The sequence below is a fragment of the Patiria miniata genome, unplaced genomic scaffold, assembly GCF_015706575.1.
Source record: "Patiria miniata isolate m_02_andy unplaced genomic scaffold, ASM1570657v1 HiC_scaffold_3, whole genome shotgun sequence".
In the NCBI taxonomy this organism is placed as follows: domain Eukaryota; kingdom Metazoa; phylum Echinodermata; class Asteroidea; order Valvatida; family Asterinidae; genus Patiria; species Patiria miniata.
Window position 1 is genome coordinate 21,457,453 of NW_024037069.1, and position 111,055 is coordinate 21,568,507.

The 111,055-nt window shown below is 40.4% G+C and overlaps 3 protein-coding genes and 2 non-coding genes across 17 annotated transcripts; all 5 read right to left on the bottom strand.

Moving 5' to 3' along the window:
* Nucleotides 1-844: 844 nt before the first annotated feature.
* Nucleotides 845-917, bottom strand: Trnav-aac. Its single transcript has one exon. It is a non-coding gene; the product is annotated as a tRNA-Val (tRNA).
* Nucleotides 918-14,411: 13,494 nt separating this feature from the next.
* LOC119737423 lies at nucleotides 14,412-64,333 on the bottom strand. Of its 13 annotated transcripts, none has more exons than XM_038211764.1 (32): nucleotides 63,938-64,333; nucleotides 62,992-63,315; nucleotides 60,610-60,733; nucleotides 58,214-58,420; nucleotides 57,794-57,922; nucleotides 56,072-56,278; nucleotides 55,652-55,780; nucleotides 55,231-55,359; nucleotides 54,810-54,938; nucleotides 53,213-53,320; nucleotides 52,694-52,822; nucleotides 52,273-52,401; nucleotides 50,578-50,784; nucleotides 50,158-50,286; nucleotides 49,737-49,865; nucleotides 48,042-48,248; nucleotides 47,659-47,748; nucleotides 45,917-46,171; nucleotides 43,952-44,209; nucleotides 43,521-43,769; nucleotides 42,214-42,549; nucleotides 40,276-40,548; nucleotides 39,799-40,031; nucleotides 38,716-38,884; nucleotides 28,879-29,137; nucleotides 28,468-28,626; nucleotides 27,117-27,252; nucleotides 26,864-26,972; nucleotides 24,410-24,531; nucleotides 24,013-24,046; nucleotides 16,797-17,030; nucleotides 14,412-14,974 (listed from the first exon to the last, which is right to left on the bottom strand). In XM_038211764.1, the coding sequence occupies exons 1-32, from the start codon at nucleotides 64,298-64,300 to the stop codon at nucleotides 14,793-14,795; spliced, it is 5,877 nt and encodes a 1,958-aa protein (XP_038067692.1). In that variant the 5' UTR covers nucleotides 64,301-64,333; the 3' UTR covers nucleotides 14,412-14,792. The 13 variants fall into 13 exon arrangements, with proteins under 13 accessions (XP_038067692.1, XP_038067693.1, XP_038067691.1 ...); XM_038211765.1 differs by having other exon boundaries at nucleotides 50,677-50,784; nucleotides 53,114-53,320; XM_038211763.1 differs by having other exon boundaries at nucleotides 53,114-53,320.
* Nucleotides 35,816-38,551, bottom strand: LOC119737425. The gene has a single exon (XM_038211777.1). It carries the CDS (start codon nucleotides 37,034-37,036, stop codon nucleotides 35,882-35,884), a length of 1,155 nt encoding a protein of 384 aa, XP_038067705.1. The 5' UTR covers nucleotides 37,037-38,551; the 3' UTR covers nucleotides 35,816-35,881.
* Nucleotides 64,314-86,136, bottom strand: LOC119736554 (ubiquitin carboxyl-terminal hydrolase CYLD-like). The gene is made up of 9 exons (XM_038210568.1): nucleotides 85,884-86,136; nucleotides 75,286-76,178; nucleotides 74,363-74,686; nucleotides 72,440-72,563; nucleotides 71,037-71,677; nucleotides 70,082-70,405; nucleotides 65,319-65,442; nucleotides 64,390-64,578; nucleotides 64,314-64,348 (listed from the first exon to the last, which is right to left on the bottom strand). The coding sequence occupies exons 2-9, from the start codon at nucleotides 75,787-75,789 to the stop codon at nucleotides 64,314-64,316; spliced, it is 2,265 nt and encodes a 754-aa protein (XP_038066496.1). The 5' UTR covers nucleotides 75,790-76,178; nucleotides 85,884-86,136.
* Nucleotides 86,137-102,719: 16,583 nt separating this feature from the next.
* Nucleotides 102,720-102,792, bottom strand: Trnav-aac. Its single transcript has one exon. It is a non-coding gene; the product is annotated as a tRNA-Val (tRNA).
* Between the last annotated feature and the right edge of the window lie 8,263 nt (nucleotides 102,793-111,055).

Below are 111,055 nucleotides of genomic sequence, written 5' to 3' on the forward strand. Positions count from 1 at the left end.
GCCTCCCTCGGTGATCCATGGACATTCTATTTTTCCCGAGGCAAAGCTGAGGGAAAATAGAATGCTCCATGGATCACCGAGGGAGGCTTGTTTTACTACACCGCGAGATAAAGCAGTCAATATTTGTTTTATAACACTTCACCCACAGATTCTGCTTGGTTCTAATATTTTAAATTATTCAAATCTGAACACAGTTAACAATAAACTTCAATTCTAATATAAAATTGGTGGGAAATGTATTTCTTTCTTCCAAACCACTCCTTCACGAAGTGTTTGAACCCAACTCTGTGGCGCACTCTCGAATAATAGTGCACACCAGCATGCATTTGCACACAAATACCGAGCCGTGGAAATAGTACTTTGGTTGATAATGGTAAAGTACTTTGGTTGCTACGGGCATAGTACCTTTTGGCCGTGCACAGAAAGATAGCAAAAAAAAAGTACCATGTGACTCGTTCTCGGCCAATCAAGACACAGAATCTGTGGGTGAGGTGTTATAAAATAAAACAGAAAGACCATGAACAAAATTTGTGCCTTTATTTAACAGATATTTTAGTAAGCACATTTTTGCGTAATTGCAAATAATCATATAAAGCTAAGTTACCTCCAACCTACATGTACCGGTAGGCCAATGAGGCCTTTACTTTCAAAAGATATGCCAGGCCTGTACAGAGGATTTTCAATTGAGTGTCATGTATCATTTCTATCGAGGAGTGTTCATATCAAGTTGTAAAGACTATTCATAAGATGGAATTTCTGTCAATATTACCGTTAGGTTTTGCCCTTCATCGACGTACAAACACTGTATTCTCAGTGTGTTCAACCCGAGTGAAAGTCTGCAAAAGCGCTCGGGTGGGAATCGAACCCACAACCTTCTGCTTTGTTGAGCAGACGTCTTACCACTCGACCACCGAGCACGAGAGATTGTTTAACTTTCACTCGGGGGTAACACACCGAGTAGACAGTGGTTATATGTCGGTGAAGGGCAAACCTAATTATTGCAAATTGTAAAGACTTAGGCCTACATTGTGCAAGCAAAATGTATGCAAGCCATAAATCACACAACAAAAATATAATTCAGCTGTTCAAATGACACTTTTCAAAGGTACATGGGTCATTCCACCGGGTTGGGAAGCAGTGCATGTTACATCCATATATTTGGTTATACTATTAAAAGTATCAATGCATTCTAAACAATTGCTCAACATAATATTTGTCTTTTAAGGTGTTTCAATACTTGAGAAAGTTTGAAATCATTTCAAAGTACTTCGACAAAAATATGAGCAAAAATGTATTAATTCGGATGTAACATTGACACCGTGTCAATGTTACATCCAAATATTTTTTTTTGCCATTTTTTACACATATGTAAAATATTACCCAAACTGACATTGCATATTTACAACTGGACACCTAAGCACCAAGAAAAGCTTTTATTTTGGTATAGTCAGGGTTCAAATATAGCAGAAACAATACCTCACGTGTGGATGTAACGGTGTAAAAATCACTCAATGGAAGTGTGACATTGGGTTTTACATCGTGTCAATGTTACATCCACACAACCAAGCTATCATTTCTGCTCCATTTGATACCTGACTACCGTAACAAAAGCTTTTCTTATTGTGTTGTATGTATAGTAAGAAGTACGCAAAGTGAATTTGGGTGATGTTTCGCAGAAATTTTAAAAAAGGTACAAATGTCACATTTGGACGTAACTCTGAGACGGTGTCAATGTTACATCCAAAATGACATTTTTTGCTCATATTTTTGGCAAAATACATCGAAATCATGTAAAACTTTCTGCAGTCGTGAAACACCCAACAACAAATATTATGTAGAGCAACTGCTAGCAAGGCATTCATGCTTTTCTTAATATGGTCATACAAGTATGTCACACATTGTTCCCCAACCCGGTAGAATGACCCACATGCATTAGCACCCATCCCTGGTACAGGCCTGCATATCTTATTTTAACTTTAAATCACTGTAGCGCCCAAAACTGCCCTGCCTGTTACTCACTGTATAAGCACCCAAAACTGTCCCAGCACTCTTATGGTACATTCGAGTATAATGTACATGTAGCTCACCCGGATCAAAGTCTCAGGCTAGCCCCTTGCCGTTCAATTTGCTCCAACATCATTCTAGGAGCTCACTCGAGTCAGCCACCACAGAAACTGGTCAAGGAGCAGAGTCAGTGGTGGAAACAGGTCACATGTATACATGTGTTGTTTGCTCATCATTTCAAGAAACGAACAAATTTGGCGGCTGGACAGCGAAAATCTTGAGCGGACCCAAAAATCAACTTATTTCAAGTAAAAAGATCATTATTTATTTAGTTAATTTCAACTTTAGAGGCTGTAATTCCAGCCAAACTTTTTTTACTTTTTCAACTTACTGCAAAACAGTAAATCTCAAAGTTAAGACCCAGTCTGAAATGGGCATTTTGTACAGACATCACGTGAGGATCGTGATGGCCCATGGTTGAATGTTCGATTAGTCCAGCTGTCATAGCTAACGTCTTCTTTTACAGAGTCGATCCCAGTGAGCTACTTGAAGGCACCCTATGATTTATTATTCAGTGAATAAATACACTGTAATACAATACAGACCCAGTGGCTGATGGGATAATTATATTGAATGACAGAATTAAAAATCAAAATGATAATAGCAGGTGCAAACTTTGCTCGGTTACAAAACTTAAAAGAATAAAAACAGTATAACAGCTGTTTCTAAACTTAATTTTTTCTCTAGTGTGTTCTGGAGTTCAGTTTAAGTACAAAACAGGGTGCCTCCTACAAAATGCAACAGTTATGATTTTAGGAAACTAAAATGGGATTGTAGGAAAACGTAATATTGTCATGATAAATTTGGTATTGCAAGATGCGCTAGGGCATTAGCTTTAATATGACACCAATTGTAAGTTGATCCTTTTCCAGATGCCTAAGTATTCATTGTTTGACTAAAGTAGTCTGAAATGCCCACTACTGCACTTTAGAAGCATTGGTTATCTGGATTTCAAATCTAACATCAAAATCAATGAGCTGCTTCCAACAGAAACAAAAAATCGATTGAATCTTAACTTTTATCACTCTTTAAAAATTTCAGATCAATCATATCAACAGTTATTTGGAAGTCTTTTTGCCTATTCTCCAAATCCTTGCACATTTCCAAATGTGGCAATTGTCATTTTATCATACATCAGTTAAAAAAAGATTGCTCAGCCAACCTGAAAGAACATAAATTGCAATTGGTATCCAATCAAAGCTTATGGTCAAGTACACTATACACTACCAAAGTTTATATCATCAAATTTTCTTGATTGTTCATAATTACAGTTTTTGAAACTGATGCGTTTTTGGAGGGACACCCTATAATAGCTGTTGAAATGATTTTGGGCAGCCAGGGAGAGTAGGATTCTCAAAGGGAAGACAATGGCGTACATATATCGCATTTGGGAAATAAACTCTTCAAATGTTCATACACCACACAACAAACATTTCATATTACAACGTTAGCTTAGAAAAAATTCCCACTAACAGGAAATTAGATCTTCATCATTCAAACCTAACTATGAGGTGTTTCACGCGAAAAGGGGCCAGGAGAGGGGGAGAACTTCCAATAATGACTTCTTTCATCAATTTGCATAAATTTTTGTTTCTTTTTTGATTAAGTTGTGCACCATGTTACATAATTGTCAAAACCTAGTTAAATTGAAAACGGTTTTCTTTTTACATTCTTGCAATAGGTTTCATAATTCTCTGAGAAGTTGCAGTTGTAAAGAGAAGAGAAATAATCCACAGCAAAATCACTATCTGATAATGCTTGTCCAGTAGCTTCACAGAAAATCTTGTTGCCGACCAAGATTTGGTCATTGAGAGAAGCCATAATTTGTGTCAAATTAGCACTTTAAAGAGAATTTACACTTCACATCAAACATTTGTTTGAAAGTGATATTTGTTGGGGTTTGCACTCTGTATGCCTAACAGCAACAGTGACACACTCCCTTGGGTAATAAATTGTAATATTTGGTCATATTGCAATATTCAGTCATTTTGTCAGGCAAAACAACCTACTTAATGACACACTAGCAAGGCTAATTCATCAAGGCAACAGAAAAGGACACGGGAGAAAAAGTGGCCTGAAGGAATGAAAGAAGACCAAGCTCTCAGTGAAAGATTTATTCAAACAGTGAAAAGGTACAGCATATAAGGGCAGCCAGCCTCCAGACTGTTTACAATGGAAAAGAATGTGTATTTGTATTGTTTCAAGACATGCCAACTTAGCAGGAAAATGAGCCAACATAGACATTGAGCAGATGCGTATTATGATTTGCAATGTTTCAAAGTCACAAAGAAAATTAATCCACATGACAGAACAACTTTGCATGAGAGGATTCAAAGTAGAGGCCAACAATCGCTGTGTTATTCAGTTTTCACCAAGGGAATTTCACATTTTTCTTCCAAGATATTTTCTATTCAAAAATATGAACAAGTTCCACAACAGTCTTACCTTTAAAGTGAAACCAGCAACTTGGGCAAGTTCATGTTTCCGTGGCTCCATGGTCTCCATTCTGTGCATCATCAGAGACAGGAGATGCTAATGAGACGAGAGAACCTGGTGCTACCCTTGAGGGCTGGATGACTCCTGACTCATCGGTTATGGAGATGCTCCTCACAGAGTACAGTCAATCATAACTGCTCCTCCAGTGAAGGTAAATAAAGCAGGTCTATTGTCGCTGGCGCCGCCCAGCACAGGAGTAAGATGCCATGGGTATAGAAGACCCGTAGGCTTGCTTAAGTGGGGAAACATTGCTATGGGTGCCGAGTCCTTGGGTATAGGTGACCCATCGGACTGTCCAGTGAGGATGGGCTAAAACATGTCACCACCGGGATGTCGATATCTTAGTGGTGGCTCAGCCATAGGAACCAGTGTCAGCTTGTTGCCAATAAGATCCTTGCTGGTGCCAAGTTGGGCATTTTATCAATGCCCATTTCTGCCAAGGGATCTTTATTTACCGAGTCTTGTAAGTGATGTCTTGCACGTCACCACATTCGCAGCAGATTCTCCGAGTCTGCACTTCTTGTTCTTGTGGGATTGTAAAAGGCTGTGAATACTGATAAGTGTGCATTAAACAGCATAGCAAACCACCAAACAACTGGCCAGTGGTAAGGTGGTCTTTCAACTGACTTTCAATGTGGCACAATGCAGAAGTTTCATTAGAGTCAACATTGATTTTAATTTGTTGACTCTCAAGCAATTTGATCGTCAGAGAAAGCAAACCCCAACTTAAGTATCCTACATACTTTAGTACAGTTAAATGCTATTTTAACATATTTTCAAAAAGTAGCTCTTTTGATAAGAAGTAATTTTTGTATTGAGTATCAAAGATTTAAAAGTGTCGCCATGCTGAGTCATTGGTGTTTCAAACACAATTTCAATTTCAAGATCTCTGGTAAACATGCTTTTCAAAGGAAGTGACAAATTAAGTGGTTAGGCCTACTCACCATACGCATGCATGAGCATTACTTGTGTGGCTATGAAAGGCAACTGGTGCCAATGGTTTGGCTTTGCATGATTTACCTAATGTGAACGATTACCTGCTTGCAATAGTAATACTAGCATCCAGCACAATTAATTGAAATAAACAATGTATTAAGGGCTGCTTGCAGTGTGAACTTTTACCCAATTGTCTTTATTATGACTACAAAAATTAGAGGAATAACTTTGAATACATCTTGACCTGAAAAATCTCTTGAACTAGACCTTCAATCCTGCCATCAACAGGCAACTATTGAGGAAAGAAAGTAGCATTGTGTATCTAGAATGGGAGTGTACAGTATGGCAAGGAGGGTTGATGCATGGCAGCTTGGACTGGAGCAACATATTTCACGTATGACAGTATAAGTAAAAAAGGGACATGTGATTATGGCAAGAGATGGCAGCAGGCATATAGACATTATGACAACATGGCAATAATTGGCACTTTAAGCAAGAGTTGTCACTTTAAGCAAGCATTGGCACTTTAAGCCAGAATATTGGCACTTTAAGCAAGAATTTTGGCACTTGAAGCAAGCATTTTGGCATTTGAAGCAAGAATATTGGCACTTTAAGCAAGAATTTTGGCACTTGAAGCAAGAATTTTGGCACTTGAAGCAAGAATTTTGGCACTTGAAGCAAGATTTTTGGCACTTGAAGCAAGAAAATTGGCACTTGAAGCAAGGATTTTGGCACTTGAGGCAAGACTTGGCATTTGAAGCAAGAATATTGGCACATGAAGCAAGAATATTGGCAAATGAAGCAAGAAGTTTGGCACTGGAAGCAAGAACATTGGCACTAAGCAAGAATTTTGGCACATGAGGCAAGAATTTTGGCATTTGAAGCAAGAACATTGGCAAAGTGAAGCAAGAATATTGGCACTTAAAGCAAGAAAATTGGCAATTTGTTCCAGAATTGGCACTTTAAGCAAGAATATTGGCAGACAAGACTGGGCAATTAACATAAGGCAAGAAAGGCATAATAGACGAGACTGGGCAATTAACCTTAGGCAAGAAAGGGCAACTTTTGTTTACTATAGAATGCCAAATGGGTACATGTAACTTACAGAGCTGAGTTTTGAGTTAAAGATACCCACATAAAAACTAAAAGGGGAACTAGATGTTAAGTATTGGTGGAGTGAGTATTGGAGGCCTATGGAATATTGAACTGCTAGCACAGCAAAGGACTCCAGATATCACTGATAATGAAACCGATGTCTTGCAGAAAAATCCTGTGCCAGACATCCAAGGCCTTTCAGACTCGGCAAGGATTGTGGCACTCAATACTTATGTTGAGGTGTTATACCCATTGGTGAAATGCTGAATTATCACAAATTCCCTGTAATCTCCTCAAAGAACCATGTGCTTTGTGTTCCTGTACCCAATGCAGACCTTTCTGTATTCACAGGTGTTACATCAGGTTAGGTCTCAGAGTCTTACTCATCCTTGTAGGCTATTGCAGATCATGTTAGGCATGGAAAACCTAGATGCCAGTGTCATTCAGGAAGGACTAAATGCAATAAGAGCTGCCTTAGAAGGGAAGTGTAATGGACAAGATGAACCTGATGGGTAGACCTTAAGTATACGAAACACTTTAGTCGGTGAAAGACTTCAGATGTGTCTCAACTTGATGTGCCCCAAATCGGTTGTGTTGGAGTGTTGCCTTGACATAGCAAAGTTGTCACAGGAAAGGATCGTGGTCAACGATGAAGGATTGCCAGACAAGGGTGCCAATGACTGATGAATAGATCCCAGGGCACTGGAAAGATTGATTGTGGAGATGCCTATCAATGTGTGTGGCTCTCTGATAGACAAAAAGGCTGAGGGTACTGCCAGACTGCCTGGAGACCTCAATATCCAGGAAGAAGATTCGATCCAAGGTGAGCCAGATGCTGCTGTGTGTAAACCAGTTGAAGTGTCTCAGGAACTGCTTGAGGTACTGTGCTGTGTGATAAGACGATGAAAGTGTCATCCACGAACTGAAGATAAACTGTTGCTCTCAAATCCACGAAAGAAGTACAGAACTACATGATGATATTGGCCAGAACTGGAGATGGGGTTAATCCTGTGGATGTTCCAGCTGACTGCTTGAAGAATTGACCTGTCCACTGGATGAAGGTCGGCAGGATGTAGATGGGTAGGAGATCACAAACCTAATCCAGAGAGAGGGTTTCACACTCACACAGCTTGTCTTCATGAAGGTTTCCTGACCGAGACCATGAGACATGCCTCCCCCATGGGATTGGTGATGAATACCTGGAGTCTCCACTGAAGCTGCACATGGCTTTGTTGGGATCACGAGTGAAGGTGTTCGCAGTAGCAGCAGCAGCAGCAGCAGCAGCAGCAGCAGCAGCGCAGCAGCAGCAGCAGGTGATGGTGATGGTGGTGGTGGTGAGGGTGAGGGGGGGGGGGGTGGCGGCCGCCAGTGTGGGGGATGGTGAGGGTGATGGTGATGGTGGGGGTGATGATCCCAATGACACCATGATCGCAACCTCACAGTGTTCCCAACGACACCATGGTCAACCCCGATGAAGGCTACCAGATATTCACTGCCATCCCCACAGGCTAAGCATGCCTCGGTGCCAAGGGGGACTCCGACTTGACTACGCCCTGCAGAAATATGAAGCCCCACACTCCAAACCAGGTTCATGATCTCCGACCAACCTATATCCTGCTGTCTTTCTTCCAGTGAACAGACAGTTGTCCAAGCAGCCTTCTGGAACTTCAACAGGATCAACTCTATCCCCAGTTTTAGTCAATGCCTTCACATAGGAGTACTGCCTTCGTAGATCTGAGACCAAGAGCCTGTCCTCACTACATGGATGAGACTCTCATCGCTTCATCATACAGCATAGGACCTCCAGCAGGTCCTGAAAGACTTCAACTGGATTTACAGCAGCATCTGGCGCAGCGAGGATCAGGCGCCTTGTGAATCTCATCCCTGGATGCTAAGGTCTCAAAACAGTCTGACAACACCCTCGACCCATGGGTCTATTAGAGATGACCGACATACACCGACTGGCAACATCGACAACCAATTCTTCCTGCACCCGGAAATCCAAACACCAGTCAAAGAGCAACCTTGTCTAGGAAGCCTGCATCGGCAACCACAATCCTGGCCGGCAACAACTATACCACGTCAAGACGTCACTACAACACAACAGATTCAAGGCTCATCAAGTCAAGACGCAAGATCCAAAGTCTTTCCCCTACCAAAGGGTCCCCTACACCCAAGGTCGAACCCACTAGGCTCACCCCGCCTATTACACAGCCCAACACAGGCAGTTCTCATCACATCCAGTACTTCCTAAATAACAAAGGTATCCGGGCTTTCCACACCCACAAGATCAACAATAGCCCACAGGACAAGCAAGCCTCCAAGACCGAACCTGATGCATCCCCTGCAAATGCAGAAGGTGTACACTGGGTACACCAGCAAGAGAACTCAACGCCAGACAGCACAAACACAGAGCACATGGCAGATGGGGAGAATTACAGGAAATCAGTGAACACCCAGCACTCACCAAAAGGGACACCATCATCATGAGTATCGAGCAGCTACATCCATGCTCTGTCTGTCCAGCAATGAAGGTCAGCAAACAGACGATAGTTCCACAAAACTTCAGCATCACCATCAGAGACATCTGTTACCCTCTACATGTACGTAGTAGCTCAAACATCCACAGACCTCCGATTCCCTTCCTCCTCCAATTTCTTAGACCTCCTCCTCCAATGTCTTCTAAGGATGTGACATTTTATTTCCTAAATGTTTAGCAAATAGTAAGAACCACTTCAATCAATGTTTAGTCATTTCACAAAGACTGACGACTGCCCATTGTGCAGACCAATGTGATCGACACAATAAATAAAACTGAGTAACATAATAAAAAGAGGGCAGTCATTGAAATCATTAAAAAGATAAATTTGTAGCCTGAATGTAATCAAGTGCTGTTTTGGAAAATGTGCAGATAGATTTAGAATTTTTCATCATTTTCAATGTTCAAAAGTGTAAATTTGGTCACATCCATAATTTCCTCACTCCACCAATACATAGTTCCCCTTTTGCCTGTGGATTTCAGTTTAATGTTGACACTCAGCCCGTGAAATTACTTTTTCAATATCAGATTTTATATACCGGTATTTATTGAGTTTATATATTTATTGAAATTGATGTGCAAAGTTTAACTGGCTAAATTACATTTATGATAGTATCTTTTGTCAGAGGATTTTTGTTTATTTTCACCCTCTGCTTCTTGTTTCAGCTTACTTTCAATAATTCAATGTACCCATTGACACCCTATAGTGAACTTCATTAATTGTTTATTTCAAACCATCTTTGGGGTAACCCATCCAGCAGAAGCTGACCATTTGGGGCCCTCACAAAATGTAAACAAAGACAAGACAAAAAAAGAACAACGGTAAGTTATTAAAAACAACTAATCTTAAGGACAATTACTTAAGAAATACATGTAGATTAAAAAAAAATCACTAAAACTAACAAACCCCATCCAAGTTGATCATATATAAAAGCACGAAAAAAAAAAACAAGACCAAAAAAGGAGTAAAAATTAAAAGTAATAAAATTAACATGTAACAGTACAACTGGCCATTGCATCAACCTTACACTAAAATCATTTGTGGGTTTATTTTTATCCAGAATCCTGGAAATGTTTATCCTGAATTTGTTCCTGCATGTACACTCCATTCAAGTTCTTATTAAATATATGGCCACAACTGAAAAATACTTCAGACGGCCAAGGAAATATTCATTATTTTAAAAGATAACAGGTTCCGAGTTGGCCTGCAACTCTTCTTATTTGTCAATGTAAAAACATGAAGCGAATCAAATAATCCAGAATTATAGCTTAGTAATGGTTCTTTTTTATTTTAGGATAATGGGACAGCCTTACAAAAAATCAAAGTCTTAAACAAAATCAGGTTTTCCTCAATTGAGAGACTAAGATTTTTTTCTCTTCCATAAAATTAACATGGGTTGTTTTCATGGTAGTGGATAAGAGTTCAAACCAAGGATTTTTTTCAAGTAAACTGTATTCCCCAACAGTAGAGATTTTAAATAAACAAAATCAATATTTTTTTAGCCCTTTAAAAAAAAAAAAAAAAAAAAAATTTCCTTTAGAAACTTATTTCACCCTTCTTATAGAGACTAACATTACAGAGAGAAATACGTTGCAAGTATTGAATGAGGTCCCTGAAAGCCATCAGCCTTATTTTTTGGTATAATAATTGTTCAATTATTAGATTGATCTTCGAACAGGCCAATTAAATATGTTAGAGATTCAACATGAATAAAATGCACTTATTGTGATGTACGTGAGTAACCACTTGCTTGTCACTTCCTCAACTTGCTCAACATCCGAAATGTTTAAACACCTAGCCTTAAGTTTGGAAATCTCAGATCTACGGTAAATGGCGATTGCGTATTTATGGGCCCAGTTCCTAAGGAAACAAAACCCACTTAAAATTTTTGACCTATCAAACTAGTTGGCGACATTGAAAATATACATGTAGAGGGCAGGGTTTTGAATTTTCGATGGCGATCACCGCGTGACATACCGTGAATGCGCCAGTCGCGTTTCACAGCACCAACCGGACCGTAAACTTGGTAGGAAAATCGTAAATTCTACCCCAAGAAACTTTTTAAAAATGTCAAAATGGTGTCATTGCATTGAGAGAAGTCTGCTTTAGGCTGACATAAACAATGTCAGTTTTTAGTAATAAAAAAAATCTTGATTCTAGTTTGATAGAACAACAAACAAACATGGGCCCTACACTACACGATCGCCCGGTTTACGCGACAGGATTGGTAATGCTTTGCATGCGATTGCGAACACCGGGCTTTGTGAATGCACATCGCCATGATCGCAACCTTGGTATGCGATTCTTTCCCAGCTAAATACTCACGACCCGCCAGACCATGGACGTCTTGCAGTTTTTCAGGTTTTTATAACATTGGGTTGATGGCAGACAAAACCACCTCACAGGTCAGCAGAAATACAACCATAACAACAGCTCCAGTTTCATGACATTATGAACATGGCGACAATACGGCGAGACAACCTTTAAAAAATGGCGGGCTTCAGCATGACAGCCATTCAATTGTAATCGTAATCTGTTGGTAGCACAGGTGCAGTGCAGAAGAGCAGAACAGATCCCATTCATTTCGCATGCCTCTCACAAAACAGCAACACATGTGCGCGCGTACGGTGTAGCGTGAATATCCGACTCCATGAAATGTGGACTCATTGGTAGTACTGCGCACGCGTGAGTACGATACTATGCTATTTTAAGGATCGTTTCCGGAGAGTGACCTGTCACGTGCGAGGGATCAACCACTAATAGGGAAATAGGGGTCCGATTTTCATAGGAGTCGGATTTTCATGTGACAACGGCAGTGGACAGTGTGATGCGCATACCTTCGGATTTTGAGCAAACGGGATTAGTTTGAAACTGGGCTTTCACTTCCAGAGATGTTATTTGTCACTTTCGCGATATACTGGTATTGGCCTTTGTTCTGCTTTGAAAACATTGAATAATTGTTGACAGTCCAAATGTTACAGTTGCTAATCAATGTTTCTTCTTGGTTCAAATCAAACAAACTTTCTCTTAATCCAGGTAAAACCAAATTCATGCTCTTCAGTAAATCCAATACTCACCCTATTCTTCCTCTTCCTGTTTGCATTGACGGCGAACCTCTTTCGCAGGTACATTCAACTAAATTTCTTGGAGTTCTTATCAATGATAAATTAACGTGGAATGACCATATCTCTTCTATTACTAAAATCACTTCTAGGCACACTGGTGTTCTCTCCAAACTTCGATCGTTTCTTCCCGCCTCTTACTCTCCATCTACAATGCTCTCATTTTTCCTTATCTCAACTACTCACATTGTCTGGGCGCGCTCTAGTAATAGTCAACTAGCTGTATTCTCTTATTACCATCCAAAAGCGAGCCATTACAATCTGAACCCTCTCTTCTCCCAGTTTGCTCCTCAGTTTAATGTTATTTTTTTGAATAGATTCATTGTGCATTTTGTGTCAGCAATATTGAAATAAATGTTTGTATAATGAATGAATGAATGAATAAGACATCTGGTGCACTAGAAAGCAGGAGGTCGTGGGTTCGAGTCTCACCCGAATGATTTCTCCAACTTTCACTCGGGAGGTAACACAGTATACAGTGTCTAAACGTCGGTGAAGGGCAAACCTTAATTTGATTTATCTAGAGCTATCGTCTAGGGCTCTGGCAATAAGTACACGGACAAATGCTGACAATAGACTTGGCCGTAGCTCTTGATGCCTGTTTTAGACACCGCGCCTTATTTTACAGCTAGGGAGGTGCAAAAAGAAGAAAACCCACTTTTGACAGGAATTTTAAACTACTTTATTAATACTTAAAATTAAATTTGAACTGCTTTTTTTATAACACAGTGAAGTACAACTCTTCAACCATACAAAACTTCTAAAGGTTAGGTTTTGAACATTCTTCTTTGGATTTTGAGTGGTGCTATTATTGGAAAAGAACAAAATGCATGAAAAGCAAATGAGGTTTAAGGATTGAGCTGATGGTTTCATAGCACCTTTAAAAAAATATTGATTTTTTTTTTGTAATTTGGTTGCTACACAGTTCTGCAGTTGTGTCTGCTGTGTGAAGTGAAGGAGGGGGAGAGAGTTGTTAGGGATAGAAAGGCTGGTGGTGATAAAGGAAAAGACTCGAGAACGGAAGACAGTTGATGCAATAACCCAGACTTTTGAAGTTGATATAAGTATGCATTAGAAAGGTTTAATTTTGTTTTGCCTGTCTGTGACAGCAAGAGGGTTAATTATACATTTTCATATAATTATACAATTTTTAAAATGTCATTTAATGACAAGATACAAAAAGTTAGATAAATTTCATGCAGTTTTTTAGGAAACAGTTTACAGTAGTGATTGAACGATTTTCCAAACTAATTTTGTAGGATACTGCAACTGCTATCAACAAAAGTATCCAGCCCTAAGTTGGCACTCTTCGATTTTCTTTTCAAGGCAATCTGTGTAACTTACAAGTAAAGAAATGTAATGAGTACATATAATATCAAGTATTTCAGTATTACAAGTATTTCAAACTATAATGTAAAAGTGGATTACTTGATTCGTTAATTCAATTCTTAAGTCGGTTAAGAAAAAAAGTGTTTCAGATCAATGGGAGTGGAACCGCTATAAATGTACATTTCCAAATTGTTGAAACAACTTTTTTGTGTGGCCTGCTGAACAGGGGTAATATTGTGTTACATAGAGAAAATGGTGTGTGTGACTGGGCCTATGAGATGTATGCTTCACTGGTTGCAAATATGCCACGCAGTGTCACAACAAACTTCCTGTGCAGCACTCCCGCAATACAGTGGTGTAACTAGGAGGGGGAATGTGGGGATTGGGTATTATGTCAACCCACCCACCCCCTTTTTAACTTATGCCCTACCCAGATTTTGGGGAAGACGATCCAGTCGTTAACGGCAGTAACGACCGAGGTGATTGGCTGAGTACGTAGCAGCACCTTCAGCTCCCCTTTAGTTACATAAAGGTCCTTGGATAGGTTGCTAAGCTGTGTCCATTATTTGAACAACTAGTAGAGAATTACAGCTTCAAAAAAACTTGCCCTTTACGCCAATCATTTGCTAAACTCCAAACCAAATTTCAGCAATTTGAGCCGATCTGAGCTGGAGCAAATTATTTGCAATGCTTCCCGGTGTCATATGAAAATCAGACACGTATGAAAATCGGACTCTTTTCCCTTTTATTGGTTAAACCCTCTCACGTGACCGGTCCCCCTCCTAATTATCTATGCATTGAGCATGCGCAATATCACCAATGAGTCCGTATTTCATAAAACCTAAATTCATGCTACACCGGCCTTAGACACTGCAGTAACATCTGACCTTGGCTTGATTTCTTGGCTCTGCTTACCGCTGGGGAAAAACTCCGCTTACTGTAGCAGAAAATCCAATGCTTACAGTCAGCATATTTCACGGGTTAACAAGGAATTTTGGCTTCTGCGCATGCGTGCATCCCGTAACTAAGGATTTTGTGCTTACAGGGTGAGCGCAGAATTAATCGGCTAGCGCTGTTAGCGCGAAATAGTGATCATAAGCAGGGAATTCTGTAGTAAGCAGAGCCTTGAAATTGGGCCTAGATTGGCTGAGTACGTAGCAGCAACTTCAGTCTTTATCCCTTCATTGACCAATCAACGGGGCAGTTATACCTAAGTCTGGTGGTATTGCTCGCTATCAGAGTACATGCAGATGTATGCGTCTCCAAGTAACCTCTCCATAATCTCAGTCAGTTGCTTGGCCTTGATGCGGGCCTTGATGTGACCCACGTCCACCCATTTCCAAAAATCCTTGAGGTGTGTGATCTGAGGGATGTAATAACCCTGCTGGTCACCTTAACAAGAAAAAATACAAAAACAAAAAATTAATAAATATAATATGTGTCTATGTCTACACATGTTATGACTAACCCTATTTCATACTATATTTTAAAGGGAAAATACAACATTTGCAAACATCAAGAAATAAAACTACCAAATCATTTTGAAATACCTTGCTGGACTGTTAGTGAATGACAGTGTAAAGCATCCTGTAAAATCATGGCACCTGGTATACTGTCATTTTCAAGAAAAGTGATATTTTTGTATCAATTTCCAACGCTGATCGGCCGATCAGCGTTGGAAAAAATGGCTTTTTTTCAAATACTGGCCCCAATTGACCATCGCACTTGTTTGCAATCGATTACAAACCTATGAACGGGTACGAGCCAGCTAGACTGGTTCCCTGACCTTACAATTCCCCAATGTATGTAAACTGCTCTGTTTCTTCTTATATGGAGTCAAGGAACCAGACTACAGGAAAATAATTGTTTTTCCTTGTTTTTATAGCATTTTCGAACCCAAAACCTCAAAAAAGTCAGTGTAACTATATTTGCTATATATTTCCAACCCCCCAATTCCATCCATTTCTGAAAATTACAGCAAAAGCAAAGGATGTATATTCCCTTTAAAGGTAGAGTAGATCATTTGCAGCCATCCACAAAGTAACTGACCGAATTATTGTTGAAAAGCTTACTTGGTTTAAAGATAGCAATGGCACTATAAACTCCCTGTGAAATTATTCCTTCTGGCATGCTGTCATTTTGAAGAAAACATGAAAGAAGGTCATTTTCAATGATTGGAAATTTCTGTGGGTAGTTCGTTTTGTAATTGGGCAAATCAATTAATGGGTGAGTGCAAGCGCTGACACGAAGCACGCTGTTGTTATCATTTTTCGGTTTAGTGCGTGATATCATTCACGTACGTTCTCAATCGGTTGAATGAGGACGTGTTCCCGATGTTGAGTTTGGGCGCAATTCAAAATATGGCTCGATCGGCAACTATTGAATTAAAATCGAGATCCTAGAACATTGTTTTCTTATAATATATAACATTCAGAGAGACAAAATTTCATCAGGTTAGTTGTTAAGCACTTGTCTTTAGACTTAGAGCCCTTTTGTTGCTTTAAACAAAACAAATGCACAAATGACAAATGATCTTCTCTACCTTTAAAGCTAAAATTGTGATTGGTTATGAGGACATTTAGAAATAATTTTCATGATTTCTGTGAACATTTCTTTTTGAAAAAAAATAAGTGCTTTAATAACCAAATTCTAAAATATGGTTTCACACTTCCCTGATGTACTGAATCTGAGTACTGGACAAAAAGTACTGAAAATTTCAAAAGAATACCCAGATGTGACTCCAGCCCATGACCTCTTACTTACAAGTGCAGTAATTGTTATACGCATCTTAACATTTTTATGCAAATCTGCACATTATAAATGTTTTCATTATTATACTTGCAAAAAGTACCATTCGAGAGACATCTTAGCATCAGAAGTTATACCTTTGGGAGGCAGGGGCATTATGGAGACTATTCAATGCCGCCCTAATACCTGAGCTCCTATTTAGAGGAAAATGTTTATTGTCACAAATACGCTAGATTGATTGCTCATGGTCCAACACATAAATGTACCAAAATGTTTGGGGGTAGGATAAGGGAAAATTGGGGTCAGAGGTCATTAAAGTTGGAAAACTTTACTGCACAACTCTATGGAAAGTCCCCCAAGGTACATCTTCGGCATTATTATTATCATTATGCCTGAATCTAACCACTGAGCTATCCCGCTGCTGCTTGGCAGATTCCTAGTCCAATTTTTTTTGTCACATGCTTACCCTGCCGATCGGCCATACTGTCAAAAAACACCCATTCCGAATCCTTCTCCCTTCCGGCTTTGACAAACGCTACGTAGCGACTTGTCCGGATGCAGATGACCGCAAACAGGTCCATCATCTTGTAGGGCAGTAATCTCTGACGGTGCTGGTCTACTTCCTCTTCCGAGAAACCTTTTTCCTTGGTCTTGGAAAGGAATTCCTTCAGGAAATAGTCCGGGATGGTCAGGAGGGTGGTGTCACGATCAATCCTGCTACGCGCCTCTACGCATGTACATATGTAGATAACTTGTAGCCAATCAGCACTCTCCCAAGTCCCGCGCACGAAAGGGTGTTGAACAATACTATAATTTATACGGTGCTGACCCGCATTCGCGAAATGCAGTGCTCGTGTTATGTAATGTTGCGTAAAACCGGCCATGGTTATTGTCGTGTTCGTCCATCCTTTGTTATTGTCCTGGTTAGGTACTTGTCTGTATGTGTCCGTGTGATGGAGTAATCAGTTAGTGTTGTTTGAGCTGTGATAGAGTGAGCTTGACAGTGTGAGAGTGAACCGACCGACAGCTTAAGACCTAGGGGTACGGCCTGGTATGAGACAGGCCCGTGGTCGATTCCTAAAAATTTCAGTTAGGATCGAACCCTTCGTCCAGTTTGGCAAAATTCAGTGCCAAAATCCATCATTTACCCAGTCGTCAGGTCAGAATTGTCGGTGTACTGTAGCAACATTCAACCTATGGGCGCAGACTCTCGCTCAAGTTTATGCAACCAACAATAACCATGGCCGACCCCTTTGACCAGACTATTGCTTGACCCGCTTTGCATGATCTGAGGGATTTCCACTGACAGAGGACCATTGAGCCTAGCAGTAGCAGTGAGCACCAGATCAACCGTCGGGTCGCTGAACGGCGAGTTACAAGTAACTCAAAGGAGTTCCATTGAACCCCTTCGTAAATAAGAACTGTTTGGGGAAATAATATACAAAATTGTAATTCAAATCGAAAAGAAGTAGAAGAAGACATATTGGTCAGTGATTTTAATTGGTAATTATTGTATTGTGTTTATCAAGAAATTAACGGAAGCAAATCATTGTACAAAAGCAATTGGATACTATTTAAAGAATTGTCAAAACCCAAGATAGGGTGAAGAAGTACTGTAAGACCTTATTCTCGACATCAAGATCGTTTGTAAATAAATTGTAAATAAGTTTCTGGTAAACTGAAGTTCCAAAGTTTTGATTATTTTGGTGTGAGATATAGTCCGGGGTCACCAAATACTATTAGTTAGATTTGAGGGTGACATTTCTGGGGGCTTGTCCGGGAAATTCAAAACGAATCTTTGAATTGGAACGTACTTATAACTGTTTGTAATCATACTAAATGTTTGTTGTTTAACATGCTTGTTGTAGTTTTATATTGTGTGTGCATATCTGCAGGCCTACAGGCTGAGTGTTGCTATACGTACCCCTGCTGTAGTCCCACATCCCTCCCTGTTGACACCAGAGTATCCCGTGGTAAGTTGTTGTCGGTCAGTGTGATAATGGATGTTGATGCTGAAAAGATTCGTGCTGTAGCTGAGGCATGTGCGTTGAGTGGTTCAGACCTCGTAGATTTCCTTCGCGAAGAACGCCGCGAAAAGGAGAAACATGACCGCGATGAACGCGCGTATCAACTCGAAATTAGACGCCAAGACCGCGATATGATCGAATTGCAATTCCGCATTGAAACACTAAGAAGCCAAGCTGGCGGGTCAGACTCTCAAGCAAATACCACGCATGACACAACGACAACGCGTATAAAAGCTAGGGCACCCAAACTTCCACACTTTGATGAGTTAAAAGATGACATGGACGCGTACATACAGCGTTATGAACGCTACGCTACTAGTCAAAATTGGGACACAGATGATTGGGCTGTAAACTTAAGCGCGCTACTCAAGGGTAAGGCACTTGATGTTTATTCACGTTTGTCACCCGACGATGCAGACGATTACGATCTACTTAAGGACGCGCTCCTTAAACGCTTCCATCTTACCGCGATAGGCTTCAAACAAAAATTTAGGGAAGCAAAACCCGAGACTGGCGAAACACCTACCCAATTTGTTGCCCGCCTTGCAAATACTTTTGTGCGTTGGATTGACATGGATAAGACAGAGAAAACGTATCACGGTATCACAGACCTTATTGTGCGCGAGCAGTTCATAAATAGTTGCAGTGATGAGATGCGCCTCTTCTTAAATGAGCGTAAGCCGCGTACTGTCAAGGAAATGTCCCAGTTAGCCGAGCACTATGCTGAAGCTCATGGTCATTTTGGTCCGCGTGAAAGAACAAAGAAACCGGCTCAAGTTCAAAACGCTGTAAGTAGATCTGAATCGATCCCTCAGTCGACTAGACCATACCACGCACCGCGCATAGGACCGCAAAGCACGTCACATGTACCTAGTAATCCGCACACAGGAACCGGATTCCGCGAATTGCGCACTTGTTTCATATGTCACAAGATAGGCCATATTGCTCGTAACTGCCGTAGCAAAACACCGAACATCACTAGAGTCGCAAATATAATTGCATCTGCTCTTTCTAATGCCATGTTAGATACTGAAGCAAGCGAACAGCCACACACTAAATTGCGAGAACAGCCAAGTGAGCCATCCGAAGAGACAAACTCAGAAACAATAGCCTGTATGATAGCCCCTCGCAAACTTGACAAATGCTGCGCTAAAAAAGGGTTCGTTCAATTGAAGTGCGGCCATGAATTGCCAATTATGAGCGCTGCTTGCCGCGACAAAAATCCACTAGGCATGCCCGTAGTAAAAGGTGCCATCAACGGAAAGACCGTTACCGTACTCCGCGACTCGGGTTGTAGTAGTGTAGTTGTCCGACGAGACCTTGTAACTTCTAAGCAGTTAACCGGTCAAGAAAGATCGTGTGTTCTTGTCGACGGCACGGTTCGAAAAGCAGAAATCGCTGTTATTAACTTAAATACGCCGTACTTTGTCGGCTCGTGTGACGCTTTATGCATGCCAAATCCCGTGTATGACGTCATAATCGGAAACATTGACAACGCCAGAGACCCCAATGACCCAAACCCAACTTGGTGTAACCCACAGAATCAATGTTCAGATAACTCTAAACGTCTTGAATCCCCCTCCAAAACGCAACCTACCCAAATGCACGCAGTAGAAACTAGATCACAGAAGTTGACTCATGAGAAGCCTGTAAAGAAACTAGCTGTGCCAAAAGCATTGCCAGAAATTGACAGAAAACAGATCCAGCTGGCTCAAGAAACTGATCCATCTCTACATAATCTGAAAGAACTAGCCAAAGACCAAGTAAATAGACAAACTAGATATGGTTCTCGCTCAAAATTTGTATGGAAGGATGGACTACTATATAGAGAGTTTCAATCTCCAAGCCATGAATTTGACCAACTTACTAGCCAACTAGTAGTTCCAAATGAATTTCGTTCACATGTAATGAAAGTCGCCCATGAAACCATACTAGGGGGCCACCAAGGAGCCCGAAAAACCCTGAACAGAATTCAGAGTACCTTTTTTTGGCCAGGACTTCACGCAGATGTAACAAGATACTGTCGCTCCTGTGATATTTGCCAACGAACCGTATCTAAGGGTAGAGTCACCAAAGTACCACTTGGCAAAATGCCCATGATTGACACGCCATTTCAAAGGGTTGCCATAGATATTGTTGGACCAATTCATCCCATGTCAGAGAAGCGAAATCGTTACATATTAACGTGTGTAGACTACGCTACGCGCTACCCAGAGGCAATTCCTCTTCGCAACATTGAAACCACAACCGTAGCAGAAGCTCTAGTAGACATGTTTTCTCGCGTCGGTATTCCCCGAGAAATTTTGACTGACCAAGGAGCACAATTCACATCCGGTCTTATGCACGAAATCAGTAGGCTATTATCAATCAGACAGCTTACCACCACCCCGTATCACCCAGCCTGTAATGGGCTCGTAGAGCGCTTCAATGGGACACTAAAACTTATGCTAAAACGTCTGTGCGCAGAAAAACCAACCGATTGGGATAGATATATAGGCCCACTTCTCTTCGCGTATCGCGATACTCCCCAGGAAAGTACGGGATTCGCCCCGTTCGAGTTACTATACGGCCGAACCGTACGAGGACCCATGACAATACTGCGCGAACTCTGGACAGCAGAAGAAAACAATGAAGAAATCAGAACCACGTATCAATACGTCTTAGATCTGCGAGAGCGTCTTGAGGATACATGTAAGATCGCGCAAGAGTCACTACGTCAATCGTTAGATCGTAACAAACGGTACTATGATCGCAAAGCAAAGCCCCGCACATTCAAACCAAATGACTTAGTTCTACTCCTCCTGCCAACCGATCGAAATAAACTACTCCTTCAATGGAAGGGTCCGTTCAAAGTCGTAGCTAAAGTAGGCATCGCTGACTATCGCATAGAACTCTTCGGGAAAGCAAAAGTCTTTCATGCGAATCTTTTGAAGAAATACATTGTCCGACCCGAAATCACGTCCGTAGTAACCGCAGAGCCAGACACGACTGCACAACACATCTTCGAGTGTGCCACTGTATCAGTAATAGAATGCGAGCAAGATATCGAACATGACGAACAAGCAGACGACGCGAAATTCGATAATGTAGATACAATCGTCTTACCATCACTACAGCAATTAGAGACCATAGAAGACGTTGAACTAGGAACAGATTTGTTAGCGGAACAGATCTCCGAAGTAAAGTCCGTACTCGGTAGTTATCGCGACGTCCTCACTGATCTGCCCGGTAAAACGGATCTTGGCTATCATGATATTAAAGTTACCTCCGAATGTCCGATTCGTAGCAAGCCGTATCCTATCCCTTATGCACTCGTTCAGACTGTAAATGACGAAGTTGAATCAATGCTCCGCATTGACGTGATAGAGAAATCCGAATCGCCATATGCATCGCCTATTGTGCTAGTCAAAAAACCAGACGGCACTAACCGATTTTGTATTGACTTTAGAAAGTTAAATAAAGTGACTGTATTTGACGCCGAGCCGATTCCGAACCAAGAGCAAATATTTTCCACCGTAGCTAAGGATCACTACTTCTCGAAAATTGACCTCACTAAAGGGTATTGGCAAGTTCCCATGAAACCAGGAGCAAAAGCAAAGACCGCGTTCCTTGCACCCAGTGGCTTATATCAATTTAAGAGAATGCCGTTCGGTCTAGTAAATGCTCCGGCGACCTTTAGTCGTATAATGCGATCCCTTACACACGGTATAGAACACATCGAGAACTACATTGACGACATATTAATACATACCCAAAGTTGGGAAACGCATGTCCAAACCATAGCAGCACTGTTCAAGAAACTGCGCAAAGCTGGCCTAACCGCGCGACCCAGCAAATGTTCAATCGGCATGAACAGCATAGAGTTCCTAGGGCACAAAATCGGAAAGGGTATGATGGCACCTCAGCAAAGAAAGATCGAAAAAATCCAAAACGTGTCGAGACCGATCACAAAGAAGCAAATGCGATCCTTTCTTGGCCTATCTGGGTATTATCGTAAGTTTATCCCAAACTATGCAACCATTGCAGCACCTCTCACGGATACAACCAAGAGTAAGGAACCGAATAATATAGTGTGGGGTAAAAGTCAACAGCTCGCGTTTGAAAAACTGAAACGTTGCCTAGCGACAGAACCCATTCTAATGCTACCTGATCTTGACAAGCAATTTGTAGTGCGTACAGATGCATCGGACCTCGGGGTAGGCGCCATCTTATTGCAAGAACATGAGGGAACTCTATTCCCTATCGCATACGCCAGCAGGAAATTACTGAACCGCGAGAGAGCGTACTCTTCCATAGAAAAGGAATGCCTAGCGTTGGTTTGGGGTATCCAAAAGTATCAACCATACTTGTATGGCACTGCATTTATCGTCGAAACAGACCATCAGCCGCTTGCCTACATCAACAAAGCTAAAGTAGCAAATGCACGCATAATGCGCTGGGCGCTCTCGCTACAGCCATATAGAATGCGTATCGTAGCTATTAAGGGTACTGACAACGTGGGAGCCGACTTTCTCAGTCGACACCAGGTAAACTGTTGATCGTGTGAAGAAGGAAAACATATGTGATGTTTTTCTTAAATAGGGGCGTCGTGTCACGATCAATCCTGCTACGCGCCTCTACGCATGTACATATGTAGATAACTTGTAGCCAATCAGCACTCTCCCAAGTCCCGCGCACGAAAGGGTGTTGAACAATACTATAATTTATACGGTGCTGACCCGCATTCGCGAAATGCAGTGCTCGTGTTATGTAATGTTGCGTAAAACCGGCCATGGTTATTGTCGTGTTCGTCCATCCTTTGTTATTGTCCTGGTTAGGTACTTGTCTGTATGTGTCCGTGTGATGGAGTAATCAGTTAGTGTTGTTTGAGCTGTGATAGAGTGAGCTTGACAGTGTGAGAGTGAACCGACCGACAGCTTAAGACCTAGGGGTACGGCCTGGTATGAGACAGGCCCGTGGTCGATTCCTAAAAATTTCAGTTAGGATCGAACCCTTCGTCCAGTTTGGCAAAATTCAGTGCCAAAATCCATCATTTACCCAGTCGTCAGGTCAGAATTGTCGGTGTACTGTAGCAACATTCAACCTATGGGCGCAGACTCTCGCTCAAGTTTATGCAACCAACAATAACCATGGCCGACCCCTTTGACCAGACTATTGCTTGACCCGCTTTGCATGATCTGAGGGATTTCCACTGACAGAGGACCATTGAGCCTAGCAGTAGCAGTGAGCACCAGATCAACCGTCGGGTCGCTGAACGGCGAGTTACAAGTAACTCAAAGGAGTTCCATTGAACCCCTTCGTAAATAAGAACTGTTTGGGGAAATAATATACAAAATTGTAATTCAAATCGAAAAGAAGTAGAAGAAGACATATTGGTCAGTGATTTTAATTGGTAATTATTGTATTGTGTTTATCAAGAAATTAACGGAAGCAAATCATTGTACAAAAGCAATTGGATACTATTTAAAGAATTGTCAAAACCCAAGATAGGGTGAAGAAGTACTGTAAGACCTTATTCTCGACATCAAGATCGTTTGTAAATAAATTGTAAATAAGTTTCTGGTAAACTGAAGTTCCAAAGTTTTGATTATTTTGGTGTGAGATATAGTCCGGGGTCACCAAATACTATTAGTTAGATTTGAGGGTGACAGGTGGGTTGGTGGTGTTCCCGATGGGTGCCTATATGCATCTGATTTGTGGGAAGAAAGAAAATACAGAAAGAAAATAAAGTGCGTGACATCGTGTAGCTGAATGAGTGAATGAGAACGTGTCCTGGACACTGATTTCGTGTGCAATTCAAAACATGACTCAGCAACATTTTAATTGAAATCGAGATCCCAGAATATTGTTTTCTCGGAATATACAACATTCACACAAAATAAAAACTTAATCAGGTTAGTTTTTATGCACGTTCTTTAGATTTTTGACACTTTTATTGGGTCAAACAAACAAAATGCACAAATGCTACCTCATTTCCAATAATGTTCTGATGTTATTGTCTCAGACTACAACATCAGCAATTAACAGTGTGATTCACTGTAAAGGTCATCACCATGTTGAAGCAACTGTCGCAGTAGTTCTTGATATGAGTGGTATCCACCAAAGCTTCCTCTGACTTGCACTCACTGCACTCAAAGACAGCCAGGTTGCCACACACTATACACTGCCTGGGATCTGTCAGAAAGATAGACACATATGTAAAACAGTAAAATGTTATGAGTTCACTTATTAAATGACCTACAGGGTGAGTAAAAAAAGCGAAACCCAAACCCCATAAGATACATTTCGTATTTATAAAAATATGGAGCATCAAACATTATAACTGGAAAGCCATTTCATAAGCTACTTGTAAATGAAAAAAATACTGAAATCGCTCAATCCGTTCAAAGGATATCTTCATTTAAATGCAATGACCCTAAAACCTGTTTCTTCCAAAAAAAATGCAGTTTATTGTGTATTCTGATTGTTTGGAACTTGGAACAACAAAGAAAATGGCACAGAATACTTGTTTCAACAACCGTCAACAACTGTAGTGCACAATATCTTTATTATACAACCCTGGTTATGCAAACAATATGATTTATAAAATCCACTTTTTTAAAAAGACAGGCCTTCAAAAGGACTTTGTTGAAATACTTTTAACTTTTAAACTGAGGTTTTATCGCTGGTGATGTTTGAAGACAATTAAGCCGACGATCGCATTTTTGGACAAAAGAGGTTTTAGGGTCATTGTGTTTAAATGGTGATATTCTTTAAACGGATTGAGCAATTTCAGTAATTCTGTTCATCTAAAGGTAGCTTATAAAATTGGCTTTATCCAGTCATTATTATGTTTGGTGCTACATATTTTTATAAATATGAAATACAATTTTGGGGGTTTGGAATCTGCTTTTTTTGAGTCACCCTGCAGCATCAATGTTGAAAATCCAGGCATTCAAGTCAATCATTAGTCAAAAAAAAGGGAGATCCATGCCTTGAAACCCTATATCTTTTATTAGAGTGATCCACAGATTGCATGTGTCGCCTTTTTAAGCAGTTGATCCCTGTATAAAGTTTTTTTTTTCTTAAAAAAAAGCCAAATTTTGTGCACATCACTGATCCATGCAAGTGACATGAAAATCCATCAAATTCTGTAGACAACAAAACATTTGAAGCATATTTAAACAATGACCTCTAATGACCTGATCTTTGACCTCAGAAATCCGAAGAAGAATTGTGTCTTCCCACCCAAGGGGCACTGCATCTAAGTTTCATCAAAATCCACAGAAGTATGTACAATGTTGTAGACTTTCCCTAAAACTGTGAATTACATCATTATTAACCTCAGTTGACCTTTTTAACCTTTGACTTGAAATATATTCCACATTATCTTTGCTACTCAATTACACTTGTGTCCAAGTTTATGGAATTCAGGCGAATTTTTCAGAAATGAGAGCAATTCCAAAACATTAACATACATACAGGGCTCATATGGTCATAGTCGGACGACATCATGGGAAGGACTTGGGGTAGGAGCATTTCATTTATCCCTTTTTCTAAAGATTCCACTTGTGGGGTACCGTTTTTCTAAAGATGTCACTTGTGGGTTACCGTTCCTTTGTACGAGTACCCCACAAGTGGTCCTGGTCAGTACGGACATATGGTCATACAGAATTTACCGAAGGACTATGATGTGTCTCCCAAAATTTTGTTTTAGGTGACACATAAACACAAGTACATGTAGGCCTACAGAACTTTAATAACTGTTCAGGTATTTGCCAGTACCAGGATTTCAACTCTCTCTTAATTCAACATCCCCCTGGAGGAGTTTAATTACCTCTTGAATGGCCACAACCAACAGAAAATAATTATTATCACTTTACTGAATGACATGGTTTGCATAAATCCTGTTTGAGTGGTCTAAATGCAGATATTTTTTTCCAGAAATATAATATCCAGTGCCATATTTGTTCATGTCCAAGGTAATGACATTTTTTTTATCATTGAAATTGGTGCATAAGCAATGGGAATCCTGAATTCTATGTGCAGTACACATGGTGTAATCGTCCCAACAGGACGGACTGGCCACCTGCTGTTTTGCAAATTGCATGACTTTTAACCAGATAATGTTACAGTGGGCTGTGTAAAACATAAACAATATGTTGGTATAAAAACGACCCTGGGTATATTAAAAGGAAATTCACCTCATGGTAGGTACGAGGAATAAACAGTAACAAAGGAATGCCCGTTGTCACATTGCATTTGAGTAGCTTTAATAGATTTTTAGGATGACTTGTGATTTAAGATGGAGTTTTGATGACTTGCATTAACTTGTGATCAACCTCAATTATCATAGCTGTGTCTCGTGAAGAAAGACAGAAACAATGGGAAGTCTTACTGTTGAAAAATCTGGTTTAAATCAAATTCTGCTTCCCAATTTTTTTTTTTTCAAAAATGAAATACTTTATTGTTGTCTATAAACATGGCCATCCCCCTGTGTTTGCAGAAGTTGAGCCTTTATACTTACATTCTTCAATGATATTTGTGACATCAAGCTGAAGCGATGGCAAAATGCGGTTGTACATTTTGTAGTCTTTGTCGCATCTTGGCATCTGCACAATCAAGCATGACGGTGTCTGAAAAGAATAGGAAAATCATTCAGAAAGAAGTAGCACACGCCCCTAAATACCCCCTCAGCCAAAGCTGGATCTGCCTCTGACTTTTTATGTTCCACCAGCATTTACAAAGGAAAGAGGCAGCCAATGACTTGATTGACTTACCTCCACTAGTTTGAGGTCATGTTCCTGAAATGACTGCAGTAATAGCTGCTCTACCGTCGGGAGTGTGAAAGACTCGTCTTTGTCTAGGAATATCTGATAAATGTTGGACTCATCCACTTCTTTGTTAGCACCGTGCCTTAGGGAGAAATTTGTTTAAGCAATATCAATCAGGTTTATTTTACTAGGAAGTTGGTCACAGTCACCTATAGTCACAGTCACATCGTCCCAGTCACCTAAATTGTCACAGTCACCTTATTGGAAAAAAATCAAGAATGATTTTTGTTTTATTGAACTACAGGAGACAGTATACATTTGATGCCCAAACAACACTTATCACAACTCATGGTCAGTGTTGGTCAATGGCCCCCACATGGGAGGTCCCCCACATCCTGTTTCCAACCACTACTTTCCCTCATGAGTCATGGAAACAGATAAACTTTTCATGGCAGCCATTTCCATGAAATAAGTGAGTATTGATTTAATGTGGCATGACATGGGTTTATATTGTGAAGGCAAGTGAGATCAGCTTCATTCTGATTCAAGCCGCAGCAGCACTGACTTCAACAATTTTTTTATTGTCAACTACCCACAATCTAGTTGGGATATACTTTTTGGAGGATTCTCTTTTATTTCTTAGATGTAGTTACAATATAGACTCCAGTGTATGTGGTTTGGCCTTGTAGCATTTCTTAATTAGATTTGGTCCAGCCTAGTATCCTTAAAATAAATGGTTCTTCATTAATGCACCCAAAACAGCTTGACTGTTTGTCTCCTTATTTTATATGTGGTTCATTAAAACAGTATATAACCTGGCCAAAGTCTAATCTTCACACAGTCACCTCATCACAGTTACAGTGTCACAGTCACCTCATCACAGTAACAATGTCACAGTCACCTCGTTACAGTATCCTCATCACAGTATAACTTTGTCACGTACTGTCACCTTGTCAGTCACTTTGTCACAGGCACTTCATCATAGACACCTCATTGACGTCACTTTGTCAATCACCTCATCAGTCACCTTGTCACAGTCACCTCATCACAGTCACCTCATCAAAGTGTGCACCTTTTCACAATCACCTAGTCACTGTCACCCCATAGACACCTTGTCATAGTCACCTCATCACAGTCACCTTGCGCAGTCCCTTGTCATCACGTCACAGTCACCTTGTCACAGTCAGGTCATCACAGTCACCTTGTCACAGTTACCTCATAGCAATCACCTTGTCACAGTCACCTCAGTCGCCATGTCAAAGTCACCTTTGTATAATCACCTTCACCTTGTCATAGTCATGTTGTCATGGTCAACTGGTCACAGTGATGCAATTCACTCCCAATTAATGCAACTCACCTGATCTTTAGGAGTGTTCGAGACTTGAAGACCTCTGACAGCAAGGTATGTAGGAACTCCTCTGGATCTTTCTTTTCACTCATTAGACTCTTGGTTGTGCCTAACTGATCCAGGTGCTCCCTCAGCTGAAGAATACGATCAGCTCGAACAAAACCATTCCTGTTATCAAAATCAAGCACAAAGTGTTCAACATTACAACCAGGGCAGTAAATAAATTCTTATTATGTCAACTTTAGCATTGTTCGACCAAAACCATACACACTTTTTCTCTGGACCTTGAAGGAAACAGAATCCTTCAGCCCAATTTCTAAAGAGCTCTTTAGTAGACCAAAATTCAGTTCATCAGTTCATTTCATCAGACGTCCTACTCAGACGGCCATCTCATCCTTCCTGATACAAAATCAGACTCACTTCCTCAAGGGGTTGGCAATGCTCTCTCTGAGAGTCTTCTGGACTTTCTCATACTCCTGCAGATCGCCCTGGCCCTGCGTGTGTCGCAGGAGCGGATCAAAGACGCCGTTGTAGGCAAACATACTGAAGAGTGTGCAGTCCAGGTAGCAGGAGTTCTGATCCCCCTGGATGCCCTTCCACATGCCCACAAACTCCGGTCTGAGGCGAAGTGGGGGGTCGATGAAACCTTCCACTAATGGTGATGCGAAACCCCCAAAATCTTTAGGACAAAATCAGGAATAATAATAATAATGCATTTTTATATAGTACATGTATCTATAAGTATTGGTGCTCAAAGCCTCATCAATGGGTTCATAAAACATCCCAAGCCTAGCCCATCTCAGCTCCCTTAGGAGAAATACAAATACTTTGTAGAACCAATTTTAACTATTTTGTTCAGCTGTCTTTTCTTCTTTGTTGTTGCAATCAACTTTTGCAAGATGCTTCTTTTCTTCAAATATTTCAGGATCAAGTATTTCAGGCATGTGTTTATCTACAAAGGAATAATATAAGTAGAGCAAAGATTAAGATTGTAAGAAAGGAAGGTTAAGATTGCGGGAAAAGAAGGTTGAGCTTGCGAGAAAGGAAGGTCAAGATTACGAGAAGGGACGGTTAAGATTGCGGGAAAGCATGGTTAAGATTGCGGGAAAGGAAGGGTAAGATTGCGGAGAAGGACAGTTAAGATTGCGGAGAAGGACAGTTAAGATTGCGGGAAAGGATGGTTAAGATTGGGGGAAAGGACGGTTAAGATTACGGGAAAGGACAGTTAAGATGGAGGGAAAAGACGGTTAAGATTGCGGGAAAGGATGGTTAAGATTGCAGGAAAGGATGGTTAAGATTACGGGAAAGGACGGTTAAGATGGCGGGAAAGGACGGTTAAGATTGTGGGAAAGGATGGTTAAGATTACGGGGAAGGAACAGATGCAAATCAGTGTCGTATCTGGGCTCTGAAACAGACCTTGGGTGTAGCATATGTCTCATCAGATAATATTTTTTGTCATTTTTAGTTGTTAATGTGACCGTCAGAAATCATGCAATGGAGACAAGCATACTCTGACTGGTGTGTGTTCTTTAATATGGTGTCTGCATGTAAAAACCCTGAAAAGATATAAAATACAATTCTTTGTAAATACATTGCTTCGTGAGAAAGAACAAAGAATTCACAAATAAGAAAATGCATAATAATATAAAGAAAGAAAGTTAAACTCTAACTAGGAAGAATATGCTGTTAACTGTCAACAGAAAGTTAAGTTATGTTGGTCCAAAGAATGAACAAGGCAAGTGATTGCTTTAGACTTAAACTCTTAAAAGTATACAACACAACCTCAGCTAAACTGCATAAAATGGTTTTGTACTGAGTCAAAGAATATTAGTAAGTGAGTGAAATCTTAATCAAAACAAACTAAGAATAATAAACTCTAAATGTTTTGTATCAAACCTAAGAAATAAGAGGAGTAAATACTAAAAAAGTAAATCATAAAACTAAAGCGTCTATCCAAGGCTAAACAGTCTGGTACTTGAATAAAGAAAAACAAAAGCTTGCTAGTACATGTACTTTTCCAGAACAGAGCGAATACATAATTAGCTTTACTCTGACAAAACATAGGAAAACCTGTACACTCTTATCAGGGGCAGTTTATAAACAGTGGTCCATCTAGTGCCAGGCAATGTTGCAGTGATCACATATCAATTGCTTGAGCAGACCCAACATAACCACAGTACACTGGAGGCACTATCGATAAAACAATGCTGTGTAGCAATAGGGACTATCGATATGTTCACTTCCTAACCACTAGCATTACACTCAGCATAAGGCCTAAGGGGATTTCTACTCTGGCCAGAGAGGCAAGCAACATTCCACAGTGGTGATGTTTAACAGGTGGCAATCCACTGCAAAGCATGGGAAAGTTTGGCCACTAAACTAAGTCAAACAAAAAGGGAACTAAAGATACTTATTTCTCAGCAAAACTATCAATCAGAAAATAACAAATAATAATAAATGATAGGAAAAGCAATTCTATACATTTCTAAGAGAACTAGTAGTAGATAATGTATGACTAAAACAACTTCTAACCTCTGAAGAAAGCATCAGTGAGAAAGTAGATACATGTAACTTGATAATAATTAAACCATTAAACATGACTTCTGGAATTCTTAAAGAACACAAAATAAAATAGACACTTACCCTAGCCTAGCTTCTTGCAATCCTCAATGGGAGGAATACATAAAACTCTGATCTTGAGTCAATTATGGAAACAATAGCTGAGCGGTCCACAGAGCTGTTCACTGTCCAGGCTCTATGGTGGGAATGAGGTAATCAGAACTAGTGGACAAGTGGGGGGTCCTAAGGAATGTTGGCTTGGCTGGGGGCTCTAGAGGAATACATAATAAAATCAAGCGAGGGCGCTAGGCAAGAGGACGTATGAAATGGCATGTCACATACTCCCCTGCTTTAAAGTTGGCGTCCCGACAACTCAAAAGAAAATAATAAGTAAATACGCTATAACTAATCTTATACAGTAAAATAATAACTAAAGTATACATGTGGTAATGGAAATATCACATCAGACAGTGCTCTTTGTAACTCCAGCCAGCATCTGTGCCAGTAGCAGTTGGGCCTTCGACATCTCTGCCAGTACTTGAGGGTCAATCAATGGGGCTGCTGGTGGCATCTGGACGGGTATTTCGGACTGAACAGCTGCCTTCGGCTCACGGTGGGGATTAGAATGTTGTCCGGCTGTGGAACGGGTAGAACGTCTTGGCAGAACAGGTTCAGGCTCTTCCATAACTGGTTCAGCTGGTAACGTGACTGTTGCTTCTACCAACGGACTCACTGTGGCACAAGATGATTGAACTGGTAGGCACTCATCTGAAGCATCTACTTTGGGATCTGCTGGTGTGACTGGGTGCTCCCCTGCTTTTTCCGGACCAGTAGCTTCCACCATGGGCTCTGTTGTCTCTTCTCGACTCTCCGTGTAAATAAGTACATCGTCATCATCAGACTCTTCAGATGACGTTGGGGTGTCGATGACAGGACGCAATGGCCTATCACGCTGTGGGGCTACATCTTGTGCAGCATCTTGCACAACATCCTGCACAGCCCAAGCCTGTGCCTCGAGCAGATCTCTCCTATTCAACGTCTTTTCCCCATCTCCATCAAGTGCAGCAACCATATAGACATGCCCAGTTGGGTTAGGCCTACCCACCACCTTGTAAGGAATGGATCCCCACACATCACTAATCTTGTGGCGTCCCCTCATGTCACGGTTTCGGAGGAAGACCGTTGCTCCCATCGGTAGGTCGGTGTCGTCGGCATTCTGGTCATGCCTTGCCTTTCTCCTTGCTGCCTCTTTCTCCATCTTCTCCAAGGCCATGTCATATGCCATCCGCATTTTCTTGCGATGCTCTGAGACCCAATTGTCATGGTCGTCGGCTTCAGTGCTATCATTCTGCACACCAAGGAGATGGTCTATCGGCAGTCGAGGCTCTCGACCGAAGAAGAGGTAATGCGGTGAGAAACCTGTTGATGAGTGCGGTGTGGTGTTATAGGCATACAGGAGTTCAGGCAGGAACTCTGGCCATCGTCGTTTGTGTGCAGGGGGAAGGGTCCTCAACCGGTCATGGAGAGTACGGTTGAATCTCTCACATTGGCCGTTGCCCTCTGGGTGATACGGTGTTGTCCGTGACTTAGAAATTCCGTACATTTCACAGAGTTCTTGGATAACTCTGCCCTCGAAGCTCCGTCCTTGGTCACTTTGCAGTCGCCGTGGCACACCATAGCGAACAAACCATTCTCGAACAAGGACACGGGCAACCGTCTTCGCTTTCTGATCCCTGCAAGGTACTGCTTGCGTGAACTTGGTAAACACATCTGTCAGCACCAGAACATTCTCGATGTTGTTTGTGCCTGGTTCGAGGACTGTAAAGTCCATAGCTAAGACTTCCAGCGGCTTCTTCGCAATGAGCGACCCCATAGTAGGGTGAAGTTTCCTACCAGCTTTCGCCAAAGTGCATCTTTGACAATGCCTGCAGTGGGTCTCAATGTCCGTGGACATTCCAGGCCAGTAGCACCGAGACTGGGCGAGCTTTGTTGTCCTCTCTACACCTTGGTGTCCAGCCTCGTCATGAAGAGCTTGAAGCACCTTTTGTCTGAGGGCACTAGGAAGGAGAAGCTGGCGTACCGTTGAACCATTCTCGACCTTCTGCTTATACAGTACGTTGTTCTGTTCTGTAAGACGGTCCCACAGACGAAGCAGTTTACGAGTAGTACGTGTCTCTTTCATCAATTGACGGAGGGAGGGCTTCTGCTTCCGCTCCCAGTAGTGCCATAGTCGACTGATGTCATTATCTGCCCTCTGCATTGCTGCCATGTCCTCACTAGGGATAGATGGGATTGTGGACATTGCTGTGAGCGGGGCTACATCTGCGCTGCTGCGGACTTCATTCAAACCAACTTCAGTGATGGTGTTCTGTATGGCTGCTTTTAAGTCATTAGGAACATTTGTTGTGCAGGGTTTGAGGTGAGGTGCTGTGTCGGCAGTAGTCTCCTCAAACCGTGCAGTCAGTGGCTCTTTGCTGTGTGTAACCTTTCTGCTCAGGGCATCTGCATTTTGGTTACTGCGTCCAGACCTGTACTTGATTGTGAATCTGAACTGTGCTAGTTCAGCAGCCCATCGTGTTTCGGTAGCGCCCAACTTGGAATTAGACTGAAGATAGCTGAGGGGATTGTTGTCGGTATAAACAACAAAATCGGCTCCCAGCAGAAGGTCACGGAACTTCACCGTGATGGCCCATCTCAATGCCAGTAGCTCCAGCTTCATGTTACTGTAGTTGTCCATGTTTTTCTCACTTCCTCTGAGGCCTCTACTTGCGTATCCAAGGACTACACGACCCTTCTCCTGTTCTTGTGAAAGAACTGCGCCAAGACCGTGGTGGCTGGCATCCACTTCCAAAATGAATGGACGTACAAAGTTCGGGTAACCCAATAGTGGAGAACTTGTCAGGAGTTCTTTAAGCTGTTTGAAGGACGTCTCGCATGTCTCACCCCAAGGGTCAGATATTAACACAGCTGTAGATGCTTTCCTCTTGCCTTTCTTCTTCACGGTGCCACCTAGCAAGGCATGGAGTGGAGCCGCCACCATAGCAAACCCTGGGACAAAGCGACGATAATAGCTTGCCAGGCCAAGAAAACTTCGGAGCTCTCCTTCTGTTGACGGCCGCTTCCATTCGGTGACAGCTCTGACTTTCTCTGGGTCTGGTGAAATGCCATCTGCTGAGATTTCATGTCCCAGGTACCGAAGCTTTGCTGCAAACCAATGGCACTTCTCTGGCTTTACCTTCAAGCCAAACTGTTGAAGTCTGTGAAGGACCATCTGTAGCCGTCCTAAGGTCTCCTCGAAGGTTTGGCCAAACACTAGGATATCATCAAGGTAAACTATGAGGGACTGGAAGTTCTTATCACCGAAGGCCTTGTCCATAACGCGCATGAAGGTGGCGGGAGCATTGCATAGGCCAAATGGCATACGTGTGAACTCGTATAAACCACCTGTGCCAACACGAAACGCTGTCTTTTCGATGTCTCTCTCTTCGACTGGAATTTGGTAAAAGCCATGAGCGAGGTCCAGACTACAGAAGTACTTGGCTCCGTTAAGTGCATCAAGCGCTTCATCGATTCTTGGAAGCGGGTACGCATCCTTATGTGTCTTTGCATTGAGCGCTCTGTAGTCAACACACATCCTCAGCTTACCATCATGTTTCCGGACAAGGACCACAGGCGAGGCATATGGACTTGAGGACTCTCGTATGATGCCCCGATTCAGGGATGCTTCGATGTGGTCTCTCACTTCAGGCCATAGGTGGGGAGGGATGCGTCTGTGTGGGACCTTGACTGGTATGTCATCAGTGGTGATGATCCGGTGCTCAATTTTACCGCAGTACCCAATATCATCATCATCCTCACTGAAGACCTCGCTATATCTGTTGATTAACTCTCTCAAATCTTGCCGTTGCTTGTCATCGATGTCATCACCCACATTAATCCTTGCCATCAGCTGGGATGAAATGTCATTGTTTGCTGATTCATGCTGCACATGGACTTCAGATTGGGATGCAAGGATGTGGGAGGTGCCATACTCGGGGTTAGCTTTAGAGATTACGGCAACTGGGGTTCTAGGTTGTAAGTAGACATCATCTTCATTGAAATTGGCTACTTGTACAGGAATTGTGCCACTCTTATCAACACTGACAAGAGCTGGGGCGACCATCAAACCCTGCGGAAGATGCTTGGTGTGAACATCTAACTGTTCTACCATAGCTTGATAAGTATTGCCAGATGTAGGCTTAACTGAACATGTGACAACGAGCAGAGAGTTGGCAGGCACTAAAATGGGCTTCTGCCCGCTAATACGAACATTTCCTGGGACGTCTGGCTGCAGTGCTGCACTCCTCACCTCCTCATACAGGGCAAGGACGTGAGCCCACTCTGCTCCTCCGGAACTGCTACTCAAGCTTTGGAGGAACCCTGGTCCAATGACCTTCTGAAGAATTTGCCTCATGTCCCTGAAGATGTTCGATCCAATTACTCCAGGTACTTGTTGTTTACGCTCAGCCATTGGTTTGCTCACCGGATCCTTTACGATCAAGAAACCTGCTTGGACAAAGGTCTGACCCAATGCTCGAAGGGGCAGCTCAACATATCCTACGTAGGGGATTTCGGCACCCTGGGCACCTGAGATGTGGAGCAGGGAATGTATGTCGATTAAGTCTTCCTGGGAGAAGTTCTCTTTGAAGAAAGACTCAGTCAATGTCGAAACCTGTGCTCCTGTGTCAAGTAGACATGTCACCTCTGTGCCTCCAATTCTCACACGTGCCACTGGACAGTTCCCTACTGCCCTCTCAATAATTGAGCCACTCTCTCTTGATGAAATCTGATGGCCTGTCGTTTGGCTCATAATGGCAGGCCTTGCTAGTTTAATGGCTGTCTGGGGGTCGGCATCTGGGGGTTTGGCTGCTGGGGTCCAAGTTGCTGATTGGCGGACTGCTCGGTGACAAATTGCTGTGCAGGGGGTTTGTACACGCTCTGCTGATTGGCAAACTGCTCAGAAACAAATTGCTGTGCACGGGGGTTGTACATGCTCTGCTGATTGGCAGACTGCTCAGGAACAAACTGTTGCCTGGCTGAAGAAGAGCCACCCACCGGGGACTGTGGTGGATAGGGGCATTGGCGCCTAAGGTGCCCTGTTGAACGGCAGTTGAAGCACCTTCGGGGGCCTTGGTTTCTCCAGCTCTTTGGAGTCTCACTGAATGCCTTAATGAGGGCATCTATCTGTTGTTGCTGTTTCTGCAGTTGTTCGCTCTGCTTCCTGAGGAGGGACTGCAGACCTCCAGCGTCATCCGCTGCCTTGACCTCTTGCACCGTCGCTTCCTTGTGGCGATTGCCTTGTCTGCAACCCAGCCACTCAATGGCGCGGTCTCTGACATCAAAGAACGACAGGGTAGGTGCCTCAATATTAAGCCGACGCAGTTCTCGCTGTAGACCTTCATCACGAACTGCCTCTGCCAGCCGTCCCTTCAGGGTCCTTCCCTTCGTTGCCTCGATTGAAGGGTCAAGCTTTGACATTCTGGTGAAAAGCTTGACTAGCTCCAGGGAGCATGTCAGGAGGTCCTCGTTGGATGCCTGTTTGTACGAGAAAAACCTCTGCTGAAGTTGGGGAAGGGTATCACCATCGCCAAAAACCTTAAGCAGGATTTGGAAGATTTCCTCTGGGTGGGTGACTGCATCACCCCTTCCAAGAATCTCCTGGCGTGCCTTTCCAGCAAGATGATCGAGGATGAAAGCTCCACTCTCGTCCTCTTTCAGCTGTCTTGCTGCTAACTGACACCTCACGTCGCTCACCCACTCTTCAATGGTAGGGTCACTGGACTTCTCTGGAATTCCTCTGAAGCGTTCCAACCTTCGTCCCGACGCAACATAAATCTGCTTTTGTTGCGTTGGAGCTGCTACCCAACCAGAGGAGCTGCTACTTGCAACGTTAGATTTCTCTTCTTGCTGCTTTTGTAGCGCCTTCTTTACGGCCTCGAGCTCTGCTTGCAGCTTCTCCAGAGCGTCGGTCCCCTCCATTGTAGGTCAGTGGTAGGACTAGGCGAGAAAAAAAACCTCCTCCTAGGCTAGGGGCTGCAGTTGTCAACACACATATCCTGTCTACGACGCCAAATGTGACCGTCAGAAATCATGCAATGGAGACAAGCATACTCTGACTGGTGTGTGTTCTTTAATATGGTGTCTGCATGTAAAAACCCTGAAAAGATATAAAATACAATTCTTTGTAAATACATTGCTTCGTGAGAAAGAACAAAGAATTCACAAATAAGAAAATGCATAATAATATAAAGAAAGAAAGTTAAACTCTAACTAGGAAGAATATGCTGTTAACTGTCAACAGAAAGTTAAGTTATGTTGGTCCAAAGAATGAACAAGGCAAGTGATTGCTTTAGACTTAAACTCTTAAAAGTATACAACACAACCTCAGCTAAACTGCATAAAATGGTTTTGTACTGAGTCAAAGAATATTAGTAAGTGAGTGAAATCTTAATCAAAACAAACTAAGAATAATAAACTCTAAATGTTTTGTATCAAACCTAAGAAATAAGAGGAGTAAATACTAAAAAAGTAAATCATAAAACTAAAGCGTCTATCCAAGGCTAAACAGTCTGGTACTTGAATAAAGAAAAACAAAAGCTTGCTAGTACATGTACTTTTCCAGAACAGAGCGAATACATAATTAGCTTTACTCTGACAAAACATAGGAAAACCTGTACACTCTTATCAGGGGCAGTTTATAAACAGTGGTCCATCTAGTGCCAGGCAATGTTGCAGTGATCACATATCAATTGCTTGAGCAGACCCAACATAACCACAGTACACTGGAGGCACTATCGATAAAACAATGCTGTGTAGCAATAGGGACTATCGATATGTTCACTTCCTAACCACTAGCATTACACTCAGCATAAGGCCTAAGGGGATTTCTACTCTGGCCAGAGAGGCAAGCAACATTCCACAGTGGTGATGTTTAACAGGTGGCAATCCACTGCAAAGCATGGGAAAGTTTGGCCACTAAACTAAGTCAAACAAAAAGGGAACTAAAGATACTTATTTCTCAGCAAAACTATCAATCAGAAAATAACAAATAATAATAAATGATAGGAAAAGCAATTCTATACATTTCTAAGAGAACTAGTAGTAGATAATGTATGACTAAAACAACTTCTAACCTCTGAAGAAAGCATCAGTGAGAAAGTAGATACATGTAACTTGATAATAATTAAACCATTAAACATGACTTCTGGAATTCTTAAAGAACACAAAATAAAATAGACACTTACCCTAGCCTAGCTTCTTGCAATCCTCAATGGGAGGAATACATAAAACTCTGATCTTGAGTCAATTATGGAAACAATAGCTGAGCGGTCCACAGAGCTGTTCACTGTCCAGGCTCTATGGTGGGAATGAGGTAATCAGAACTAGTGGACAAGTGGGGGGTCCTAAGGAATGTTGGCTTGGCTGGGGGCTCTAGAGGAATACATAATAAAATCAAGCGAGGGCGCTAGGCAAGAGGACGTATGAAATGGCATGTCACATTAACAATGATGCCTATCTTAGCATGGTGCTACAAAACCATAGCCCTCTAACTTCATCTCCATGCATATGGTCTGTCCATTTGCGTGAGACCACTTTTGTTATTAGGCTGAAGACCATATACATGTACATTAAGGCAGAGTTAGCAGGAAAATACCCACCTTGGCTAGTCTGGCGCTTCGTCGAACTTAAAGTCTGCGCCTGAGACAGGACGCGAGAATCGGGTCGGCATTTGGATAAGTAGACAAATATGGCCTTGTTAGGCTCACACTGGAAGTAGTGCTGCTTGTTGAAAGTGCCATCTGTCGCTCCATGGTCAATCGAAGACTCCTTTTTTTCATTTAGAAAACATAAACAACAGTACAATAAGAAACTTTGAACCAATTAGAAATCATATAAGTAAAACATGTTTACACTTCCAAATTCATCTGCACATTTTTATAACTTCCTTAGTGAATCCTCCACAATCGTCAGGCCAATGCTGATGGAACAGTTTTTTTCTTCATAAACTTTCAAGGGACATCAGGCATCATGAAAAGTATTAGTAGCTGAGCTCAAATACCTTCCTTTACCCTACAAAATCCTTGAAACCCTTGTTGGACTTTGAAAAATTTGGGCTGAAAATTTTAAGTAAGGGGTAAATTTCATGGAGCTCAGCACAGAAATGAGCTTGCTGAAGAAACCATTTGCTTAGCAGAAACTGGTTACCAGCCAAAATGCCACGCTTTGTATATTGCTTTTGACTGGTTCCCAGTAAATATTTTGTTACAACTTAAGATTTGGCAAGCAAATTTTTCCTGCTTAACAGCTCTGTCAAATGGGGTCCTGCAGCTGATTTCATGAAACTTTACGCAATGGCGCAACTCCGCTTGCGCCACAATTTATTGCGTATGTTGCGCAAAATTTCACTTATGAAACCATTCATGAAAGTCTCATAGTGCGTAAGTCAGCGACTTTTGCAATAAGCTATGGCATAACTTGCGCAATCATTTTAGGTGGCGTACCTTATGGTGTAGCGACTTAAGACTGAAAACTACCGATTTCACCAGCAAATCGTGATTGCCGTTGAGCCTGTTATAACATATCTAATCAAGGTTGATACAAGACACTCACAGCTTCTTGTTTGAAGTAAATGAATTCTACTTTACTAGTGACAGAATTGTTAGAGTTGCCATATGATTTTGAATAAAGTCGGACAACATAATTTTCACAATGGCGGGCTGAGGTCATGTTCTTCCACCTACCAGTTCAATGCCGGCAACAGGCTTGTTACTCTTGCTTCCTACCAGCACACCTATCCAGCGTATGACCCCAAACAGGGTCTTATCCGAGGGCTTCACCTCAACCATAGAGTTGACCTCGAGGTCAGGGTTACAGGGTTCGTCCTGGGGTTCGTCAGTCAGGGAGGGGAAGATGATGGTGGTGTACTCTGCTGGGTGTTGCTTCATTGGATTGACTTCCTCCTTGTCATCGGCAGCTGCCAAAGATTATCAGAGAGAAAAACAAATCAGGGATTTGCCGAAAGTTTCTTTTATCTGACGCCAATAACTGAAGATAAATTGTCTCGGTTTTTTTTATTGAAATATTCCAGTAATAAAATTCATCATGACGAAAAAAATCCTGAAATTGTTGAAGAGCTACGACAGCACATCTTTAATCTTGCAGTCATGCACAACATACATAACCTTGGTCTAGTGAAGAAGACTTGTATAAAAACTTACCATCTTTCCTCATGATTTCATCAATGACAGCCGGTTTGCATCCCAGTTGAGCTAGGACTTGAAGCAGTTCACTCATGCTTCGATTTCCTCCCTCCCCGCGGCGTTTCCAACTGTCCAGCACTTGGAAAACTCTCTGCTCATTTCGCCGGTAGGACTTTTTAATGTAAATTGCATCTTCTGTGGGGAAATCAATGACCCTACACAACTCCCTGAAGTTAACGTGCTGGGAGACTTTCACCAGGATTTCTCTGTCGAGGTTTCGTTCCAAACGATCTACAATACCAACAAAAAATGTGACGCAAGTTTAAAAACAGCACCTCCACTTGTTTCGTTTGAAGTTTGTTTTCATTTGTTAATTCTTAATCCTGCAATATGTGAAGTTTTCATATTTTCCTATTTCATCTTACCATTTTTGTCAAAACGCACATGAAAAAAATAATGTAAAAGTTCATACAAGTTGCTTGAAACGTTAAAATATGAATCAATACAACTTGAATAAATGTATTCATATCTACAGACAGAATTTCTTATGAAATATCAATTGGAAAAATTAAATAAATAACAAGTAGCTGATGTGATTGAGGTGATGGTTACAGCAAAAAAGAATAAATGGAGATGAACAGGACACCTGGCAAGAAAAGAGGATGAAAGATGGAGCTGACTCACAACAGAATGGCAAGCACTATATGGCAAACGGTAAGAGAGGGAGACGTCAGTCAAGATGTTGGTGTTGGTTGTGAAAATGAGGACAGCAGCCTGGAAGAGACATATGTATCAGAGATAACTATTTATACATTTATGCAATAAGTCCAGGATCAATTGAATTGCCCCCCCCCAAAATTTTCCCAAGTGCCCCTTTTGCGTCCATAAATGTGCCCCCTCGCCTCGAGCATAAAAGTGCCCCTTCGAGATAAAAAAAATGCCCTTAAAGTATCTTTCTATTCCTTAGAAGTAACCATTTTCCAATAATGGTATAGACAGTTTTGATATAAACGAGGAATATGATAACAAAGCCCCCAAAACCCATACAATACGCCCTGAAAAGGGGCACAGGGGCACATAATGCATAGTTAGCATATATTCATCAGTTTTGAAGAGCGTGCCCTATGTTGGAAGATGGTACCAGCCCCCCCCCCCCCCCCCCCCACACTATTTGATTTTACGGAGGCCAAGTGTCCGGTGAAAAACACGTGTTGACCTTTTAGGGGGTTATATACCCCCCCCCCCAAATTGCAGGACAAGAGGCTTTGCGGGCTGATGTATTTTTTTAAAAACTTTTTTTTTTTGCAACCAGCTTGTAGGGAAGATTTCCGAATATTTAAGACTTAATTCACCTGTATGGATACCAGTGTGTGTACATGATTGAACTGCCGATCATATTTGTTAAGTTTTTTTCTCTTTCTAAAAAAATACATCAGCTCGCAGAGTCTCTCGTCCTCCAATTTGATTCACATCCCAGCCTTGTTGATAGCAAATCCCACTTTCCGTCCCTTCATAAACTCTGATTCAAGGCGGTAATTACTTTCTTTGAATGATTTTGGAATTTTTCAACAAGATATTAACTTCAACGGATTATTCCCTGAATTTTGCTTGCACAAAACCGGTTCTTCCTTGCTATTTTTTTCATTTAGAAAACTTCTTTTTAAGAAAACACAAGTACAAGTCTGATCCACCCTTGGGGCCATGCAAGGCCTTGTATACATTTAAAAAAAATATAGGCCTGTTATTATTGGTACGGCTATAGCCGTACCTGCCGTACCGCTTCCTACGGCCTTGGCTTGCTTGCAATGACAGAGACCTTTGCCAAGCAGTGGGATGATTAAGGCTGATAATGATGATGTTGAGCAAATAATTTGATTAAGTTTTCTGACAAGAATTCTGACAAATGATATTAAATCATTAATAATTCATTATAAACACAAGCTAAAGAAAGTTTACCTTTGTCTTTGGCATATCCAGGGTGTTCTTCCGTCTTCGCACTAGGAGCAACCTTCTTAGACTGCTCCAGTCTACGTCTATCTTCTTCGAATGACTCGGCGATGTTGCCCAGGCCGCAGGCCCTCAGTGCCTCCATGAGAAAGCCAAACCGGTCCCTGGTGTAGTCATGGCGCTCCCTCCACTTTGTCAGCATGTTGGTGATGGTGACAGTTTCAGCATTCCTGTCACTCTTGAGTTCCTTGAGTTCCTCCTCGTTGAATCCCAGAAACTGAGCTACGGCCTCCCACTTGTCTCCTATCATTACGGCTAACTTGCCGAGCATTTCATCAGTGACTCCTGCCGCATCACATAAACAAACATACAAAGCCAATTTGTGGTTAATGTGGTTTACATGGTGAAGATGTTAAAAAAGACAAAACAGTAATTCCGACACAACTAAATCCTCCAAATTCCCTCATATTTGGACATTATAGGCCTAATTGTAAAATGCCAAGATAAAGCAGTCTTGGTTAGTTTATGGATAGAAGTTACCAATGTTTGAATTTATACAATCGGTGTTGCAGTCAAGTCCATCAGAAACTCTGGTGACAAGTCCAGGCATAAGTAAATCTAAAGTCAATTCACAGAGAAAAACCCTCGTGGCACAGGAGAGAACCAACGCACAACTCTGCTCACATGCGATCCGCGGCCAGGATTCGAACCGTGGTCACCTTGGTGAGAGGCGAACGCTTTACGCACAAGCCGCCCATGCCACCCAGCTATTCCACAAGCTCGAATGGAACACGGAATAATGTTGTGTATCTGTGTCTGGGCCGAGTGGTATGTCGGACGCAGACACATTACATTTTCCACATTCCACGAGTGTGAGTGGGACAACAAATTTATGCTCAAGCAAACTTGACGCACAGCAAAGACAGAACTTTTCAGCGGTTATGGTGTTACACTTGCGTGTTGCGAAGAATGGTGCGAACATCTTAAAATAGCACAATATGCAGTGTTCGGTGTGGACCGTAGCCGTGCTACATAGTTGTAAGCAACACGTCTTGTTGCCACGGATCGACCAGTCAGGATCAAGGATTCAAGCTTACTGGAAGATAATTAATTGGGGTCCTTGAACAATCACCCCCTCAAAATGGAAAGAAAAGGAAAGTTAGGGGAGATCACTAGGAGATATTCACACAAAGAGCCATAACTTTGTGCATATTCAGAATAAAATAAGTCATGTGTACATGTACTTTGCAATGCACGCGTGCGAACCAGTACTTGGACATGGCTTGTCCCATAAGCGTGAGCCCATACGCATGTACCTTGCACCAGGTCATATGCTAGATCAGGGAGCCCACTGTCCCGTAGTCCCTTGGCCAGGGCCCCTAGCACGTCCACACTGCGATCCTGTCTCCTCCGCCACAACATCAGCATCTGATAGGGCTGCTTGTCCTCAGAAAAATCTGCCAACTGCTTGATGACGTTGACATCTAAATGAAGAGTTGTTGCGAGAATCTTCCAGTTGTGGCCGATATGGACGGCAAACGAGAGCATGATGTCATCATCCAGGCCTTAAAAGGAAAAAAGTAAGTTAGGGCAGCATTACACGAGGCATTTTGCTATTTTAAGCAACTACCAAAACCAATGGGGCTTGGGACCTCTGGTTTAGGGGCCTCCAAACTCCTAAATAGCAGTAAATCTTCAATATAAATCCACGGAAAGGTGAATTTTTTGGTTTTTCATTCTAGCTCACCTCTGGCAACCTCCAGCGCCAACTGTCTGAGCCCACAGCTCTGCAATGCGTTACTCAACAGCATAATCTTGTCTGAGTTATGAGACTGCCTGGTCCGCCATTTGGCCAGCATGAAGCGTAGACGGGGCAGCGGGTGTGGTGTCTCAACCTCAAACAGATCCATTTCTTCATCAGAGAAATTCAGGAACATGCCAAAAACTCTGGCTTTCTCCGGAGGTATGTCACTGGCTATCTTACACAGCAATGTCTCATCCAAGCCTGTCCAACAATGCAAAGGGATTTATTTGTCATAGTTTAAATGCCACCACTTGTATTGACAGCCCACAACAATATTATCTAAACCAAAAGCTTTCAGACCGTTTCAGACAGGTGTTTAGCAGTCATGCCAATCTAAATTTTTCCTGAAATCAAATTAGGCTGGATGTTTTAATCAATTTGAAGCAACTTTCCATGCAAGTCATTGATTGACCTTCGCAGTCATTTGGAATCATGTTTTCTTCATCATGAATATTGATACCTGTAAACCAGGTACATGTAATTAATTTCCAGAGAAAAATGGCCTCCATTTTGGCCTTTTGGTTAAGGAACTGATGACGTCAAACTTTGTTTACAAGTGTGCTTTTCTATGGAGCTACGAACCGTCTGGCCTCCACCAGCCTCCTATAGAAATGCGCACACATAAACAAGTGTGACATCATCAGAACGGAGGCTTATTCCAAGCCAACCTCAACTCCCCAGAGTTTCATCTAGATTTTAACAGTGCCTGTCCTCACCCTGGCTCAAAAAGTTTTAAAAAAAGAAAAAAATGGTATTATTAGAGTATTACTGACCTTGTTCCTAATAGCAGTAAATCTTCAATATAAATATTTCAATGAATGTCACTTTACTTTTGCTGTTATTCGGAGCTACTCGAGTGTATATTCAAATGGAAAATTAGTACATAAATTCTGTCTGTCTAAAAACAGACACAACAACTATGGAACGCCAAAGAGGCATTTAATGTGATCATCGAATCGGTGATACACTTTTGCAATCAGTGATGCATATTCACGATCGGTGATGGACTTTTGAGATCGGTGATGGACTTTTACTGGTGATGCGTATTCACGATCGGTGATGGACTTTCGCAATCGGTGATGGACTTTTACTGGTGATGCATATTCACGATCGGTGATGGACTTTCGCAATCGGTGATGGACTTTTACTCAACGACTGGTCATCGCAGCTTTGATCACCGATTGCGAAAGACCATCACCGATCGCGAAAGTCCATCACCAATTAAATGCCGCTTTTGGCGAAACAGGAATGCCAAAGAGGCATTTAATGTGATCACCGAAACGGTGATGGACTTTCGCGACCGTCGCATCTGTGTGTTGCGTCTAATCATTTGCACGTATTATACTTATCTATGTTCCTTGCTCTGGAGCAATTTAATTGCAAATGCGCAGAGCCTTTATTTTGCTCTGCTGTTTTTTTAATACCTTTCGCGAAAATCTGATACATTTTACTTCCACGTAACCGATGTAATTTTCGAACCATGGTGTGTTTTTTTTTTATAAGAGTTAAATTTAGATTAATCATTTTTAAGATTAGAAAATATTATCATTTTTTCCCCCAAAAAGCAATGATTCGATGTGTACATTTTTGTAATGCAGCATGGTACTCAGTCTATTTCTAAGACCACTGAGGGAAATTTTACTGCATGCTTTGTGAAAAACCCCTCTTGCCATGTGTACAGTATAAATGCCTCATCACGCACATAGTGCTAAAATATCTCCTTATATGGAAATCGGCTCATGCAGCGAGCACTGCGCGATGTAGTGCTGAACGCAGTAGTAGTAGTACCAGTAGTTTAAAACCACCCACACGACAGGGCTCTCAACCGACAGGATTGGGTAAACTGTCTCCGGTGTTTATGAATATTTCATAATGGTACATATACTTGTGAACCTGGGTATTTATTACCTTGATCCAACTTATTGGCAAGTTCACTGAAGTTACATCTCCGACAAGCATCAGCCAGTCGGGAAATATTATCATATCCAGTTCCTTTCCTCTGCCAGGCTCTCAGCATTTCCGCTGTGCGTTCTTTCTCCGTTTCACAGTCTGCTGCAATTCTGTCCATTTCTTCTCTTCTCAGATATAGAGAAAAGCCAACTGTCCTCCAGTCCTTGCAAATTGTCTTCACAACTTCTTCAACCACATCCTCCTCAAGAAAATCTGTTTTATAAATAAAGCAGCTGACTGTAATTGAGTTCATGTCCTATTTGTTTAAACAGTGCCCATGTTATAAAAAAACCAACATTTTTGCACATTCTGTTGAAAAACATTGTCTCATGTGAACCCTGCAAGTTTGTCTACAAAAATCTCAGTGACCAGGATGTGAAGTTTGAGTTTCAAGAAAACAGAAGTAAAGTTCAACAGAAGTGGTTTCCCATCAACTATGCATGTCAAGTGTCTCTGTGCATTTGCCGTGTTGTAGTCAAGTCCAATACAAGTCCGTCTCAAGTCTGGGCAAAACTAAATCGCAAGTCCAGTCATAGGTAACATGTGGTGAACAATAAAAAAGGAATGCTTTTGTCATAGTTCACTAGAATATCTTCTGACTTGACTTGGAGGAGGACTTTTGCTGGACTTGTGAGGCTATCTGATGGACTTGACTACAACGTTCATGTACCGAGCACACAAGAGCTCTCATGAGTGTTCTCAAAGAGCCATCTAGTGTTACCAAGCAGAGTTGACTGGATGCCAGACTAATGGCCTGAAGCAAATTGAAGTTCTTCTGATGTATCCTGACAAGTATCTGTCTTGTGAGCTTTGGATGCTGACAATGATACAAAAACATGAAGAATATGTGCAGGCTACATGTAGGTACACATGCAATAGAACGTGAAAATTCCTTATGAAAATAAAGGAGAGAAGTCTCCCAAGGATGAAGAAATGTGTCCCACTGATATTTCAGTTGATTACTTGAATGTAAGGAAATTGAAAATTGTTATAATCACTATGAACCAGAATGGTCTGAAACACTTTTGTTCCGGACTAAATGTCTGATGGGAATGATATTTTAGACATTTGGTTACTGTTTCAGACATTTTTTCAACTCCTCTTATATACATTTCAAAAATATCGAAAAATGTAAGCCTGTATCAAGAAACCTGCTAGGTTTCAGAAATTTTCAGGTGACTGACACGCCAATTTTTGTATGGGCTTACGTTTCAGACCATCAAACGTAAGGGATTCAAACAAATTCTGAAATAGTGACTAAGTGTCTGAAATTGCTTTTGTTCGGGACAAAATGTCTGAGATTTGTGGGGGATTATATTTGAGACATTTGGTTGCTGTTTCAGACATTTTTTAATCTCTTCTTACATTTCAGACTTTTTTGATGGTCTGAAACCTAAACCTGTTAAAACCACTCACTTTTCAGACATTCTGTTCACCTCAAAATATCTGAAATGTAAGCCTATATCAAGAAACCTGTTAGTGACAAATAGTGACCAAATGTCTGAAACATAATCGCCATTGTTGATGTTTCAGGCATTCAGTCAGAAACAAAAGTGTTTTGACATTTCCGGTTCACAGTGTATTGTTATTATAATTTATGGTAATGAAAACTAGGATTTTATTAAACGCAAATATAATACCTCAAAGAGCCTCGGGTAAAAAAAATACAAGTTAAAACTTTTCCATGGTGTTTCACTGACCTGGGTTATAGCTATCGCTCACATCACGTCTGCCACCAGATGGCTTGTGGCTTCCCTTACCTAGCTTCTCACTGCTGCCAAAGAACGATTCTGTGTAAAAAAAAAAAAGCAAGTTAAAAAATATCCTGCCCAAGCAAAAATGACAGTTGAAACCAGTTGCACTGGAAATTGGTGATTGCTTATGAACTAGTTTACCTTTTTGAAACTGGTTTAATTGGTTTTGACATGGTTGAATTGGTTGAACCGGTTTGTACCAGTTCAACACCAGTAAAACTAGTTCAAAGCTAGACATCAATCGCCAATTCAACTGGTCTAGTTGAAACCAGTTGAACCAGTTGAACTAGTTTTGAGTGGAATTTTCACCTGGGTGATGTTTCACTGACCTGGGTTATAGCTATCGCTCACATCACGTCTGCCACCAGATGGCTTGTGGCTTCCCTTATCAAGTTTCTCGCTGCTACCATACGGAGAGGGTGTCTTACGTGGCTTGTTCTTGGCTGCCCAGAACGGTTCTGAGGGTTTCTTTCCCTTGTTTTTCGCCGTCGATGGCAGGCTTGGGGATGGCTCCTTTGTGTACAAATCCTGATATTCTAGCATCAGACAAAGAAATACAGCATTAACAATATTTTGTCTAAAACCCTGTCTAATGCAACAACACACCGTGTAACAAGATCCACCAAGTCAATAATTCCATAGGCTCAACTGTCTCAGATCTGTAGTTGCCAACTGCAGCAAGATACAAGTGGCTTTGTTCAATGGGACTAGCTCCCACTGTCTAGGATCCGGCCATATAATATGCACTGTTGCTGATGGCTCAATGCAGCAATCTGATGCACTGTGTTAAATAGTCTATGTAATAAGAGCTGTGGTCTATTTTGCGTCAACAGATTTGCTGATTATATAGGCAAGACCCCGCCTCTTGACTTCCTAGATTTTGACCAATCAGCAGGCGCTTTCTATAGGCCAATCGGGTCTTCGGTCATTCACCCGTTGCGCATCATAGACATGTATTAAAAAGAAACTGTCACGGCGCCTGGCGCTCGGTATCATGTTACGCGAATGCGCTCCCAGCTGTTGTTGTATTACAAAACACTGCATTCGAATTACCAAACAACTCCGATTGGCTGGCGTGTGGCTTGCATAAATTTGCATGTCAGGAGATGTCAGACGTTCGACCGGAGCTAGATAGGGCTCTGTGGAGAACGGGTGATACTTAGACTATGTGTTAAATGGCAGGGCTAGGATTAATTCTGTTTGGACATTTCCATAGTGTCCGTTGATATATCAATATTACTCGATATCAATGTGATATCAATATCATCAATATCATTTTTTTAATCATATTGAAAAATCAAAAATTTGATAAGAGAAAATGACAACGGAAGACAATGCGGATAGCTTTTTTTTGTCGTAAACATAAACATTAAAGAATAGTTCCCTTGAAGTGACAGGTAGGTTTAAACTCATAATTTCATTTAATACATACTTGCTTATCACGATGTCTACTAAAACCCGCATCAGAACTTATGAAAGCATTGACATTCTGCCTTGTTGTGTGGATAATTCATTTTTTTTGCGGGGGCTTCACACTTTTTGTATGACTCAAGAGTGTAATTTAAGCAAAAAATATTATTAAAAACATTTCAAAATGATTTTCAAAAAAAGAACAAGATAAATTATTAAAGGAAGATAATATTTCCATCGGGCGAACACTAAGCAAATGTCCTGATGATTGATAGCCCTCGCTCAAAAAAATGTAGTCCAAAGCAACATAACTGAGCTGAGCTGTAGACTGTTTCAGGTTCTTCCAGCATCAGCTATTATCTTTACAGCGGCGGGAACCAAATTGGCGGGAAATTGGTGATTGTCGCTTTTCAACTAGTTTTTCCCTTTTTTAAACTGGTTTAATTGGGTTTGACATGGTTGAACTGGTTGAACCAGTTTGTACCAGTTCAACACCAGTAAAACTAGTTCAAAGCCAGTCATCAATCGCCAATTCAACTGGTCCAGTTGAAACCAGTTGAACCAATTGTACTAGTTTTGAGTGGAAATTGTCACCTGGGTGATGTTTCACTGACCTGGTTTAGAGCTATCGCTCACATCACGTCTGCCACCAGATGGCTTGTGGCTTCCCTTATCTAGCTTCTCACTGCTGCCGTACGGAGAGGGTGTCTTGCGTGGCTTGTTGTTGGCTACAAAGAACGATTCTGAGTAAAAAAAAAAGCAAGTTAAAAAATATCCTGCCCAAGCAAAAATGACAGTTGAAACCAGTTGCACTGGAAATTGGTGATTGCTTATGAACTAGTTTACCTTTTTGAAACTGGTTTAATTGGTTTTGACATGGTTGAATTGGTTGAACCAGTTTGTACCAGTTCAACACCAGTAAAACTAGTTCAAAGCCAGTCATCAATCGCCAATTCAACTGGTCCAGTTGAAACCAGTTGAACCAATTGTACTAGTTTTGAGTGGAAATTGTCACCTGGGTGATGTTTCACTGACCTTGGTAATATCTATCACTCACATCACGTTTGCCACCAGATGGATTGTGGCTTCCTTTATCAAGCTTCTCACTGCTGCCGTACAGAGACGGTGTCTTGCGTGGCTTGTTGTTGGCTACAAAGAACGATTCTGAGTAAAAAAAAAAGCAAGTTAAAAAATATCCTGCCCAAGCAAAAATGACAGTTGAAACCAGTTGCACTGGAAATTGGTGATTGCTTATGAACTAGTTTACCTTTTTGAAACTGGTTTAATTGGTTTTGACATGGTTGAATTGGTTGAACCATTTTGTACCAGTTCAACACCAGTAAAACTAGTTCAAAGCCAGACATCAATCGCCAATTCAACTGGTCCAGTTGAAACCAGTTGAACCAGTTGAACTAGTTTTGAGTGGAATTTTCACCTGGGTGATGTTTCACTGACCTGGGTTATAGCTTTCGCTCACATCACGTCTGCCACCAGATGGCTTGTGGCTTCCCTTATCAAGTTTCTCGCTGCTACCATACGGAGAGGGTGTCTTACGTGGCTTGTTCTTGGCTGCCCAGAACGGTTCTGAGGGTTTCTTTCCCTTGTTTTTCGCCGTCGATGGCAGGCTTGGGGATGGCTCCTTTGTGTACAAATCCTGATATTCTAGCATCAGACAAAGAAATACAGCATTAACAATATTTTGTCTAAAACCCTGTCTAATGCAACAACACACTGTGTGACAAGATCCACCAAGTCAATAATTCCATAGGCTCAACTGTCTCAGATCTGTAGTTGCCAACTGCAGCAGGATACAAGTGGCTTTGTTCAATGGGACTAGCTCCCACTGTCTAGGATCCGGCCATATAATATGCACTGTTGCTAATGGCTCAATGCAGCAATCTGATGCACTGTGTTAAATAGTCTATGTAATAAGAGCCGTGGTCTATTTTGCGTCAACAGATTTGCTGATTATATAGGCAAGACCCCGCCTCTTGACTTCCTAGATTTTGACCAATCAGCAGGCGCTTTCTATAGGCCAATCGGGTCTTCGGTCATTCACCCGTTGCGCATCATAGACATGTATTAAAAAGAAACTGTCACGGCGCCTGGCGCTCGGTATCATGTTACACGAATGCGCTCCCAGCTGTTGTTGTATTACAAAACACTGCATTCGAATTAACCAATCCACTCCGATTGGCTGGCGTGCGGCTTGCATAAATTTGCATGTCAGGAGATGTCAGACGTTCGACCGGAGCTAGATAGGGCTCTGTGGAGAACGGGTGATACTCAGACTATGTGTTAAATGGCAGGGCTAGGATTAATTCTGTTTGGACATTTCCATAGTGTCCGTTGATATATCAATATTACTCGATATCAATGTGATATCAATATCATCAATATCATTTTTTTAATCATATTGAAAAATCAAAAATTTGATAAGAGAAAATGACAACGGAAGACAATGCGGATAGCTTTTTCTTGTCGTAAACATAAACATTACAGAATAGTTCCCTTGAAGTGACAGGTAGGTTTAAACTCATAATTTCATTTAATACATACTTGCTTATCACGATGTCTACTAAAACCCGCATCAGAACTTATGAAAGCATTGACATTCTGCCTTGTTGTGTGGATAATTCATTTTTTTGCGGGGGCTTCACACTTTTTGTATGGCTCAAGAGTGTAATTTAAGCAAAAAATATTATTAAAAACATTTCAAAATGATTTTCAAAAAAAGAACAAGATAAATTATTAAAGGAAGATAATATTTCCATCGGGCGAACACTAAGCAAATGTCCTGCTGATTGATAGCCTTCGCTCAAAAAAATTTAGTCCAAAGCAACATAACTGAGCTGAGCTGTAGACTGTTTCAGGTTCTTCCAGCATCAGCTATTATCTTTACAGCGGCGGGAACCAAATTGGCGGGAAATTGGTGATTGTCGCTTTTCAACTAGTTTTTCCCTTTTTTAAACTGGTTTAATTGGGTTTGACATGGTTGAACTGGTTGAACCAGTTTGTACCAGTTCAACACCAGTAAAACTAGTTCAAAGCCAGTCATCAATCGCCAATTCAACTGGTCCAGTTGAAACCAGTTGAACCAATTGTACTAGTTTTGAGTGGAAATTGTCACCTGGGTGATGTTTCACTGACCTGGTTTAGAGCTATCGCTCACATCACGTCTGCCACCAGATGGCTTGTGGCTTCCCTTATCTAGCTTCTCACTGCTGCCGTACGGAGAGGGTGTCTTGCGTGGCTTGTTGTTGGCTACAAAGAACGATTCTGAGTAAAAAAAAAAGCAAGTTAAAAAATATCCTGCCCAAGCAAAAATGACAGTTGAAACCAGTTGCACTGGAAATTGGTGATTGCTTATGAACTAGTTTACCTTTTTGAAACTGGTTTAATTGGTTTTGACATGGTTGAATTGGTTGAACCAGTTTGTACCAGTTCAACACCAGTAAAACTAGTTCAAAGCCAGTCATCAATCGCCAATTCAACTGGTCCAGTTGAAACCAGTTGAACCAATTGTACTAGTTTTGAGTGGAAATTGTCACCTGGGTGATGTTTCACTGACCTTGGTAATATCTATCACTCACATCACGTTTGCCACCAGATGGATTGTGGCTTCCCTTATCAAGCTTCTCACTGCTGCCGTACAGAGACGGTGTCTTGCGTGGCTTGTTGTTGGCTACAAAGAACGATTCTGAGTAAAAAAAAAAGCAAGTTAAAAAATATCCTGCCCAAGCAAAAATGACAGTTGAAACCAGTTGCACTGGAAATTGGTGATTGCTTATGAACTAGTTTACCTTTTTGAAACTGGTTTAATTGGTTTTGACATGGTTGAATTGGTTGAACCATTTTGTACCAGTTCAACACCAGTAAAACTAGTTCAAAGCCAGACATCAATCGCCAATTCAACTGGTCCAGTTGAAACCAGTTGAACCAGTTGAACTAGTTTTGAGTGGAATTTTCACCTGGGTGATGTTTCACTGACCTGGGTTATAGCTTTCGCTCACATCACGTCTGCCACCAGATGGCTTGTGGCTTCCCTTATCAAGTTTCTCGCTGCTACCATACGGAGAGGGTGTCTTACGTGGCTTGTTCTTGGCTGCCCAGAACGGTTCTGAGGGTTTCTTTCCCTTGTTTTTCGCCGTCGATGGCAGGCTTGGGGATGGCTCCTTTGTGTACAAATCCTGATATTCTAGCATCAGACAAAGAAATACAGCATTAACAATATTTTGTCTAAAACCCTGTCTAATGCAACAACACACCGTGTGACAAGATCCACCAAGTCAATAATTCCATAGGCTCAACTGTCTCAGATCTGTAGTTGCCAACTGCAGCAGGATACAAGTGGCTTTGTTCAATGGGACTAGCTCCCACTGTCTAGGATCCGGCCATATAATATGCACTGTTGCTAATGGCTCAATGCAGCAATCTGATGCACTGTGTTAAATAGTCTATGTAATAAGAGCCGTGGTCTATTTTACGTCAACAGATTTGCTGATTATATAGGCAAGACCCCGCCTCTTGACTTCCTAGATTTTGACCAATCAGCAGGCGCTTTCTATAGGCCAATCGGGTCTTCGGTCATTCACCCGTTGCGCATCATAGACATGTATTAAAAAGAAACTGTCACGGCGCCTGGCGCTCGGTATCATGTTACGCGAATGCGCTCCCAGCTGTTGTTGTATTACAAAACACTGCATTCGAATTAACCAATCCACTCCGATTGGCTGGCGTGCGGCTTGCATAAATTTGCATGTCAGGAGATGTCAGACGTTCGACCGGAGCTAGATAGGGCTCTGTGGAGAACGGGTGATACTCAGACTATGTGTTAAATGGCAGGGCTAGGATTAATTCTGTTTGGACATTTCCATAGTGTCCGTTGATATATCAATATTACTCGATATCAATGTGATATCAATATCATCAATATCATTTTTTTAATCATATTGAAAAATCAAAAATTTGATAAGAGAAAATGACAACGGAAGACAATGCGGATAGCTTTTTTTTGTTGTAAACATAAACATTACAGAATAGTTCCCTTGAAGTGACAGGTAGGTTTAAACTCATAATTTCATTTAATACATACTTGCTTATCACGATGTCTACTAAAACCCGCATCAGAACTTATGAAAGCATTGACATTCTGCCTTGTTGTGTGGATAATTCATTTTTTTTGCGGGGGCTTCACACTTTTTGTATGGCTCAAGAGTGTAATTTAAGCAAAAAATATTATTAAAAACATTTCAAAATGATTTTCAAAAAAAGAACAAGATAAATTATTAAAGGAAGATAATATTTCCATCGGGCGAACACTAAGCAAATGTCCTGATGATTGATAGCCCTCGCTCAAAAAAATGTAGTCCAAAGCAACATAACTGAGCTGAGCTGTAGACTGTTTCAGGTTCTTCCAGCATCAGCTATTATCTTTACAGCGGCGGGAACCAAATTGGCGGGAAATTGGTGATTGTCGCTTTTCAACTAGTTTTTCCCTTTTTTAAACTGGTTTAATTGGGTTTGACATGGTTGAACTGGTTGAACCAGTTTGTACCAGTTCAACACCAGTAAAACTAGTTCAAAGCCAGTCATCAATCGCCAATTCAACTGGTCCAGTTGAAACCAGTTGAACCAATTGTACTAGTTTTGAGTGGAAATTGTCACCTGGGTGATGTTTCACTGACCTGGTTTAGAGCTATCGCTCACATCACGTCTGCCACCAGATGGCTTGTGGCTTCCCTTATCTAGCTTCTCACTGCTGCCGTACGGAGAGGGTGTCTTGCGTGGCTTGTTGTTGGCTACAAAGAACGATTCTGAGTAAAAAAAAAAGCAAGTTAAAAAATATCCTGCCCAAGCAAAAATGACAGTTGAAACCAGTTGCACTGGAAATTGGTGATTGCTTATGAACTAGTTTACCTTTTTGAAACTGGTTTAATTGGTTTTGACATGGTTGAATTGGTTGAACCAGTTTGTACCAGTTCAACACCAGTAAAACTAGTTCAAAGCCAGTCATCAATCGCCAATTCAACTGGTCCAGTTGAAACCAGTTGAACCAATTGTACTAGTTTTGAGTGGAAATTGTCACCTGGGTGATGTTTCACTGACCTTGGTAATATCTATCACTCACATCACGTTTGCCACCAGATGGATTGTGGCTTCCTTTATCAAGCTTCTCACTGCTGCCGTACAGAGACGGTGTCTTGCGTGGCTTGTTGTTGGCTACAAAGAACGATTCTGAGTAAAAAAAAAAGCAAGTTAAAAAATATCCTGCCCAAGCAAAAATGACAGTTGAAACCAGTTGCACTGGAAATTGGTGATTGCTTATGAACTAGTTTACCTTTTTGAAACTGGTTTAATTGGTTTTGACATGGTTGAATTGGTCGAACCAGTTTGTACCAGTTCAACACCAGTAAAACTAGTTCAAAGCCAGTCATCAATCGCCAATTCAACTGGTCCAGTTGAAACCAGTTGAACCAATTGTACTAGTTTTGAGTGGAAATTGTCACCTGGGTGATGTTTCACTGACCTTGGTAATATCTATCACTCACATCACGTTTGCCACCAGATGGATTGTGGCTTCCTTTATCAAGCTTCTCACTGCTGCCGTACAGAGACGGTGTCTTGCGTGGCTTGTTGTTGGCTACAAAGAACGATTCTGAGTAAAAAAAAAAGCAAGTTAAAAAATATCCTGCCCAAGCAAAAATGACAGTTGAAACCAGTTGCACTGGAAATTGGTGATTGCTTATGAACTAGTTTACCTTTTTGAAACTGGTTTAATTGGTTTTGACATGGTTGAATTGGTCGAACCAGTTTGTACCAGTTCAACACCAGTAAAACTAGTTCAAAGCCAGTCATCAATCGCCAATTCAACTGGTCCAGTTGAAACCAGTTGAACCAGTTGAACTAGTTTTGAGTGGAATTTTCACCTGGGTGATGTTTCACAAACCTGGGTTATAGCTTTCGCTCACATCACGTCTGCCACCAGATGGCTTGTGGCTTCCCTTATCAAGTTTCTCGCTGCTACCATACGGAGAGGGTGTCTTACGTGGCTTGTTCTTGGCTGCCCAGAACGGTTCTGAGGGTTTCTTTCCCTTGTTTTTCACCGTCGATGGCAGGCTTGGGGATGGCTCCTTTGTGTACAAATCCTGATATTCTAGCATCAGACAAAGAAATACAGCATTAACAATATTTTGTCTAAAACCCTGTCTAATGCAACAACACACCGTGTAACAAGATCCACCAAGTCAATAATTCCATAGGCTCAACTGTCTCAGATCTGTAGTTGCCAACTGCAGCAGGATACAAGTGGCTTTGTTCAATGGGACTAGCTCCCACTGTCTAGGATCCGGCCATATAATATGCACTGTTGTTGATGGCTCAATGCAGCAATCTGATGCACTGTGTTAAATAGTCTATGTAATAAGAGCCGTGGTCTATTTTACGTCAACAGATTTGCTGATTAATTAGGCAAGACCCCGCCTCTTGACTTCCTAGATTTTGACCAATCAGCAGGCGCTTTCTATAGGCCAATCGGGTCCTCGGTCATTCACCCGTTGCGCATCATAGACATGTATTAAAAAGAAACTGTCACTGCGCCTGGCGCTCGGTATCATGTTACGCGAATGCGCTCCCAGCTGTTGTTGTATTACAAAACACTGCATTCGAATTGACCAAACAACTTCGATTGGCTGGCGTGCGGCTTGCATAAATTTGCATGTCAGGAGATGCAGACGTTCGACCGGAGCTAGATAGGGCTCTGTGGAGAACGGGTGATACTCAGACTATGTGTTAAATGGCAGGGCTAGGATTAATTCTGTTTGGACATTTCCATAGTGTCCGTTGATATATCAATATTACTCGATATCAATGTGATATCAATATCATCAATATCATTTTTTTAATCATATTGAAAAATCAAAAATTTGATAAGAGAAAATGACAACGGAAGACAATGCGGATAGCTTTTTTTTGTCGTAAACATAAACATTACAGAATAGTTCCCTTGAAGTGACAGGTAGGTTTAAACTCATAATTTCATTTAATACATACTTACTTATCACGATGTCTACTAAAACCCGCATCAGAACTTATGAAAGCATTGACATTCTGCCTTGTTGTGTGGATAATTCATTTTTTTTGCGGGGGCTTCACACTTTTTGTATGGCTCAAGAGTGTAATTTAAGCAAAAAATATTATTAAAAACATTTCAAAATGATTTTCAAAAAAAGAACAAGATAAATTATTAAAGGAAGATAATATTTCCATCGGGCGAACACTAAGCAAATGTCCTGATGATTGATAGCCCTCGCTCAAAAATAATGTAGTCCAAAGCAATATAACTGAGCTGAGCTGTAGACTGTTTCAGGTTCTTCCAGCATCAGCTATTATCTTTACAGCGGCGAGAACCAAATCGGCGGGAAATTGGTGATTGTCGCTTTTCAACTAGTTTTTCCCTTTTTTAAACTGGTTTAATTGGGTTTGACATGTTGAACTGGTTGAACCAGTTTGTACCAGTTCAACAGCAGTTAAACTAGTTCAAAGCCAGTCATCAATCGCCAATTCAATCGCCAAGTCATCAATTGCCAATTCAACTGGTCCAGTTGAAACCAGTTGAACCAATTGTACTAGTTTTGATTGGAAATTGTTACCTGGGTGATGTTTTACTGACCTTGGAAATATCTATCGCTCACATCACGTCTACCACCAGATGGCTTGTGGCTTCCCTTATCTAGTTTCTCACTGCTGCCGTACGGAGAGGGTGTCTTGCGTGGCTTGTTGTTGGCTACAAAGAATGATTCTGAGTAAAAAAAAAAGCAAGTTAAAAAATATCCTGCCCAAGCAAAAATGACAGTTGAAACCAGTTGCACTGGAAATTGGTGATTGCTTATGAACTAGTTTACCTTTTTAAAACTGGTTTAATTGGTTTTGACATGGTTGAATTGGTTGAACCAGTTTGTACCAGTTCAACACCAGTAAAACTAGTTCAAAGCCAGTCATCAATCGCCAATTCAACTGGTCCAGTTGAAACCAGTTGAACCAGTTGAACTAGTTTTGAGTGGAGTTTTCACCTGGGTGATGTTTCACTGACCTGGGTTATAGCTATCGCTCACATCACGTCTGCCACCAGATGGCTTGTGGCTTCCCTTATCAAGTTTCTCGCTGCTACCATACGGAGAGGGTGTCTTACGTGGCATGTTCTTGGCTGCCCAGAATGGTTCTGAGGGTTTCTTTCCATTGTTTTTCGCCTTCGATGGCAGGCTTGGGGATGGCTCCTTTGTGTACAAATCCTGATATTCTAGCATCAGACAAAGAAAAACAACATTAACAACATTTTGTATTAAACCCTGTCTAATGCAACAACACAACAAGATCCACCAAGTCAATAATTCCATAGGGTCAACTGTCTCAAATCTGTAGTTGCCAACTGCAGCAGGATACAAGTGGCTTTGTTCAATGGGACTAGCTCCCACTGTCTAGGATCCGGCCATATAATATGCACTGTTGCTGATGGCTCAATGCAGCAATCTGATGCACTGTGTCTGAGGCCAATCGGGTCTGCGGTCATTCACCCGTTGCGCATCATAGACATAGATTAAAAGAAACTGTCAGGGCGCCCGGCGCTCGGTATCATGTTACGCGAATGCGCTCCCAGCTGTTGTTGTATTACAAAACACTGCATTCGAATTGACCAATCGACTCCGATTGGCTGGCGTGCGGCTTGCATAATTTTGCATGTCAGGAGATGTCAGACGTTCGACCGGAGCTAGATAGGGCTCTGTGGAGAACGGGTGATACTCAGACTATGTGTTAAATGGCAGGGCTAGGATTAATTCTGTTTGGACATTTCCATAGGGTCCGTCGATATATCAATATTACTCGATATCAATGTAATATCGATATCATCAATATCATTTTTAAATCATATTGAAAAATCAAAAATTTGATAAGAGAAAATGACAACGGAAGACAATGCGGATAGCTTTTTTTGGTCGTAAATATAAACATTACAGAATAGTTCTCTTGCTGTGACAGGTAGGTTGAAACTCATAATTTTATTTAATATATACTTGTTTATACCATGTCTACTAAAACCCGCATCAGAACTTATGAAAGCATTGACATTCTGCCTTGTTGTGTGGATAATTAATTTTTTTTGCGGGGGCTTCACACTTTTTGTATGGCTCAAGAGTGTAATTTAAACATTAAATATTATTAAAAACATTTCAAAATGATTTTCGAAAAAAAGAAGATGAATTATTAAAGGAAGATATTTCCATCGTGGGAACAGTGAGCAAATGTCCTGATGATTGATAGCCCTCGCTCAAAAATAATGTAGTCCAAAGCAATATAACTGAGCTGAGCTGTAAACTGTTTCAGGTTCTTCCAGCATCAGCTATTATCTTTACATGGGTGGGAACCATCATTATTGCATGCATGCCTCATGTAATTTACTGTCCTGTGCAGCCAATTGCTTTCAGTTTCAGGAACCTGAACAGCAGCTCGAAGGAAAGCTTGCCGGTCTTGCTGAATCATTGATTGTAAATTAACAAAAGTAAAAATATACGGACAGCAGAAATGTTATGGTTTTCAAATGAGAAAGTTGTTGAAAGGCATGTTTGGTATAAAGATGCATGGACATACAGGATTTACAGGACGTTTCACTCTTGTTTTCCTCTTTCTTTTTTTTAACGTTGAGCCTATGTGTATCAGCCCGATACACATTTTGTTAGCTGGCCAACAAGAAGTTAACTTGCAACAGGTGTTGTAAATATAACAAAGATAATCAATATTAGTTTAATGATACAAGATCGATTATCAGAATTTTTATATTCAAGGACCCCACATTTGCAGACAGTCAAATATTCAGTTCACTCAAGTAGCATTGCCTCATACACTCGCTACCTAGTCACCAAATATAACAAAAATATGACTAGCCAAATTTGTTCAACTTTCAGCAGGCAACTGGCAGACCTAAAGTCATAGCAAGTCTATCGCCATGTAGGCATAGCAATTTTGATAATTAAAAAGACAGATTGATTTTGGCTGGAGTGATAGCGCTTTCCAATTTATCAGCTAGAGAGGGAGATATTTTATACCTTGTAACAAATAATTCACAAGTCCTTGGACTAGAAGAAAACTTGGTTCTGAGCAAGTTCTATCCCTTTAATACCAGGAAGCTTCTTTAACATTGTACAGCAAACCACAGGGTAAGCCCAGTAAAGCCGGTCTTCTAACGCAAAAAAATCCTATTCAACTATACTCTGAATAGCTATTCACTGGAATGCATCTGGTCTACACAATGGACCGGTTTTAGCCCAATCATTGACGAAATGGGGGTAATCCTATACGATAAAACTGCCCAGCTCACATGTTACAGTCAATGAGTCAGTGAGTCAGTCAGTCAGTCAGTCAGGTAACAAGAGGACACTCTCTGACCAGCCTTAATAATTAGGCTCATTTTTAATGATTTCAGTAGGAACTTACCTTCAGGGGCAAGTGTTGTCAAATTGTTGGCCGGTACAAATTTTGTGAAGACCTCATTTCTAGGAGTGAACACATGATACCCCCTGTGCATTCCATTCCACATCCGATCACCATCTTTTTTGGGCTTTAAAAAAGGCAAAGAAAAACATACATGACTTACTGAATTACATGTATTTAAGGAAATGATGGAGTTCTTAAATGTTAAACTTGGGTTAAAATATAAACTTTTTTTTTATTTTACCTTTTAAATGGCAAAATCAAAAGGCTCCATGTTAAGTGCCATGCCATATTAAGTACCATTCATAAATACCTAAGACAGTTTACTCGCTCCCATTGGTCGAGAGCCCGTCACTTGGTCCTAAACGGATGATAAAGACCGGCTGGCTGGTCTTATTTTATAAACACTTATCCAGTGTCACATAAAATTTTGACTCCAGTGAAATCCAGTGCCTTTTACCGTTCTATTGAACATTGAACATGTTGAACATTCACAATCCTCACATATAGGCATGCGCAATACTACCAGTGAGTCAGTATTTCAGTCATTAATTCACATCTCACCGCCACAGTACACATGATGTGCAATTCAATCTCCATTAAAGGAGTTGTTTACGACTTACTTGCAAGCTGGACACCCGAGGGGTGTTTCAAAAGGCATGTTAAGTGAACTTGTTGAACAAAATCTTTGGAAAGTTTTCATCTTTTACTATTTTTGAATTTTAGACCGAAAAGTTTTGATGTTTTGACCAAAAAGGTATTTATGAATGGGAATGAATGTGTGCTTGGTCGGTATTAAGCGCTATGTTTAAGACCAGTTGGAGTGTGGATGCTGGCTCGGGTAATTATCAGCATCCGTTCTTAAACAGAGTGTATAAAACCTCTCAAGCGCACATTTATTCCCTTATTAACAAGAACGGAAAGATTTTTTTATCTGCATTGTGTATTCATGAATCAAATTCTTTTTTTTCATTTGCATGTAGAGTAGAGAACTGTTTTTTTCTAATAGACCCTATGACATGCATGTTTCTCAGAGGTTTTTCTTTGGAATATTTATTTATTATCAACGATTGTACAAAATATTTACTCATGCCTATCCAAGTGATATGAAACCATTGCCTTTAACTCTGTTGTTTACCTTTTCATGATTACTTGACCTTTACTTATGCTTCAAAGTTCAATTTCAGTATCAACAAACCAAGGCTTATTACGACTATTGATACATTTTTAATTGTTTGGTTGATGGGTCTTGTTTCGTCTGATTTCATTTTGTCTAAGTTCCTTCTCACTCTTATCTCCATGAATATTTTGGGGGTTTTTTTTTGCTTGTTCTGTTGCTTACGGTAAAAGGGACACTGCGTCCTGGAAAGCGCCAAACTGGGCTACAAAATGTGTTTTGAAGGAAATGATGTTAATCAGAAAGAACATTCAAAAGTAAGATATAAACATCCACAAACCATCCTTTAAAAATTGGGCAATTTTGCGTTGTTTCGTACGAGAACGAGTTTTGGGGTCCACTCTTGCGACCTTAAAAGGTCGGGCTAGTTGTGATTTCAGCCGTAAAGTGTTACATTGTCACCAACACCACGAAGTAACATTCCATGTGTTAAACCAAATTGTTTTCGATTTTCGGTGTTTTTTTTTACATTTTTAAACATTATTCATCAAGGCCTACCATCGCACGAAGTTCCAAAGCTTTAAGAGCTTTACTTTAATTATTACGCTAATTATCCATGGCAACTTTTGTGCAAAAATGACAATTTTCGTTTTCGAGAAGAAACACTCAAGTTCCATTTACCATTGCAATGCATGGCGCGCACTCTGCTCAAATGTGAGCAAAAAACGTTTTCAAGAAGTAACACCCTCCTTGTATGACCTGAAGTTGCACTTTCCTCGTGTTGTATACATTAAAGAGTGTTACTTAGTGAAAACGAAAATTTACAGTTTTGGAGCTTTTTGGGTTCCACAAACTATCACTCACTTTTTTTCTCTTATTTCTTGTTGATTTAATACACAAACGGATGAAAAACAGCAGATTTAATAAATTCAACTCATCAAGTGTCAACAACGAGAACCCAACTGAAAATACTCTGCCGTTTTGACGCAAAGTGTTGTTTTAGAAGGCATTCAACTTTAGATGACATTTTCTCCGATGGCTAGTTTTTACTGGTATGCACATCGGTGTTACTTCGTGGTGTTGCTGACGAAATGTGTTACAAACCACATTTGTACATTAGTGCTGTGTGTAAAATTCTGTGACACATACAACGTGTACAGTACATTTTTAGGGATTCCATGACGCAGTGCCCCTTTTAATAGAACTAAATGCCAAAATTGAATCAACATGAATGGGACAAAAATGCACATTCGAATACATTTACGTACCATTTCCACGGTAGCATAAGGCTCAGTCTCCTTATGCGGGACAATCATATAGACAACTCTTCCCCTTCTCATGCTGTTACCAACTTGCAAATATACAGTCGTCCCCTTTTTAATATCCCCGACACTCGTCAGTTCTGATGGCTGATTGGGCAGCTCCTGTTTTGATCGCGGGACGTTCTCGTACAGATAAGAGGCTCCCTGCGACGTGGACGGTGGGACCAGTTTGCTGATTGGCACAAAGACGGCACAATCAGGATCTGTCTGGAAGTAGCGACACTTTCCATAGATCCCATCTGACGTTCCTTGGCCTCTGTAAGCATCATCCTGAAAGTATGACCACATGAAGGAGATTTTTAAAATCAGCCATGAAAGGCCTACAGTTATGACCACACAGCCACAATATTTAAATAGTTCTGAATTCTTTGACTGTTTTGTTAGATGCCACTTGTTTGACACATGCATAAGGAGAAAGCAAATGTGCCTTTATTGTGAAAAAATTGCTCTCGATTTCTACCCAATAATTGACAAATAATTTTGTTGTCAATAATGATAATAAATGCAAGTTCAACACAAAATCTTGGACAAATCCAACCTAACTGCAAATTGACAAATATGCAGCTTTGTTTGAAATACCAATTTGATAAAAAGAAGAACTGTAACTTAAGTGCAATTTTGTTTCACATCCAAACTTTTAATGTGACCATAAAACAGGTCAACAGAGGTTTAAGGCTAAGCATTGAATTTTCTTTATATGGGTTCTGTCAATTATTCAATACGTGTGCTTTTGCACTGAACAATTACAAAACAAATCTTGGCCAAAATTCTTCACTTCTCTTTGATTTTATTGATTTTCTGCGACTTTAGGTAGAAGTAAGCTGTGGTTGGTAAGAATACTCATCTAAAACAAATAAAATGACTTGATAGGGTGATGTGAGTTAGGACTTACCATCAGTTCCAAACCAAATTGTGTTCCCATTTTAGTTTCAGACAACGGTCCGATGTACTGAACGAGAGCAGCAACTTCCTCATAGGGTGAGACGCTGTCGTTTCTATGTCTCACTTTCACCCGTGACCCTTCCTTCAGGCCTTGTGCATACGGTAAGAGGTCACTATCCTGGTAAATATTAAAGCGATCTGAGTTCACGGAAATAGCTCGCAGAAGATCCCTCTCTAGACCTGTTATTCGGCCGATTTCCAAGCTGCTGCATTGAAACTGCATGTCCCCACTGAGCGGTTCGACTACAAATCGTTTCGCATCTGCCCTCTTACTGCCTTTGACTACATCTCCATAACTCAGGCCTCCAACCATGCCAACATGCACTTCATGACCTTGAAGCAAGGAGCCTTTGAGAATTCTCTTGGAAAAAGGTGTATGACGCCAATCTAAAAGCGAGTCGCTTGTCGAGACTTGTACTTCTTTGTCCACAAGAAGAATGAAGCATGTTGGTTCGGCCAGTGTAGAGGCTCCAGGGATGGTGCCAGCAGCCCCTTTCCCAGTGGCTGATTCACTTCTGGACGGTGCAGCAGCTGAAGCTGCTGTTGTACTTCTGGCAACTCTGCTTGTATCTGTCTTGTGTGCTTGGGATGCTGACAATGATACAAAAACATTAGGAAAATGTGTAAAGGGTAAAATGTCCCTAGTAAAATAAAGGAGAAAAGTCTTCCAAAGATGATAACTCCTAAAATAACAAATGTGTCCCACTGATATTTCAGTTGATAACTTGAGTGAAAAGAACTTGAAAATTGTTATTATCACTACAACCAGAAATGTCTGAAACGTTTTTGTTCGGGAAAAAATGTCTGATACGTGAACGATTACATTACATTTTTAATCCTCTTTTACGTTATAGATTTTTCAATGATCTGAAACGTAAACCTGTTAAAACCACTCTTGTTTCAGACATTACGTAAGCCCATCCAGAAACTGGCCATGTTAAGTTTCAGACATTTCCAGGTGACTGACAGGCCATTTTTTTCAATAGGCTTACTTTGCAAATAACACACACAATTTCTGATTTGTAAGAAGACATTAAAAAAAATCTGAAACATTCACCAAATGTCTGAAATATCATCATCATTGTTGATGTTTCAGACATTTCGTCCAAAACTTTATTTTCTGAATAAAAAAGAATATTCACTGGAAGTCTTTTTATGCATCTGGTCTACACAATGGGCTGGATTTAGCCCATTCATTGGCATTATGGGGGAATCCTATAAGATAGAACTGCCCGGCTCATAAGTGACAGTCAATGAGTCAGTCAGTCAGGCTAGTCCTCTAGGACCAGCCATAATAAGGCGTATTTTTAATGATTTTTTTAGAAACTTACCTTCGGGGGCATGTGTTGTCACATCACTGACCGGTACAAACGTTGTGATTACACCATTTCTAGGAGTGTACACATGATACCCCTTGTGCATTCCATTCCACATCCGATCACCATCTTGTTTGGGCTTTAAAAAAGGCAAAGAACAACATACATGTCTTATTAATGTGTTTAAGGAAACGATGGAGTTCTTAAATGTAAAGTTTGTGTTAAAAATAAAACTGAAGTGAAATTGTTGAACAAAATCACTGGAAATTTTAAGTTTTAACTTGTTTTGACTTTTGGACCGAAAAGTCTTGATATTTTTAACCAAAATAGGTATTTATGAATGGGAATAAATCGTCGTTGTCAGCAGTGTTGTAGTCGAGACCGGATAGTCCGAGACCGAGACCAAGACCGAGACCTGAAGTTGCGAGATCGAGACCGAGACCGAGACCAGCCCCTTCAAGGCGGACCGAGACCGAGACCGAAATGGTCCGAGACCGAGACCGAGACCGCGGATAATAAATAACAATAATCTAAATAAACATCAAGACACTAATTACAGCTGAACAGTCTGTCCTTGAGATGTTGATGTTCATGGGGATGTGAAGGAAGTGATTGAAAGTTAGGAATCACTTGTACCTGCTTAATTGTGTCATGCGAGTGCTCTTCGTGTTTGCTTCATGCCATAAATTACAGCATGGGAACAGAATTTGTTATTGTCCCAATCATTAAAAAAATTGGAAGCAACCTAATTTAAAGAAGGGTAAAACCTTATTTGATGAACTCCATATATTTTTGCCAGTTTATTTTTTTTTTTTTTTACAAATATTGTTTAACTACTATAAAGTGTAAATCTGATGAAGAAACTCTAACTTAAGAGTACGATAATTTGTACTAGTTTTTGAAAAACTTGAACATGTTGAAACTTGACAAAAGTAAAAAATTAAAGGTGGATGTTTCATCTGTTATAGGAACTCGGACCCCAAACTCCACAGCCACCCCTTGGTTTCAGCAATGACCACTAACGGATATTTAAATGCAACTTTAATTTTACATTGGACCTCCTTGTAAACCTGATTCGAAAAAAAATTGGAGCAAGAAAATATTGATTTATTTCAGTCATGGAATATAGATTTGTACAAAAAAAATGAGAGATGGTGGCCGGATATGGATTGATCTGCCCCCCCCCCCACATCCCTCTTTGTGATTCTCCTTCCAACCCTGCATGTTTGTGTGTCCCCTACATGTTTGTTTCTTGTTCATCTGTCATTTACCTCTGAAGAAGGCCTGGCTAAGGCTGAAATGTAATGCCACTTTATTTTTGTTTAATGTCAATAACGTTACATATACTATAGAAGATTGATGAACCATATTTGCCTGATCTATCTTCTGTTATTCAGCCCGCCGTCATCATCGTCATTAGCCTATTTGAGAATATGGCGGACACAATAGAATGGCGCTGTCACAAACTGAATGTGGTGGGCGAGATGTACTTTTGGGATTCATGGCTCAGTGCGCACGCCTCTCTGTGTTTTGTACCGTGCCAGCGTATCGCCTGCATCGGCTACTTTGCCGGGCGATTTACTTGAATATTTTAGTGATTAACAATTACGACATATTGCCAATATATTAATAGTTTATTGTGATGGCCGTAAACAGCATATAGCGATTAATGGAACACAATTCTTCCCGACTTATGCAAATGCAATTGACATTTAGGAAGGAGACGAGGCAGGCAATTAGACTCTATTTTTGTGTTACCATGGCAGTAGCTCAATTTGTGTTTATCACAGAAGAAAAGATGAATACATGGCGAGTCAAAAAGAAAGTGACAGTATGAAAAAAAAAAAAAATGACACGCTCCATTTTGTAAAAAAATACAATTGGGATAAAGAACATGTTATTCAGTAGTAACTGTGAACATTTCACGTAATTTGCATACTCTATTCCCAAGTCGTGTCTATTTTAATAAAGGATCACAAAATTCAGCTGTACACCACTAATACCAATTTAACGGTCTACGAATTGATGAATATCCATTAATAAATATAATGAAAAAAAAAAACTTTTCCCGCCTCCACGAATAAAGGAAAAATTAAAAAGGAAAATAAAAAAATATCACCAATATTTCTAGGGAAAAAGAGTTGAATTGTTCCCCATATTCAAAATACAAAATCTGACGGTAAAAATAATGTTTCAGTCTTGATTCATAAGATTGAAATCTCAGTTGTATTTGGAATCAATGAGGATGGCTATAAAGTGCTTGTTTCAACAGATCGTCCCACAATAAAAACGAGAAATAAGAAGAGGATGAATCAAACTAGGTTTTGCTCTTCACCGACGTTTTTTAAGCACTGTATACTCAGTGTGTTACCTCCCGAGTTAAAGTTGGAAAGCTGCTATGTACATCAGATTCGAACCGGCCAACCGATCCCGTTAGCTCGGTGGTCGAGTGGTAAGACATCTGCACTAGAAAACAGGAGGTCGTGGGTTCGAGTCCCACCCGAGTGATTTTTTCCAACTTTCACTCGGGAGGTAACACACTGAGTATACAGTGCTTAAAAAACGTTGGTGAAGGGCAAAACCTAGTTTGATTTATATCACCCCGACGCAAAATTCCAACTTATAATAGTTTATGCGGTACCCGCTGCTATGTACATCAGATTCGAACCGGCCAACCGATCCCGTTAGCTCGGTGGTCGAGTGGTAAGACATCTGCACTAGAAAGCAGGAGGTCGTGGGTTCGAGTCCCACCCGAGTGATTTTTTCCAACTTTCACTCGGGAGGTAACACACTGAGTATACAGTGCTTAAAAAACGTCGGTGAAGGGCAAAACCTAGTTTGATTTATATCACCCCGACGCAAAATTCCAACTTATAAAGAAGAGGATGGTTATTGGACTATGCCTCACTCACTAGAAAAAGAAGAGAGACATGTCCATTAACATCACACTGTAGTCACATTTGCCCTAAACTGATTCTTTACTTAACCCTAAAAGGGCCGGGGCGGAATCCGCCCCCCACTTTTTGGCTGGTCTCGACTCGAGACCAGCCAAAATATCGAGACCAAAGGACACCGAGACCAAGACCAAGACCGAGACCACAGCTCCCGAGACCAAGACTGAGACCGAGACCGGCAAAAAGTGGTCTCGAGACCGAGACCGAGACCGAGACCGGTCTCGAGACCTACAACACTGGTTGTCAGTGCAACAAGGTAATATCTTGCACGAATATGCTCTGTGCAACAAGGTCGTATCTTGACGTCCATTTGTTTTGTGTGTACATCCAGGTTATTTCAAGTGTGATAGAACCTTTTGACATACTGAAACTGGCATTTCACGTACGGCCCATTTAAAGAGATACGAACTTGTTGCACGGACACAACGAAATATGTGCTTGGTCACTATTCAACACTATGTTTAAGACCGGTTGGAGTCTGTATGCTGATAATCACCTGAGCACACATTTATTTAGTTGTTTATTTAAAACCTCGCAAGCACACATTTATTTCCTTATTAACAACAACGGAAAGATTCTTTTTATCTGCATCAATTGTGTATTCACAATTCAATTTCTTTTTTCATTTGTATGAAAAATAGAGTACTGGGTTTTTCTTATAGAACCCTACGACATGCACGTTTCTCTGAGGGTGTTCTTTTGAATGTTTATCAATTATCAACAACTGTACCAAATGTTTACTAATGCCTCCGTTGGTTAACCTTTTCCTGATTACTTGACCTTTACTTTTGCTTCAAAGTCCAATTTCAGTATCAACAAAACAAGGCTTATTACGACTATTAATACGTATTCAATTGTTAGGTTGGGTCTTGTTTCTTCTGATTTCATTTTGTCTAAGTTCCTTTTCACTCTTATCTCCATGAATATTTTGGGGTTTTTTTTTTTCTTGTTCTGTTGCTTACGGTAAAAGGGACACTGCGTCCTGGAAAGCGCCAAACCGGGCTACAAAATGTGTTTTGAAGGAAATGATGTTAATCGGAAAGAACATTCAAAAGTATTTTCTTCTTTTTTTAAACATTTTTAAACATTATTCATCAAGGCCTACCATTGCACGAAGTTTCAAAGCTTTAAGAGCTTTACTCTAATAATTACGCTAATTATCCATGGCAACTTTTGCGCAAAAATGACAATTTTCGTTTTCACAAAGTAACACTCAAGTTCCATTTACCATTGCAATGCATGGCGCGCACTCTGCTCAAATTGGAGCAAAAACGTTTTCAAGAAGTGCTCTCCTTGTATGAGCACGAGCGCTGACCTGAAGTTGCACTTTCCTCGTGTTGTATACATTGAAGAGTGTTACTTAGTGAAAATGAAAATTTACAGTTTCGGAGCTTTTTCGGTTCCACAAACTATCACTCACCTTTTTTTCTCTTATTTCTTGTTGATTTAATACACAAACGGATGAAAACAGCAGATGTAATAAATTAAACTCATCAAGTGCCAACAACGAGAACCCAACTGAAAATACTCTGCCGTTTTGACGCAAAGTGTTGTTTTAGAAGGCATTCAACTTTAGATGCCATTTTCTCCGATGGCTAGTTTTTACTGGTATGCACATCGGTGTTACTTCGTGGTGTTGCTGACGAAATGTGTTACAAACCACATTTGTACATTAGTGCTGTGTGTAAAATTCTGTGACACATACAACGTGTACCGTACATTTTTGGGGATTCCATGACGCAGTGCCCCTTTTAATAGAACTAAATGCCAAAATTGAATCAACATGAATGGGACAAAAATGCACATTCGAATACATTTACGTACCATTTCCACGGTAGCATAAGGCTCAGTCTCCTTATGCGGGACAATCATATAGACAACTCTTCCCCTTCTCATGCTGTTACCAACTTGCAAATATACAGTCGTCCCCTTTTTAATATCCCCGACACTCGTCAGTTCTGATGGCTGATTGGGCAGCTCCTGTTTTGATCGCGGGACGTTCTCGTACAGATAAGAGGCTCCCTGCGACGTGGACGGTGGGACCAGTTTGCTGATTGGCACAAAGACGGCACAATCAGGATCTGTCTGGAAGTAGCGACATTTTCCATAGATCCCATCTGACGTTCCTTGGCCTCTGTAAGCATCATCCTGAAAGTATGACCACATGAAGGAGATTTTTAAAATCAGCCATGAAAGGCCTACAGTTATGACCACACAGCCACAATATTTAAATAGTTCTGAATTCTTTGACTGTTTTGTTAGATGCCACTTGTTTGACACATGCATAAGGAGAAAGCAAATGTGCCTTTATTGTGAAAAAATTGCTCTCGATTTCTACCCAATAATCGACAAATAATTTTGTTGTTAATAATGATAATAAATGCAAGTTCAACACAAAATCTTGGACAAATCCAACCTAACTGCAAATTGACAAATATGCAGCTTTGTTTGAAATACCAATTTGATAAAAAGAAGAACTGTAACTTAAGTGCAATTTTGTTTCACATCCAAACTTTTAATGTGACCATAAAACAGGTCAACAGAGGTTTAAGGCTAAGCATTGAATTTTCTTTATATGGGTTCTGTCAATTATTCATTACGTGTGCTTTTGCACTGAACAATTACCATGATTACAAAACAAATCTTGGCCAAAATTCTTCACTTCTCTTTGATTTTATTGATTTTCTGTGACTTTAGGTAGAAGTAAGCTGTGGTTGGTAAGAATACTCATCTAAAACAAATAAAATGACTTGATAGGGTGATGTGAGTTAGGACTTACCATCAGTTCCAAACCAAATTGTGTTCCCATTTTAGTTTCAGACAACGGTCCGATGTACCGAACGAGAGCAGCAACTTCCTCATAGGGTGAGACGCTGTCGTTTCTATGTCTCACTTTCACCAGCGACCCTTCCTTCAGGCCTTGTGCATACGGTAAGAGGTCACTATCCTGGTAAATATTAAAGCGATCTGAGTTCACAGAAATAGCTCGCAGAAGATCCCTCTCTAGACCTGTTATTCGGCCGATTTCCAAGCTGCTGCATTGAAACTGCATGTCCCCACTGAGCGGTTCGACTACAAATCGTTTCGCATCTGCCCTCTTACTGCCTTTGACTACATCTCCATAACTCAGGCCTCCAACCATGCCAACATGCACTTCATGACCTTGAAGCAAGGAGCCTTTGAGAATTCTCTTGGAAAAAGGTGTATGACGCCAATCTAAAAGCGAGTCGCTTGCCGAGACTTGTACTTCTTTGTCCACAAGAAGAATGAAGCATGTTGGTTCGGCCAGTGTAGAGGCTCCAGGGATGGTGCCAGCAGCCCCTTTCCCAGTGGCTGATTCACTTCTGGACGGTGCAGCAGCTGAAGCTGCTGTTGTACTTCTGGCAACTCTGCTTGTATCTGTCTTGTGTGCTTGGGATGCTGACAATGATACAAAAACATTAGGAAAATGTGTAAAGGGTAAAATGTCCCTAGTAAAATAAAGGAGAAAAGTCTTCCAAAGATGATAACTCCTAAAATAACAAATGTGTCCCACTGATATTTCAGTTGATAACTTGAGTGAAAAGAACTTGAAAATTGTTATTATCACTACAACCAGAAATGTCTGAAACGTTTTGTTCGGGAAAAAAAGTCTGATACGTGAATGATTACATTTGAGACATTTGGACACCGTCCAGACATTTTTAATCCTCTTTTACGTTACAGATTTTTCAATGATCTGAAACGTAAACCTGTTAAAACCACTCTTGTTTCAGACATTACGTAAGCCCATCCAGAAACTGGCCATGTTAAGTTTCAGACATTTCCAGGTGACTGACAGGCCATTTTTTTCAATAGGCTTACTTTGCAAATAACACACACAATTTCTGATTTGTAAGAAGACATTAAAAAAAATCTGAAACATTCACCAAATGTCTGAAATATCATCATCATTGTTGATGTTTCAGACATTTCGTCCAAAACTTTATATTCTGAATAAAAAAGAATATTCACTGGAAGTCTTTTTATGCATCTGGTCTACACAATGGGCTGGATTTAGCCCATTCATTGGCATTATGGGGGAATCCTATAAGATAGAACTGCCCGGCTCATAAGTGACAGTCAATGAGTCAGTCAGTCAGGCTAGTCCTCTAGGACCAGCCATAATAAGGCGTATTTTTAATGATTTTTTTAGAAACTTACCTTCGGGGGCATGTGTTGTCACATCACTGACCGGTACAAACGTTGTGATTACACCATTTCTAGGAGTGTACACATGATACCCCTTGTGCATTCCATTCCACATCCGATCACCATCTTGTTTGGGCTTTAAAAAGGCAAAGAACAACATACATGTCTTATTAATGTGTTTAAGGAAACGATGGAGTTCTTAAATGTAAAGTTTGTGTTAAAAATAAAACTGAAGTGAAATTGTTGAACAAAATCACTGGAAATTTTAAGTTTTAACTTGTTTGACTTTTGGACCGAAAAGTCTTGATATTTTTAACCAAAAAAGGTATTTATGAATGGGAATAAATCGTCGTTGTCAGTGCAACAAGGTAATATCTTGCATGAATATGCTCTGTGCAACAAGGTCGTATCTTGACGTCCATTTGCTTTGTGTGTACATCCAGGTTATTTTAAGTGTGATAGAACCTTTTGACATACTGAAACTGGCATTTCACGTACGGCCCATTTAAAGAGATACGAACTTGTTGCACGGACACAACGAAATATGTGCTTGGTCAGTATTCAACACTATGTTTAAGACCGGTTGGAGTCTGTATGCTGATAATCACCTGAGCACACATTTATTTAGTTGTTTATTTAAAACCTCGCAAGCACACATTTATTTCCTTATTAACAACAACGGAAAGATTCTTTTTATCTGCATCAATTGTGTATTCACAGTTCAATTTCTTTTTTCATTTGTATGAAAAATAGAGTACTGGGTTTTTCTTATAGAACCCTACAACATGCACGTTTCTCTGAGGGTGTTCTTTTGAATGTTTATCTATTATCAACAACTGTACCAAATGTTTACTAATGCCTCCGTTGGTTAACCTTTTCCTGATTACTTGACCTTTACTTTTGCTTCAAAGTTCAATTTCAGTATCAACAAACCAAGGCTTATTACGACTATTAATACGTATTCAATTGTTAGGTTGGGTCTTGTTTCTTCTGATTTCATTTTGTCTAAGTTCCTTTTCACTCTTATCTCCATGAATATTTTGGGGTTTTTTTTTTGCTTGTTCTGTTGCTTACGGTAAAAGGGACACTGCGTCCTGGAAAGCGCCAAACTGGGCTACAAAATGTGTTTTGAAGGAAATGATGTTAATCGGAAAGAACATTCAAAAGTATTTTCTTCTTTTTTTAAACATTTTTAAACATTATTCATCAAGGCCTACCATTGCACGAAGTTTCAAAGCTTTAAGAGCTTTACTCTAATAATTACGCTAATTATCCATGGCAACTTTTCGCAAAAATGACAATTTTCGTTTTCACAAAGTAACACTCAAGTTCCATTTACCATTGCAATGCATGGCGCGCACTCTGCTCAAATTGGAGCAAAAACGTTTTCAAGAAGTGCTCTCCTTGTATGAGCGCGAGCGCTGACCTGAAGTTGCACTTTCCTCGTGTTGTATACATTGAAGAGTGTTACTTAGTGAAAATGAAAATTACAGTTTTGGAGCTTTTTCGGTTCCACAAACTATCACTCACCTTTTTTTCTCTTATTTCTTGTTGATTTAATATACAAACGGATGAAAAACAGCAGATTTAATAAATTCAACTCATCAAGTGTCAACAACGAGAACCCAACTGAAAATACTCTGCCGTTTTGACGCAAAGTGTTGTTTTAGAAGGCATTCAACTTTAGAAGCCATTTTCTCCGATGGCTAGTTTTTACTGGTATGCACATCGTTGTTACTTCGTGGTGTTGCTGACGAAATGTGTTACAAACCACATTTGTTCATTAGTGCTGTGTGTAAAATTCTGTGACACATACAACGTGTACCGTACATTTTTGGGGATTCCATGACGCAGTGCCCCTTTTAATAGAACTAAATGCCAAAATTGAATCAACATGAATGGGACAAAAATGCACATTCGTATACATTTACGTACCATTTCCACGACAGCATGAGGCTCAGTCTCCTTATGCGGGACAATCATATAGACAACTCTTCCCCTTCTCATGCCATTACCAACTTGCAAGTATACAGTCGTCCCCTTTTTAATATCCCCGACACTCGTCAGTTCTGATGGCTGATTGGGCAGCTCCTGTTTTGATAATGAGACGTTCTTGTACAGATAAGAGGCTCCCTGCGACGTGGACGGTGGGACCAGTTTGCTGATTGGCACAAAGACGGCACAATCAGGATCTGTCTGGAAGTAACGGCACTTTCCAAGGACCCCATCTGACGTTCCTTGGCCTCTGTAAGCATCATCCTGAAAGTATGAACAAATGGAAAAGATTGTTTAAATCACCCAGAAATTGTCTAAAAAGTTTTTGACTGTTTTGTTGTCAGATATTTGACATAGAGGTAAAAGGAAAACGTGCCTTATTGGGTTAAAATGGCTCTCTGTTGATCACAGCTCCAACACAACAATCCATTTGTTATCAATTTAGTATAAATGTGAGTGAAACATGAAGTTTTGGAAATAACGTATACACTAACCGTAAATGGAAAAATTATGCAGACTTGTGTGAAATCTCCATTTGTAAAAAAAACCATAACTTAAGTACAATATTGTTTCACATTTCAACTTTTAATGTGACCATAACACGTCAACAGAGGTGCATGCAAAGCATTGGATTTCCTTCATCTGGGTTTTATCAATTATGTGCACATGATCATCAGTAATTGCACAAAGTTTTATACAAAAAAACTTGGCTATGTTGGCCACAACGCTTCAATTCTCTTTGAACTCAAGAGTTGTGATTTCATTGACTTTCTGTGACTTCAGGTAAAAGTAAGCAATGGTTGGAAAAATACTGACATTTAACACACAAAAAATGACTTATGCAATTGTGTGTATGGACTTACCATCAGTTCCAAACCAAATTGTGTTCCCATTTCCGTTTCAGACAATGGCCCGATGTACTGAACGAGGGCAGCAACTTCCTCATATGGTGAGGTGCTGTGGTTTCTATGTCTCACTTTCACCAGTGACCCTTCCTTCAGGCCTAGTGCATACGGTAAGAGGTTCATATCCTGGTAAATATTAAAGCGATCTGAGTTTGTGGCAATAGTCCGCAGAAGATCCCTCTCTGGAACTGTGATTCGGCCAATTTCCCAGCTGCTGCATTGAAACTGCATGTCTCCACTCAGCGGTTTGACTACAAATTGTTTCGTATCTGCCCTGTTACTGCCTTTGACTACGTCTCCGTAACTTTGGCCTCCAACTGGTGGCACCTCGTAACCTTGAAGCAAGGAGCCTTTGAGAATTCTCTTGGAAGAAAGTGCATGACGCTGATTTAAAAGCGAGTCGCTTGCCGAGCCTTGTACTTCTTTGTCCACAAGAAGAATGAAGCATACTGGTTCAGCCATTGTAGAGGCTTCAGAGATGGTGGTAGAAGTGGTAAACAGACGAGGATGGCTTGGTTGTTAGTGTTGAGGCAACGTTTCCTGTGACTCCTCGAGTGGCTACGGCTGTTGAGCCAGTGGCTCTAGCATATCTCTGCTAATGCCTGGCCCAGTAGCTGAAGACCCTTTTCCAGGCATCGGATATCCACCTGCCTTGCCACTCCGACTAGAATGCGCAGCAGCTAAAGCTGCTGCTGTGATTCTGGTAACTCTGCCTGTTGCTGTTATGCTTGTTGCTGCAGTATTTCTGCCAGGATTCATTACATTTCTGCTGTCAAGTGCTGCCGCTGTTGCGAGCTGCCATGTTGCGAGCAGCGTACATGGTGTACATTTGTATGTAATGCAACTTTCATCTGCAGGAGAAAAAAAAGAAGAAAAAAAGATGACTTGATTTTCATTAATTAAAACCTACAGCAGTGTTGGCCTTTAATGTGTAAAAGCAAAATGGCTGATACATGGGGATTCTTAATAATGTTTTTACAGCATTAAGTCCCAGTTTATTTCAATTAATATTCTTTCTGTTTCATAAAGACTAACAAATTTGATTTTTTCATTACTTGTCCCACAGCAAGGTCTTTGTCATGTCAAAACAATGACAGACATCTAAATAACGAAAACTTCAGTGTTGACTCTTTTGCTACTGAATTTAATTTCCCGATTTTTTCACGTTTGTACGTAATAAATCGCTGGAAATTCCGTCGTGTGTCGATCTGGACGCCGCCATCTTTAAATGTCTCTCTGTAAACAATCTGCTCAAAATAACCTGCAGCAGACCCCTTTGGCGGGACAAAGAGCCGTTGGCAGCAGCTCAAACTAGGGTCAGAGGTTATCATATAAATTATGTAGATAAGGCACACGTCATGGGGATACCCGACTTGCTGTACGACATGTACAGTTTTTGTGAGCTGCTGTTAGTGGCTCGCCATAGCGAAAGAGTTAAATCATTTCATTTAGTCATTTGAAATTTTCTACATTTCAAAATGGCAGTGTATATTTAACTGTGAACAAGTTCCTGAATATATTTTTCTTTCTACCCACCGGCACTGCACTAAACGTGCGTGTTTAATGTTTTTAGGACTTGAAAATTTGTACCATGACGAATCTTGGACTGGTTCCATGCATGTCATTGCGACTTTGTATTCAGAAGAAAGAAATCAGTCCTTTTACAATTTCTGACTTTACGTCAACAAAAAATGCAATTAATTCTGGAATTTATTGTACGAATGAACTTAAAACAATAAAGAAAGAAAACTCGCACTTAAGGAAAAACATAAAAATGTTATAAACTGCCGTGTCTAGAACTCACAGTCCAATGCCTTAACCATCTAGCAACACACTTTTATACACATTCACTCTGCCTAAGGTTTATTTCTTATCTTATAATGCATACTGTTATATTGTGCATACATGTGCAGAGCATACTTCTAGAATTAGAAGGCACCCCATGTACCTTCTAGACTACTCGAAATCAAGTCGTTGCACACTGTCATGTTTTGTCCGAAGAGGCCCCCAATATTTACCAGCACGGTGTTCCCTAGCGCCGTGTATCGTATTTACACATCCGGTATCCATTCCACAGGTATTTTTCGATGATTTTAATTTATGCGCCAAGCGAAATGCATTTATATGCATTACGTTTCCACAAAGAGGGCCAATGATAATCCTGCAGTATAGCTGGGGAACCAACCATTATTAGAGTGGGGATACAGTTCACAGCATGCTTGACCAATGCACACTCCTTTTTCCCCCTCTAAAACATTTACATTGACATACATGATGTAGCGATTGTCACATATTATCAGCGCAGGATAATGTAATAAGTTGGTTAACCGCTCGTGCAAAAAAGGTTGTTGTTGTGCTAGCTTGGAGCTGAACGGTTGTGCGCTGCGAAACTTCAAAAAAGGACTCGAGCCCTAATCTCCCTTGACGGACAGCTACTCTGCTTGAATTAAGGTGAGTCAGTGTGCAAATAATCAGCAGTTATTGTTATAATGTGATTGACCTAATAATGATTTGTTGAGGATCAAAAGTTAAAAACTGAAGCACCGAGGGTCACATTTCTTTCGTCCACGTCAACGTGTTGTTCAGTCTGTCATTGTGTTACAGTACTCTGTCGGCAAACTCCTAGGAATATTACATTCGTCATTCAGAGCCCATTAGTCAAACGCTACATTGGTGGCAGCGGTTTGTTCCATCCCTTAATATATTCCGTGTTAAGTCAGTTTACGCCGACAGGTATGGCCAATAACAGCCTAGTTCCCACCCCTATGACACCCGCTTCCCCGTCCACGTCACCAGGCTTCGATGCCACATCCCCCTGGTTTCACACGCTACAGCCACTTTCGCCCACCCTTGCGGAGGCGTCCTTTCACTGCGTAGTCGATGTGCCTGGTGAGTTGGGGAATGTGCCTGGTGAGTTGGGGCAGCGCCAGCAGCAAGCCTCGTTGCGGCCCGTTTGTCGACACTGTTGCATGGCAGGGAAGCTCTACACAGACACTGTGAAATGCAGCAACAATTGCCGTAGATCGGTGCACTGACCGGGGAAGCGATAGCTACGCCACAGGGCGAGGAAAACATGGCCCAGCTTCAAATGTCGGCAACGGGACACCAGAAGTCGCCGACGTCGACACTTCCAGCATAACAAATACCATGCATCAGTACACCCAACAAGGCACTGTCCAAGACACCGACCACTTCAACCATCGGCAGCGGGGCACCAGAAGATTGATCCAAAGTTGTCAATGGTAGAACAGCAACAGACACTGTATATCGGTGCACCGACCAGTGTACAGATGGCGGCACATGGTGCAGAAAACGTGGAGCGGTTTCAACCCTCGGCACCGGGGCACATCCAAAGTGGTCAATGGTACTTCAGCAACAGACACAGGGTGCGGGAAATGCTTCAACTGTTGGCAGCAGGGCACCTGGAGATTGATCCAAAGTGGTCAATGGCAGTACAGCGGTGCACCAGCCGGGGTACCGATGGTAGTGCATGGTGCGGGACCGTCGGCACCGGGGCACTGGGAAATTGATCCAAAGTGGTCAAATGAAGTACAGCAACAGACGCAGGGTGCGGGAAACGTGAGGCGGCTTCAACTGTCGGCACTGGGGCACCAGGAGATTGATCCAAAGTGGTCAATGGCGGTACAACATATGCCGTATATCGGTGCAGCAACCGGAGCACCGATGGCAAAGCAGTGTGCGGGAAACACAGAGCGGCTTTAACCGTCGGCACCGGGGCACAAGATGATTGATTCAAAGTGGTCAATGGCAGTACAGCAACATAGGCCATATCAGTGCACCGACCCGGGCACTGATGGCAATGCAGGGTGCGGGCAACATGAGACGGCTACAATCGTCGGGACGCAAGAAGACTTCACCAAAGTGGTTAATGACAACACAGCAACAGATGCCGTATATTAGTGCACCCACCGGGGCACCGATGGCTTCGCAGGGTGTGGAAAAACAAAGTGGCTCCAACAGTCCGCACCGGGGCACAAGGAGATTGATCCAAACTTGTTAATGGCAGTACAGCAACAGACGCCGTAAATCGGTGCACCGACCGGGGCACCGATGGCCACGATGGGTTCAGGAAACACAGTCTATATACAACCATCGGTACCGGGGCACTGGGAGCATTTGCCAGAGTCCTTTACAGCACAACAGATGCAGTATACCAGTGCACCCATGGCCACGCATGGTGCAGGACTTGTGCTCAAAGTAAACAAATATGGACAGCTCAGAATCCGGACGCATCCCTTGGTGCACCAGTGCTCGGTGCACCGACTGCCACTGCATGGAGAGCCGGCATACCGGTTGGTTTACCAGTCGGTGCACCGGCGAACTTGCCTCCGAACACCACCTACAAGAACTGTGGACTCCCTGCGCCAACCCTCCATGCATCCAATCAGGCAACTCTGCAGCAAAGATTTGTACGAGAGTGACCAGTCATGCGCCCAGATCGCTACGACGAGAAACGTCTTGGTCGGCATACCGGAGGCACTTTAAGATGTGTGCAAACATTAATAAATGGGAAGAACGAGAGAGGACAGAGTTTCTGGCCGTCTCCCTCAAAGGTGCAGCTCAAAAAGTGCTCCAGGGCATGCCAAGGGACGGAACCACATACCAAAGCCTGGTTGATGGTTTAAAAGCGAGATTTGAGCCGGATGGACGTAAACAGTTCCACAGAATTCAGCTGAAGAATAGGCGTCAGAAAAGCAGAGAGTCCCTTTCAGAGCTAGCTCAGGATGTCCATCTGCTGGTGGACAAGAAATTCAGTGAACTTCCAGCTGCCGAGCAGACAACAATGGCGAGGGACTTTTTCTTGGATGCACTTACAGACAGCGAAACACGCATGTGAATCCTACAAATGCGACAAGGCTGTCTGGAAGAAGCGGTAACCGCTGCTATTGAGTTTCAGGCCATCATGACCGCAGAAAAGGAAAAAAGAACCATATGGGTCAGAGTTGTTGAAGGCGATGTGGAAAGCGCCATGGCGGCAAAGATGAACCCAGTTCCTGGTAACAAAATCGCAAAATTAGAAAACCAACTGGAACCAATAGTGCAACACATCCAGGTCCTATTAAACACAACAGAGTTGTTCAATCAAAGACAGAAGAGGATTTTCAAGTGCGGAGACTTGGGCCACACCAAACCAAAATGCTGCAAATAGATAGGCTCCCGGCAAGTCTCCGGGACATGCTGCAGCGTGGCTCAATTGAGAGAACTAGTGAATTCTTGTTATTACGGACTACTTTACAAAATGGACAGAAGAGATTGGGACCTCCACATACCCCTGGTAATGATGGCTTATATTGCTTCACAACACGGCAGCACTGGCAAAACTCCAAATCTCCATGATGCCCATGAGAGGGCAAGGGTGCATCTGCACAAAGCTGCCAGCATCAAAAACGAAATTATGACACACCAACAGAAGCAGCTTACTCCTGGGACCACCGTGATGCTGGCTGTAGAGGCCAGAACTGTTGGACTGTCCCCTAAACTCCAATCGAGATGGGATGGGCCCTACATTGTGACTGAATGCATCAATGACGTAAATGTACGTATCCAGAAAGCAAGGGCGGATCCAGAACACAATTTTGGGAGGGGCCAAAAAAAAATTTGGTCCCCCAAAAAAGTGGGTCAAAAAATTACGGCGTGGGGTTCGGGGCCCGCTTAAGGGCCCCGAAAAATTGTTGGATTCTAGATGCTCTGTGGTGCGATCTGAGGCAATTTCTGACCACTTTAACCAATGTTTTTTTGAGGAAAAGATGGTTGTGTACTCATTGCCTGCCTTTATTGCGATGTCACATAAAAAAAAAAAAAAATTGGTTTCGTTTTGGGGGGGGCCATGGCCCCCTTTGGCCCCCCCCCCTGGATCCGCCCTTGCCAGAAAGGACCACAGCACAAACAAAAGATTGTACACATAGACTGCCTGAAGAGATTTGGAGGAGAGTATGACAAGTCGTGGTGGGAAGGCAGGCTAACTTGTGGAAACAGTGGCCCCAAAGGAGTTCAGAGCCCAGTCAACACGTCTGCTACTAAAGAGCATCTGCAGTCAGGGAACTCATTTGGATCCGGTACAGGGACACCAAAACAGCCAAGCTGTACAGAAAAGAGCGGCAGCAAAGAGATCCTAGTCAACACGTCTGCTACTGAAGAGCATCTGCAGCAAGGGAGCTCAGAGGGATACAGTGCAGGAACACCAAAACAGCCAAGCTGTACAGAAAAGAGCGGCAGCAAAGGCACCAACAGTGAAGAAGCTTAACAGTCGCAGGCCAAGAAATTAGCTGGGAACAAGCAGGAGCAGCGCGAAGTCAAACAGCCTGATAAAAGCCTGGGTGCCACTTGGCAGCCAGAATGCCCGAGCCGGAGGAAGCGGATGCCACCAAAATGCTACGGGGAGTGGGTCAACCAAAACCATAAACGAGCCCATTAACCATAAACAAATTACTTATTGTCCCATTCTTTTTGGTCTTATCATCCTGCAGATGCCAAAAAGACACCACTCGCGCCAAAGGTCGTCCAGAGACAGGTCACTGAGGAGGCCTCAAGCCCAACATCAGACCTCCAGTGCACAGAATGCAGTCAGACCTTCAGAGCATATTCAGCCCTCAACCGTCACGTGTTGGAGCAACATGGCATAAAAACCAGATACGAGTGTCCATTCTGCAATGGTAGTAGCTATTCCCAACGGAGTGACTTAGGAAGACACTTGAAGACGCACCATGCAACACAAATGCAGGAAGAAATGACCCACAACAAACAGCGAGACCTATAAACCCCGGAATGAGCTGGTGTGACCAACGAAGTGCCCAAAACCCCAGAGATCCTGAAAACGTCTCCAACGATGGACCTGCATCCGACAGCCGACGAGATGCACTTGGGAGTTACGTCACCAAGCAAGTCAAGCCACGTTACACGGGTAACAACCTTACGCCAGGTCACCACGGAGACCGTCTCGGAAGGGCCGGCTGATTCCTGGGAAGTCCGTCAGATTGTAGAAATGTTCAACGAAGGCAGCCTTGTAATGAAGACCACTACTGAATATGTCCTGGGAGAGTGATGCCTGTGGAGACCTTAGCTTTTCTACATGTTGTTTGTTTCTTTTAACTGAATGCAGGACGCATTCTTTTTGAAATAGAAAGGGGTGATGTAGCGATTATCACATGTGGCCCTGTCCGTCCGGAAAGTAGGGCCGGGCGCGCATGCGCAGATTAGCAGCGCAGGATAATGTAATATTAAAGTTGGTTAACTGCGCGCCCGAAAAAGGTGGTTGTTGTGCTAGCTTGGAGCTGAAGGGTTGTGCACTGTGAAACTTCCAAAAAAGACTCGAGCCCGAATCTGCCTTTACGAACAGCTACTCTGCTTGAATTAAGGTGAATCAGTGTGTAAATAATCAGCAATTAATTTGTTGAGGATTAAAAGTTAAGAACTGAGGCACTGTCTCCTGGTCACATTTCTTTCGTCCACGTCAACGTGTTGTTTAGTCTGTCATTGTGTTATAGTACTCTGTCAGCAAACTCCTAGGAATATCACATTCGTCATTTAGAACCCATTGGTCAAACGCTACAATACCATAAGTTTAGCAAAAGCTTCAATTTTTTGCACAAGGTTTTTGGTGGGCTGGACTCGCTAACTTCATGCACGGAGCTGTAAAAAACATAACGAAAAAATGACGTCATCGCCATCATTCATGACGTAATTGACGTCATCATCGCTAGATCGAGTGACCGTTGCACAATCTAGCGACATCGCTAGATATAGGGCAGGTCCCGGACCTGGTTACTCAGACTAATTCGCAATAGTGTTTTTGCAATACCGTAATGATTGCAATTTATAATCGTACCACAGCTGCCTTATAGGCCTGCGTGAAACGTCATGCTTCTGCCATGTTGAATGCAATTCATTTTCGTGCAGCAAAAGCGCGGCAGAATTTTAGACTGGTGTCAAACGACGAATTGAAATCACAGAACAGTCGCATTTAATTACCAGGCAAAATGGCAGAGACAGGAAGACTTAACTTTACGACTTTTAACTTTTAACACTATCAAAGCTGCGCCGGAAAGAGGAGACTCATGCTGCAGACATTCTTCATACACAGTTTATTTAGGAGATCAGTCACATTGTGTATTCTTCTTTCACTTCTTTTATCCCTTTCTCGACTCTCTATACTGTCAAACATGTTTACACCATGCATGTCATATGCTTTTTGCTGTCTCACGGCCATTTTGGATTGTTTCTGTGTTGTCCATTTCGTCAACGACACCACGAACTGACACCCTGTGGTCAGACTTGCAGAAATACAAATCGGAGAAAAACGCTTTAAAGGTTTGACAAGAATTTACTCAGTAAAATAATCCATCTATCTTAGAGGTTTTAGTATCACTTAACGTGAAAATGCTTTAACTACTCAATTATAAATGTTAAATGGTGAAAATATGCTTAGTTAATTAGCAATTAGATGATTAACATGGGTGTCAGTTCGTGAAAACGAAAATTTATGTGTTTTGGGAGAGTGCGCCCATGCAATAGCGTTAGAGTGTCAGTTCGTGAAAACGACAATTGACGTGCTTTTGGAGAGTGCGCGCACGCATGCGCAGTGTGTGCGCGCACTCTCCAAAAACACGTCAATTTTCGTTTTCACGAACTGACACTCTCTAACGCTATTGCATGCGCACACTCTCCGAAAACACGCAAATTTTGGTTTTCACGAACTGACACCCTGTGCAGAGTCACTTCGTGGTAACAAAAAACACAAGAATTGACCAATTTCTTGAAAATTCATTATTAAAATTTGCTTATTTTAGATGATTTTAGCAATTTTCACTTCGCCATGTTAAAGGGAATATACATCATTTGCTTTTGCTGTAATTTTCAGAAATGGATGGAATTAGGGGGCTGGTAATATATAGCAAATATAGTTACACTGACTTTTTTGAGGTTTTGGGTTCAAAAATGCTATAAAAACCAAGAAAAACAATCATTTTCCTGTAGTCTGGTTCCCTGACTCCATTGAAGAAGAAACAGAGCAGTTTACATACATTGGGGAATTGTAAGATCAGGGAACCAGTCTAGCTGGCTTGTACCCGTTCATAGTGTGTGTAATCGATTGCAAACAAGTGCGATGGTCAATTGGGGCCAGTATTTGAAAAAAAGCCAGTTTTTTCCAACGCTGATCGGCCGATCAGCGTTGGAAATTGATACAAAAATAGCACTTTTCTTGAAAATGACAGTATACCAGGTGCCATGATTTTACAGGATGCTTTACACTGTCATTCACTAACAGTCCAGCAAGGTATTTTAAAATGATTTGGTAGTTTTATTTTTTGATGTTTGCAAATGTTGTATTTTCCCTTTAAACTTCAAGATACAATCTGCTAAAAAAGAAAATTTGAATTTTTAATTTTTTTTGTACACATGTGATGCAGAGGTAGCCCCATAAATGTGGCCTATTTACTGGACTGCCTCCGTAAACATAGGCCACACATCCACATGTACAAAAATCGTGTCGACTTTGCCAAATTTTGATTTTCACACTTAGGCTTAGTTTGTAGGGTTTTTTTGCTTTAGAAGCATACTCACCCTCTTTATAGGCTAATCAGAAAGTGCTGCCATTTTCAGATGTATATTTTTCGTGAAATTTCCAGATTCATTTTTACACGTTTGCGTATCAAAATTTCAACATGAAATTTCACAAAAATTAGACATCTGAAAAAGGCAGCACTTTCTGATTAGCCTATAAAGAGGGTGAGTATGCTTCTAAAGCAAAAAAAACCTACAAACTAAGCCTAAATGTGAAAATCAAAATTTGGCAAAGTCGACACGATTTTTGTACATGTGGATGTGTGGCCTATGTTTACAGAGGCAGTCCAGTAAATAGGCCACATTTATGGGGCTAATGCAGAGGGTGTCAGTTCGTGGTGTCGGTGACAATTTGTTTGGAAATGTTTCCTCATCTGTGACAACGCATGCGCATTCCAAAATCGCCTAGCCCAGGTTGGAATTCATTTGATTCGACGCGGCAAGGGCATGTTTGACACCATGCTGTGTAACTGCCGTGTAGCACGACAGATAACCTGTCGTGCTACACGGCAGAGTCAAACTTAATAAGAAAAGTTGGGTGTCAAACATCGTGCTAGGCCTACTGCCGTATTTAATAGAAAGCTTTATCAGTATTTAATTGAGTTTTACACAGCAGAAGCAGGACGTTTGATACAGGCCTTATAACGATAGCCACTACGAAAAAATAAAGCCCTACCTTCAACCTTCTTTTTTGAGGGGAGGGAGTACGAACCATGGAGGAATAAGAACAAACGAAGTACCGGTACAATCATAACAACATTATAAATGAGAACATGCCATGGTGAATACAAATTTACAATAAAAACAAATTGACAAGTGTGACTAGTTTTAATTTGTGGGGTATTTTTTCATTACTGACTATTGTTATCGATTTAAAACTCCTCTTAAACTTCCATGCTGATGGATAGAAATTATTAAAATCTATATGTCTCACAAGGTTCATGACTCAAAATATTTGTTTTGCAGAAACTCACCTGATGAATCTTGTAAGGTTGCCTGGACTCCACAAGTACAAGGGGAATACCCTGATGTAATGCATTTAATACAACAGAGGGCGTTATTCGGATTATGTGTATGGGCATGCCAGCACTCAGTCGAAGTTGAACTTTGGCTTGTACCACCAGATAAGTCACGGCAATTAGCGGCATCCCGTTCAAAACGTCTGGTATTCAACTACAATCCCCAGCAAACTCTGCTTTTATTAAATCTTGAACTCAGGAAAATCCTGACAAAAGTCTTGAACTCAAGGAAAATGCTGACAAATCATTCTCCCAATCTGGGAAATTCATTGAGCTGGAAAAACACAAATAAATAAAGAAAAACAAACAAATGTTATACTTTTTTTCGGGTATATTTTTTTCCAATGAAGTATCTACACGACTTTAATAACAATTTCAGATTATTATTATAATAGTTAATTATTTCTCGCAATCAATTATTTTGTTAAATTAGTATTAAATTAATTTTTGGTTGGTATATGTATTCCAAAAATTGTCAACAGCTGTCTGAGTAATGTATGTATCCAAATACCATTGGACTAAGCCCAATTTCACACTTTTTAGTGGTTACGAAATTAACTATAAATTTTCAATTTACCCCAAAAGAAATAAACTTTTAAAATCTAAAGTTCCCAACCCGGATTTGAACCCACAACCTTCAGATTGAGAGTCAGCAGTCCGTACCATTGGACTAAGAATAACTTCACACTTTTTAGTGGTTATAAAATAAACTATAAAGTTTCAATTTACCCAAAAAGAAATAAAATTTGAAAAACTAAACACCCCCCCCCCCCCAGCATCGAACATGCAACCTTCAGCTTTAAAATCAGCAGTCTGTTCCTATGGACTAAGTACAATTTCACACTATTTAGTGGGTACGAAATTAACTATAAAGTTTCAATTTATCCAAAAAGAAATAAAATTTGAAAATCTAAAGTCCCCCCAACCCCTCTGGATTTGAACCCGCAACCTTTAGATTTAGAGTCAGCAGCACATTCCATTGGACTAAGCGTAACTTCACACTTTTTAGTGGTTACGAAATTAACTATAAATTTTCAATTAACCCCAAAAGAAACAAACTTTTAAAAACCTTAATTTCCCAACCTGGATTTGAACCTACAACCTTCAGATTTAGAGTCAGCAGTCTGAACCACTGGACTAAGCACAATTTTACACTCTTTAAAGGGTACGAAATTAACTATGAAGTTCCAATTTATCCCAAAACAAATACAATTTTAAAATCTAAATTCCCACCCTGGATTTGAACCCACAACTTTCAGATTTAGAGTCAGCAGTCTGAACCAATGGACTAAGCACAATTTCACATGATTTAAGTGGGTACGAAATTAACTTTAAAGTTTTAATTTACCCAAAAAGAAATAAAATTTTAAAATCTAAAATTCCCACCCAGGAATTGAAACAAACAACCATCAGATTTAGAGTCAGCAGTCCATACCATTGAACTAAGCATCATTTCACACTTTTTAGTGGTTACAAAATTAACAATAAAGTTTCAATTTACCCAAAAAGAAATAAACTTTTAAAATCTAAAATTCCCAACCTGGATTTGAACCCCCAACCGTCAGATTGAGAGTCAGCAGTCCGTACCATTGGACTAAGCATAATTTTACACTTTTTAGTGGTTACAAAATTAACTATAAAGTTTTAATTTTACCAAAAAGAAATAAACCTTTAAACTCTAAAATTCCCACCCTGGATTTGAACCCACAATCTTCAGTTTTAGAGTCAGCAGTCTGAACCACTGGACTAAGCACAATTTTACACAATTTAATGGATACGAAATTAACTATAAAGTTTCAATTTACCCCAAAACAAATACAATTTTAAAATCTAAATTCACACCCTGGATTTGAACCCACAACCTTCAGATTTAGAGTCAGCAGTCTGAACCATTGGACTATGCATCATTTCACACTTTTTAGTGGTTAAAAATTAACTATAAAGTTTCAATTTATCCAAAAAGAAATAACTTTTAAAAATCTAAAATTCCCAACCTGGATTTGAACACGCAACCTTCAGATTTAGAGTCAGCAGTCCATACCATTGGACTAAGCATAATTTCACACTTTTTAGTGGTTATAAAATAAACTATAAAGTTTCAATTTACCCCAAAAGAACTAAAAATTTTAAAATCTAAAATTCCCACCCTGGATTTGAACCCGCACCTTCTGATTTAGAGTCAACAGTCCGTACCATTGGAATTAGCATAAATACACACCTTGAAGTGGTAACAAAATTAACTATAAATTTTCAATTTACCCAAAAAGAAATAAAATTTTAAAATCTAAATTCCCACCCTGGATTAGAACCCACAACCTTCATATTAAGAATCAGCAGTCTGAATCAATAGACTAAGCACAATTTCACACGATTAAGTGGTTACAAAATTAACTTTAAAGTTTTAATTTTTACCCAAAAAGAAATAAAATTTTAAAATCTAAAATTCCCACCCAGGATTTGAACCCACAACCTTCAGATTTAGAGTCAGCAGTCCATACCATTGGACTTAGCATCATTTCACACTTTATAGTGGTTACAAAATTAACTATAAAGTTTCAATTTACCAAAAAGAAATAAACTTTTAAAATCTAAAATTCCCAACCTGGATTTGAACCCACAACCATCAGATTGAGAGTCAGCAGTCCGTACCATTGGACTTAGCATCATTTCACACTTTTTAGTGTTTACAAAATTAACTATAAAGTTTCAATTTTCCCAAAAAGAAATAAACTTTTAAACTCTAAAATTCCCACCCTGGATTTGAACCCACAATCTTCAGATTTAGAGTCAGCAGTCTGAACCACTGGACTAAGCACAATTTTACACAATTTAATGGATACGAAATTAACTATAAAGTTTCAATTTACCCCAAAACAAATACAATTTTAAAATCTAAATTCACACCCTGGATTTGAACCCACAACCTTCAGAGTTAGAGTCAGCAGTCTGAACCAATGGACTAAGCACAATTTCACACGATTTAAGTGGGTACAAAATTAACTTTAAAGTTTTAATTTACCCAAAAAGAAATAAAATTTTAAAATCTTAAATTCCACCCAGGATTTGAAACAAACAACCATCAGATTTAGAGTCAGCAGTCCATACCATTGGACTAAGCATCATTTCACACTTTTTAGTGGTTTCAAAATTAACTATAAAGTTTCAATTTACCCAAAAAGAAATAAACTTTTAAAATCTAAAATTCCCAACCTGGATTTGAACCCCCAACCATCAGATTGAGAGTCAGCAGTCCGTACCATTGGACTAAGCATAATTTCACACTTTATAGTGGTTACAAAATTAACTATAAAGTTTCAATTTACCAAAAAGAAATAAACTTTTAAAATCTAAAATTCCCAACCTGGATTTGAACCCACAACCATCAGATTGAGAGTCAGCAGTCCGTACCATTGGACTTAGCATAATTTCACACTTTTAAGTGTTTACAAAATTAACTATAAAGTTTCAATTTTCCCAAAAAGAAATAAACTTTTAAACTCTAAAATTCCCACCCTGGATTTGAACCCACAATCTTCAGATTTAGAGTCAGCAGTCTGAACCACTGGACTAAGCACAATTTTACACAATTTAATGGATACGAAATTAACTATAAAGTTTCAATTTACCCCAAAACAAATACAATTTTAAAATCTAAATTCACACCCTGGATTTGAACCCACAACCTTCAGATTTAGAGTCAGCAGTCTGAACCATTGGACTATGCATCATTTCACACTTTTTAGTGGTTACAAAATTAACTATAAAGTTTCAATTTATCCAAAAAGAAATAACTTTTAAAAATCTAAAATTCCCAACCTGGATTTGAACCCGCAACCTTCAGATTAAGAGTCAGCAGTCCATACCATTAGACTAAGCATAATTTCCCACTTTTTAGTGGTTATAAAATAAACTATAAAGTTCCAATTTATCCCAAAACAAATACAATTTTAAAATCTAAATTCCCACCCTGGATTTGAACCCACAACCTTCAGAGTTAGAGTCAGCAGTCTGAACCAATGGACTAAGCACAATTTCACACGATTTAAGTGGGTACGAAATTAACTTTAAAGTTTTAATTTACCCAAAAAGAAATAAAATTTTAAAATCTTAAATTCCACCCAGGATTTGAAACAAACAACCATCAGATTTAGAGTCAGCAGTCCATACCATTGGACTAAGCATCATTTCACACTTTTTAGTGGTTTCAAAATTAACTATAAAGTTTCAATTTACCCAAAAAGAAATAAACTTTTAAAATCTAAAATTCCCAACCTGGATTTGAACCCCCAACCATCAGATTGAGAGTCAGCAGTCCGTACCATTGGACTAAGCATAATTTCACACTTTTTAGTGGTTACAAAATTAACTATAAAGTTTTAATTTTCCCAAAAAGAAATAAACTTTTAAACTCTAAAATTCCCACCCTGGATTTGAACCCACAATCTTCAGATTTAGAGTCAGCAGTCTGAACCACTGGACTAAGCACAATTTTATACAATTTAATGGATACGAAATTAACTATAAAGTTTCAATTTACCCCCAAACAAATACAATTTTAAAATCTAAATTCACACCCTGGATTTGAACCCACAACCTTCAGATTTAGAGTCAGCAGTCTGAACCATTGGATTATGCATCATTTCAAACTTTTTAGTGGTTACAAAATTAACTATAAAGTTTCAATTTATCCAAAAAGAAATAACTTTTAAAAATCTAAAATTCCCAACCTGGATTTGAACACGCAACCTTCAGATTTAGAGTCAGCAGTCCATACCATTGGACTAAGCATAATTTCACACTATTTTAGTGGTTATAAAATAAACTATAAAGTTTCAATTTACCCCAAAAGAACAAAAAAATTTAAAATCTAAAATTCCCACCCTGGATTTGAACCCGCACCTTCAGATTTAGAGTCAACAGTCCGTACCATTGGAATTAGCATAAATACACACCTTGAAGTGGTAACAAAATTAACTATAAATGTTCAATTTACCCAAAAAGAAATAAAATTTTAAAATCTAAATTCCCACCCTGGATTAGAGCCCACAACCTTCATATTAAGAATCAGCAGTCTGAACCAATAGACTAAGCACAATTTCACACGATTAAGTGGTTACAAAATTAACTTTAAAGTTTTAATTTTTACCCAAAAAGAAATAAAATTTTAAAATCCAAAAATTCCCACCCAGGATTTGAACCCACAACCATCAGATTTAGAGTCAGCAGTCCATACCATTGGACTAAGCATCATTTCACACTTTATAGTGGTTACAAAATTAACTATAAAGTTTCAATTTACCAAAAAGAAATAAACTTTTAAAATCTAAAATTCCCAACCTGGATTTGAACCCACAACCATCAGATTGAGAGTCAGCAGTCCGTACCATTGGACTTAGCATAATTTCACACTTTTTAGTGTTTACAAAATTAACTATAAAGTTTCAATTTTCCCAAAAAGAAATAAACTTTTAAAATCTAAAATTCCCAACCTGGATTTGAGCCCACAACCATCAGATTGAGAGTCAGCAGTCCGTACCATTGGACTTAGCATAATTTCACACTTTTTAGTGTTTACAAAATTAACTATAAAGTTTCAATTTTCCCAAAAAGAAATAAACTTTTAAAATCTAAAATTCCCAACCTGGATTTGAGCCCACAACCATCAGATTGAGAGTCAGCAGTCCGTACCATTGGACTTAGCATAATTTCACACTTTTTAGTGTTTACAAAATTAACTATAAAGTTTCAATATTCCCAAAAAGAAATAAACCTTTAAACTCTAAAATTCCCACCCTGGATTTGAACCCACAATCTTCAGATTTAGAGTCAGCAGTCTGAACCACTGGACTAAGCACAATTTTACACAATTTAATGGATAAGAAATTAACTATAAAGTTTCAATTTACCCCAAAACAAATACAATTTTAAAAGCTAAATTCACACCCTGGATTTGAACCCACAACCTTCAGATTTAGAGTCAGCAGTCTGAACCATTGGACTATGCATCATTTCACACTTTTTAGTGGTTACAAAATTAACTATAAAGTTTCAATTTATCCAAAAAGAAATAACTTTTAAAAATCTAAAATTCCCACCCAGGATTTGAACCCGCAACCTTCAGATTAAGAGTCAGCAGTCCATACCATTAGACTAAGCATAATTTCACACTTTTTAGTGGTTATAAAATAAACTATAAAGTTCCAATTTATCCCAAAACAAATACAATTTTAAAATCTAAATTCCCACCCTGGATTTGAACCCACAACCTTCAGAGTTAGAGTCAGCAGTCTGAACCAATGGACTAAGCACAATTTCACACGATTTAAGTGGGTACGAAATTAACTTTAAAGTTTTAATTTACCCAAAAAGAAATAAAATTTTAAAATCTTAAATTCCACCCAGGATTTGAAACAAACAACCATCAGATTTAGAGTCAGCAGTCCATACCATTGGACTAAGCATCATTTCACACTTTTTAGTGGTTTCAAAATTAACTATAAAGTTTCAATTTACCCAAAAAGAAATAAACTTTTAAAATCTAAAATTCCCAACCTGGATTTGAACCCCCAACCATCAGATTGAGAGTCAGCAGTCCGTACCATTGGACTAAGCATAATTTCACACTTTTTAGTGGTTACAAAATTAACTATAAAGTTTTAATTTTCCCAAAAAGAAATAAACTTTTAAACTCTAAAATTCCCACCCTGGATTTGAACCCACATTCTTCAGATTTAGAGTCAGCAGTCTGAACCACTGGACTAAGCACAATTTTATACAATTTAATGGATACGAAATTAACTATAAAGTTTCAATTTACCCCCAAACAAATACAATTTTAAAATCTAAATTCACACCCTGGATTTGAACCCACAACCTTCAGATTTAGAGTCAGCAGTCTGAACCATTGGATTATGCATCATTTCAAACTTTTTAGTGGTTACAAAATTAACTATAAAGTTTCAATTTATCCAAAAAGAAATAACTTTTAAAAATCTAAAATTCCCAACCTGGATTTGAACACGCAACCTTCAGATTTAGAGTCAGCAGTCCATACCATTGGACTAAGCATAATTTCACACTATTTTAGTGGTTATAAAATAAACTATAAAGTTTCAATTTACCCCAAAAGAACAAAAAATTTTAAAATCTAAAATTCCCACCCTGGATTTGAACCCGCACCTTCAGATTTAGAGTCAACAGTCCGTACCATTGGAATTAGCATAAATACACACCTTGAAGTGGTAACAAAATTAACTATAAATGTTCAATTTACCCAAAAAGAAATAAAATTTTAAAATCTAAATTCCCACCCTGGATTAGAGCCCACAACCTTCATATTAAGAATCAGCAGTCTGAACCAATAGACTAAGCACAATTTCACACGATTAAGTGGTTACAAAATTAACTTTAAAGTTTTAATTTTTACCCAAAAAGAAATAAAATTTTAAAATCCAAAAATTCCCACCCAGGATTTGAACCCACAACCATCAGATTTAGAGTCAGCAGTCCATACCATTGGACTAAGCATCATTTCACACTTTATAGTGGTTACAAAATTAACTATAAAGTTTCAATTTACCAAAAAGAAATAAACTTTTAAAATCTAAAATTCCCAACCTGGATTTGAACCCACAACCATCAGATTGAGAGTCAGCAGTCCGTACCATTGGACTTAGCATAATTTCACACTTTTTAGTGTTTACAAAATTAACTATAAAGTTTCAATTTTCCCAAAAAGAAATAAACTTTTAAAATCTAAAATTCCCAACCTGGATTTGAGCCCACAACCATCAGATTGAGAGTCAGCAGTCCGTACCATTGGACTTAGCATAATTTCACACTTTTTAGTGTTTACAAAATTAACTATAAAGTTTCAATTTTCCCAAAAAGAAATAAACCTTTAAACTCTAAAATTCCCACCCTGGATTTGAACCCACAATCTTCAGATTTAGAGTCAGCAGTCTGAACCACTGGACTAAGCACAATTTTACACAATTTAATGGATAAGAAATTAACTATAAAGTTTCAATTTACCCCAAAACAAATACAATTTTAAAAGCTAAATTCACACCCTGGATTTGAACCCACAACCTTCAGATTTAGAGTCAGCAGTCTGAACCATTGGACTATGCATCATTTCACACTTTTTAGTGGTTACAAAATTAACTATAAAGTTTCAATTTATCCAAAAAGAAATAACTTTTAAAAATCTAAAATTCCCACCCAGGATTTGAACCCGCAACCTTCAGATTAAGAGTCAGCAGTCCATACCATTGGACTAAGCATAATTTCACACTTTTTAGTGGTTATAAAATAAACTATAAAGTTTCAATTTACCCCAAAAGAACTAAAAATTTTAAAATCTAAAATTCCGAACCTGGATTTGAACCCGCACCTTCAGATTCAGAGTCAACAGTCCGTACCATTGGAATTAGCATAAAAACACACCTTGAAGTGGTAACAAAATTAACTATAAATTTTCAATTTACCCAAAAAGAAATAAAATTTGAAAAACTAAAATCCCCCCCCCCCCCCAATTTCACACTATTTAGTGATCTGATTTGTGTTGCCTAAACGTTCCTTTCCGAAGTGATCTGCTTTGTATTCTGCATTCTCTTAGTTTTGTTTTCACTGCAGATTGGAACTTAGTATATTTAATTTGCAAGATTCCTGTAAATCTTGATAAATTCTTTGCACACACTTTGTAAATACTTAATTTGTACAGTTACAGTTAATGATTTTTTGTATTTCCATTAAATATTGGGGCGTTCATGTTTGTTTTTACAATAATTTACAAACTTTTCAGATTATTTTTATTTAATTAATTTTGTATGATTAATATATGTAATTTCTTTCGGCACAATTTACTTAGCTGTTCAAGAAACTGCCCAAGGTGGGAATTTCAACCAAAGTCCACCTTTCTGCTGCCCAGCAGTTGCCTGGCAACCGTTTAGACATCAAGTTTAAATCTTCTGCTATGTGCAGAAAGTCTGTCCCAAAATTAGAGGCTCTCGACAGGTGTCAGCTGACCGACTTTGATGGCATCACTGTCGTCACGGTAAAATATGAATCTTTAGATATGGAAGACAATGTGGTCCACTCAATTCTGTCCTTATATGGTCAGGTTTATAGAGGGACGTTTCTGCAACTTTCAGCATGAGCCCACTGTCTTCAAAGGAAACCATCGGTGTAGAATGAGGATCACATGGTACATCCTTTCGGTCATCAGAATACGAGATCACAATGCCTGAATTTTCTCAGTCGGGCAAGGTACGCACCTGTGCCCGATGTGGTACCATTGGCCGTTTGGCAAAAGAATGCAAAGCACTGAAATGCCTAAAGTGTTTACAGGTCGGACACTTGTCCAATGGTAATGTCATTCGACATTATCAGATGATTGGTAGTGCTTTTCAATTGAAGACGTTCACTCTATGTTAAAAAGGGACAGTCCGTACAACTTGTCCACTAACAACTTCACACTTCAGTCTTGTTTCAAATTTAACTACAACATTCCCGGGAACGTGCTTCTTTCTTAGCGACTGTAATAGAGTTCTTGGTTTGGGGAGAATGTAAGTAAAACTACTGCATTGATTCTCATTGCGAAACGTCTGAATGCCATGTGGAATACATGCTGCGTCATTTCAATTAACAATATAGACTCCAATGTTGACATCTTGCTTAGATTAAAAAGTAACCTGAAGCATTTGATCTGCTCAGAAGAAACAGAAGTGAAGAAAAAAACGCACTCTGTATTAAGATTGAGACCAAGCGTTGCTTTCCTTAGTGATCTGCTTTGTGTTCTGCAAACTCTTAGTTGTTTTGTTTTCAACGATTGTCTGAGTATGACTTGGAATTGTGTACATTTAATTTTGCAAGATTCCAGTAAATCTTGGTAAATTTAAATACATGTACTTAAATTGTACAGTTACAGTTAATGATTTTTTATCTCCATTATCTCCATTAAATATTGGGGCGTTCATGTTTGCTTTTACAATAATTTACAAACTTTTCTGATTATTTGTATTTAATTAATTTTGTATGATTAATGTATTTAATTTCAACCAAGGACCACCTTTTTGATGCCCAGCACTTGCCTGGCAACCGTTTTGATGTCAAGTTCAAGTCGTCAAGTTCAAGACTCTGTTCCAAAACTAGAGGCTCTCAACGGGTGTCAGCTGACCGACTTTGATGGCATCACTGTCGTCACGGTGAAATATGTGTCTTTAGATATGGACGACAATTTGGTCCACTCAATTCTGTCCTGATATGGTCAGATGTAAGCTTAGAGGGACGTTTCTGCAACTTTCAGCATGAGCCCACTGTCTTCAAAGGCAACCACTGGTGTAGAGTGAGGATCACATGGAACATCCTTTCGGTCATCAGAATACGAGATCACAATGCCTGAATTTTCTCAGTCGGGCAAGGTACGCACCTGTGCCCGATGTGGTACCATTGGCCGTTTGGCAAAAGAATGCAAAGCACTGAAATGCCTAAAGTGTTTACAGGTCGGACACTTGTCCAATGGTAATGTCATTCAACATTATCAGATGATTGGTAGTGCTTTTCACTTGAAGACGTTCACTCTATGCTAAAAAGGGGCAGTCATGAAAAAAAGTCCTCTTGAAACAGGTCTAAAAAATTTACAGTATGGGGTGGGACACAAAGGTAATTTAAGTTTGCATTCTCCTCCACATAAAATTCTATCAAGCTAATGGCTGCAGTGTATTACCAAGCCAAGTACATTGCCATTAGTTTGATTCCTTTGGCAAGATGAAAGATCCATGCTCAGCTCAGTAACTGCACCTTCTCCATCGGGCAGGTATACCATAACAAGCTCCATTGATGTGCTACTCATTCAGTGGTATTCATGCAGAGTCAGAACAGATCAATCCACCATATTATAGCCTAAAGCTGTATCAACAGGCAATTAGACAAGTTCCTTGTACCCAATCTGCAAGTTCTCCAGTTATCCAGGGTGTCTACGTGACAGGGTATCAAATCACTCTGTTCCTCATTGGTGTTTGTCAGCAAAATATATTGTACAGTTGTAAACTAAATGCCAAGAACTCATGAGCTGTAAATTACAAGGTAGTTTCCCTGCTTAAAGGGCTACACATGTTCATGTAGTTGCTATACCAGAAAGTAATTATCTCAAAGGATTATATTTTCAGGTTCTGCAAAAACAAATTGGCAATGCAGAGCCCAAAATAAGTATTCTGCACACAATAAAACACTGGTGAAAACTTATCAAAATAATACAGCATTGTTGGCATAATGGTGCAGCGTCACCTTTTGTTTTCCGTGGATACACGTGTTGGCCCTGTCATGTTTAATTCCAGGATTTAACAGCAAGAGCAGTCTTATCTTCTCAAAGAACATGAGATGCATAGGATTGTAGGCAACTGGGCATCATCAAAAGCCAGTTTTACTCTGTCAAGATTCTGTATCAGAGGCTTTCCACAAGACGTTTGGAAGTGTGTTGAAGTTATGGACAGCAAAGAAAATACAAGAGGTGAGGTGAAAGATATACATGTAATAAAGGGTTCAACTGCACTTCCTCGGAATCAGAATATGAACCAGCCAAGAATATCAAGAAGGGTGTCTCTATAATCTTTCATAATGGTCAAGTGGACAAGATTTCTTTGGTCAAATACAGTTTACAGTTTGCCATGGAATCATTCATGATAAACAACAGAATATTAAATATTTTTAACACTATTTCGGTACCTTTTAGTACCTATTACGCGAACGACCTTAAAAAATTGCAGGGGGCAATATTCAAAGGTAATGGACTGAATGATGAAGACCTGTTTTATGACTTTGATAGTTTGTCATTGTGGGTATATGTACATGTACATCATGTACATGTACACCAGTGCTTTCTAAGAGCTTGGTAGGAAACAAGATCACAAGCCTGCTCAGCTGGGAGTGAACCCATGACCTCCTGTTTATATTAACATATAATTAGCTCAAATAATTAGCAAATTTTATTCGCCAAAAAAAGGCATTGTTAAAAGGCAAATACCTTATTTTAAAATTTACAGAACACAAAAGTTCATCAAACTGACGCCATCAGCTGACTTATGTTGTATAAAAGACAATGACATTATGTCATGCATTCCTTCCTGGTCATAGTTTTAAGTAAATGTTAATTCCATCAGCACTTGTACTACATTGTGGTTTTTTCCCCCCAATGAGCATAAAGAATCAATAAAACCATGGAGTGCATTGGCTGTTTCAGGTGCTACATAGTAAAGTGACTTAGGCGTGACAGTTTTGCACACTACAGTGCCCATGAAAGGGTTGGACATTTAATTCTTTAAAAAAGGCTAGTCCTTCTAATGAATGTAAACCCCATTCATACTCTATAAATATATTGCTAGACTCTGACAGTAGAAAACTAACATTAACTTTAAAAGCCCTTGAATGCATTACTGTAACATGTTCAGAAAAATATGGCTTTATTTTGCATACAAATAAAGTACCAGTGCATGTATAGCTTTAATAACCAACAAATAAAAAAGTACATTGTAAATGAAGAGTTAAAACAGTCATATTATCTAATACAGGGCTCCTAAACTGTTCAAAGTATTTAGGGTTTATTTGCGCCGTCACCGACAGCTGGAGATACCCCCAGTGTCACCCTGATGTTGGGTTATTCCGAGGATTAGGCGCCTATTCCTTATTTCCACATTCCACACAAAATGTAGAAGAAAATGGCATCACACGCATGGAAAACATATTCACAGGCAACAAAAACCACATTGGCATGATGAACTTAAATGTTCAATTCAACTTAAATACGAAAAATTTCACTATGACTTTAAGTGTCTTTCTGTGTTCTTTCAACAGTTTGTAGCCAACACATGGCCTTGGCGTTATGGTTGGGCTATACAACAAACTAGCACCTATGCTTGTGTTAACCACTAAAACTGAAAGCATTATTCAGTCCAAAATCGTTTGAAAAAAGAAAGATTGATTGTTATCAAGCATCAATCTCAGATACATGTAGGTTGGCAGGCACAAGTGCATTAATTAACTTAACCCCCCTGCTGTTTCAAAAAACACAGACAGTCAAAAAAAAAAGAATCCTCTTCCCCTGCCATGCTTTTTACACAAGCTAGTCACCAACAGTCAGATCATATTTCATGCAAGCCAGCACGTGACTAGTCAAATTTAGTCAGCAGGCAAGAAGTAGGTACAGCTGTCTTATCAATCATCTACAGTCAAAGCATAGCTTGATCATGTTACATAAACAGTCACAGCCAGTCAATCCTGCCTTATGTAGGTTGGGAGCTCTAAACTGTTAAAAACAGTCACTTGATTGATTTTGACTGAAAGGACAACTTTTAAACAGAATGTATGTTTGCATAGGAGGGTTAACGTTGGTTTTTGCTGGAATTTGCCCTTTACTGATTACAGCAGTGGGGGGCAAAATGCAGTGAAATTTTGGCTTACATGTAAACACATGTAGGTGTTCAGACTGAATGCCTTCGTAAAACCTAATTAGATGCATTACAGTGGCGTATATTAAGCTGGGTGGTGGTGTGTGGGGGGGGGGGGGGTAGGCAGCCCCCTGGCAGCATTTGATGGTGTTATAAAAACATCACCTCCCCCATGAAAAGACATACGCTACTGATGACATTCATACATGAACATGTACCCGAATTTTGTTTATCAAAATTGAGAATTACCATGTCATAACAGAAAACGTTACATTAACATTATTCCAACCTGATGCAATTTCCATCAAAAGTCACTACAAGGTAAAGTATCTACTAAAAAGAATTCATCACAATGAAATGTGAGCACAAAAATATACAATTGCTAAAATTATAACAGCTTAAATGCTTTGTTTCATGGAAGTATAAACAGCAATAAATTTAAATGCTTTTGGATCAAAAATTAAACTGTTATTTATAAGAATCTTACATTTTCTTTTGAGTAAAAGCCCAAGATGAATTATGCATATCATGTCCCAAACGAGAGTAGAGGATTACGCCTTTACCGACAGCAGGATACTGATACCCCACGGTCACCCTGATGTTGGGTTATTCCAAGGATCAGGCACCTCCTCTTTTTAATTCTGTGCTAATTATAGGCAGCTCGCCTTCGTGCCACATGCCACTGCATTGTTTAAGGGTCTCGATCTAGCTGAGTCTCTGTAGTGCCAAAGAGCTCATCAGAAAACATCACTATCAGAGCTGAATCCTTGATCATCTATGCCAAGTCCTGCTGCAAAGTTTCAGGTTCAGCGGATTTCTACAGGATGACCCACAGCTCAAACTAACCTAGGACGTACACAAAGCTGCTGTATCAGATGTCCCACTGCAATGTTGGAGGTTATTGAGTGGAGTCACTGCCATGCACTGAGCTCAGAAAATGTCATCAGAACTAAATCAAAGACCATTGACATGCATGCTTGCCATGTTCTGCTGCAAACTTTCCAGTTTTGTCTCTGCAACGTCTCTACAGCTCAGGAAATCATGCGCACGCACGTACAGTTTCTATTGAGCCACTTCAATGGCAGAATCTCTGATGTACAAGCACACTCATATTGACATCATCTCTGGCTCTGCAGTATCCTAGGATACAGACATCTTTAAACAGCCCAACTAGATGCTTATCTGTTTCACTGTTAATGGGGTTCGACAGGATTACCGATGTGACAGCTCAGGGAAAAACAACCATCTCACTAGGCGTATGTACAGTTACCAATTTAGCTGTGTAAGCAATGGGCAGCTTGTACTACTTGCAATCATTTCAGGCCTAGTTGAGTCTGCGGGTGTTCATGCCAAGATTCTTGCATATCATCCAGTAAGGCTTATCCTGGATTTCTAATACTGCAGGTGTTCTTCTGCATAATACTGGTAAAAGTCGACCAGGATCTGATGAGCTGTCACTGTCATTTCCCTGCTAACTTAGACTTTACGTGAAGAGCTCTGTCGTGTTTCTTTAGAGACAAATCTTCCACCGTGCATCAATGCCTCGTGTTGATCAGTGATGGTGCAAAGTTCAACTTTGATCGTTTCCACTGCACTGTAAACTTGTCACCCTGAGATCGAGACCCTTTGGTTGGCACTGGCAGGGTCCAAACTCCCTGAAGAAGCAATTGCAATGACACAGCTGCATACACTGCTCCTTACATTATTCTTTAGTATCCTTGCCAGATCATACATCACATTTGCATTTATTTATAAAGAGGATCCATTTGGCTTTAACCCAGGTAAAGTTTTACTTTACACCAAAATAAATGCACATTCATATCATGTCTTGGCACCACGATGCAGTAAAGTAGTGGTTTGTATACAACTATAGACATAAAAGCCATCTTATCAAAATACGGCATGCACATATCAATAATGCGTAATAATTGTATCTTGCACTCACCAAAGAGGCCAATGCTATCTTCACTTTTATTTTCAATGTATCCTGCTCTGATCATGGTACATAACTATGTACATGTACAAGCAGTGAATGGGCAGACGGCCTCTGGTACGAAATTGGATCAATATTGTAAGACTCCCATGGTGTGGGGCATGGCGTTCTACAAGACCAAGTGCTCCATGGTGCCTTCAGTTGTGTGTAATTGAGTGCCATGTACATGTACATCAGTAAATACACTTATGTCATTGACCTGCTGAGCTTTATAATTGGCCAATAGTTTTGTCATTGCCTTTTTTGTCCTGTAAAAATGACACCAGGAATGCTGGTGCAATCCACTTCCAACTGCAACATACCCAAGGGCTGTTACAAGTACAAGACCATAATTTTAATTACACCAAGCCACTACAATTGTAAACATGTGGCTCTCTTTCCATTGATCGTTTAAAATTACACTTTGGATGGAATTTGCATCAGGATAATTTCCTACTATACTTACAGGCACTGCTTAATCATTCATAATATACAAATATGGGCTGCTTCGAGTGGTGTAGTAAAACTAGTCTCCCTCGGTGATCCATGGACATTCTATTTTTCCCGAGGAAAAGCCGAGGGAAAATAGAATGCGACATGGATCACCGAGGGAGGCTTGTTTTACTACACCGTGAGACAAAGCAGTCAATATTTGTTTTATAACACTTCACCCACAGATTCTGCTTGGTTTTAACATTTTAAATTATTCAAATCTGAACACAGTTAACAATAAACTTCAATTCTAATATAAAATTGGTGGGAAATGTATTTCTTTCTTCCAAACCACTCCTTCACGAAGTGTTTGAACCCAACTCTGTGACGCACTTTCGAATAATACATGCACACCAGCATGCATTTGCACACAAATACCCGCGCCGTGGAAATAGTACTTTGGTTGATAATGGTAAAGTACTTTGGTTGCTACGGGCACAGTACCTTTTGGCCGTGCACAGAAAGATAACAAAAATAGAAAGTACCATGTGACTCGTTCTCCGCCAATCAAGACACAGAGTCTGTGGGTGAGGTGTTATAAAATAAAACAGAAAGACCATGAACAAAATTTGTACCTTTATTTAACAGATATTTTAGTCAGCACATTTTGAGTAATTGCAAATAATCATATAAAGATAAGTTATCTCCAACCTACATGTACCGTACGGTAGGCCAATGAGGCCTTTACTTTGAAAAAATATGCCAGGCCTGTACAGAGGATTTTCAAATGAGTGTCATGTATCATTTCTATCGAGGAGTGTTCATATCAAGTTGTAAAGACTATTCATAAGATGGAATTTCTGTCAATATTAGGTTTTGCCCTTCATCAACGTACAAACACTGTATTCTCAGTGTGTTCAACCCGAGTGAAAGTCAGCAAAAGTGCTCGGGTGGGAATCGAACCCACAACCTTCTGCTTTGTTGAGCAGATATCTTACCACTCGACCACCGAGCACGTGAGATTGTTTAACTTTCACTCGCCCGTTTAACAGTTTAACTGCCCTGCCTGTTACTCACTGTATAAGCACCCAAAACTGTCCCAGCACTCTTATGGTACGTTCGAGTATAATGTACATGTAGCTCACCCGGATCAAAGTCTCAGGCTAGCCCCTTGCCGTTCAATTTGCTCCAACATCATTCTAGGAGCTCACTCGAGTCAGCCACCACAGAAACTGGTCAAGGAGCAGAGTCAGTGGTGGGAACAGGTCACATACATACATGTGTTGTTTGTTCATTTCAAGAAACAAACAAATTTGGCGGCTGGACAGCGAAAATCTTGAGCGGACCCAAAAAGGTCATTATTTATTTAGTTAACTTCAACTTTAGAGGCTGTAGGCCTAATTCCAGCCAAACTTTTTTACTTTTTCAATTTACTGCAAAGCAGTAAATCTCAAAGTTAAGACCCAGTCTGAAATGGGCATTCTGTACAGACATCACGTGAGGATCATGATGGCCCATGGTTGAATGTTCGATTAGTCCAGCTGTCATAGCAAACGTCTTCTTTTACAGAGTCGATCCCAGTGAGCTACTTGAAGGCACCCTATGATTTATTATTCAGTGAATAAATACACTGTAATACAATACAGACCCAGATGCTGCTGGGATAATTATATTGAATGACAGCATTAAAAATCAAAATGATAGTAGCAGGTGCAAACTTTGCTCGGTTACAAAACTTAAAAGAATAAAAACAGCTGTTTCTAAACTTAATTTTTGGCTCTAGTGTGTTCTGGAGTTCAGTTTAAGTATAAAACAGGGTGCCCCCTACAAAATGCAACAGTTATGATTTTCGGAAACTAAAATGGGATTGTAGAAAAACGTAATATTGTCATGATAAATTTGGTATTGCAAGATGCGCTAGGGCATTAGCTTCAATGTGACACCAATTGTAAGTTGATCCTTTTCCAGATGCCTGAGTATTCATTGTTTGACTAAAGTAGTCTGAAATGCCCACTGCCGCACTTTAGAAGCATTGGTTATCTGGATTTCACATCTAACATCAAGTCAATGAGCTGCTTCCAACGGAGACAAAAAATCGATTGAATCTTAACTTTTATCACTCTTTAAAAATTTCAGATCAATCATATCAGTAGTTATTTGGAAGTCTTTTTGCCTATTCTCCAAATCCTTCCACATGTCCAAATGTGGCAATTGTCATTTTATCGTACATCAGTTTTAAAAAAAAAGGTTGCTCAGCCAACCTGAAAGAACATAAATTGCAATTGGTATCCAATCAAAGCTGATGGTCAAGTATACTATACACTACCAAAGTTTATATCATCAAATTTTCTTGATTGTTCACAATTACAGTTTTTGAAACTGATGCGTTTTTGGAGGGACACCCTATAATAGCTGTTGAAATGCTTTTGGGCAGCCAGGGGACAGTAGGATTCTCAAAGGGAAGACAATGGCGTACATATATCGCATGTTGGAAATATACTCTTCATATGTTCATACACCACACAACAAACATTTCATATTACAACGTTGGCTTGGAAAAAATTCCCACTAGTAGGTGAATTAGATCTTCATCATTCAAACCCAATTATGAGGTGTTTCACGCGAAAAGGGGCCAGGGGAGGGGGATAACTTCCAATAATGACTTCTTTTATCAATTTGCATACATTTTTGTTTCTTTTTGATTTTAAGTTGTGCACCATGAATTGTCAAAACCTAGTTAAATTAAAAACGGTTTTCTTTTTACATTTTTGCAATAGGTTTCATATTTCTCTGAGAAGTTGCAGTTGTAAAGAGAAGAGAAATAATCCACAGCAAAATCACTATCTGATAATGCTTGTCCAGTAGCTTCACAGCTTGCCAACCAAGATTTGGTCATTGAGAGAAGCCATAATTTGTGTCAAATTAGCACTTTAAAGAGATTTTACACTTCACATCAAACATTTGTTTGAAAGTGATATTTGTTGGGGTTTGCACTCTGTATGCCTAACAGCAACAGTGATAAATTGTAATATTTCATGTATTTGGTCATATTGCAATATTCGGTCATTTTGTCTGGCAAAACAACCTACTTAATGACACACTAGCAGGGCTAATTCATCAAGGCAACAGAAAGGGACACGGGAGAAAAAGTGGCCTGAAGGAATCAAAGAAGACCAAGCTCTCGGTGAAAGATTTATTCAAACAGTGAAAAGGTACGGCACATAAGGGCAGCCAGCCTCCAGACTGTTTACGATGGAAAAGAACCTGTATTTGTACTGTTTCAAGACATGCCAACTTAGCAGGAAAATGAGCCAACATAGACATCGAGTAGATGTGTATTATGATTTGCAATGTTTCAAAGTTACAAAGACAATTAATCCACATGACAGAACAACTTTGTACGAGAGGATTCAAAGTAGAGGCCAACAATCGCTGTGTTATTCAGTTTTCACCAAGGGAATTTCACAGTTTTCTTCCAAGATATTTTCTATTCAAAAAGATGAAAAAGTTCCACAACAGTCTTACCTTTAAAGTGAAACCAGCAACTTGGGCAAGTTCATGTTTCCGTGGCTCCATGGTCTCTATTCTGTGCATCATCAGAGACAGGAGATGCTAATGAGACGAGAGAACCTGGTGCTGCCCTTGAGGGCTGGATGACTCCTGACTGCTCGGTTATGGAGATGCTCCTCACAGAGTACAGTCAATCATAACTGCTCCTCCAGTGAAGGTAAATAAAGCAGGTCTATTGTCGCTGGGCCCAGCACAGTAGTAAGATGCCATGGGTATAGAAGACCCGTAGGCTTGCTAAAGTGGGGAAACATTGCTATGGGTGCCGAGTCCTTGGGTATAGGTGACCCGCCGGACTGTCCAGTGAGGATGGGCTAAAACATGTCACCATCCGGAAGTCGATATCTTAGTGGTGGCTCAGCCATAGGAACCAGTGTCAGCTTGCTGCCAATAAGATCCTTGCTGGCGCCAAGTTGGGCATTTTATCAATGCCCATGTCTGCCAAGGGATCTTTATTTACCGAGTCTTGTAGGTGATGTCTTGCACGTCACCACATTCGCAGCAGATTCTCCAAGTCTGCACTTCAGGTTCTGCTTGTTCTTGTGGGATTGTAAAAGGCTGTGAATACTGATAAGTGTGCATAAAACAGCATAGCAAACCACCAAACAACTGGCCAGTGGTAAGGTGGTCTTTCAACTGACTTTCAATGTGGCACAATGCAGAAGTTTTATTAGAGTCAACATTGATTTTAATTTGTTGACTCTCAAGCAATTTGATCGTCAGAGAAAGCAAACCCCAACTTAAGTAATACATACCTAGTACAGTAAAATGTTATTTTTAATATATTTTTAAAAAGTAGCTTTTTTGATAAGAAGCAATTTTTGTATTGAGTATCAAAGATTTGAAAGTGTCGCCATGCTGAGTCATTGGTGTTTCAAACATAATTTCAATTTCAAGATCTCTGGTAAACATGCTTTTCAAAGGAAGTGACAAATTAAGTGGCTACTCACCATACGCATTGCATGAGCATTACTTGTGTGGCCGTCCACATGAAAGGCAACTGGTGCCAATGGTTTGGCTTTGCATGGTTTACCTAATGTGGATGATGACCTGCTTGCAACAGCAATACTAGCATCCAGCACAATTAATTGAAATAAACAATGTATTAAGGGCTGTGGCTTTCAGTGTCAACTTTAACCCAATTGTCTTTATTATGACTACAAAAATTAGAGGGATAACTTTGAATACATCTTGACCTGAAAAATCTCTTGAACTAGACCTTCAATCCAGCCATCGACTTGAAGGCAACTATTGAGGAAAGAAAGTAGCATTGTGTATCTAGAATGGGAGTTTACAGTATGGCAAGAAGGGTTGATGCATGGCAGCTTGGACTGGAACAACATATTTCACGTATGACAGTATAAGTAAAAAAGGGACATGTGATTATGGCAAGAGATGGCAGCAGGCATATAGACATTATGACAACATGGCAATAATTGGCACTTTAATCAAGAGTTGTCACTTTAAGCAAGCATTGGCACTTTAAGTAAGAATTTTGGCACTTTAAGCAAGAATTTCGGCACTTGAAGCAAGAATTCGGCACTTGAAGCAAGAATTTCGGCACTTGAAGCAAGAATATTGGCACTTTAAGCAAGAAAATTGGCACTTGAAGCAAGATTTTTGGCATTTGAAGCAAGAATATTGGCACTTGAAGCAAGAATATTGGCAAATGAAGCAAGAATATTGGCACTTGAAGCAACAATATTGGCAAATGAAGCAAGAAAATTGGCACTGGAAGCAAGAAAATTGGCACTAAGCATGAATTTTGGCACTTGAGGCAAGCAAGAATATTGGCAAATGAAGCAAGAATATTGGCACTTGAAGCAAGAATATTGGCAAATGAAGCAAGAATATTGGCAAATGAAGCAAGAAAATTGGCACTGGAAGCAAGAAAATTGGCACTAAGCAAGAATTTTGGCACTTGAGGCAAGCAAGAATATTGGCAAATGAAGCAAGAATATTAGCACTTAAAGCAAGAATATTGGCAATTTATTCCAGAATTGGCACTTTAAGCAAGAATATTGGCAGACAAGACTGGGCAATTAACGTAAGACAAGAAAGGCATAATAGACAAGACTGGGCAATCTTAGGCAAGAAAGGGCAACTTTTGTTCACTATAGAATGCCAAATGGGTACTTGTAACTTACAGAGCTGAGTTTTTTTGAGTACACATAACCACATAAAAACTAAAAGGGGAACTAGATGCTATAAGTATTGGTGGAGTGAGTATTGGAGGCCTATGGAATATTGAGCTGCTAGCACAGCAAAGGACTCCAGACATCACTGATAATGAAACTGATGTCCTGCAGAAAAATCCTGTGCCAGACATCCAAGGCCTTTCAGACTCGGCAAGGATTGTGGCACTCAATACTTATGATGAGGTGTTATACCCATTGGTGAAATGCTGAATTATCACAAATTCCCTGTAATCTCCTCAAAGAACCATGTGCTTTGTGTTCATGAGTCCAGCACTAAGTTCCTCACCGATGTACCCAATGCAGACCTTTCTGTATTCACAGGTGTTACATCAGGTTAGGTCTCAGAGTCTTACTCATCCTTGTAGGCTATTGCAGATCATGTTAGGCATGGAAAACCTAGATGCCAGTGTCATTCAGGAAGGACTAAATGCAATAAGAGCTGCCTATGAAGGGAAGTGTAATGGACAAGATGAACCTGATGGGTAGACCTTAGGTATACGAAACACTTCAGTCGGTGAAAGACTTCAGATCAAGTGTCTCAACTTGATGTGCCCAAAATCGGTTGTGTTGGAGTGTTGCCTTGACATAGCAAAGTTGTCGCAGGAAAGGATCATGGTCAACGATGAAGGATTACCAGACAAGGGTGCCAATGACTGATGAATAGATCCCAGGGTACTGGAAAGATTGATTGTGGAGATGCCTATCAATGTGTGTGGCTCTCTGATAGACAAAAAGGCTGAGGGTACTGCCAGACTGCCTGGAAACCTCAATATCCAGGAAGAAGATTCGATCCAAGGTGAGCCAGATGCTGCTGGGTGTGAACCAGTTGAAGTGTCTCAGGAACTGCTGGAGGTACTGTGCCGTGTGATAAGACGATGAAAGTGTCATCCACGAACTGAAGATAAACTGTTGCTCTCAAATCCACGAAAGAAGCACAGAACTACATGATGATATTAGCCAGAACTGGAGATGGGGTTAATCCTGTGGATGTTCCAGCTGACTGCTTGAAGAATTGACCTGTCCACTGGATGAAGGACGGCAGGATGTAGATGGGTAGGAGATCACAAACCTAATCCAGAGAGAGGGTTTCACACTCACACAGCTTGTCTTCATGAAGGTTTCCTGACCGAGACCGTGAGACATGCCTCCCCCATGGGATTGGTGATGAATACCTGGAGTCTCCACTGAAGCTGCACATGGCTTTGTTGGGATCACGAGTGAAGGTTTTCGCAGCAGCAGCAGCAGCAGCAGCAGCAGCAGCAGCAGCAGCAGCAGCAGCAGCAGCAGGTGATGGTGATGGTGGTGGTGGTGGTGGTGGTGGTGGTGAGGGTGAGGGTGAGGGTGAGGGGGGGGGCGGTGGTGGCGGCCGCCGGTGGGGTGATGGTGAGGGTGATGGTGGGGGGTGATGATCCCAATGACACCATGATCGCAACCTCACAGTGTTTCCAACGACACCATGGTCAACCCCGATGAAGGCTACCAGATATTCACTGCCATCCCCACAGGCTAAGCATGCCTCGGTGCCAAGGGGGACTCCGACTTGACTACGCCCTGCAGAAATATGAAGCCCCACACTCCAAACCAGGTTCATGATCTCCAACCCACCTACATCCTGCTGTCTTTCTTCCAGTGAACAGACAGTTGTCCAAGCAGCCTTCTGGAACTTCCACAGGATCAACTCTATCCCCAGTTTTAGTCAATGCCTTCACATAGGAGTACTGCCTTCGTAGATCTGAGACCAAGAGTCTGTCCTCACTACATGGATGAGACTCTCATCGCTTCATCATGCAGCATAGGACCTCCAGCAGGTCCTGAAAGACTTCAACTGGATTTACAGCAACATCTGGCGCAGCGAGGATCAGGCGCCTTGTGAATCTCATCCCTGGATGCTAAGGTCTCAAAACAGTCTGACAACACCCTCGACCCCTGGGTCTATTAGAGATGACCGACATACACTGACTGGCAACATCGACAACCAATCCTTCCTGCACCCGGAAATCCACACACCAGTCAAAGAGCAACCTTGTCTAGGAAGCCTGCATCGGCAACCACAATCCTGGCCGGCAACAACTATACCACGTCAAGACGTCACTACAACACAACAGATTCAAGGCTCATCAAGTCAAGACGCAAGATCAAAAGTCTTTTCCCTACCAAAGGGTCCCCTACACCCAAGGTCGAACCCACTAGGCTCACCCCGCCTATTACACAGCCCAACACAGGCAGTTCTCATCACATCCAGTACTTCCTAAATGACAAAGGTATCCGGGCTTTCCACACCCACAAGATCCACAATAGCCCACACGACAAGCAAGCCTCCAAGATCGAACCTGATGCATCCCCTGTGAATGCAGAAGGTGTACACTGGGTACACCAGCAAGAGAACTCAACACCAGACAGCACAAACACAGAGCACATGGCAGATGAGGAGAATTACAGGAAATCAGTGAACACCCAGCACTCACCAAAAGGGACACCATCATCATGAGTATCAAGCAGCTACATCCATGCTCTGTCTGTCCAGCAATGAAGGTCAGCAAACAGACGATAGTTCCGCAAAACTTCAGCATCACCATCAGAGACATCTGTTACCCTCTACATGTACGTAGTAGCTCAAACATGCACAGACCTCCGATTCCCTTCCTCCTCCAATTTCTTAGACCTCCTCCTCCAATGTCTTCTAAGGACGTGACATTTTATTTCCTAAATGTTTAGCAAATATTAAGAACCACTTCAATCAATGTTTAGCCATTTCACAAAGACTGACGACTGCCCAATGTGCAGACCAACGTGATCGACACAATAAATAAAAATGAGTAACATAATAAAAAGAAGGCAGTCATTGAAATCATTAAAACGATAAATTTGTAGCCTGAATGTAATCAAGTGCTGTTTTGGAAAATTTGCAGATAGATTTAGAATTTTTTATCATTTTCAATGTTCAAAAGTGTAAATTTGGTCACATCCATAATTTCCTCACTCCACCAATACATAGTTCCCCTATTGCCTGTGGATTTCAGTTTAATGTTGACACTCAGCCTGCAAAGGATGAAATTACTTTTTCGATATCAGATTTTATATATTTATTGAGTTTATATATTTATTGAAATTGATGTGCAAAGTTTAACTTGCTAAATTACATTTATGATAGTATCTTTTGTCAGAGGATTTTTGTTTGCTTATTTTCACCCTCTGCTTCTTGTTTCAACTTACTTTCAATAATTCAATGTACCCATTGACACCCTATAGTGAACAGAACTTCAATAATTGTTTATTTCAAACCATCTTTGGGGTAACCCATCCAGCAGAAGCTGACCATTTGGGGCCCTCACAAAATGTAAACAAAGACAAGACAAAAAAAACAACGGTAGGTTATTAAAAACAAGTAATCTTAAGGACAATTACTTAAGAAATACATGTAGATTAAAAAAAATCATTAAATCTAACAAACCCCATCCAAGTTGATTATAATAAAAGCACGATAAAAAAAACAAGACCAAAAAAGGAGTAAAA

Excerpts from the sequence above, each read along its gene's own strand:
- LOC119736554 (XM_038210568.1), bottom strand. The coding sequence starts at position 75,789 with ATGGCTGAACCAGTATGCTTCATTCTTCTTGTGGACAAAGAAGTACAA. Across the intron at positions 72,564-74,362 it reads CTCATGCTGTCGTGGAAATG|CCCAAACAAGATGGTGATCG; the intron begins GTACGTAAATGT and ends GCCTTTTTAAAG. Across the intron at positions 64,349-64,389 it reads AGAAGTACAAGTCTCGACAA|AGAATTCTCAAAGGCTCCTT; the intron begins GCGACTCGCTTT and ends CCTTTTTCCAAG.
- LOC119737423 (XM_038211763.1), bottom strand. The coding sequence starts at position 64,300 with ATGGTTGGAGGCCTGAGTTATGGAGATGTAGTCAAAGGCAGTAAGAGG. Across the intron at positions 63,316-63,937 it reads AATTTGGTTTGGAACTGATG|GATGATGCTTACAGAGGCCA; the intron begins GTAAGTCCTAAC and ends TCATACTTTCAG. Across the intron at positions 17,031-24,012 it reads CCATCGGGAACACCACCAAC|CCACCCTCCTGACCATCCCG; the intron begins CCACCTGTCACC and ends TTGATCGTGACA.
- LOC119737425 (XM_038211777.1), bottom strand. The coding sequence starts at position 37,036 with ATGGAGGGGACCGACGCTCTGGAGAAGCTGCAAGCAGAGCTCGAGGCC.